This window comes from Pyrgilauda ruficollis, unplaced genomic scaffold, assembly GCF_017590135.1.
Source record: "Pyrgilauda ruficollis isolate IOZ18807 unplaced genomic scaffold, ASM1759013v1 scaffold28, whole genome shotgun sequence".
NCBI classification, from domain to species: Eukaryota; Metazoa; Chordata; class Aves; order Passeriformes; family Passeridae; genus Pyrgilauda; species Pyrgilauda ruficollis.
The window spans coordinates 3,768,921-3,913,099 of NW_024524155.1; the positions used below are offsets into that span (position 1 = coordinate 3,768,921).

Below are 144,179 nucleotides of genomic sequence, written 5' to 3' on the forward strand. Positions count from 1 at the left end.
CCTTCTTTCTGGGACTGTTTTGTTCTCTTTTCCTACGTCTCCTCTCCATACATGAGGAATATCTAGTGTAAGTGAGCCTATCTTGTCATGTTTTTCATCAAAGGGAATCTGAAAAAGACATCGATTCTCAACAGGGAGGGCTGTTGCTGACCTTCTGTCCTCTCTTCAGGCAGCCTGGCTGCTCTTGCTGCTCCGGTGCTTGGGACAGAGAGGCTGAGCCTTTGGGTTTGCATCTGCAGTGCATGAGATTCACACCTGGGATGCAAATGTCTTCAACAGGAATGAAAAGGAAACGCTTTTCACAGTTTGTCTTTCACAGCAATTTGGGGTAATCTGAGATTTAATTTATTCACCAGTTGAAAAGCGAAGGGAAATCAAGCCAGCATCTTTCTTTCAAGCCAAGGTTTTTCTTGCATAGCCCCGTGCAGGCGCGCACAAAAGAGCTCTGATCACTCTAACTAGGTGCTTGTTCTAATTATAGAAAGATTTAGCGTTGGTTACATAATTGCCCACTGCACATCAGCACACGGCATTGTTATGCTACAAAAGCCTCTTTTTTATTCCCCTCTCTGCAGCAGACCCAGTGTCAGCCTGTTTAACAGAAAGCTGCAAGGAGCAAAACAATTCTGAAGAAACCTCCCATAGCTTTCCCAGGAGAGGCCAGCAAAAACCAGATGCTGACCTGCTTCCTATGCTGGGAGCATTGCCAGCATGTGGGATCTAGCCATCAAAGAGAGGATTGATAGCCCGGGCAGCAGTCTTTTAAGCATCCCGGGTAGAAGCAGTGGGCTGTGGTCAGGAATCGGTGGTTGTGATGAGGTTAGAGTTGCTATTTTTGATTTTTATATGCAATAGCACAGTAGCTTTAAATGGACTCCCCACTATTATGCCCACTATCAGCCTGAGCCATGGAGGCTGTGAATTTGCAAACACAAACATCTATTGCAAAACTTTCATGCTTTAGCAGACACAAGAACAGTAGATCTTTTCCCTGTATTTTTAAGTTTTTTAAATTACGTGATTCAGAGTTGTTACTTCACGTTCAATCTGTATTTATTTCTCATTTCCTCAGCACTACATGAGGTGCACATCTCCCTGACTCTTTCATTTCTTCCTCTTTTCCCTCCAAACCATGAAGCTTCCTTCCAAAAAATAATCTTTCCTACATAATTTGTAATCATCCCAGACTAAGCTGCGATGCTTCACTGCCCCCCATCAGTTCAACAGCTCCCATCTGTCCTAGAAGGGAAAGAAACTTATGGGATTGCAGCCAGTTTAGCCATCATATGGCTGATGCAGCAACTGGCCATGTGGGCCCTGTATCCTCAGTGAGCTAGCAGGGTAATCACCCTTATCTCTGCCCTTCATAATTTGTAGCTGCTTTGTTTCTTAGAGATGATATTTAGCAGCAAGCCCTCACTGTGCAGGCATTGACATTAAGGTCTGCAGCAGAGCACAAGAGAGGAAAACAAAACTGAACTGAAGTCGGACGGAAACAAAAGGGGTACTGTGACAGCTTGACTCTATCTGGATGGCATGTGCCAACCAATGCTGCTCTGTCACTCCCCTCCTCGGCTGGACAGGGAGAGACAATAACAAAAGCCGCATGGGTTGAGATACAGGCAGGGAGAGATCACTCACTAGTTACTGTCAGGGGCAAAACATGGGGACTGGGGAAAATGAAATGAATTTATTTTGTAATTTATTACCAATCAGATCAGAGTAGAATAGTGAGAAAAACCCCAAATTTATAAAACACCTTTCCCAACTCTCCCTTCTTCTTGGCTCAATTTCACTCCCAAGTTTCTCTATTTCCTCTCCACCAGAAGAGCAGGGTGACAGGGAATGGGGGTTGTAGTCAGTTCATCACACACAAATGTATATTGCTGCTCCTTGTATCACAGGGACGGAACACCTCACACTCTTCCCCTGCTCCGTTGTGGGGTCCCTCTCTTGGAGAATCCTCCACAAACTTCTCCAATGTGAGTTCTCCCCATGACCTCCGGCTCCTCATGAACTTCTCCAGCATAGCCTCTCCACAGGGTCAGAAGTCCTGCTAGCAAATCTGCTCCAGTGTGGGCTCCTCTTTTCAGAGGTCCACAGGTCCTGTCAGGTCCTGCTCTAGGGGGTCACAGGGTCACAGCCTCCTTTGGGCATCTACTTGCTCCAGTGTGGGGTCCTCCACACCCTGCAGGTGGGTGTCTGATACACCATGGCCCTCCAAGGGCTGCAGGGCCACAGTTGCCTCATCATGGTCCTCACCACAGGCTGCAGGGGATCTCAGCTCTGGCCCCTGGAGTATTATGACCCTGAGGTTAGCTCAGCTGGTTAGAGAATAGTGCTAATAACACCAAGGTTGTGGGATTGATCCCAATGTGGGCCGTTCACTGAAGAATTGGACTTGATGTCCCTTCTGGGTGCCTTCAGGTGTGATCTGCTGTGATCTGAAAATAGCCACCTCCTACCTCTCCTCCACTGACCTTGGTGTCTTCAAGAGCTGTTTCTCTCACATATTCCCACTCCTTTCTTCTCTGACTGCAATTACTTCTGCACAATAACTTTTCTCTTCTTAACTACGCCAGTGCAGAGGTGCTACCACTGCCACTGACAGGCTCGGCCTTGGCCAGTGGGGGCCTGCCTTGGAGCCATCTGGTGCTGCCCTGTCAGATGTGGGGCATGCTTCTATCAGCTTTCCACAAAAGCAACCCTGTAGCATCCTCCACCCCCCACAACAAAACCTTACCACACAAATCCAATACAGGTACCCATCAAATGTTCCCAATATTATGTTGATCTCTTAGGAAAATATTTTACACACCACTGTCCTACAGCCAGGGAGAAGGTAGTTAAATCACCTGTACAGCACTCTTCCACAGGGATGACAAACCTATTCATCCAGGAAAAGAGACTTGTCATCAGGATGTTTTCTTGAATGCAATGTCATGGTCTCCTGAGCTGGTAGATGGGGACAGGGAGCAGAATAGCCCCCCTGTAATCCAGGAGGAAGCAGTTACTGACTTGCTGAGCCACTTAGATGCTCACAAGTCTATGGGACCAGATGGGATCCATCCTAGGGTGATGAGGGAGCTGGCATATGAGCTTGTGAAGCCTCTCTCCATCATTTACCAACAGTCCTGGCTCTCTGGGGAGTCTCAGATGACTCAAGGTTACCCAATGTTAACCCATCCGTAGGAAGGGCCAAAAGGAGGATCTGGGAAACTACAGGCCTTGCAGCCTGACCTCAGTGCCTGGCAAGTTTATGGAAAAGATTATCTTGAGTAAAATCACACTTGATCCACAGGATGCCCAAGCAATCAGACCCAGCCAGCATGGATTTTGAAGGAGCAGGCCTTGCCTGACCAACCTTATTTCCTTTTAGGACCAGGGGACCAGCCAGGTATATGAGGGGGAGGCTGTGGATCTTGTCTGCCTGGGCTAGTGAAGGCTCTGGAGCACAAGTCCTACGAGGAGTGGCTGAGGGAGCTGTGGGTGTTCAGCCTGGAGAGGAGGAGGCTCAGGGGAGACCTTACCACTGTCTACAACCACCCGAAAGGAGGCTGTAGCCAGGTGAGGGTTGGCAGCTTCTCCCAGACAACCAGCAACAGCACAAGAAGACACAAGCTGTGGAAAGGGAGGTGTAGGCTGGATATTAAGAAGAAGTTTTCACTGAAAGGGTGATTAAATATTGGAATGGGCTGCCCGGGGAGGTAGAGGAGTCACTATCCCTGGAGGTGTTTAAGAAAAGACTGGCACTTAGTACCATGGCCTAATTGACAGAGTAGTGTTAGGTCATAGATTGGACTCAATGATCTTAAAGGTCTTTTCCAACCTAGTTGATTCTGTGAAATAGAATGTGAAATTTAATTTAAGTGTGAAATTTAATTTAAATGTGAATTTTTTTTTTTTTTTTTAAGAGCACAGAAGATGGGTTTCCTGGGAGCCCCACTGACAAAGTGAGATTGCGTTACCTTGCAGTTACCGGAGGGGAGCAGGCAGCAATCCTGCAATCCGGGGTGCGAGCTGCGACTTCCCCGCAGCAAGGACGGAGGCGTCAGCGCAGCCCGGCACCCATGGAAGCGCGGCGCTCCCCCGCTAGTCCCCCGTGGGCTCGCCCAACAGCCGCCCCTTGCAGTCCCACCGCGCGCCCGCCCCTCCGAGCTGCCGTTAAGGGAGACTACGTTTCCCGGCGTGCCGCGCGAGCCAGGGCCGTACCGTGTGCGAGGTGGAGGGGGGAGCGGCGTCGGGCGCGCGCGAGTTGAAGTGCCGGCGAGGCGGTCGGTAAGTGCCGCTCCGAGCGCCGGCGGAGCGCCCGGGCCGTCCCACCCTCACAGCCCTCGCGGCCGCCCCGGCCCGAGCCGGGGGCTCCGGGCCCGGCGGCGAATGCCGCCCGCAGCTGCGGCCCCGGCGGCGGGGACTCGGTTGTCGCAGGGCTTGGCGTGGCCGGGGCTGTTCGTGGAGGCTGGAGCGGCGCGGGGCGCGGAAGCGGCTCCGGGAGACCCGGGCCGGCCTGAAGAAGAACGGAGAGCAGGCGGCGCCGGCCCCTTGCGTCCTTCACGGGCAGATCTCGGGCGCGGCGGCGGACGCGGGCCTGGCGGCCGGAGGGGCCTGGCCGGGGCTTTGAGCGGCGCTGGTCCCGCTGTCCTCGGGGCGGTCAGCGGTCGCCGCCGCTCCCCGGGCCTCGGCAGGTGGCGGTGGGGTCACCTTCGGGGCTGTGACAGGGAACCGGCGCCGTCCCGGCTGCTCCTGCTGGGAACAGGAGAAGCCTAGCTGAACGTGAGGAACACTTAGGTGCGCCAAGTTGTGTGAAAGTCAAAGAAGCCACCTCACTTAGGTGAAAAAAGAGATGGAGGTGATCTATCAAGGCAGGGCTTAATAATGAGAGGCAGTGACATCCCAAGGCTTGTTTTACAGCTGACAGGGCCCTTAAGATATCCCTAGGGGTGTCATAATGGCTCATTTACATGGACAAGGCTCCTCTATACCTTGTGCAAAACTTTGAAATGCAATTTACTTTAGAGAATTCTATTTCTGTACGTCTTATTGGAGAGGTTTTAGTTATTCCCTTTTTATTGCTACAACACGCTAAGCATGAAAGCAGGAACTTTCTTGCTGAAAAATTCATCTTTGCTGCCTGTTTATTTGCTGCCTAAAGTTCCCATCTTCTGTTTGTGACGTGCAGCTGGCGGGTATGGCAATAGATGTGATGTAACAAACTGCAGATTATAGCTTCAGGTAGGAATAAGATGCAAGAACAGATGGACCTGCATCCTGCTTTCAATAAAATGTTCTTTTAGTAGTTGAGAGAGTGAAGGAAAAAATAATGAAAAAGAGAAGCATATTTTCTGTTAAGAAAATGTCACTGCACCTATCACTTTTCAATAAATGAAATTTTACAGGAATATACAAGGAGCACAAATTGTTTAATTAAAATACTTCGCAAAAAAATGACTTTTGAAGATGACAGAGGATACAAGAGATCTCTGTACAAAAAAAGATTGGTCCTGCTGGAAGAAACCCCAAAATTTCTAGAATTCCAGTGAGGCAGGGGAGGGAGGGTGACTTTTTTTTGGTGAAGTGTGTGTACATTTGGCTGCAGTCAAGAGCCCAGGTTTATTTCCTGTTGATCATAGATTCAAAGGAGTCCTGGTCAGCCAGCTACCCATTCTGACAGGAGAAAGAGCAGGGTTGCTGCAGGCAGCTGTGACAGACACTGACAGAGTATGTCTCAGCTTTTCTGCCTCACAATTACTTAGGGTTTGTAAGGAAATAATAAAGTTTAGCTAAGGTTCATGTACAAAGGTCTCTTGTGTTAGATAGCTTATTTTGCTGATTGTGTTCTTGTGAACTGTTTTTGAAAGACTTGACCTATGTCACTGCATGTGTTTTTTGGTTACAAGGCTCCGAGAGGAAAGGCACAAGACAGGCTGACCCTGCTAAAGCTTCACAATGAGAAGCAGGCAAGTTTCTCAGTCAAGCCTAGGAGTGCGAGGATTAGTAGACTCCATCTTAATGGGGTAAGAGCCTGCACTGTGTCAAGGGTGCTCTTGAGAGCTTGCAGAGAAGTGACAATACCTTTTGATTTATGGTAGAAGCAGAAGGAATGGTCAGTCATACTTTCTGCCCAGTACCAGCCATAGGGAAAGGAAAGAAAAATGTACCTAATTCGTTGTTACTTTTTTTCATATCTGGGTCCTCTATGGTGACATAAAGAAATGGAATATATATATATTAACATGGAATGAGGTACATGTTTAAGGTACTTTATATACTGCAAACAATGAAATTAGTGATCCAAAGTCCTTAGTGTGGGAAATGTGTTCATTCCCTACCCTTGTCCCACAGAAAAAAAGTGGTTGAGAAGTGTCTCACCTGAGACCTGTGCTGGGCCTGTGACAGAGCTAGGAATAGGCTGTAGATTCCTGCAGATGACTGTTCTGCCACTACGTTCCCTGTCTGGCACTTGAATGGGATGGTGATCATGAGAAACAAATCTCACTTGGTCACTGATCAGGTCTCCCATCTGCATTCTCTGTGGTTGTCTGGCACTGACTGCTGGAGTGGCATACAACCTCCTGTGATGCCTTACCTCTTCCTAGACCTCTCATCATCAGTGTGGAACTTTTAGAACTAGCCTGGCAGAGTTTCTAACAAGCTTTGGGTGTGCTTGATGCTGTAAGACTCTTTCTAAACCTGGGTTTTTTATATCATCTGTTGTCTCCTTAAAATCTGCCTATGCTGTGATGTCTTCGAAAATTTTTGTTGAAGAAGTGCCTGTTGGTAGGATCAGAATTGACTTTTGGTGATCTCATGCTTCGTTCTGTCTCCACCTGTTGTGTCTCCTTAAAAAGCCTTTGGGATCCTGAACAAATGTTTTGTTGCATTTATGCAAGGTCTATCAGTGAGTTACTTCTGGATTTGTGGTCTGTAGACACTGTTGAGTTAAGAATAGCAGTGAGCAACTTACCCTCAGTTGCTGGGTGGTTGCTTGAGCTCTTGGCTGGGGGCAGTGCTAGCAATGTGTCATTAGGAATGGAGCAATTAAAACTTGGATTGTCAGGTCCTCTGGGGCTGTGGGCATCAGATCACTAAGTCCTTATCAGATGTTACAGTTGCTGTTTTGTATCTTGGCAGGGTTCATCAGTCATGGCACTAAGGGCCTTGAAATTTGCCTCATTGACAGCAGCTGCTTCTGGCATCTATCTGTATGGAAACAAGTTCCTGGATCCTAATGATTTTGGAGTTGTTCGTGTGGGCCGAGCCATTGCCACAGTAAGTTCTACCATAGCAATGTGCAGGAAGATTCCTAGATAGGTAAGGGAATTGAAGTTCACAAGAACTTGGGATTTTCTTCATTCCCTGTCTGCATTTTCAGCTGGCTTAGGAAATCAGAATGTCTGTGGGGAGCTCTTCAAGTTCTTGACACTGTGGGGAGAAAGGAGGTGGAAGAATGTGAAGAATACAGCTGTTATTAGCGCATTTTAGAAAGAGAAAAACGGAGATACTGAGAGCTGTGTCTGTTTCCCTGGAGAGGGTGGGATCTTCAGAGCAAGGGCTCACTTTGGGCCCACATTTCCACCCTTCAAGGTCAGTCACCCAGGTGTGGTGTCCTGCTGCCTTTTAAGAGTGACTTAGGTCAAACCCTCTTCTCTGCATATGCCATTTTTACATTTTGTTATAAGTATCCTGGTTGTGTTGATAAACTAGGGTAACCATTGCACTAGGATCCTTGGTATGAGATTTGGGGAGAGAAGGACTGCTCTTTTGAGGATCATTCTCAAAGCAAGAGTAAAGTGAGGATGGGTGATTACATACTTCCAAGACTGGAGTGATTTCCAGATGTGTAAAATGAATGCCGTGTCTGCCTAGCATCACTGATATTTCTCATAAGACTGGGATTGGAGAGCGCTGCCTTCTCCTTGACAATGTTCACTGATGAATCCATGAACAGCCAGGAACATGGAGAGCAGAGACTCTGGAGGAGGTATCAGTCTCCCCTTACCTCACTTGTATTATACATCTGTCACTTCAGGCCACAATCTCCATCATTTACAGACCCCCAGTGGTAAACAGCTGTCTGTCTGCATTTTCTGTGACTTTTAAGCACTTTGTTAATGAGTTTTACAAGGAGTCGGCTCCTGAGGGCAGATGCAATAAGAAACAAGCTCTGTGGGTTGGCTCAGGTGCTGTGTGTGTGCAGCATCATAAACTGCTGTGAAAAATGGATGTTTATTTTGAAAGGGTGAAGACAGAAATACAAACTGTAATCTTTCCATCTTGCTTTACAAGTGCTAAGCTTCACGCTTTCTCCCTGACCATAAGGTAGTGCTGCCTGGTGGCAGGGAGGAGCCCTTTCCCTTTTAAAGCACAGGAATTTGAGGCATGGAGAGGGAATACAGCTTCTTGTTGCTGGAAGAGAATCTGTTATTCAGGGTGTTTGGGTTCTTCAATGTGTCCTTGAGTTCTGCCTGCTTGACTAGTGTTTCTCAGTCTTTCTTAAGCCACTGTTTTTGTGGTAATCTACTGTTTAAGACAAAAGTAAGTGAGAAGTTCCAGTGATGAGGCTGTGTAGTTGGTCTGTGCTTTGAGTGATGGTAAGAGATTACTTTTCTGAAGAATAGGAAGTAGGGGAAAGGAAATATTCTTTGCTTTAGATGGTGGCAAATCACAGACATGCCTGACTTTCATGTTCTCTGCCTTCAGGGAGGTCACAAGTCATTGGCTATAAAGCGCTTCACTGATCCTGCTCTTAAATGCTTTAGAGGGTTCTGTATCCATAGCTGCAAGCAGTGACCCCAAAACCAAGTTACCAGTTCTCAGTCTTCTGTAGGTGATGGCAGCATGTGTTTAAATCTGGGTGTATACTTTTAAAAAATAATGTTCTGTCTCTTTCTGAATTCTCAGTTTCCTCTGGTATGTATGACTGCATGTGTTTGAGTTGCTTCTGAGAGATTCTTTAGTCTTGCTGCACCAGTGACCTCTGCCTTCCCTGCTCATTTTTGGACAGTCAGAAGTCAGCTCTCTTCTGAGCACAGGTAGCTTGAACTGCTGTCATTCCTTAGCCATGGACCAGGTGAAGCCAATAGAGCAGACATGTTTACCTCTGAGAAACTCAGCTTTGGGATTATTCTTTTTGCAAGTGAAAGATCAATCTCTGTAGCAAACAAGTGATTTTGGATATTGGATATTAGTGACATCTACATAGACCTAAAATATCTGTCCTTCAATCTAGCCCTGCCCTGGCTTCTTACCTGGGTGCTTGATTTCATCATTGAACCATGGTCAGGCAAAAGCAGACTGTAATGAAGAGACTGCAATTCTTAAGAGCTAGTAAGTTCAGCAGCAGCAGACACAAAACTTTAAGACAAGTTACAGTGAGGCAAACAAAACAAAAGCCTGGAGAAAAGAACACATGAGAATCAAGGAACCTGATGTACAGCTATGAGATTCTGGGCAGATTTCATCTGAGTTTGTTTAGAGAGATTTGAGTCTGGTTGTATTTTAAGTGTGTTGGTTCAGTAGTTCTTTGCAGACTCCATAAGACACTTGATGAAGCTCACTAGTGGAAAATTTTTTTTTAAGCCTCTGTTTAGGGAATTGGCTCTTATGTATGGGTAGACAGCTATTCAGGGGGAACATTGTGCTATGACTTGGTAAGATCTGAGGATAGCTTTAGGAGCAGTGGAAGAGTGTATAGTGTTGAGAATTCATTGATACCAAGTGGGATATTTAACACTGGGCCAGATGCAAGCTCAGTGAAAGTAATCTGGCATTTGTAAAGGGAGGGATTGCTTGATTTTGTGTATCTTTTTATAACTCCAAGTTTCAGTCTCACACAGTAACATGAATGACAGCACTAGTCTTGGGTGAGAACGAAGTCAGTGGCGTGGGCAGCATCACGCTGCAGAGCGTTTCTGTATTCTGGTAAAATTAGAAGCTGGCAGAGCTGTTGTGCATTTGCTGTATTCTTTTGAGAGTATACCAGTTGTTTTGGTTATGTGAAAGGAACATTCTGTGCAGTAGCTAGACACTGGGAGGGATTTGGCAATGTCAGAGTTGCCTATCAGGATCATCATAATATTAATTTAGTGTTTAAGATTACAGTGTAATTAACAACCGCTTAATTAATTCCCTCTTCCTCTGTAATGCAGGCCAATCTGTTAGCTGCTTCTTTTTGAGTTGGAGGTGATAATTACCCTTGTGGACCAGAGATAAAATAAGAACCAACTCAAGCCTTGATGCAAGACTGATTCGAACCTCCCTCCACTTCAAAGTTGTTCTTTGAGGTTGTGAAGATGCTTTGAAAAACTTTTCTTCTGTATGGTCTCTGTAGCTGTGCAGCTCCTCAGTTCACCAGGGGCAAGAGAGCCTGAAAAGCCAGAAAAAAAAAATTTGTTGTGTTCAGTTTACAATTTGGAAATCAGGAAAAATGAGAAACTTAACCTCCACAAGGAGGGGATGTGTCTGTTTGTTACTGAATCCCAGCTTGGTCCATTCTTGGATGCATTTCTGAGCTTTTGACTTTTTTTCCCTATTGTCAATTCTGCTGGCTTTGTCTCAAACCATGTTTGCTTCCCTTGCCTCCCTGGCTTTCATGATACATTAACTGCACTTTGTGCCCTTCATGTTTATGGTGAAAGGTAGGGCTAGTATCCTGTGCCAGAATTGAATGCTACCCCTTCAGTAGGGAGATTTGAGGAAAAGTGCCTTTCAATGGGAGTTACACAAATGGTTCTTCACGGCAAGGATCTTGAAGTTCAAATGGCACATCAGTGGACAGGCTCCTCTAGGTGTACGTTCCCTTCTCTCCCTCCAAACATGACCTGTATGTTTCTCTCCCATTCACTGATGTTCTGACTGTGGAAAAGAGGAACTTTAGTGATAGGAATTGTGAAATACCCTAGATCTATTTTCAGAAATCACTGAAGTCACTTAAGAATATAATTCCATTGTCTGTGGCAATGTCTAACAGGCTTGAGCTGGATCCCATTGAGCTGGATCCTGGCTTGGTAATTGCGTATTCAGCCCTTTGGCCCTAGAGTCCTTTGTGCAGTTGAATATGCTCAAAAGTACTGCTGCTTGTGCTAATCTGAGTTTGTCTTCAGTCACTCTGTTCCCTGCTGAGCCTATACACAGCAAGCTGGTTAGGCAGTTTGGAGCTATGAAGTGTGGGATAACTGATGGGGCACAGAGTCTGGATGACCTCTGTTACTACCAGCACACCTTACTGTGGAAGCCCCACACAGCTGACTGAAGATGGGAGTCTGCTGTGCAAGGTGCTGTACAGAGATTAGGAAAATGCTTTGAGCATCTCAAATAGAAGATAGTATAGGAGTGTCAAGTGTTGCTTACATATAGCTACATATCAGTGAGGCCCCTGCACTTACTTTTATAAGTGTTCATTGAAGTTAAATTATTTTCATTTAATTTATTAATGAGTCTTTTGCCATAGGCTTCACTGTGGAGTCTGAACTTCGAAGCCTAAGGTACATGCATTCTCTTTAACAGAAGTCTTATTGTTTTGGTAAGTGTAGAGCTTGCTCAGCATTTCTGGTTTCATTTGCAGACGGCAGTTATCACCTATGACTACCTCACCTCTCTTCGGAGTGTCCCATACGGATCAGAGGAGTATGAATTCCTCAAATCACAGGTAGGTAATAGCACTGAACTGCATTCCTTGGAAACTGCAAGGTACAGGTGTGTTGCTGTAATGCTGTCATCTTAATAATTCAATATGCTTTTATTAGATTGTTAACAGCAATATTAGATAACAATCCATATTAGGACTTGTATTGCCCAATGGAGAAGGTCTTTTGTGAAAGGTAGCCATATGCATTCAGTGCTCACTTAAGTCCAGTAGAGACTCAGGTCCTTGATGTATTCATTTGGGCTCTGCTGCCAGATCTCTGCTGCCCAGACTGGTTGTGTGGTGGTCAGCTGCTGAGAGTGGCCTGGCGGTGCTTTCTTATTCTGCATATTGTTTGGTAATGGCCATAACATGAAGGCTGACTGATTTAGGTAAAGGGAGTGTGTTGAAAAGGAAATAATAGAGATGAATCAAACTTGCAGATCTCTGAGGGAATGAGAATTGTGCAAAGTAGTGTACATCTCATTGTGAAACACACTGTTGTGTTTTGATATCAGTAATTAACAAGTGAGAACGAAGTGAGAACGAAGACAAGTACCCGCACTGCTCCTCTCAAGTCTTGTGCTGCACCTTTCGTTCTGGCCTATCACCCTATAGTTCATTGAGCTGTGAATGACACTTGGTTTTAGTTGAGTGCATGTGATGTATGTTAGCCAGGGTTTCTCTGCTATTTGAGTTCAAGGCCTCTTTGGTGTGGGAAGTACAGCTTGTGCCAGATTAGGCCAGTCTGCATAGTGTGTTTGAAGTAAGGTTTTTAGCCTCATTTTTCTTCTTGGTGCATGTAGGATTCAGGCCGCTGATTATAATGGTTATAATGCATGGTTGGTTATAATGCATGGAGTGGTGCTCTCCAGGGATTCTCAGACTGGAGGGACTATAGAGCTGGAAACAGCCTTGACTAAGGTAGAAATCAGTGATGTTGGACTCCAGCATGCTTTAGTATTTCTCTGGCAGAAAATCCACATCATCAATATGGTCTTAGTGTATCTGGAATGGTTTGCAGAATGGCTTCCTTGGGCTTGTTCTCATCCTCTGCTGTCTAAAGATGCTAAGTTGTTCTAATGTAGCTCTCCATCCCAAGTGAGTGGCACTGATGCTCTGGCATAAAATGGAGATAGGCGTGTTGGCATCTGTAGCTTCACTGCCCATGTCTCTGCCCTGAGCCTTTTTTAACCTGGTTTGCAGAAGGGCTGCATGCAGCTTCCTTGAGTGATACCCAAGTTGTGGAGTTATCAGTACTGTGGACAGCTTATCATTTGGCAGAATTTGTAGCACCTGTTGCAAATTCCTCACCTTTTGCCATGTATCTGCATGGTTTCATTAACCTCTGTTATGTGTGTTTTGATGATTTGTCAGTCCACGCTCCAAGCAGCCAAAAAGGACCCTGTTTGCTAGCATTGCACAGAGCTGTGGCCTCCCTGCTTGGCAGCCAGGACTAGCTGCCAGGACTAGTCAGCCCCTGCATGTGGCAGAGCCAGTGGCAAGCACAGCATGCCAGCACGGCCAGCACTAGCCTTCAGCTGCATAAAGGGCATGAGCTGGGAGATAGGAGGAAGCTGGCACAGGCATAGCATTAGTTGGTGAAACTTGTTGACCAGTGGAGTCTAGTCCTGGTGGACTCCAGACAGATGTTATGGAGTGCCACCACTGAGCCTGGCAGGAACAGCACTTGTGGGTTCTTCAGCAACATCCCTGTAGAGCTTGTGCTAGTGAGGCATCAGTTTGGCATGGGAGATACTTTGGACCTGGGCAATTGCACACCATACTCAGTGCAGTTTTAAGTCTATGGCAACCAAGTCTTTACCACCTTACAGCTCTTTTAACTCTTTGTAGAAGCTGATTTTATTGGTCTTGTACTAGCTCAGAATGACTTGTAAGAAGTTGCCTCACTTGAGTTGGTACTTAAGATTAGTCACTGGATATGGCCTAGAGGATATGAATGCCCTGCCCAAATAAGTGTTGCCCAAATAAGTTTTAACAATACTTACAAGACGTTGCTTCTGCTAGCTTCTGTCCTGGATAGATCTCTAGTACTCTCTGCCCTTCATTGTACTCTCTTTGTTTCTGTCCTTCTAGTGAGGCCAGCTTAATCTGCTTTTCCCATACTGAGAGTTTGTAATTTTCTTGTCAGCATGTGTATGAATTAGCTGCTGACTTCCAGATGCAGTTTTCGTGCTGTGCCTAGAAGAGAGACTCTGTGAGGCAGGGTGTGTCTCTGTGTGTGTGTGTGTGTGTGTGTGTGAGTTTTGGTGACCATGGGACTGCTGATAGTGCCAAAAGTTCTGAATCTGGTTTTTGTGCCTCTGTCTCCAGTGTTCGGGTACAGGTGCATATATGTCTGTGATGTGCTTGCAGCTGGGAGTGGAACACCACTTTTTTCTGTGGATCTCCTCCTGGTACTCAGCATACTGGTGATGCTAGTCCAGTGCAAATAATGCTTAACTTCTTCTGCATGGATTCCCAGTGAGAACTGGGGTCTCTAAATTACCCATGGTCTTGCATGAGGGATCAGAAGGTTCAGTGGCAGCACCAGTGTCTGAGCCTACTGGGGCCAAACAGGAACATAGTCATTAGGAAACAATTAAATGCAAAGCAGATTAAGAAGAAAATGGGTTCCCCAGTGACTTTTATCCAGGTTCCTGTGTAGCTCCAAGGAATTATCTTCAATTTTACTATATATTTCTGTCCCTTGTGGACCAGTTTTGATGCTAATACCCTAAGCCCCTCAGTTCCCAGCATTTTTTTATGGCTAGCAAATGGGCCATACTATGGCCGAAGTTTTACTACTTTTCATGAGGTTGCAAGCAATAGATGGGAATTCACTGTGTATCGTGAGGTTAGTTTGCCACTCCCTGGATCACCTGTCAACTAGGAGATATGAGAACCCACTTGCCAGATGGCACACATTGCTGTCCCTCAGCAACAGCCATTTTTCATTCCTGCCCCTGCCTGAGGCAAAGATGAACCTCCTTATGTGCTTGGGCTTTATGTCCTTCCCGATGGCTGCTTCATTCACCACTGATGGCTCAACCACATTGGAAATTCAATCTTTCTCCTAAGTTAGGGGTCCTTTCCTGGTGTGTGGGCCCTTTTCCTGCATATGGTGGTACTGCCAGTGTACTGATGTCAAGGGCAGTTGTCAGTCACAGAATCAGAATCACAAGGTTGGAAGAGACCTTCAAGATTTCCTAAACTGGGGGACCAGAACTGGACACAGCACTCAAGACACGGCCTCACCAGTGCCAAGCAGAGGGGTACAATGACCTCCCTGCTCCTGCTGGCCACGCTATTCCTGATACAGGCCAGGATGCCGTTGGCCTTCTTGGCCACCAGGGCACACTGCTGGCTCATGTTCAGCCTGCCCCCTCTTGAATAACAGGGGGACTATTCTGTTCCCTGGCACCATCAACCAACCCAGGAGAACAGTTGTCCTGGGGACAAGCCGTCTTCCCACTAAAGACTGAGGCAAAGTCTGCAGTCACTAAGTTCCCTCTCTCATCCAGTAAAGAACAAAGGTTGGTCTTACCCTTCTTTTACCATTAATATAGTTATAAAAACATTTTTTTATTATCCTTTACAGAAGTCGCTATTTTAAGTTCAAACTGAGTTTTGGCCTCCATAATTTTTTCTTACACGCTCTAGCAGCCCCCTTAAATATTTCCTGAGAGACCTGACCCTCCTTCCAAAGATGATACATCCTCCTTTTATTCCTAAGTTCCTTCAAGACCTCCTTGCCCATCCAAGCTGGACATTTACCTCGTTGGCTTGTCTTTTGGCACACAGGAGCAGTTTGTTCCTGTGCCCTCAAGTTCTCTGTTTTGAAGTACGCCCACTTACCCTGGACTCCTTTATTTTTAAGGGCTGCTTCCCAAGAAACTCCCTGAATAAGTTTCCTAAGTACAATTAGCCTCTGAAAGTCCAATGTAAGAGTCTTATTGATGTTCCTCCTCATTTCACCAAATGTTGAGAATTTTATAATTTCACGATCACTCTGCCCCAAGCGGCCTCCAACCACCACATCTCCTACCAACCCATCTCTATTTGAAAACAGCAAGTCTAACATAGTCCTTCCCCTGATCGGCCCACCCACCGGCTGTGACAGAAAGTTGTCCTCAATGCACTCTAAAAATTTCCTGGACTGCCTCTTTTCTGCTTTATTAAGTTCCCAGCAGATGTCTGGTAGGTTGAAGTCACCTACAAGAATAAGGGCTGATGATCCTGAAACAGTACCTAGCTGCTTACAGAATAAGTTGTCCACCTCTTCTACCTGGCTGGGTGGACGATAACAGACTCCCAGTAGGATATCAGCCTTGTTGGCTTTCCCCTTAGTACTTATTCATCAACTCCATCTTCATTAGTTTCAATACCTATGGCATCATGGTTGGCTCCAAGACATCATATGTCAGTGGGTCTAGTGTCAGGAGTATTAGGGGAGGTATGACCTCTCTTCATTTCATGTCTCTTTCATTAAATGATTCTGGACATCTTTGCACATGTAAGCTTGGGCATTTCTTTTCATTTCTGCTCCTGCTATAACTGGGCCAGAGGAAGAAGGAGGGCAGCCTGCTCAGTGCCATTTCCTTACCTATTGTTTTCTTAACAAAACATTTTATTCTATAGAAGGCTACATTTCTCTGACATTCTTCTGCCTCAATCAATGTTGGCCCTTCACAGTGTTTGTCTCCTCAGTACCAAATCAGCCTACCATGGGACATTTCCAGTGGTATTCCTATCAGTGTAGCATCTGGATGTCTTGGCTGACACGTCTTCATTGCTGGCATCAATTTCTGTTGATCCTGCTGTCAGTTAGGAGGTGTGTCACAACATGGAGTTTGTTCAAGGGCTGGTATCAGTGGAATTCTGAGTTGTCAGTGTAGTAAGAGGGTTGCGATGGGTCAGTTGTCTTCCAGATTTTGACATGAGTAGCCACAGTTGAAAATCTTGAGCAGGACATCTTTTTGTTGTTTTCCTCTGTAAGACAAAAGGTTGCTGCTGTGAGTTTTGGTTTTTTGTAATGAAGAGAAGACAGCAAGGAGATAAAGGATCAATGTGGTCAATGTATTTCAGAAGACAGTGGGAATCCATTCTTGAATTAACTTTGTTGGCTACAAAATTGCCTTGGCAGAGACAAGCCATTTGGGGAGGTTAATTAAATGTCCTCCTTTTGAGAGCAGAATGAGGATGTTCTTGTCATTCAAACTTATGGTTATTGGGCTGTCAGTACCTGGGCAAATATTTGGAAAGCGTGACCTTGTGCCATCATTATACAGAATACTATTTCTTGCTCCTTGGAGGCTCTTCCTGGCTTTGCTATGTTTACTTCTCATAGTGGAGTGGGTATTTTCAAAATGAATTTTGTCTCACAGTGAAGTTGCACAGTGGAAGGATCTTGGAAATAGGAGGAATGAATGTATATGTGTATGTGTTTTCAAAAATAATCTACAGTTTCTGGATAGCTCAGACCAATGAAATAGCCTGTTACTTTGGACTTCCATTGTGATTCAGTAACACCATGTGCCTTATATACTAAGTGATGTCCTAAAATAGTTTCTTCCTGATGGAAGTGGACTGCATCTGCAGAGAGAAGTCCTGCATGGTATTCCTTCAAAAAGGCAACTGTGAATGGGAACTGTGGGCTGTTCTCCACCACAGCCAGTGTGTGCAGTGGTGGGTCTGCTTTTGCTTCAGCCTCTGGTGAACTGAGGTGAGAAATAAATGAACTTTCTTATGGGACACAAAATAGCCATTAGGTGGCAGTGACTTTCTGTCACCAAACTCAATGGGAACAGTAATAGAGAGGTGAAGAGCTTCAGAGCCCATCCACAATTCCTGAGTTGATCATGTTTGGTTGCCCTATTATGTGCTCCCCGGGATATCTCTTCATCTAAAAGGCATGGTCAACACTAATGAAGTCTAAAACAGCTACTATCAGGGCCAGCTGATGGCTTGATGACTACATTTGAGCAGTGCTGTCTAGCAAACTTCCTGCCAACACATAAAGCATGAAAGCTTTGCACTGAAAACATAACAAGCTGTAAAATAAATCTTATAATTATAAGACACTTCCTTTTCCTTCTTGTGCTTTCTGGAGTGGTGTCAGCTGAATGCTCTGGCCATAGCATCTCTAGGTTTTAATTTTTTAGCATTGAAAGGTCCATTTTTTGTGGGATCTGTGCCTATGAAACTAGATGTTCTTCAGTCATCTGCAGTGATTTATTCAGAGCAATGGCCCATCTACTGTGACATTTTTGAAGGAGGAAGAAGGAGAGAAGTGAGGATAAGGAGGCAGTGCCTCATGTATTTCTTGTTTTTTTCCTGGCTGTGCATGCTTGTCCCTAAAGTGCTTTGCTCCAGGAGCATAAGTGTGAATCGTCATGCACTCGGCTTGCCTGAGCCGTTTTCTCAGCTTCTCAGGAGTGACACAATATGCCTGGGGAGCATTTAGCTCTCTCTCCTCCAGGTGGGGCTATCCCTTTTCAGTTGAATCCCTGAGGACGTCATCACATTGCTTCTTTAGAGCTGGTAGAGAGGTACCTAGTAGCCAGAGTAGTATCTGAAGAACATCTCGTCTGGAAGAGTGGTGAAACCATTAGGAAGCCTTGGGAGGATGCAGGCTGCAAGGAGCTTGCATTGTAAGAAACATTATAAAAGGAAAAAAATGAGAAGTGAATCAATAATCAGGTTTTATTTAGTGTTTGGCTACACCTTGGTTCCCAGTCTGAAATGAACACTCAGCAGTGCAAAGTAAAGAGTTATGGCAAGGGATGGTGTTTTCTCTGAAGAGCTCATGGTCATGGTTGATTTGCCTAGGTTTTCACCCTAGATATGAGTGGTGCAAATACACGCAAACTTGGAATTTCTCAGAGGTGGAAGGTAAGGGGTGTAAAGAGGGAAGGAGACAAAAAGCAGAAATTATTTAGGGTTCCATTGTAAGTCACTTAACACTGATTGCATTGACATTGGATCAGGCCCTGGTTAGGGATGCTTTCTTAATGAAGGACTGCGTGGCTTTGAACTACTGACCAGTTTATATGGTTCACAGAACACGAACAGAATATTCTGAATTGGAAGAGACCCACAAGGATCACTGAGCCCAACTTTAAAGGGAATGGCCCATATGGTTGTTGGAGGCCACCTGTAAAATCAGTAGAGCTGACAGGTAGCCAGTACTTAATCTGTTCTAAGAACAGGAAGACAGTTGGCTTGAGAGTAAAAACAATCTTATCTGAGGCTAGGAAAAATAGATACCTAAAAGTTTCATTTGGGGATAGAGACATGTACTTGCAATGTCAAAGTGGACTTTTGAAGTGTTGTTTTGTTTGTCCTTTGAGTCCTTAGCAATACCCATCTTGTGGATTCTGTTCCCTTTTCTGAGGTTCTTGTAGTTAGTTTGCAGTGAAACACTATCTTGAAAGACTTCAAATTAGGAGTAAAAATTAGATGTAAAATCAGGGGTGAAGAAAATAGGTGGCATACAGAGGATATTTCATGTATCAGTCCAGGTTGGAATTTCAGAGCAGGACTAAATATTGTAGATTTGCTCTGCTAAAGCAGTGATCTTATGACATTCTCCCCAAAGCAGATCTGATAAAAGAATATTCTGGAGGGCAGCTCACAATTACCTTACCTGTCAAGCAAGTGATTTCATTTAGCCAAGTTAAGTCAGTGATGAGGGAATTGCTGTGGTGGGTGGTGTCTTGCAAACACTCTTCTGGACTTGTTTGTAATGTGGGAGGCATCTTAGTAGGTTCCAGGCAAATCCTTTTAATATATGTGGGGGCTAAGCTGTTTGCATACTTGGGGGAAGGCTGTCTCTGAAAGGAACTGCTGTATTCTTCCATCTGGTGTCCCAGGGTCAGACAGGACTCTGTCAGGCCTGAGGAAGGCCTGTGGACTAGGAAAAAAGGAAGCTGTGTTTCTCTTCAACTAGAGTAGTTGGTGATTTAATTCTAGAAGTAAACCAAAAAGTATTGTTCAATGTCAGGTTTAAAGATACCCCTTGCTTTATTTACTAGTGTTCAGGTGTCCTGCCTAGAAATGTGCATTTTTGTACATCTGGACAGGCTCATCTGCTTGCCTGTAGACATGTGCCAGTTTGTTCAGGTGGGAGTCCTTATAGTAAAGTAGCCATTTTTTGAACAGAGTCAAAGGTTCAAAGATGGCTTTGGAAGAGTTAATCCAAGGTGGTAATCATATTCACTGCTACACTAGTTAAGCCTACTTTTGGTCCTGTAGAACTGGCTTGGGATGTCTTTATTTTTGTTGGGTTTTTTTGTTTACTTGTATCTTTTTCGGCTTGAGAGTTCTGTCTCAGTGGCTGCAAGTTCTGCTGATGGTGCACCATTCGGAGCAGCTTTCTGCTCCTTCTTCTGCAGTAGCATTATTTTGGCAGGTCTGACACCAGTAACAACTTGTTTTTGTCAGTGTACTGAGCCGATGTGACATGGAAGAGGACCACAGCCAGCAGATAAGCAAGAGTTGTCTTTATAAAGCCTTCACTCTGTTCTGAGCTCCACTTTAACAAAGAACTTGCATGTGAGCTTGCACATACATGAAACTGCCCAGTATTTTATGAAATGCCTTCTGCTAAGTCTGAATGCATTTACTGTGTTGCTAGTTTTGCTGAATTTAGAGGTAAATTCACTGAAAAGGTCACTAGCAGAATTATTTTTCAAAAAAACCCCCCATCTCTTAAAATGTCTTTACTGCCTGTGCAGTCTTTGTTTGAAAATGTACTCATTTTGAGTTGCCTGTGAACTCTGTAACTGTGCAGCCTGTTTGTTATTGTAGGGCTTCTCTGAACACAAGTTGTTTTTTACAGAACTGCTGAAGGGCAGCAGGCTTTGTTTATCGTAGGACTGTTGTGTGAAGAGAAGTAGGGAAGATAAGCTTTTCTCCCTCAGGCCCTTTCCTTTGCATCCACAGTCAGACAGCACAGCCAGGCATTTCCAGAGCTCAGCAGGAGCTTTTTCATCTCTGCAATGCCCTGGTATCGCCTGTTCCGTCTGTCTTCTTCCTCTCCAGGACGACATCCCTGCTTCTATTTCTTGTAGTAAGCTGAGGTTTTGCTGTGTCAGTCTGAATTGGGAGTTATTCCATGCCAATATACAGAACGGTGATCCTTGGCTGGGGAATGTTAAATTGAAATCCCGACTGGTGGGGATTGAGAAACAGCAAGGCTGTTAGCTGGAACTGCACTTTCTCCACTCTGAGCTGGTGCTACTTCAGGACTGTGTGCTTGAAGACAAGAGGTGACTGCAATCTGATGGGCTTCCATGAGCAATACCAGCTCCTGCCGCCCTGACTGGCAGGGCTGTATCCTTTGTAACTTCCTTGACTTCCAGTCTTCCTAAAGTGGACTGAATCTGTACCAGAAGTGAAGGTGATGTTCAATTCTTTTAAACCTATGTTTTGATTTTAGGGTAACAAGTGTTTGGTAATGTGGTTAAGTACTGAGCAAATGCACACAGAAGCAGATTCATGCATGTATCTCTTCTGGTGTCTCCCCATCTGAATGCATGCAGCTTCCCACACTGGCCCTACACAGCTGAGCTCTCTGTTCACTTCTGCTGCCATCCTGTACCAGGCCTGAACCAGCTTCTTGCCTGCTCCAGCTCTGCCCTTACCTCTTCCCAGTGATGCCTCAGCCCTGGCTGCCACCTCCCTTGCCTCTTCCCTGGTGGCAGATTGGATATAGGCTTACCCCACCTGGCCTTGCATTCCTTGGTAACTCATGTGGGAAAGATTTGCCACAATCCTAATTTTCTGAGAACTGAGACCCAAGTGGTGGGAGGATACATTTCTGAACCCAGGCAGGACACCTCTCCCAGTCTGTGGCTTTCCACACTTGTGTCAATGGCAGCCAAACCAGCAGGTTTCCCCTTCCCAGTCCCTCTCTGGAGTAGGATTCCTGGCTTTGGCACAACTTGGTCCTCGTCTGAGAAGATGAGCTCCACAGTGTGTGTGCCTTTAGTGTTGTTCTTGTAAATCTCACTCCAGAGACAGTAGGATGTCAGGTTTCACAATATGCTGAAGTCTGGTGAGCTCACTGCCCAAGGAACTCTTCCATTTACAAATAGCCTAGAAACCCACTGTATTTCCTATTAATATGGATGGAGTGAAGTGACTAATGCAGACACGTGAATTTTATTTGCAGGATACTGCATTTAAATAAAGTAACAATAAAGAGGTCAAGCTCTGTCCTTTTGCAAAATCTTTGAAATGGTGGGATATATGGGTATCTAATAAAGGAAAGTTCCTTTAAGTAGTGTTCACGGCTTATAATTGTTGGACATATGTGTAGTAAATTAAAGAAGCAGTGTATTGGTAAGACCATTTACCCACAGGACCCCCATCCCGGTGACAGATGCCTCTCTTTCTACCTGCATTGCTTAACAAATTTCTTCTCAAGAGGGAAAGTGAATTCTCAATAGCAACGTGCCTAGTAATTACCCACACTGTAATTCTGATGTGCAGTGCTGTCACCGACCATTAGGTGGGAGTGGAAAAGGCACTGCATTTTGTTGATGGTTGAACATTTATTTTCCTCATCATTTTGACACCAGAGGTAATTGCCATTCCTGAAATATTCTCTTGCTACCCTTACAAAGCAACTGTTAGGGACAAACTAATTATGAAGAATCTTGTTATGACAGATTAATAGGCCAACAGAGGGGATTTCTTTTTTTTTCTTTCAGGCAACTGAGTAGTAAAATCTAACAGCTCCCATATAACTGCTTGAAACACAAGCTTCTCTGTAAGCCAACAGATTTTTTCTTAAAGATGGGAGATTTGAAATACTAGGACTAGAATGTAGAATGCATTTCCATGCTTGCTTTTATTGAGCTTTCAGTTTCCCAACATTATGTGCCAAAATGATCTAGGATGGGGGCTTGCCATGTGGAGGGGAGGTCTTCATGGTTGGTATTGGACCAACGTCTTCTGGTTGTGGTTGTGCAGCATCATGAAGGCTTGTAGTGAAGAACGCTGGAATTGTGAATTTTATGGATTTTAGAACAGGACACAAAGTCATTATCTGGACTGCTTTATTGCCACTAGGGGTTTTCTGTGTCAGGAAGGCCAAGCTGATGTGCTGGTTGAATTCCAAGTGGCCAGTATGCTTGTGTCCTCCAGGAAGTTCCATACTACCAGCTCCAAATTATTCTTATGGTATGCTCTCTGGGAGCTGTTGTGATGTGGCCCAAACATGTCTGCTTTCCTGTAGTAGAGGTGTTTGAAGCACCTTGCCTCCCTGTGGCTGAACCATTCTGTCAATGCTCAGATGAGGAGGACTTTGAAATACCTGTATTTCTCACTGCTGTGTTTAAAAGCTCACATAGTGTATGAATAGTTTGGACAGCAATCCATGTAGACTTGGTAATTGTGCTTTCAAAGAGGCAATCAGGAGTCTCGTGGCTGACTGGCTACTATGGGGTGCTAGTGAATGCCAAGTGCTGGTGAGCAAACCATTAAGAGGAAGCCAATTATAGACTTGAAAATAGAAATCATGTAGATTTAAAAAAGCTCCTGGATGAGGTCTGTTCGTGTTCTCAGCTTTGCCTTGATGTCTCCCTCAAGTGGTCATTGCAACTACAGATCAAAAGATCTCTGTAGCTGGAACTGAGTCCCCTATTACCATCTCTGGCCAAGTGTTTGTCCCTGCAGCACTCTGTCCAGAAAAGCAGCAAATCTTCAGAGGTAATCAATGCACAGCCCCCATTCATGCCATGATCTCCTTAATGAGAGAACAGGGAATCTCTGTTCTTTTCCAGAGACTGAACCAAGACCATGTTTATGTCATTTTCTATCTTCTCCTGCCTGCTGACATCAACTCTCAGTTTCACTGTAACTTCATTCTTCATGGGATCTGTGTGGAGTATGTAAATGCTTTAATTTTAAATATTTGAGGCTAGAAGTCATTGATAATATTAGTTTTGGATTATTAGCAAATGCTTTAATTTCTTTGCTTCATGTCCATCTTGTGTTGTGCAAATTCTTTAACATCCTTTTTTTTTGCCATGAAAATGTTTTCTTTGGGAACATACACAGTGATTGTATATGGCCAGCAAGATCTGATTCATTGGAGGATCTTTGTCAGTATTTGCACCAATATCTTTCTCTTGAGTTTACGATTTGCTTTCTAGCCAAGGTTAGACATTGGCTATCTTTGTTTAGCCTGTTGATGGAGAAATGTTGAATATCTAGTTTTATATAAAGATGATTTCAGTTTTATTCTCTTCAGAACCTTGGTGAGCCACAGCCAAGTGCAGGGGAGGCATGGACAATATTGTTCATTGTGATACCAGCTGTAGTAAAGGCAGTTGCTTCTGGTACTGCTGGAGGTAATTCCTTCTGCTTTTTGTGGGAGCAAAAGTAATCTATGCTGGGTAACATGTAGCCTCACCTGGGCTTTCCTTTTGTTCATCTCCGTTTGGTGCCATGTCAGATATTTGGTGCCATGTCAGATATTTGTGTTTTACTGTCACATGCTATATTGAAGTGCCACTCTCATAGTCAATATAGGTACTCTTCCTTGTGTTCCTAGCAGCCAAAAGGATTCAGTAGACCAAATGCTACCTTCACTGGCACCCACATAAACCAGTTTTATCCAAATTCTGCTTCTACTGACACCTGCAGAAACCTATTGTTTTCAGTGAAAAAGCACAAGACTGGCTGCAGGAAAGGATGGGACCTTCTAATTGCAGTTTAACAAGTCTATTGTGTATGAATCAAAAGAGACACCAGCTCAGTCTCCCATACTGGTGACATTGATGGGATGCTAATAGACACCAGCAGCCTTTCTTGTTGCGGAGCTGTGTGGTGTCAACTAGATGAAAAAGCTGGAGTTATTTATATGTATTTTTTTTTTCACTAAGTCAGCAACTCTGACAGCTACCCAGAAGGGAACAGACCTGCTGAGTAACAAAGGATCATTCCTTGTGGTTTTTTTTTTTTTTCTTTTTTAACATAGGCACTTTTTTGAATGTAGAACTGCACTTTGCCATTGGTGATGACTTACTGGCACTGCAGCCACTTTCTCTGTTGGATGTGGTGCTATGACAGTCACCGCAGTTTTTTGGAATTGACAGCGTAATCCCATGGTTGTTATCTTTCCTGACTTCTTCGTCAATCCAATTTAATCACTTGTAGGTATTTCATGTGTTACTGTCTCTTTCCTCTTCAGGCGTCCAGTTCCTGTGGGAAGAGATCTGTGCTTTAAAGGTCAGAGCTTCTCAGATTAAAGAAGGGGGAAGGAATCTGCCTCTGTCATTTTGGTAAGGGGCTGTATTCTCTTTAGAGCCACTGCAATAAAAACCCTTCTTTCTGGGGTCTGTCACCAAGGTGAATGCTGGTGTTTGTCTGCATGGCTGTAAGAGCGAAAGCAGGCTTGCTCTGCTCCCCTGGCTGTTGGAGTGACCTGCCAGGAGAGAAGTTACATATGTGCAAGGGGGAGAAGCTACTGTTGCACGATTTAATTGCCTGATGTTAACTCAGATAGGTCCTGACTGGAGGTCAGCTGTGACGTGCAGCTGGTAGGGTGGGATTCGACTGCTGGGAAGAGAAAAATGCCAGCCCAGATTCTTCAGCGTTGACAAAGTGGATGTGATGATTTCTTCCCTCCAGCTGCAGCAGCTGCCTCTGTGCTTCCTACTTTTCTGCACACCCACAGTAGGAGAGCGGACTCTGAAGCTACCCTGTCTGGACCCTCAGCTGAACTAGATGAGACTTAGCTGAGCTTTCTCAATGGTGCTTGGGCCATCCTTCTTTGTAAAACTTACCTTTCAGTGTGCCTTTCAGTCTGTCTTCTGCATGTTGTGACTTCCTGTGGAGTTCATGGCTTTTCCAGCTCTATTTTATTGCAGGAGGGAGTGTGGGAACTCAGGGAAGAGGCTGTCAGATGTCCATCTTGGGTCCTGCTGCTAGGATTCTTCACTTAGCTTTGGAAGTGTAGCCAAGTCCGTATGAGCTTGAGTGACAGCTAATTGCTACTGTGGCCTTGTTTGATCTCTTCCCCCCACCCATGGTCCAAGACCGGCCCTCACTGCCCATGCTGCTGCCTTTACACAGTCTTCTTACATGGAAATAGCTGGGGAGTGTTCTCCCTTCAGGTCATTTTTACTGCACAGCATCATCTCTTGTGGTTTCTGCAGGGTGTGTCAGTAGCTCCTGTTCAGGGGACGCTTCTGAGTGTAATACATTTCTTAGTTGATACCGTTGCTTACAGCGACTGAAAACAAACTAAACAGGGCTTCCTAGGACTGATGGGAACGTGTAAGAACCCCCCACAGCTAAACACAATGCTAAATAAAATGGTGTCTTTACAGTTTTCACTGGCATCCCATGTGGTTTGATCCGAGCTGAAGTGAATTAATTTTGTTAGCCAGATTTTGAGAGGTGCTGTGTCAAATTTATTATCATTTCACCTGCCTCCGTGGAGGTGCAGGCTCTGTGATCAATGGATCAAGACATGTGCCTCATTTCATTGTGGCTTCTGTGAATGTATCCATGCCTTCTGCAGACATACTGTTGAATTACTTTCTATCCTCCTTGGGTCCTCTGGAATGAAGCACAGGACAGATCTATTTTATAACAGCTATCAGGACAATAAGGCACTGAATGCACTTTTATGAACCTCTACTATATGTTTGTGTATGCATGGGTCTGAACCATCTGTCTTGAGCAAATCTGATCTTATCCCCGTGTGTAAGTAACCATTTATGATAATGTATGTGCCCCACAAGATAGCCTGTGTGCAGAATCTCTTGAATAGTCACAGGGTAAAACAGCCTCAAGAGCAGAACTTCGTTCACCGGAAGGAAAGTCTGTCGGTGTAGGTAACTTGATGCTCAGATTCCTGCTATAGGCACAGAAGTTCTACAGCACAGTTATTTTAGCATGTTATTTTCCCTTTGTCTCTGACCAGTCCTTCCCTGTGCTCCTTGTTTTCCTGGCTCAGGAGACTTACACAGAACAGTGCACTATGTCACAGGGGTGTCTAGAGGGGAAACAGCTGCTCTCTTCAGATTTTTATCCTGAACTGCCCCACAGATAACTAATTGCAGCTCAGTTGCTTCTATTAGCTATTTACCTAAAATTGAGCTGGCTAATGAAAATGTTTCTAATTAATATGAGGCAGATTAAAACTCATTACAGCAAGGTCGTCAGTAATGAGAGATAATCAGAGCACAAATGACCGAGCTTGGAGTAAAATGAAGATGGAACACAAGCAGGCGATCGGTGCTGGTTGTGCATGCACCAGCCAGCAAGGGCAGGGTTCAGCAAGGTGACTGCTGGTGCTCTGCCCTGCAGTTGAGAAACTCTGCTTTCCACTCTCCAGAGCAGCTTGGGGAGTGACTGGCCAAAGAGGTGGACCTCCACTTAGTGTAAAGATGTTTTCTGAACCAAGTGGCATCTCATACTAGTGGTTTGTTGCTAGGCCAGCCTTCAGTCACCTATATGAACCAAGTTGTGAATAGGGGTTTTAGCAGGAAGGCTTGGGAGTATATGTGGCACATGTGGGATGTCAGCACTTGTGTGTGCTTGTATGTGGAAATTCAGTGTCCTGATGGCTCAGAAGGTGTGAGCTTGCATATCTGTTCAGCGTAAAATGTATTGGTCTAGGTTTGGAAGAGTCCATTGTGATCTCCAGGGTAGTTTTGCATGAATTATGAAATGTGTTTGCTTTAATTTCATCTACCTGTAGCACTACTGATACAAGGTCACAACACAAGCATTAGATTTCAGCTGTCTGCAGGCCTACTGTCTATATTCCATTAGTACTGACTTTACTGGCCATCCTGCTACTTGTGTGACTCCTTGTTTATGTGTGTATGAGACTGAGAAGCTAAGAAGTTGTCACTTTAGTCAGGGGGATCATCTCCATCCTTAATCCTTTCCAAACTATAAAGCTCTCTCTCTCATTTCCTTTCTTTCCCACTGGCAACCAATTGTTGTGCCAGAATTTCTGAAGGATCTTACTAAGGTATACATAACTCACACAAATAATGACTTATTAGGTAGTGAGGTACATTGCACCAGGACTTATTCCAATTCCGAAGTCGTGGATCTATCCATCATTGGCAGTATGATCAGTTAGTGTGGGTATAAGGAAGCATTTGAATGGCAAATATCTAGTGTGCCTAGGAATGAGCTTTTGTAAAAGGTAACTAGGAAAGATAATACAAAAAGCAGGCAATAACAATTCCATTTAGAGTTGTGTGTCTTCCTGCAGCATCCTTGCTGCCAGTCAGTTTGATTACCAGGCTGCTAGTGTCAGTGAAGGCTGTAGTAGTTTATATTTACTGTATGCTTATTCAGATTACTTGAAAGAGGAGATAACAGCCCCTTAGACAGAACTACACTGTGACTGAAATGGGTTCTACATTTTGTCTTGTGCTTTTAAAGCACCCAAGTACCCTATTTACATCATCAGTAGCTGTATCCTCCCTAGGCATCTTTACAGATCAGTGGCATGGCCACTGATTTCAGTTTCTCACTGTGTTAAATATGGTGGACATATTTTCATTTTTCTCTGGTTTGTGCTGTCCTGGGTCATCTAAAGCTGTTTCTACAGTTTTACTAGTCCTGTGCACATGGCTCTGTCATTGTCAGGGGTAGAAGAGAAAAGGACTATGACCAGATTTCTTTTCTATATTCTCTGACATGTCTTTTCTCCCTGCCCAACTGTGTTTTGGAGATACCCACCACAGAGGTGATGACACCCTCTTTTCCCTCTGTAGGGAGTCCAAAGGACAGCCTGGCTCTTCCAGTCCAGTCACCTACTGCATTTCTGGAAGAGTGTTCTTGTCCAGGATGGCTGATAGCATATGTGCTTGGGGTGCTTCCAACCACTGTGTGCCACAGGTTTTTTCCCAGCATCCCAAAGGCTTAATATGAAAGACTATAAGCAGCAGTTCTGTTGTTCTGTGGAAGGAAAGCAAGAGTTCATCACCAGCGTCACAAGTCCTTTGAATGGAAGGTAATTTAGTGAATATGGAAGACACTTTGAAACAGGTTGACCTCAGCAGAAGATTTAACCACAATTTGGGAGCTGGATACACCAAATAGGTTCTCTAAAGGGTTTAATAACGCACCCTGTTTGCATTCTCTCATTGTGTCCAGACAGTAAGGTAATGTTTGTCTTGATGCCTTGAGCAATAGTGTTTAAAGCCCTTTAGACATTTTATTAGCTGTAATGTTCTTATGAGCCTGTAAAATGGAGAATAGCAGTCCTGAGTTTTGTAAAGAGCTTTGTAAAAGCACTTTTAGAGATGAAAAGCTCCATATAAAATCAGGTATGGTTGTTTTATCAAAAATATCTAAAGCCTTTCTGAATTCCATTAAGCTCTTGGCTTCTCTATCCTCTGACAGTGAGTGCACTGGTTAATGCTGTATTGTGCAAAATAGGATGTAAAAAAAAAAAAAAAACAACTTAAAATGGTTGTTGTTTTGTGGAATGCCCTATTTGTGGGTTTATGAGAGCTGGAAATAGCAATGGGAGGGTTTTTTTTCCATTATTGCATATAACAATTCTCTCTTATGCATCAACTCTCTGTAATCTCAACAATCTCCTAACATTTCAGATCTCTTTTTTAATAGACTCTTTCATATGACATGGTCATATTTCCCTTGTCTTTCTCTGTCCTTTTTTATTTATCTACCTCTTTTGTGTGATAGGATGTCTAGAATCCAGGGTGCGGTTGTGCGTTCAATTTATACAACAGTGTTTTGATATTTTTAGCATTGTACTCTTTTTTATCGCAGTCAAACAGGTTTTTTTGAGTTTCCTGACTCACTCTATGCCTTGAGCAGGCTGAGCCATCCACAAGAATGTGATCCAAGTGCTGAATGGTTCCAGTGAATTGACAGCCCAGCAGTGTGTACGGGGATGACAGACTGCACCTCCCAGTTATGTGTAACCTTGCAGCCATCTATGTTGAGGGTGAGATCTCTCGGTGTATTGATTTTTCACCTGTCTTTGGTAGGGAATTGGCAGGGCTGATTTTTCCACAGTGATGAATAATATCTCTTACATATCATGGAATTTTTATCACTGCACTGTTCTCTCCTTTGCCAGCTCACTAGCAGAAAAATGAAACTTTGGTGTAAGAACAGGCATAATGGGACACTTTGCTGTTTGTTTTTGACAGTAATACAGGTCAGTCCTTTTATGGTAGAGAGCTCCTGCCTTCTGTGCATTACCTGGACCTCTTCCCCATTTGATCATGTTTCTCTGTTTCCAGTGCTAGTTCATCTTCCCAGGAAGAAACAATGAATGGATAGACAAGGCTTCTGCAGGGTTATCTGGTTTAAAAATGCTCAGAGCAGGTTGAAATGAAGCTGTGGTGAAAAGAGCACTAAATGATGCAGCCTTGTCCTAATTGCAGTGTCTTCCATTGATGCTGTGTGTAGTGCTGGGTTTCTGAGTTGGAAATGGGATAAAATGAGCAAGTGATATTCTTGTATCTCCAATAATTACTGAGTTTTCCTTTCATTCTTTGTGAGGATATTTATTGAAAGTCCCAGTAAATACTTCTTTTCTAATACCTCTTTTCTATTGGCTATTGTATTAACAAGCTCACAGGATTTTGATGGACTGAATGATTTTTTCCCCTCAAAATCCCTGTTGGCTTTTTATCAGTCATATCACATTTAGCTAGATGATTTTTAGTACTCTCTGTAATTATTGTCTCAAATAATTTAGTAGATACAGAATTAAAGCTTGCCAGACTATAGTTTCCCATATTGGTCTAGCTTTTATTAAAAGCAGGGCAACACTTATTCCCTTTCAGTCCTGTGCAAGTTAACAGTTTTAATATGAGATTTCCTTTTATTATGGTTATTACTGTCTCAGCTAATTTCGAATTAATCTCTAATTTTTATGTGATTGAAGTTTTCCATGTGTTTTCTGGAGACACTTTTCTTGAAATACTGTTGTGGAGAGTGTATCTCCATTGTTGTAAGCAGTGATGGGCAGGCTGTTCTCTCTGCATTCCTAATCCTCATTTCACATTTTGCCAGCTAAGAGCATGCCCTGCACAGTTGGGATATCTTTTCTGAGGGATTTCATATGAGTTGCTTACGACACTTACTTTACTGTCTTCAGTGGCCTTTCTGAGCACTTTTGCCACCAGGTGTGTCAACAGATATCAAATACTGAAGTCCTCACTGGTAGGTTTTAGTCTGAGTATTTATTTTCTTCTAAATTAATTCCTTTATTTTTAAAAACCAGATTAGCACCTGCCAGTTCATGACATCTGTACATCTGATGTTCTGAGGGGCAGTTCTTTGCCAGTAATCTGTGTAGTAAAGGTTCCTTCAAAAGCAACCAGATTACTTGAGAAGCCAGGTCTGCTTGTATGTCAAGCATAAATCAAAATATATCCCTTTGCAGCTCTGCTTGCTGAGCATGTGCTTCATCCCAGAGTTGCCTCTTCTCTATATCTGAGAGTCATTACTTTTGTTCTAATAATCAGCATTAATCCTAGTCTAACCGAGGTTAGCCATGGTGATAGCCATGTGGGCCAATGTAGAATTTGTCCTGCTGAAATTTGGAGAAGCGATTTAAGACAGAAAGAGATGCCCATGTGGACTGAGGAAAGAGCCGTGTATGCAGACAGCGTTTGTGATCTGAAAGGCCTTTCTGACGGAAGCTTATTCTTGATATTCCTCGGTACACGAAATGCTTCCTTTCTTTGTAGTGTGCTCCCAGGGGTGATGCATACAAGTACATCTATGTAAAACTAGGTGTTGTTTCCAGCTCTTTCCTCTGATAAAAATAGTCTTCAAAGTATTTCTTGGGCAACAAAGAGTAGTATCTTGAAGAAAAGTTCTGAGCCATTCCAGGGATTTCCATTTACCTTTCATTTTCTTCAAGGTAGAACAGCAACATGGGCCACCACTACTGGACACCATAGTAAGAATGTGATGGTCTTACTTTGTCTATGATTAGGGGAGTGTAGTCTGTCAGAGGAACAAGTGCTGCATCTGGACTGTGACCTGTCTTGAGGAGATCCAAGAAAATAATAGAGATCATTAAGAAAGTTTTCTGCTAAAAAACCTGATCTGGTTGATAAGAAAGGAGTCCTTGGAAGCTGTATTCACAGTCCTGTTTCATACTCAGAGTACTTCTGCCTGTAATGCAGACTGGAGTTTTGTAAGATACAGGGATACAGATTTACTTCTTTTTAGACAAGGTGCTTGGTAATCTTGTCTCTCTAGAAGGACAGGAGCTGGAATTTCCTGGTCCAGTCAGCCAGCCAGGGCATCTATCTCTAAGGAGTTTAAGCCAAGCCAGTTGTGAGAGCATTGTGGAGGACACTTTGCAGGGGGTTTTGTTGTGTTTTGTTCCTGGAGTCCTCTGTAGGGATCATCTTGTCCAGGACGGCTGCATTCATGAGGCCAACCAGCTTCTCAACAGTGTGGATAAATTTGTGAGGGCAAAAATTTCCTCTCACCTTGTGCTAGAGGAAAGAGGGGCTATTGCCACCTCCTTCCCAGCAGTGACCCAGATATGAAGATACACCCTGTATGCAAGTGTGTCTACAAGCAGTTGTATTTTTAGCTACATGAGTTTTCCAGCCTGTTTTATCCATCTCCCTTGGGTATCTGTGTGGTGTGGGTAGTGCACTGGAGCCAGCACCTCAGCTACCCTGAGCTGGCTGCTTGTCCTGACACCCAGCACTGCGCTACAGCCCCGGGTTGCTGCTGCTCAGCCCTGAGTCATGCTGCAGCCTGGAGTCATTTGATGGGCTCCTGCTGTGTCTGGGAGGTTGCAGGACCCTGTGCTGGCCTGACCTCAATGCTGGGAGCTCAGTGCTGGGTTTCTTGGAACATATCTCTAAAGAGCCTTGTCCCTGTTTCCTGCCAGTGCCTTTGGTTGTGGCTGCCCAACACCTGGAGGTGTGTGGTTGGCCACTACTCTCCTTCGCTGCTGGCAGGAGTACTCCTCCACAGCTGGAGGCAGTGGGTAGAGGATGACTATTGGAGCTGCAAAAAAGCTGTTTCTCTGTGATGGGCTGTACTCCTGATGCTGTGACAAACAACCCGGCTGCACTGGCTCCCTCTCTCTCTTTCTATTTTATCCCATTACTCCCACCCTGGTTTTCTTGCTCTCTCATCTTCTGTTACAGCTTCCTTTCCTTGTTCCCTTTTGGCCTGCTTTTGTCCTTGCTGCACACAGGGAAGGAGAACAGGGAAAGAGCCAGAGCAGAGGCTTTTTACAGCAGGGGCTTCAAAGCTGTTGTGTAAAATGCAGAATGATGTGGGAGACTCGAGACATACTCATGGGTGTTATTTGCAGCCTATACATACATGTGCAAGTGTTTCTAAGCTGGCAGTATGCTGGGGGAAGCTCACCCACCTAGCATGAGTTACACTTGCCCGTATGTGCCCACTTAGGAAAATGCGTGTGTACGTGTGTGTGAGCACATGTGCATCAAACTGTCGAGTCTCACACTGAGGGCAAGACTTGCACATTAGGCTTTCTCCTCACACTCCCCTAGGCCTATGTTTCATGCACTTGCAGCTCAGCACTCAGTCTGCCCCTGACACATTCCCAAATGTGAGACACTCAGCCTGTCCCATGATGTGACATGGCACTGCTTTGCACAGAGAGCAAAGATAGCTACTGAACGGTGTGGGTGTATATGGTGTTCATGAATGTTTGTGGAATTGTTCCTTTTTGTCACGTATTTCAGGGCATTTGCTGGAGTCCATCACCACAGGATCTTGTGCCGATGAGGGCTGTAGACACAGGATTTGACCTTCAGTGATGACAGTGATGTCACACCAAAGCCAGAGGAATGAGGAGACTTCATGCAGATTGGTGTCAGGCATTAACAGGAGATGGGTGTACAGTTATTTTTTGTTATTGATCTGCGTAGGTTTTATTAATGTATCAGGGTAAACTTATATGAAGTTCATTAGATATGATTCAACATAGCTGTGTCCTTGGCAGGAGGCTTTTCTAGTGACAGTAATAAAGGGAGAATAAATCATTGTCACTGAAGGATATAGTGGCTGGTATATTCTTGAGGAGCAAAATGAACCGAAAGAGATGAAATACAGACTGGGCAAGTGGTTGGCAATGGGTTTTGTCATTTGGTAGTTGCATTTTGGCCGCTGTGAGCACAGCTGGCAAGTTTTCTAACACTTAGTTGCTGAAACAACTGTCATTGCAGACTTTGTTGGCAATGTAAACAGTAAGACCCAAGACCTGACTGGACTGGAGGGATGTAATTTCCCCTTGTGCGTGTAAAAGCGAGGTGAGGAAGATGAAGGACTGCCCATATACTGTCCTCCTCACTACCAAGGAGAGATCTGTAATTTTGATTTTTAACAAACTCTTCTTCTGAGTTCCTGGAAGTCTCTGGGATGGTATCAGTGGTTTTCTTCTCATTTTAATTCACTGCACTCATGTTAAGAATATAACATAATGGTTGTGGTTATGATTTTTGTCTTTTGACAAGGAGTTTCCAAGCTGTGCATCACAGTGCAGAATCACAGTGACAAACCAATGCTAGCCAGACATTTTATTCTGTGCAAGGATGGGCCAAAAACTAATGTGCTGTTACTGATCATGGTGCCTATACAAACAAGTGTTGAAACGCTTTATATTCTGGAGCATCTTGTCCTGGTCTGGTTCAGACCCTTTAAATCCAGCCAGAGTCCTAATAATAAACTGACATGTTAGATGATGATGCCCAGAATCAAGAAAGGAAATCCTTGGTCTGCTTAAATACTGGCCAAAAAAAGATGCGTATGTGCACATGTGCATGTAACAGACAGCAAAAGGGCTTGACCGCTGTTCTGCTCTCTTCACAGGTGCACCTGCGCTCTGCTGAGCGCCTCCGGGAGCTGTGCTGCTCCAACCGAGGCACCTTCATCAAGGTGGGACAGCACCTGGGGGCGCTGGACTACCTCCTGCCTGAGGAGTACACCCGCACCCTCAAGGTGCTGCACAGCCAGGCCCCGCAGAGCACCAGGCAGGAGATTGAGCAAGTTATCCGTGAGGATCTCGGCAAAGAGGTAGGAGTGGCCATAGCCTGTGTTGGTTTCTCAGGCCTCAGCAAGCCCTTGACAGCTAGAGGAAGGAAAACAACAGCTAGAGGAAGGAAAGCTGCTGTTTCTCAGCTGAAAGAGATACCAAGGGGGAGATACTTTTTCCTTGCTTCTGGGTGAAGGCCATGCAAGTTTTCCCTGTCCATCAATGGGCATTATTGGCAGGCTTTGATGAGGAGAAGATAACAGAAGAGTAAGGGTGTGAAAGGAGCCAGATGGAAATGGCAGGACTCAACAGAGCAGTGTACTCTGTATGCCAAGATGAACAGGGTTGCTGGAGGTCAGGATGGAGCACTGTCTGCCACGCTGAGGAGTGGGAGCTGAAGGTATTGATGTTCAGGACAAAGATGTATTGGCAGAGCTCTGTGAGGGATGACTGCTCTCCCCTGGCTGCACTAGACCAATTCCAGCTAGCACTGACAGCCCTTTACTTTCTCCAGCCCCTAATTAACCCCCAAAGAAAATAATGGCATAAATCACTTTTGGTGCTGCAGTCAGGTAACGCAGTAGCTCAGGAGTCAGTGCCGTCATTAACCCTCAGCAGCCCACAGCACTGAGATCAGTAGGTAAGTGACTGTGTTCATTAGATATAAGGGAAGTAACCAAGGTAAATTACAGAGGGCATTCTGCTACTTTGCGTCTCGCTCTTTACAAGATGTCCCCTCACGCAGTAGCCCAGGTTAAGGAGAGGCACTTCAAGGATCACAACTGACATGGTAAAGAGGGAGGCAGGAGGCAACAGTGCACAAAGGTGATGCTAGGGAAAGTGTGTGTGGAGGGGGAGGAAGACAGAAGGTTGAAGAAGGGAAGTGGTGTGTACATCTGTTGTTTCTCATATATAGATATTTCTGGGGCTGTTTTGGTTGTTCTGGCCTGTCTGACTGTGTGGTAAGGAGGTGTGGAGGAAATATGAGATAAGTGAAGTATTTGCACCTAGAGGGTATATTATGGGCAAATGTGAATGCAGCAAGTCTGCCTCTGTATAGTTTAAGGGTCTACATATTGTCTAGCCAGGAATGACCATTAATATTTCCGTACAGTTCAATGGCAGGGTTAATGTCAGCCTCCAGTCTGCAGCATGCTGCCTCTATCAGCATTCCATCCTTGTAGCAAGGCTGGTACCAGCTGTGTTTCATAGCTCAGTGGATAGATGGAGCAGAGCAGGCTGGCTGCTCCCTGCAGGCCTCTGCCTCTATGGGCTTCCATGTGGCAATGTCCCTTCCACAAGAGCTGTGGAAAGCTACCCCAAAGTTAACCCACATTAAATTACTACACTAGGCACCTCTGGCACAGTTTGTGTGGTGTCTCTTAAAGGCTGAAATTGATGCTTGGAGGTGGAACCTTTTCGCTCAAGTGTGTGTTCAGCTGCCACTGATAATCCCTGATTTCTTCGTGCTTCTTGGGAGCTAGAGGAACGCTCTGTGCCTCATTGATTCCCAGTGAAGCAGCTCGAATACAGTCTCCGCAGCAACCTTACCTCATAGCATTCACTTCTTTCACATGGGCAGTGCTGGGCAATATTTAATTTTAAAGTTACAGGGGAGGGAGGGTAAAAAAGGTAGAAATGGTAAGAAAGTGATGGAGAGGAAATGGTAACAAGGGAAAGAGAGCAATGACAAAAGAAGAGAATAACATGTATAAAAATAAAGGACCTTGTAAAACTGGGCAGTACTAAAAGCTGATGTAAATTCCTGTATTAATAGTTACAAGGTACCAAATCAAGGTATTTAAAACCAGAAAGAATTTGGGAACCTAATGCACCAAAAGTGTCATTGCTGGAGCCTAGAGGGTTTAATAGGGTTGCTTCAGGAACAAATTAAATTCCAGTGTAGCTAGATCCTCAGCATATTTTAAATATGATATACTTACCTGAAATATAGGTGGCAGAGTGGCAAGGTAGAGTATCAGGGCAGAGAAGAGTGCAGAGAGGGTTCCTGAAATTTTCCCTCCTGGGGCCACCCTTACACCAGAGAACTTGCAGATGAATTCAAATAGAAGAAAAAATGGCAATGAGGGAAACTTCTCAGAGTGCCTGGGCCTAATCCTCCTACTCTCAAATTCAGTGGTAAGACTTCCAGTTCTCCCATCAGGCCCAAGAGCAGGGCTCTTCAGATGAATCTTAAGTGTAGGCAAGAAGTAATTACATACAGCTTGGATCAGTGCAGAACAAATGGGAGAAGGAGCAACTGGAAATACAGAGATACCTAGGGAGGAATGTGACAAGCTAACAAATTAGGCAAGAGCTTGCAAAAGGGCAGGAAGATCAAAAAAAGCCAATTTCATGTACAGAAGCATTATGTTTTCAGTCAATTAGAAATAGTCTGCCTTCTGATGTGACCTACTCCTGTGAATCTTATCACAGGCATGGATGTTTCACAAATGTTTTGTGAGAAAACTGGCTTAAATGTAGACCATGCCAATGGGATGGATGTCTGAGCAAGGATAGAGCATTTGTGAGTTGGATTTATGGCAGTTCACCATGATTTTGTTGTCCCCACACAAACCTACTTGATACCCTGCTGATGGGGAGTCTCCCATTTTAGGCCAGTGTCATACTGGGGGACTGGGAGCTGCAGGAGGTAGCTCTGATGTAAAGGTGAATGGCATGTGTTGATTTGACACAGAAGGAGAATCATATATGTTGACTAGTGAGTTGTCCTGTCCAACCCTCTTTTAAGTCCAGGGCCAGTTTGTGTACCTATCAGGAATGACTGGGATAAAAATAATCAGTAGTGAGCAAATTCTGGCTTTTTAATCTCAGCCACAGTGGTTTGGATGAGTGATGGTGGGAGGTGATAATTCTCTGGAGTGTTACATGCAAGAAGTTGAGGTGGGTGGGGTGGGATTCACAGGGTAGCAAAAGTAGTAGCAGTGGGAGAGGCTGTGCAAAGAAATCTTTACAATAACTCCTGGAAATAATCACCAGTGAGATCACAGAGCAAGAATCTTTTGGGGAGACAGTGGAGGTAGTGCAGTTTGGGCTTGCTCTGGGTGTATTCCTTGGAGCAGTTGGGAAAAGCTGTGTTGATAAGAATGGGTGTTAAGATATGAATGAAAGAGTCTCTCCTACCTCTATTTTTATCTTCCTTGCTTGAACAAGATTCTGAAAGTGAAAAGGTGTCAAGCGTGGAAAATGAAAGCAAGCTGAATATGTTCTTTCTCTGCAGAACTATTAATGACAGAGGGAGAGACAGCTGGTTCAGCTAAGTGCTCTAACTCAACGAAGTGCATGCAGAGCAGAGCCAGGCAACGTCTGGTGAGATGTGGACACTACACATTTATGGAGAAAGACCGATGAGGAGTGCTGGAAAATAAAACTTTCAGAGTGCGTGCACCTTAAAAGCACAAAATCTTTGTGCTTAGAAACTAGAAAAGGTAGAAGAAATTTTGACAACATTAGGATTAGGGACATTTCCTGCCTCTGGTAGGTTTGTGGGAAACGACTATCATGTGGCTGTGGGATACAGGAATACTGGGGAGGTGATGCCACTCTGTTCTGATTAAGGGCATATCACAGCATCCCTTGTCATAGGATGGAATGGTTGCAGAAGGACTTGTCAGCTTTTACAACCCCAGTCTTCCAAACATCCTTTGTGCCTTTGTTGCCTGGCTCCACTACTGGCCAGTGCAATCCCTATTATGGGTCTCACTTCTCTGCTGCTGCACAGTGCTGTCACAGTTTAGATACTGGGACATCTCCTTGCTTCATTGTGTACTCTTCTCTATGCCAACACGCACTTTTACCTCTTTCTAGTCCCAAAATACCTCCTCATATTGCACATCCCGGTAGGCCACAGCCTAGGTCTACCTGCTCAGCACCACTGTATTACTTCTCCTTTGTACAACAAGATGTCACTTTTCACAGCCTATTGCTCATCAGCTTCCAGCCTATCCTTACACACTGGCATTTTTAAATCAACTTATTGACCTTTTCCCTAAGGCTTCTTATTCTCCCGCGTGATATGTTTGTGTACTCCATACTCTACCCAAGCCTTAACTCATGTTGGAGGTAATGTTCCTTGGTGGGAGACACTCCCTTCCTCCCCATCTTTCACTCTTTCATTTCAGAAATATCCCAGTTCCTGCTCCTTTCTGGCAGGTTCCTGTTGGGCAGGTTCTCTAGTCATTGCTCCTGTCTCTGGTGTGAGGTTGTTTGGTTGGGGATTAGGACAAAGTTTGCACCCCCCTGAGATGAGGGTGGTGTGGTCCCAAGCAGGGTCTTTCCCATGTTGATGGTGTGCTTGTGTAGTGTGGCTGCCCAGGTGCTGTGTCCAGGCTGTCATTGCTTGGGGGGTGATGGGCTGTGTAAGGCATGTGACTAGCCATGGAAATGAGTGTCTCTCCTTGTCTCTTGACTTACCTTCACATCTAACAGTTGCTGAAACTGTTGCAGAGGAGTAGAAATGGTTGAAGCTGAGCAGTCTCAGATGTTATCAAAAGATCACGGCTTAAGATAAGAACAATTTACTGGAAACAGCTATGAGATAAGAAAACAAACAATAACAGCAACAATATTAATAATGAAATGTGTAAGACAAAGAAACAATTTACGTGAAAAGCCACTGACAATAAACAATACCTGACTGTTCTGTCCACCACTTTAACTCAATTGGAAGGAACCCCTTCTCCCTGGAACAGACAGTTCCTTTCTCCTGCTGCTGGCAGTGGCATGAGGATGTATCAAGTAACTTTAGGGTTCTGGCCACACCCCTCTTGTCTACTGCAAAAAATTAACCTGGTCCTGATTGGAACTAGGGCACTCCCAAAGTTCCCAAAGTGTTTTTTGGGTTGGGTACATGAAATATTATTCATCTGTTGTTGAAATGTACCCATATACACCTGGGAATATGGTCACTGCAGTGATCTGCAGTGCTGCTGCATGGGCATTTGACAGGGAGGGACAGAAATTGTATGCCCATGTGTACTGCCACGGGAAAGACAGAGAATGAGACCATAGCAAGGTGCTAATCCCCAGTGCAAGAGATTTCCTTGTCCTCATACTGCTATGAGAGTATGAGAAATAGCAGGAATTAAAAAAAAATATTTTTACTCCTCTTTCTGTATGAGTTCTTGGTGTAGTATGGCAGCCTTTGCTGTGACAGGGAGAAGGATGGACCTCATTCCCTGATTCTTCTGGAATTGTCAATGAGCATTTTAAGCTCTGGCAAGACATATGTTTATTTCTAATTTGCAGAATGATTCAAGTAATGCTCAGCCCTATGGGAGAGGAGCTAGGCCTTCAATAGGCTGTTGGGTATTACGCTGCATGTCCTACAGCATCCAAGTTACTCCCAACATAAAATGAGCCACTTTATGTAGCTGGATCCATATGGTGCTCTAGAGAAGTTTCATTTACTGTGCTAGATCACAAGGTCTTCATGTCATAATGGAGGTTGCTGCAGGTTCTGTTATGGCTCCAGAAATCTTTTTCCTGGGTGGGGACCATCCTTCCAGGATGCCAGGACTTGTGCCTGCTTCTTCCAGTGTTGCACAGCCTTGTGGTTGAGTGCTCTGCCCACAAGCACTGATGTATGCCACAGTGCACAGTCCCTCTCGTGGTTGCTTGGGGCTGTGGACTGACACAGAATGGCTTTGCCGAACACCCAGGTCTCCTGTAGCTTGTGAACCTGGTTCTGTCCTAAAACACAATCTCCAGCAATGCTGTGAATGGTCTGCAGTGATGGTCTGTGAAGTCCATCACTGTGCGTTACATCACTACCAGACTCTGGGCAACCAGATCTGGGTCAGCAAGAGCCTCTTCACCTGCTATGGGTGTTGTCGGTCACAGGAAAGCTCCTCATTCTGCATTACCCTCCAATACCCACCAATGTGGAAGCTGAGCTGTGGTGGCCATTACTCTGACAGTGTTAGGGGCTGGAAAGTGGGATGGGAAGATAAGGCCCTTCTCCCACCACTCTGAGTCTCTTGCACTACACCCAGCAGGGCTTCCAAGCAGACGTCAATAAAAAACACATTTTTATTAAAACTGTAATGACAAATAAAAAACCTTCACATTTCTTTCAATTACTTGAGATATAAAAAAGAGATTTTTATCTATTATGAAAAGGATTTTGGCCATAAAAAGGTAATTTAAAGAGTCTGAGATGGATGGCGAATAGCATTAATGTCACCCAGAACAAATGGTCCTGCATTACTCAACTGAAAGGCACAAGTGGCTGCCTGTGTGGGTCCCACTGCTGCTGCAGCCTCTGCTGTGCTTGCCCTGCCTTGTCTCTGGTAAGAGGCCCCAGTCACTGGCAGCTCCCAGTGTGGCTGCCTCTGCACCGAACTCTTGTGTGGGCAACAGCTGTCCAGAACTGCTGCTCCAAGGGCAGATGGGGAAAGCAAACAGAGAGCTTTGTGTGACTGAGGTAGTGAACCTTGCTTTGTTTTTTGTGTCCCTGCTCACTCTGTATGCGAGCTCCAGTGTTACTGACCCTTACTGTTGTGCCAAGGACAGCCTGGTGTTCCTACTGCCAGGGGAGTTTTTGAAGAATGTACTACCTCTTGCCATGGATTTTCTCTCCAGTCAGAGCTCCTGGGAGAACTTGGCTGGGTCCTGCTCATGGCAGCCTCTTCCTGGGTACTCTAGGCCCCTTAGTGTAAGAGAGGGAAGGTTTTGAGTATAGATTATAGGATAATCTCCATTGACTTCTTTCACATTAGTAAGATTTACAGTATAGGAAGTTGGACAGTAGATTTTCTGAAAGATTGTTTGGAGGGCCTTCTGTAAGGAAGAGAAAAGCTTCAGATAGAAAGTGCAATGGGGAATGGCCTGGTAAAAATAGTTCTGAACTGGATGCTTAGTGACATTTTTTGCCTCCAATTTACAAATTCTTTAGGTGCCTGGGGGTTAATACCTGCATGGAATTTGTTGGCTCAATGTCTGTGCAGATGGTAAACTGTGTTCAATACAGTTTTCTGAGAGTTTTGATTATACCTGAAGTGTTGCTCTGAAGCAAATCCATCTTGGCTGACAGTACACATGGCAGCTGTGTCAGGCTGTATTCAGTGTCCACATCCTGCAGAGGTGGTGCATCTGCTGCACAGCAATGCTCGAGCCATTGACAGAAAACACTTTTCAGCATGTGGGTAACCCTTCCGATTTCAAACATTTGCTGGAAATTGCAGTCTGTAAATGGGATTAATAGTCCTTATTCTTGCATATGGAGACTTTATTTTTTCAAATGTGTATTTTCTTTGCTCAGCAATCTCCAGGCATTTCTGACACAGCAGGATCTGTGTAGGGGCAGAAACATTGAGGTGCTATGTTGAGGCACTGGCTTCTGTTCCAAAGCCTACTGCTGATACCCTCTGAAATATTCTTGATGTTCTGATCTTGACACAAGCTGGGTTTGCTATGCCTGATTTTTTTCTGACGGAGTGAAGAATCCCATCATCTGCCTGCCCACTGATCTTTTAATATCCTACTTGGTGCTGCCTAGTTATTATCTCCTAATTTCTTTCAGAATTTTACATCTGCACAGTTACTTGGCTCTTGACCCATCAGAAACATGAAAACATGATGCAGTGAATCAGGCAACTTTTGGCAATAGGTTATTTGTAAATGAAACAAATGGCATAAGATAAAATAAGGACTTACAGGGCCTAACCTTGACATACCTGTATTTTTCTAACACACAGAGTAGTCACATAGAATTTTTATGAATTTATAAGATGTACAGTAATCTAATAATTTTTGTTTTATGGCACTTCTGGGATCTGACAGGCAGCTCTTGATTCTATGGAAGGATGCTGAGCCATAAAAAACACTTCAACTCTGCTTGCAAGTCTCTGTGAAAAAACTGCTAGGAGCATTTGAAATTCTCCTTATGAGAAGCCACACACTCAATATGCTTTTATGTTTTGAGAATTGAGGCAAAAATTGGGATCTAAGGTTTCTCAATGTTCTTTACACCATTAGTCAGCAAAGTGTGTTTGTTCCTTATATGCAGACCAGCCTGAGGAGGTTTTGTCGTGTTATGTATGTGAATGTTAGGCACATTTTGCACTCATTTTCTGTAAGCTTAGCAGTATTTAGTTTTACAGGATGTGTAGTTTGGAGCCAAACCTCTGAAGCTGTCTGTGACAACTGAAGAAGTAAACTCATGTGACCTATTGCTTGTGCCAGGAGAGCTCATCTGAAGCAAACCTACAAGTTTCTCCCTTACAAAGCTCACATAACCACTGCATCTCAAATTAGCAAGTTCTTGGAAAATGCTCTTCAGCATCAATCCTTCCAAATTTCAAATTATTAGTAGAAAATTTACATTAGTTAGCTCATTTTAGGTAATGAATGAAACTGAGGTGGTATCAGTTGTGCATGGAGAACAAAGCTAATTTTCTCAAGCACCTTATTGGATATAGCTGATTGGTTCAGGTCTATTAACTGCTATTCCCATTTATCAAGAAAGGCTAGAAGGAGGCTAGAACAATTAAAATTACCAGGGCTTGTTAAGAGGGGTTACAGTAAAGAAGTCTCTCCATGTAACTTTTCCCACCTTGCCCTTTGTAAACTGCTAATGTCTTTGCCCTGCTGCCAAGAAAACCTATAAGCCAATGCCTCCCTCCTGGTCCATCTTTTGTCCTTTGGACCATAACCTAATCTCTTCCTCTTCTATTTTTTTTTCCTTTTTTTTTTTTGAAAGAGGTATGAGGCTGTTTCTTAATGGGATGCCAAGGCCTTTGCCAGTCCCTTGCAGTCATTAAAACCAGCTCAGGAATTACAGAATGGGTGCTCCGAGTTAAACATTTGAGACAGTGGGTGGTTCTCAGTGAGTGAGCAGGAAGGAATGGAAAAGTATGGAGCAGACTGGTTCTGTGGGCCTTACCTCTCTAATGACTACACAACCATAGCACACTGATCACAATGTGTTGGACTGAGTCTCTCCGGTGGCTTAGTATCTTGTACCTAATGAGGGAGAAAGTGCAGCCTGACCACTTTGGGATACTCTCTCCTAGTCTTGCCCTCCACAGGACGCATCTAAAGTGGATCTCAGTACTTGGCCCCTCTTTGGTGAGGTGAATCCTGGGTTGTAATGAGGTGCTTTTTGAGATGGTTACAATAGATGGAATCCACCCTGTTTATCTTCATCCACAGAAGCCCAAATATTTTGAAATATAGGAAACAGAGCTACATACCAGTAGCTTTAGAGGCTTCCTGTCCCACTCCTATTCCAGAAGATTATTTTTTTGCTTAATTTTTGAGCTGCATCAGCCTGAGGGAAGGAAGAAAGGCAGTTGGATTCTGTCTTTAGAATAGTGGGTTGCTAGATTGCTTGGAAATGCATGTGAATTAATCAAAATTACCCCCCTAGCTTTGTTTCCGTAGCCCACTTTTGTCCTGCTAACAACCTCTAGCAGTACACACTGGGGATGCCAGGGGAGAACTTACATTCAGGCTGTATCCTACTGCACCTTCCCTTTGCAGTACTTGTTGCCCTGCAGTGGCAGCAGCAATGCTAGGCCTGTAAGTGTAGTTGATTTATGTTAACTGTTGAAACAATAATGTTTAATCTGTAAAGTGCTAATCTATTTTTTATGTTGATTATGAATAGGCCAGCTGTGCCTACTTTCCTATTCATAGAGTTTAGTGAACAAGCCTGTTTCACAGGCTGGGTTTGGAGGGTAATTTACATGAGAGCAGACACTGCTGTAAGGAAAGTAAATTAGCTGGGTTACACCCTTGAAGCAGGGATTTGGCAGCCCTGCACTAAGGTCTGGGGGCAAGTTAAAAAACATGGGAGGAAGAGGAGAAAGACAATAAGTGAACTGTAGAAGGGGCAGACAGATCAGAGCAGACATGTGAAAAGTAGAGGAAATATGGTCAGGAGAAGAAAGGTGAAGTTGATATTCTGAGGAGAGATTGACAAGAAGGAAACAGGATGTAGCTGGTTTAGCATAGGACTTTTCTCTTTGCATCAGTGCAGAGAGCTCAGGGCTCCATGTTTGTATGACCGGTCATTAGGAATGATCTAATGCATGGTGCCAGTGACACAATTGGCAAAGTCAGTTGTGGATTTAATTTGTCATGCAGTTGTCTCTCTTGAGGGACTTTTATTGATCTCTGTATGTTTTTTTCCTGATAGTTGGCTGCAAAGGATACAAACTCCAGGGCCTCATCCAGACCTCCTTGTAAATTATTCTGCCTCAGCTTCTGTGTTGTCCCTGCACCTCAGTCTCTGGTGTGGACTGCTGAATAGCTGTGTCTTTCATATCGACTTGTCTGCCATGTGTGCTGGTGTTTCAATACCCATCAAGACACAGTTAACACCAGTAACTGGCTTATGAGCTTTATACCTTTTAAGTATAATTCTTCTAAACTTTCTTCATACCAGTTCAGTTCAGGCATGGCTGCCCACATCTGCCAGACTGCGTGTACTTCCAGGTTTACTCAGATCCCTACTGCTACTTCCCAGTTCTGTTAATCTGGGGCAGTGTTGTGCTTCAGACTTCAGGCTTGCTTGTATCTATGTAATTATAACCAAAGTCAGAGAAAGGATATAACTGGGCAGAATCTGTCTGGGACTGGGCTTTGCCCTCTGCATGTCATCATTGTATTGTGCCTCTGTCCACCCTGGTTACAGGCTGCTGGATTGTCCAATGCTGCTTCTGTCATTCCTGCTCTTTGTCCCAGGTGATGAAGATCATCAGAGGGCTGGAACGCCTCTCCTGTGAACACAGGATGACCGAGTTGAGGTTGTTCAGCCTGGAAAAGGACTGGGGGAGACATCATAGCACCTTCCAGCACCTAAAGGGGACCTACAAGAGAGCTGGAGAGGGACTTTTATGAGGGTGTGGTAGTGATAGGACAAGGGGGAATGACTTCCAACTGAAAGATAATAGGTTTAGTTACATATTAGGAAAAAATACTTTGCTGTGGTGGTGGTATGTCACCATTGAGCCCAGAAATGACACAAATTCACTTGAAGGCTGGTTTGCAGGAGAAGCAGACTTTAGTACAAAAATCCTCTCTTTTATAGTCAGATTTGACACATTCTCCGTGATTGGCTGATAAACAAAAACATTTTTCTCACAAACAGTCCTTGAGAAGACCAGAAAAACAGAGTAGGAAAACACCATCTGCAGGTTGTTTATACTAACAAGTTACCATCATTTCTACAACTCCCAAAAAAGTCTCACAAGTCCACTGTGAGAAAATGAAGCCCATTTTCTCACTTTCTGACCAGTCTGTTGCATCCACAGTGGTGAGGTACTGGAACAGAAAAATCACGTTTGCCCCATTCCTAGGAGCGTTTAAAGCCAGGCTGGATGGGGCTTTGAGCAATCTGGTTTAGTGGTAGGTGCTCCTGCCTATGGCAGGGAGGTTGGAACTAGATGATGTTTAAGGTCCCTTCCAACCCAAACTATGACACAATGAAACAAAATGTAGTACAGTCCTGCACACACACTGGAGGGACCCTCCACTCCTCCTGCATACCCTGCCTCTCCACACACACAAACACCATCCTGATCCTATTCTTCATTTGCCTCTCTGTGGATAGATTTTGCCTACCATTCCTCATACAAGCTGTGTACACAAATGCCCTGCTCCATGCCTCCTTTTTAACTCTGTGCTCAAGCCGTGGCACAGCTTCACTTTCTGATCAAATCCTTGTACCCAACCTCTTCCAAACATACTCTCATCACTCTTTATAGTCTGTGTGATACACATTCCCCCAACCCCCCTGCTTATTTTATATGCTTCTTGAAGGCCTCAGGCTCTCAAAGCTGAATCAGAGGCACAGGTGAGGTGTGTTTCTCAAGGTGGCACAGGTGATGTGTGTCCTATATATCCTCAGGCTCTGGCAGCTGGTTATTTCTCACAGGAGTGCTGCTGTTGTGTAGGCTTACTGTTGACAGGGCCCTTGGGCCATTTCTGCAGTGCTCTCTGAGCCTCCCCCTGCCTAGCTGTGACTAACATGGAGCTTGTTTGTTCTAGCTCCTTGATCCTTTCTTACACATGGCAGGAATGTGTTAATATCTGGAGTCAAAATGATCTTGGAAGTTCATTTGCTTCTGGGTTTTTTCTTAAATCTAACCTTCTTGCTTATGTGGCAACTGGCCCCATCTCTGTGGCATTTTGAGTGAGGTGCTACCTTGGTACAGGTAAGAAATTTTTTACATTGAGAACTACCAGTCATGGCAACAACTTCCCCAGGGATGTGGTAAGAGACCTTATCACTGGAGATTTTTTCAAGACTTCCTTTCCCATGAAAAGTTAAACCAGGCCATCTTTTGAGGTCTCTTTCAACCAGAGCAGTTCTGTGATGATTCTTTACAAATGTTTTTGTCTTTGCTCTAGGCTGCTGGCAGCTGTAGGGGTGATATGTCATCTGGGAATATGTCTTTGGGAATTCAGCCAAGGGGTTCTGTATGTTGGGGACCTCCACATATCTTGCTTCATGTGTGGCTCAAGAGAAGTTGGAACTTTGAGGGGATGGGGGACAATTGGCTTGTTTTCACCTGTCATTTGTGAGCATTAGCACTTGATGTCTGGATTCAGACCTCAGAATGAGGTCATTGTTGATGATAAGGTCAAGGCTGCAGGCATGTTTGACAGAAAGTTACTGACATTCTCTGTTGTGACGAGAAAGGAGATAGAAGGGATGGCTTGACTGAGAAGATTGGTAACTGTGCTTTAGCTTTGTTGAATGTGAACAGAGATATGACTGAAAGAAGATGACTGAGAAACAGGCTGAAATTGTAGTTTGGCTAGAAGCAGGCTGATGTAGAGTACAGAGCCAGAACTACAAGTCAGCAGAAAGGAAGTGGGAATTTTATGTGAGCTATTATCCAGATGCAGTGGTGGGGGTAGAGGTTGTGAGCAGAGCTTTGTGGAGCATTTCCAGAAAGCTGGGAAAAGGATAAGCCAGCTGCTCAGATATACTAAGAGAGCAATTAAAAGAGCAGCAGGCTGAGGAGACTTTTCCCTTCCTTAGGAGCTACTGGAGTATTCCTGCTATGTTAGCACTTTCAGCTCTATTGCTTGGGAGCTGAAGAGCTGCAAAGAACACAGAAAGCCTTGAAATTCTTACTATAAAGGGGCCACTACTGCTCTACCTCAGCCATGGAATAAGAATCCCTTTGGGCGGATGGAATACAGCAGAGTTGTCTTCTGCTGTGCTTCCACTGTGCACTGGTGTAACAAATGAGACCCTCCTTTGTTAGCAGGGGGAGGAAAGAGAAAGAATGCTTTCACTTCAAATGCAAAAGGTGTCTGGGAGTGGCTTCATTGTGTGCTTTTGAAGGACTGTGATTCCAGTCTGTCTGAACAACTGACCAGTATGGCTCCATCCTCACAGACAGGAGAGATACAGAGGAAGTAGTATTTCCCCAAAAAGAGAGAAAAGAGTGGATTTAATGAGCATCGCTCAGTTGGGAGAAAGATAAAAGAGCAAATTGAACAGGATGTTTGTATGTGCAAGGGAAGAGCAGGGAAGCATCTGCCCCATAGCCTGCACTGTTGGAGTGAATAAGTGTCTCCCAAGTCACTATTTTTTTTTTCAGCATGATGGAATGGAAAGCAAACAGGATTATATATATATACATACCTTGGCTTTATTTTGCTTTGGTCTGTGCATTTTGCATAGGCTGTAAGACACTTATGTCATGCAAAATAGAGTGCACGGTGACCGTGCTTACTGTGCACGTAGAGAGACTGCAGTTTTACATCTTTGCTTTCCACACAAGTGTAGTTGTTGGTGGACTCTTGCTTGACCATTAGGATAAGGAAGCACTGGCTGCTGTTGGAGGCTAGTCACAAACAGGCTGGGCTGCAGAAATGGTCTAGGGTATCAGGAACATGACTAACTGCACAAGATGTTATGTTATATTCTGAGATGGAAAGAAGTGGAATGCTGAACAGGTCACAGGTCGTTGTGCTAATTAACTGCATCTGGGGACAGAAAATAAGCATTTTCTCAATGTCCATGCCGGTGTTAGAGGGAATGTTAATCCCTTTGTTATCACTTGGGGATTCTGAGGAAGTAGTTGATTCAGTCATGCAAGGTTCTTCCACCTTCCCTCTTCTCCACAGGGAAGTGAACTGGATTTGCAGCTTAAAATTATGATGTGGCTTCCAACAGCAAAACCTTTCCCTTGGTAATGGACATTTTTGAGAAATAGAATTTCTTGGAATGTAATATTGTGTATGAGATTATAAACATGAGGGAAAGCTACCTATCTGTACTGCTTTGACCAGGAATAATGTTCACACACACATGTGGATGGGTTAGAAACTTATTTGGAGACATGCCAGCTTTGCTGTTTCCTTTCTCTGGTTTCATCTATATGCTTGTGCTACCAAAGATGATGTTTGGACTCTGCTTTCTTACAGTTTAGCTTGATATCTGCCTTACATCAGAAGTATATTGTGCAGTTTCTCTGCTTTCAGAGTGCTTTGTGAAACCAGCACCTGGACAGAGAACAGCCTAATGAAACTAAGCATGGGAGGGGCTGTGGTGAAATGCTACTGGAAAACCTGTAGAACTCCCTGCTGTTGAAAGCATCTCTGGGTGCTGAGCTAATATGTTAATTTTAGCATCCTGTGTCTCTGGAAGGTAGCAGGACATCCAGTAGCTTAATTGGTGAAAAACATTTATCTCTTTGTGCCAGTGAGGACAATGTTCCTGAGCCAGTTATGTTCCAGTCTGGCCATCACAATCCTTGATTTTGTTAGGCTGAATGTTGTTTATTTGTGGGAGCCATGGATAAGTGGCTCACCTTTTAGAGAGATGGGAGATGAGGTCCACCTCACACACGGGGTCTCAGAAGACATACATCTGCTCTGTCTGCTCATTGCTCTTACTGCCTGTTGTAGCTGTCACCATTGAGATCCAGGTTTCGATCTGGGATGAGTGATAGTCTCAGACAGTTCTGCCTTGTCTTAAGGATCTGACTTACTCAGGAAAATAAATGATGCTACCATGAGTGTGTCTGAGCACAGACTATTATGCAGGAGTCATCAGGGATGGAATAAAAGGTGCTTCTCCTCAAGGTATAGCTCTGTAATAGTTGAAGGTACTATAGCAAGTCAAGTAGACTGATACTATTGCTGCACAGCTCAATGGATGGATGTGATGAGTACAAGAGTGGCTCCATGTAGGCTTTTCTGCTGCTTGTCTAGTCAAAAGAGACTACAGAAAAAGCATCATAGGCGAGCAGAACAGGAAGTAGTCAGGATCATAGGTATCAAACAATGAATGAATGAGTGAATGTTGGTCTCTGGCTGAGGGGAATCAAGGACTCTTCCTTTAGCAGAGTTCATTTTCTGTAACACTAATGCCTTTGTAACTGAGAAATGCTGTTGGTAGGTTCCCAGAGAAGATTCTCAGGATCTGAGCAGGTAGTGGGCTGCAGAGGTCCAAAGTGGTACAAGGTAGAAATAACAGGAAAAAGTGAATTTCACACCCCACCTGAGTCACAGCCCTTTTTCTGGAAGACATGCTGATGGCTGATGGACAGCCCTGATTTTGTGCTATTGTTGTGAAATGTTAGCAGTGATTAACAAAGTTCGCAGTGATTGGCATGCCAGGAACAAATGTGTACCATTGGCATGTTTGTGGCTGTGTGTAATAACTGTTGTATATGTATTATACAGATAGTTTTTAAAAGCAAAGCTAAAATTTTGGTCCTTATAAATTAGACAAGGGCAGATTTCTAGCTGTGTTGAGAGCCCTAATTCTGCTGATTGAAGCATGAGTGCTGTTACGTGGTGTGGCCCAGCATCACATGGAATATCAAGGAGAAACAATGTTAGACCTCAGCTTTTCCAAATTCTAGACAGGTGCCTTATTGCATATCTCCGCCTGAAAAGAACCACCTTACTTTTCCATCCTGTGCACTGAAAGATGCAGGGGTTTTCTGTACTAAGCCATAGGTAATTGTTTCAGTGCATGAGAACACACACATGCCTTTATCTGCATTCATTTGGATGCAGCATATACCTCTCTATATATGTGCACGTATGTGTAAATGTAATATGAACACCAGCGAATCCATTGAAAACAAAACCACTGTTCTGTGTATATCTACAATATTATTAAAAATACTGAATGAATAAATACATGTTCTTGACAGATGAATTTAGGAACCATCAATTAAGCTTGGCATTCATTAGGTGGGGAGAAGTCCAATCAGATTTCACTGACTCAACAAAGCCGCCTATAAATTGTGGGCTTTTTGTTCTGATGTTTGATGAATTATTCTTCATAATCCACTGTCTACTGCGATAAATCTAATCTTTCAGTTTTTGCTGTCTTAATAATTCTCAGAGCAGCACTGACATTTTGTTTTCGTAGAGGGGCTGGGATGATGGAAAAAACCCCTCACTGTCTGGGAAGTATATTGCTCTACAACAAAGTAACATTTTTCTCACACTTAGAGCTCTGGTCTTGCAGACTTGCAGGGGTCACTGCGTCCTTGGCAGCATGAGCTGTTAATGTGTATCTTGTTGAAAAGATGACCAGCCTAGGATGAGGTTCACATTCCTTAAACCAGGAAGGGCTTTCAATTTGAGAGCAGTAGCATGCTAGTGTTGATAAAGTGAATTCCAAAGGTCCTGATGCCTTCTGCTGTTAGTGATCCTGCATCTCACTGCTCCCTAAATTTGTCCTCAACAAACTGCTGACACACGGCCAACATTCATCACAGTGGCAGAGCAGAGCCACCACATCTCATGTAGAGCGATGTTCTGTAGTGTTGGGCTGGGGAAGGGCTCCATGACTTAGGCTCCTGCTCCAGAGTACTGTGCTAGCAGCCTTTCTGGAGAGGGAAGAGAACATACCTCTCTGTGAAGTGGGGAAGTTGAAACCAGGCAGTAATACTCCATCATTTGCTGCAAAACATGGATATAAAAAGGTTGGGATTAAGAGGCAATATATTTCAAAAGAAATTAGCTAGCAAGACATGCACATTTAACTTTTATGGTTTAGAGATTAAGATATCAGGCTGGAACTTGGGATATCTGGGTTAAATCCCAGCTCTGTCAAGGACTTCTCAGAACATACTAGGCAGGTCATGTAAGGTAATACCTTCAGAAAGGACTCGGGATTTGGGAGCTTAAATCCAATTGATTTCCAGTATCTTCCTAAGTGTTTAAGGAAGGGATTTGCAAAAAATACTGAGGCATCCTGGTGTCCAGCATTGTGGCATCAGGTGGTATGTGCTACAGACCTGGGGAAGAGCAGCTGTGCTTTGGGAAAGCACTTTGGCATGTGAGGAAGCCTGTAGCTGACATCTACATCTGTAGCTGGGAATTCCTGGAAAGCATGAGTTTGTGCAGGGCCCATGGTGGCTGTCCATCTCATACTATGGCGCTCTGGACTTAATGTGGTCTCTAGGTGCAACCTCAGCACAAATACATACTAGTAAGTGTCAAAGTAGATAGATCCTGTTAGAGCTTTTATATCAGTTCCTTGAGGTGTGAATAGTAATACCAACAGTCATGTATATTTAAAATTAAATGAGCTTCATTCTTCAGAATTAAACAGTCAGGGCTGTGTTTCCAGCAAGTCAAGTACAGCACACATTAATTTGCTGGTGGAGCATGTGCTTGATGGGGTCCTGGCTTGCAGAAGGAGCGAGGGAAACCACTGTGTGCAGGGACACCGCTCACCTGTATGGCTGTAAACCTGCAGCTGGCTGTCCTGTTCCTTTGAAAGAGCAGCCCTAAAGTTCCTATTAAACCTGTCGGGAAACTATGCCTGTTTCATCTCCTGCCAGGATTACAGATGGTAACAGTGAGTTTGAGGCCATTTGAGACCGGCTGGAAAAACTTGACTGAAGTCAGGTGGGCTCCAAGACTGTCCCAGACCTTTGCTTGCTAATTATCCATTCTGGGAGTGACAGTTTTTTAACAATAAAGGGTGCTTGTGAGCAGGAAGAGCCTGCAGCCTGTTCCAAGAACTCCCTGCTTGCATGGAATGGGTGCAGCCGCCTTCCCTTGGAAGGGCCCCACTCCTGGCCAGGCAGTGTGGGAACCAGGCTCACCTCTTCTCTGCTTCCATGTCGCACCGCCTCTAGCTTGATTTTGTATGTCTGGGATGCACAGCCTGCAGCAGAGGCATTAGCTGCCTCCAGCGAGCTGAAAAAAGACAATTCCATAATGAACGAGGGTCATTTGCTAAGTGGGGGGTCCTGGAGCCCAGCCATAATTGCGCTTCTGTTTCATCTCATCCTCACACCTGCTCATGTAATGGCTCGGCTGTGATCTGCTCCCTCCCCCTGTGCATGCTCTACCCTTCTGCTCCTGGGGTATCCATCAATTCTCTGGCCCTATTGCGGTCCCTTGCCTTGCTATCCTTGTCTGCAGCCTGTGAATGTGCACAAAATTGTCCTGGAATTATGGGAGGGCCAATGAGCTGGCTTTATCCAACGTGACTGCTAACCTGACTTCCATGTCCTAAGTAGCAAGTTTTTAAATGAAACTATTCTATCCAAAATAACTCTTAGATGCAGCTTTCTTCAACTATGTTTCTTTAGAAAACTTAGTCACAAGATAATGAGGTATATATTATTCCTGCCAGAGGGAACATGTGCAGCCTTTTTTTCCCCCTGCATGCATTCAGTTCTCGTGAAAATGGCTTGACTGACAGTGTAGGCAATTAAGAGGTTTTGAAATCCAGAGCAGATGGAATTTTATCCAATTTATATATGATCTTACTATAAATGTATCTTACTGGATTCAAGTCAGTGAACTCCCAATTCTGTGTTTTAATCTTTGGGGGATGTTACCCATCCTTATGACAGTTGGAGTAGTAACCACTTTGTAAAGGGTACATCCCTCTGATACAAGGATGTAGGGTAGTGAGAGAGTTGAAGAAAATCCCAGCTCGACCTCATGTGGCAGGTTCTCTGTTTGCATTTTTTTTCTTCCTTATGGGTTCTTACAGCCCAGCAGACTCTTGGCCACCTTAAATCTTTACCCTTAACAGATCTTCTCTTCAGGCAATACATAAACTTCACATAAAGGTAAAAGTCCCTGTGTCTTGAAAACATTTTCTCTTGAGACACAAGTGTCAATAGGTTTGAATTATGGACCTGCTGTAATTAAAAACCACATAACTAGTTGTTTTTAAATGCAGTTGTTTTACTTAATTGATTTTGCCGCCAGGACCAAAGAGAATTAATTAAATAAATAAAATGTACCTTCCTAGTGAATTACTGGAGGCAGCTGAGTCTGTGTTGGTACCTAATTACTGCAAATGCTCCAGTTTGTTGCTAGCAATAGTTTTCTGTGGAAGGGGCTGGGAGAGAAGAGGTAGGGTGGTGTGGGAGGAGGCTCATTCCTTGGCAGCTGCAGGAGGGAACAGGCTGCTCCTTGTAGTATTTTTCTTCCTTTTCAGCAAAAAGTGTATTCGTTTAAGGCTTTGCATGAAGACTTTGCTTGGAAGGTCTTTATTCATATTTAATTGCTAGGTTGCTGCCGCTCCCATCTTTAATTACCTTTTAAAAAGCAGGTTATAAAAATGGACTGACATTCTTTCTTTTTTGTTACTGCATAAATTACAGGCTTCTCAACTGCTCACTTGAAATCAGTTGAGCCTGCGAGAAGTGTAGGACAGTTCCCTTTGCTGACTTCTGGAAACCTCAGAGCTTACATTCACCTTGCCCTACAGAGCAGCACAAAAATCCTCAACTAGCATTACATGAGCTATGCCTGAAGCCACATATCTGTGTTGGCCCTTCCTGTGAGCTCACTGACTGTGTGGAGGGGCCTGGCTCATCAGCTAGGCTGAAATCATACTACCATAGCTGTAGTGTTTGGAGAGCCTGTGCTGCCTGGTGCTGCCAAGAGGGTCTTTAGTAGGGTGTTGTGTTATGCAGGGGAGGTGGTCCTTTGCCCTCACCCATGTCTACCTTGGATTTGCTTCCTGGACCTGCTCCTGGTAAATCTACTTCATCTGCAACTTTTCTTCTAGTCCAGTCCTGAATTTCTCAAGCAGAGCTTCTAATAATTTCCTGTCCTGCTTGCCAAGTGCTTTGCTGTCCCTGATTGGTGCTTTTTCTGAGCTGAGAGCACTGGTTACTTTTATGGAAGGTATGGCAAAGTCCATCACATTAAACATGTTTTCAGGCCAAGTTGTCATGGTTGAAACAGCAATTTTTGTCCCCCTGCCCTGAATGCAGCCCTTAACCACTGCTCCCCAGTCACGTGCTAGTTTTCACCAAGTAAGCTTGCTGCTGCTGCTGCAATGCACAGGAATACATACTGTCAGGTTTCAGGGGTGATGGTAGGTGGTATTAATTATCTGCAAAAGAAACACATGTAAAGGAACAGCTGTTGGCTTCTGCACCCAGGATGCTGACCATAGTCACTTGAAGCCATTTTCAGGACAGCCTGAAGAAGTCTCTCACACACTGCCTGGCCACTACAAATCCAAGATGAAACGTGCTGCTGGGACTCTGTCACAGGTTTCCACAAGCAGAGTATCTCCAGGGCACTTGTGTGTTTGGCAGGCTTCACTCAGAGGCCAAACAATGACAAGGCTAAGAGCGGGGACAGAAGTATGAAAGGGCTGAGTCTGCCCAGCTTTGGCAGATGAACTCTCTGGCCTGTGGGCAGGGCTTTCCTGACCATGGCCTCTATTACCCTATGCTGATGCCTCTTTCTCTTCTCTTGGCAGATAAAAGAGCTCTTTATGAGTTTTGAGGACACTCCCTTGGGAGCAGCATCACTAGCCCAGGTACACAAAGCAGTGCTGCAGGATGGGAGAACCGTGGCAGTGAAAATCCAGCACCCCAAGGTCCAAGCTCAGAGCTCCAAGGATATATTGCTCATGGAGGTAAAATTACATGCTGACTTCAAACTTAGAGAATAATTGCCATTGAAGTGTATGGGGATCGTGTTCATCTATGGTGTAATCAGGTATAACAACACCAACCTGTGGCTTTGAAACCTCCACAGAGATCAGTGCTGTCTTACAGGATTAATACAGAAAATTTGTGAGGATTGCAGTGCTGGTGATTGTATGGACGGAGAGACTGAACAGCAGTGTAAGAGGAAAGGAGGGCAGAAGGAGAAGACAGGTAAAGATGAATGACATTATAGTAAGTCCATATAAGACTTAAGAAATAGAGGGTGAGTCCTGAAGTCTCTTTTCAGCCCGTGTGCCCATTAACTGGTCTCAGGGACCATTAGCTGATCTCTTGTAGTCAGGCCTGTGTGGTCAAGGAAAATCATTGTTCATGATTAGCATGTTTTTCAATCAAATTCTGGTGTGGGTTCAACAGTGGTTGAGGTTGCTATGATTAAGTTTTGTTTCTTGATCAGCTCCTTAATGCTGAACTGATTCATGGTAGAAACAAAAACACTAAAATACAGAGAGGGTCACCTAACAGGGGCAAATAAACAAATTAGGGATTCAGCTAGGAAAAAAGTTTCAGTGCCTAGCTCCTGTTCCTCTCCTGAATGGTAGGTACCACTCTTACTTCCCAGTGCAGTGCTGTAGCTTTTCACAAACTTCTAAGTCTAGCCATGGAAAGGAGGAAATGGAAATAAACTGCAGCACTGTACTGCATTGCAACTGACAAAGATGCCAGTGATATAGTATAGAATATCAAATGGACAGGGCTGTGGTGGAGGAGGGGGGAAGGATTAGGTCTGTAAGTGGTAACACTAAGGCTTTTTGCTCTCCTAATAAAGCATATATATATATATGTCTGTACATACAGTAAGTGCACATTAATTGGCAGACAGGTAGGTCCATGGTACTAAAGAGGGGAAGCTTAAGCTGAGGAGTTCTGATGAGTGTTTGGAGGGTATTGCTGATGCAGTAACACATTTCTCCATCACAGAAGATCAGAAATCAAAGATTCTGCCAGCAACCTCTCAGAGCACTGTGTAACTGAAGCTTCTTTAGGCAATTAAAATACCCTGCTTTGAGCAATCCTGGCTAGTCTGCATAGAAGCACAGCTGGTTCCATCTAGGGCACATAAGTTTGCAGCTGAGTATTTAATTTGAACTCCTAGAGATCTCCCAATGAGATAGGATTGGTCTGTTTCAGTGCTGGTTCAAGAACACAGAACTGTTGGAACTGGCTTTGGGTCCAGCTGTAAATTTGAGTTTGATTCAGATCATCTCCAGGACTCAATGCAGTGGTCTGCCCAATTAATTTGCTTCTGTGAGTCATCGTGTGCACAGCACAGCACTGGAGGGCTTATGACATCCTTCTCTCGCTCCCAAAACAAGGTGGCAGACAAAGAGCAGTCAAGGATTAAGAATGGGCAGGTGATGAAAGAGTAAGGGATCAGTGCAATAAGAAGGTTCTGTGTGAATGACCCAAAACCTGTGTTTACATTGGGACATTTGCACTTCTAATAGTGGGTATCACAGGAACATACCTCCTCACACCATGTTGCTGTGATTGCTGGTTATAATGGTAAGAGACATTTAAACAAATTATTTTAGAATGATTCCTGTGTTTTTCTGGCTTTAAACTTTTCCTTCTGGGAAATTTGAAAATAAACCAGTGTATTTTCTTTTGGTAGTTTAATACTGTCCTTCTTGTACAGACAGTCTGGTTTACTGTTCTTGTGTTGTATATACACAGGTATGGAAAGGTAGCTCAGAAGGTGACACATGCAGTTTTGTTTTTAAAAGGTCTCTCTTGTGGAGTCTTGGCTTACGTGCATCATTGTGTCCTTGTGTGGGACTGTTTTTGTAGACTGCATAGCAAGCCACATCACATGCGGTAATGTTCTGGTCCTTTAAAAATCAGACAGACATTGCGGCTAGGTAAAGAAGTTGATTTAAACATTGATGGAGATGGTCTTATCTAGAGATTGATGGGAAAGAATCTGAACAAGAAAATGTAGCTGGAAAATTCCTAAATTCACTTGAGGATTCATAGCATCAATGCTGACTCTTTAAAAATCAGTACAGCATCTGATAAACCCAGAGAGAGATACCTCACTGCTCTCTATATATCAATAATTATTTCAAGACAATATGTTAAACAGGTGTCAGACAAGGGATAGGCAAAATAGTTGTTAGGATGTCCCTGGTGATGGTAAAGTTGGCAAATTGATTGAAAAGAGCACTTGAAGAAAGTGAAAAAAATGCATGAATTTTCTCATGTTAGGCACCAATGAAATAATCTTGGAGAACCTATGAAGTTTATGTTCATGAAGATCACTGGTTACATTTCATTTGGGTGACATAAATTTGAAAGGATTTATGTCTCTAGATATAACCGTAAAAAATACAATTCAATAGTGTCTGGAACCTGGTGATTACATTTTTAAAGGAACATTGAGTTTGCAACTGACATTTAGATAAGAGAAGTTGAGACGGGGTGGAGAACAAATGTTGTCACACAACTGAGCAGGAGCAGTGATGGTTCATAAATTTATTTTTGTCATACATTTCAATGATAACAGCTTTCTGTATGTACTTTAAATGTTCCTTCTGCAGCACAGGAGTTCCCACCCCAGTGGTGGAGACTGGGGAGGAGAAACTGCAATAACACACACTTAAAAGCCTGTCTCTGTTTCCAGATGGATGTGCAGAACAGGTGAAATAAAGACAACAAAGTGCATTCTATTTTTATGGTTTTTTACTTGTTTTATGACTCAGTTAAAAACAGCCAAAAATAAATTTTCCTTAAGGTGTGGTTCAAATTGTCAGCTTGTGTAAATTTGCAGCTCTGTTGGAGAAACTGTCCCTTTGTATGAACAGAAAGTATACTTGGCTGCTGTGCAGCTTTGATTATGCCATCCAGTTGTGTAATGTTGATTCACTCACCCCTTAAATGTTGCTTCAATCAAATGTTTCAAGGAACTTTTTGGCTGGGATTTTCAAGGTGCTGTCTTGCTGAATATCTAATCTCTTTAAGAAGAAGAGCATTCCATGTGGTGAATATATGATACTTGGGAAATACCTCCTCGGCCTTCTGAGAATGGCTTTGCTTGATGCTGAAGAGCAACGTGCCCTCTGAGCTCCACCAGAAGTGTTATTTAAAGATCTGTAGCCTACTTTCTGTATCCAAACTCCACTGTCTTCTTTGAACTGCCCAGAGGATTTTCTGTGCTCAGCAATGGAAGAAGAAGCATAGAGGTGACAAGTCTTACTTTAGATCTTCCTTGTCTACATTATCTGAGAGCTGTTCAAATGAAGCCAAAGAATGACTTGTAGAATTATAGGACTCAGAAGATAATTGCTCCAGGACAACACCCTTGGTGAGATCTGGCCTTGTGCTCTCTTCTCCAGAGCTTTGTTCTGTTACTTCTAGGCAGCAAATGATGTGTGTGCCATCATTTAACTCCTAGATGTGCCTTTCTCTGTGGAAATGTAGGCCAGAATTTGGGTTACGTGACCAAGGCATGACACTGTGTTGTGATAGGAACCCTAAAAGCACTTGTTTTTCTTATCTGTAAGTTACATGGAATGATCCTATTAAAACAGCACTGTGTGTAGCTGTGTGGTTTTGGAGCCAGGATGTAACTGATTGTCTGTTTCCTTGTTCTCAGGTTCTCCTCCTAGTTGTGAAACAGATTTTTCCAGATTTTGAGTTCATGTGGCTGGTGGAAGAAGCAAAGAAGAATTTGCCCTTGGAGCTGGATTTCCTCAATGAAGGCAGAAATGCTGAGAAGGTTGCTCATATGCTCAAAAACTTTGACTTCCTGAAGGTGAGGAATCACATATTTCTCTCAATGTATGTGCATTTATAGTCTCCCTTTCTGTGTCTTATGCCCCTCATTCACCAAGTGGAGGAACCATAAGGAGGGAAAATGGAGTTCAGCCCCTCTGTGTTTGTTGTTCATCCTAGACTGCTCTGCTAATACAGACCAGAAAATGCTCTGAGACCTGCTTTCTCCTTGTTTGTTTCCTACTGAATGCACTCTGTTGGGTCAGGAGTGGTGACTTGGGACCAGCAGTCTCTGGAGCCTGCTGCTCATTTTCCCAAGTTTTCTTTCTGAATTTCATTTTGTTTTTGGACTTGTTCAGAGACTGTGAATTTGCCATTCTTTACTGAGCCATCTGGTGGTACCTTTCCTTGGGTGCTATCTCAACTAAGGGCAGGAAATGGACATAGAAGAGAAAAGCTAGACTGAAACTGATGATGTCAAGTAGTATTGAGGACATCTTGTATCTCAAGAAGAAGCATATTCACATGAGTCCTTCCTACTGCAAAAAAGCACTTTCTCACCCTAGAATTGGACATTTGTCCTTTATACACATCTGTGGCTAGTGCATTCATACTTCTAGTATGAATGTGGCTAGTGCATTCTGTACTTCATACAGAAACCAAATTGCACTCATATGTGGTCTTCCCCACTCATACTTTTAGCCCACCTCCCCTGCCGCATACTTATGTCACTGATAAATGTCTCAAGTACAACCAGACATGTACACATCTCAGTCTTGGAAAGACATAAGGCCACATCTTCAAAGTCACACGTTCAGAAATCTTTTGCTGACATACAAGACACTCAAGCCTCCAGTGTGTGCTTTCTGGAAACAGACATAGCACCATGGTTGCAGTCACTGATGTCACTCTGCCCGTGGCACATACAAAAAGGCAGCAAAAAACACATCCTGTGGACCTTTGTGGATACACACTTCTAAATGAGCTAGTCCCCTCCTGTTTATGCAGAAGTCTCAAGATGTCAGAGGTCTGAAATAAGGTGAGTTTTAGTTAGGCTTTACAGGATGATATATCCATTTTTCCTTGCTCCTTCCATGTAAGGGATGTAATTCCATGTTGCCTAATGCCAGCTTTGGAGAAGTCCTTTTGGAGCCCGGTGGCAGCAGTGGCCTTCCCATAGACACGGACAGCTAAAAGGCACCCCATGGAAGGCCAGAGGCCAGTGGTTTTGGTGAGTGGGTGCTTATCAGAAGTGATGCACCTTAGAGAGTATGTCCATTGCAGCTGTAAGTAGCATACTGTGAAGTAAATCCCCATGGAGATGGCCAATCACCTCCTTGCTGGGGTAAGGAGCTATCATTATATCAATATGTGTAACAATAACAAATTACTTGAGATGGCTAAATAATGGATCCTCCTGTCTGACCTGCCAATTCAGAGACGTGTTCATCACCTAAAAGCTGCAGAAGAATTGGGCTTCTGTATCATAAATTTTCCTAAACATGCTAGAAAGCTGAGAAGTAGATTTTGTGCTGTGAACCTGTTTGAGCTTTTAAAGCCAGAGATAAATTATTTCCACACACAAGCATTAGAGCCAAACATCTGTGAGTAATTTAAAAAATCACTGAAGAATTTGGCTGTGATTGAGAGAGGCATCTCCAACAGCATGAATAGCGCTTTACAAGCTCACTGACTTGCCCATGTAAATCCTGAGACAAGACTGAGTGTCATCGGAAGTGAGCTAAGGGATCAGTGAGCTACATGGGATGGGGAACTGTTAGCTTTGGAGTTAGCAGGCTTTCTCACCATTCTAACTGCAAAGAATGGGCATGCAGATAAGCTGGGAAGGCTGTGAGTGTCTGAATCTCCCTTGCTCATAGTGGATCTATGGCATCAAAGTCTAAGCAAGGTTCACATGCAAAGTGTACCGGGGTGTTGGATGATGGGACTGAGGGACACTGAAATTGCTAAGCAAAGGAGACTTTGATCTAAAGCAGCACACACATGGTGAAGTAGAAGTGGTCTCTCTAGGACAGGAACAGGAGGGAAGCAGCTAGTTTGTAAGGGACTGGGATATGGTCAATAGTTAAAAGCAACAAGCTTTAAAAGGAACAAGTTCCTGCCTGTTCAGGAGCTATGATGAGCTACAGCGGCCTGGCTGGTCATCCCCTGGTTTTGGTCAGCTGATGGACAACACCTCTTACCTCTTCCTTTCCTGCCCTGAGGTGCTGGTCCTGAGTCCATGGCTGAGTCAGGAGGGTGAGGAGAGGGGACTGCACAGCTGGCTTACTATTTGTGTGATCCAAAATTGTTATGTCTGTCATAGTAAGGGGGGGTAGTAATGAGAGTGAGTGGAGCTCCCTTATGTCTTTGCTAAAATGTACAAATGTGGCTTCACCCATGTGCAAAAGAAGATTTGGGCAGACTGAGGACAGTAACATTAGAAATTTCAAAAGAGAATTCAGCAAAATGGTTCTTGACAATAGGGACTTCAGCATGGGAGAAATTTGTCTGGAGAGGGAGGCTGGAAAATGGGGAGCCAGCCTGAGTGACACTTTTGTCACTGCCTCACTGGATGACACCAGACCTCTTCGCTGGTACCTCACTAAGCTTGATCTACCACAGCTTGAATGAAAACTGCTTTGACATTTTACACTATTACTGTGTTGTTGGCAATAAGACAATTAGGGGTCTCACAGGGTTTCTGTGACAAGTCCCTTATTTTTGACACTCGATTTTTCTCCCAGTTCGATTGCAGATGGCCTAAGTATGCAGGGTTTGTCAGCTCAAAGACATTCGTGTTCCAAGGGGCACTGCGGAGATACAATTTATGATGATGGCTTATAATTTTTAAAGCTGCATAAGTGGACCCTGTGCATAGCAAACAAGATGCAGTTCCTGTCTAAAGGAGCTGAGTGGATTTCAGAAACTTGCAATAGGTACTAGTTAAACAGCCCAGCTAGAGGAGCTGCAGAACAGGTAAGAAAGGTATCTCAGACATCACTGGGAATGGGAGGTGGTCAGAATCCTGTAGAGTGTGGTCAGAAATGTTGCATGAGATCAGATCCTAGTTTAGTTGAATTGGTGTATTATCCTTCTACACATTGCTGCTGTCCTGTGGAAGAGGCAGATGGATAGACTTACCTCCCTTGTGCTTATCAAAAAAGCCAAGTCCTCGCTTCAGCTGCTTCCATTTTTACTCCTTTTCTGGGATTTGTGTGATATATTCTCCTTCCTTTCCCAAGCTGTTGCCTGACCTAACCCATCTGTTTCTGTTTCAGGTCCCCAGGATCTACTGGGAGCTCTCCACAAGGCGTGTCCTTCTCATGGAGTTTATGGAAGGGGGACAAGTGAATGACAGGGCCTATATGGAGAGGAATGGCATCAATGTCAATGAGGTAGCTTCTCAGCCGTCTCTGAATTGCGTGCTAAGCAATGCAAAACTGATTTTGACCTCGATGCAAAATGGAAGCTGACAGGACAGGATGGGATGGGACAGGAGAATAAATACACACAGATGTGAACAGAGCAATCAATCTGAGAGATCTCTGTTCTTGTGCTCTTTGGAAAAGTACATAATTCCTTTCGAGGAATACTTTTGTGTAGGCTTCAGAGCTAGGAAGATCTTCAAGGTAACATAGTAAAAGATGACCATGCTCCTACATTAAAGACACTCATGATTTGTTCCAAGATGGAAGTTCCTGTTACCCTAAAGGAGCAACTTCAATTTCTGATTATTTTTATCTCATGGACTTTGTTATTAAGAGAGATTTGAAAAGTTCTGTCTGTAGCAAAATGTGGTCAGCTCCATTCATCTGGACAAGTCAACTGTCCAAAGTGAGAGTTGTTTCTTTGAGTGAATTTATCCTATAGTTTTGCTATAGGCAGAGGTGAAATCTAGCCCACCTGCTCAGATAGAAGAGTGAATATTCCTCAGGTCTTGAGAGTCAGAAGGGCTTGTTTTGATGAATTAACGGAAGAGCTCTTGAGCAATATCTACATTTCGATTTTGAGGTGGGCTTCCTCATAGGTCTCAGACAGCAGATCCATTTTGAGATTGAGATAGTTAGCATAGTGTGTAGCTCCCTGGATTTTCTTTGAATTTTCTCAGAGTGCTGGAGATAGCACAGTTGTAGAGAAACAGCTAATCTCAGTTTATCTAACTTGCAGAGGCTTTTGCTTGTGATAGGAGCAATGTAGGGTGAAAATTTCTGCTAATTTTTTTGTTTATCCATGCCTTTGGGAAGGTTGTTTTGTGACGACTTGGCACAATACATCCATGCAGCAGTGAAATCACGTACTTTGCTGAGTCTGAGCTAGTCTCTAAAGAATAGCTAAGAAGTAGTTTTTAAAAAATTGTCAACAGACTTCTACTACTGCAAAATATAAGCCTTAGAGAGTTCCAGCCATCCGTCAGGTAGAGGATGTTACTGAGCTCAGTGGTAGGACTAGGACTGAATTTTCTTTCTTCCTTTTCTCTCCTTGCTGCCTGAAATTAATCATTAACTTTTACTGATTGCCAACAAAGCAAGGTAGAAAGGAGGGAATACTGAGCTAGTCAGAATCATGTGATGGGAAAAGAGATTTGTTATTATGGCCACAGTAAGATGAGATAGGGGCAGTGCACACCCCAGACTTCTCCTGTGGCAAGGTGCAGCAGATGGGGACAAATATTGCCTAGGTTAACTGTTGGCTGCTGCTGTTGTTGCCCTGGGTAAAGAACTGCATGGCATAGTGGGGAGATGAGCAAAAGGCAGCAGACCCTGAAACGAACATGAGGAGGGAGTGGCAACCCAGGTTCCAAAACTGTGACCTGGTTTATAATATGGCAGCAATCTTGGCTTTCAAGAGATGCATTAGCTCCCTATAAATCACCCGAATATATTTATTTTATCAGTCCCTCTATCATTTTACTCCATTTTGTTTTACGGGGTGGAGGAAGAGCAGTCTTCACTAAGCAGGATTTCTTTTCTGTGACAATGCAGCCTTGAAAAGCAAGCTGAGCCTCTCTCCTCTAAATGGAAAGGATCCCTGAGGTGAAAACTCCCTTCAAACCAGGTTACTGACATTTACTTAATACCGTCTGTAGCAGGATTATCATTAAAGCTGCCCAAAAGCACATTAATCTCTCTGGATCCGTCCAAGTGCTGGATTGTAATGGCATTTAATCAGAGAAGGCTTTGATTTTTAAAGACAAGTGCAAACATTGAAATATCTGCCTGTGGAACAGTTACTTATTCATGTGCAAGTGTACTTGTACACTGTAATGTAGCTGAGAAGAACATGCAACTGGGATATTGACAGTGAAAAGGAAATTTGGAGAGGGGAGTTACCAAGAATGAGCTGGCAGGAATTTTAAGGGAAGACTAGAACATAGCAGGGCTAAGAAGGGGGCATCTGGAAACGGGGCTCTTCCAGTTTTAAAACACAATAACATTTGTAGTCCTGGATGGGAAGGTATATTTGGAAGAAGTGGGTAGAACAGGGAAGAGAGAAAAATTAGACCAAGGGGCTCTCAATGGATTTGTAGCATACTGTATACAGGAGGAAAGGAAGGGCAGCAAGGCTTCTTAGAGCATGGATTTTTAAAGAAGATCCCAAATGGCACAAATGTTTCTTTTGTATCCATTCTGATTATACCTGATTCATTTGTATTTGTATAAAAACCGTAACATTATCTTTGGTCTGCTACATGGGTTCTCCGTGTCCTTCTTTGTGGATTCTCTGCCTGTCTCTGCAGAAACTGCTGTATCAGCGGGCTCTAGGACCTGTGGATCTTCCAGATATGCTCATAGCATGTGCTTTATAGCCTCAAACTAACCAGCCAGCTCAGGCAGCGAAGTGAAGAGTCCCCAAGATCAGCCTGATTTGGATTTGAGTCAGGGAAAGGAAATGATACCACGTACTTCAGCTTGCTAAGAGCCTGGTCACGAGCCATGGTTGATTCATAAGTCAGAAAAGTGTTTTGTCCTGCTGAGAATTGAAAGCAAACAGCTAAGGTACTTAAGATGAGCTACTGTGCACAATTATTGCCATCTGTTACTCCATCCTACTGTGGTGTTTTTCTTCTTTCTGTTACTAAATGGATTCTGTACTGAAACAGTATCTCTTAGCTCGATAAAGAGCCCAGTACCTTCCTGTAGCTGATGGCTTTGCAACTTGAAATAAGCTTCCAGTGTGGGATTTACCCTTCTGCCAAGAGTCAGGAGCTGTAGCTGTGTAGCTGCTAAAATTTAAGTGGGATTTCCCAGGGTGGGATCCTTTTGTCAGCAGTGAAAACCTCTCATGTCTGAAGTATTTGTGCTTGTAACACTCAAGTGTTAGATGAAGCAGAGCATAGAGAAGAACACTGTTTCTAGGGAAAATGGCCATTCTTGCTCTTTGCACTTACTGAGTTAGTCTGGAGAGAGGTTTCTTTGCAGATTCTCTTACATTTCATCTTGTCTGAAGCTTAGTGAAATTCACAAGGCACTGATAAGCAGGAGTAGTGACCTGGTATTTTCAGCTTTTGAACTGTGCACAGACACCACGTAAAAGAGTTAAATTACACACAGACCTGTTTCTTACTGAAAGCTGGTATTGAGCATCAATGCCAATCAATTGCTTAAGTCTCAACAAGATGCTTTGCATTAAATCCAAGGAAATACAACTTCATTTAAAACAAAGGGAAATGATCTCCATGGTCATTTAGGGTCTGACAGAGATAAAAAACCAATGACTAGTCTTCTCTAGCTGTGCCCTTTTGAGAATCTGTGCAAACTTGGCGAGTTAGTCCCTCACTTCCCTTGGTGGGTAAATCAGAGTATTTCTCCCCACTTAACTGCCATGGAAGATGGAGCATTGAGCATGAAAATAATTTCCTGAGTCCCCAGCAGAGAATACAGGGCATGCTGGGAGTGCACTCCAGGAGTCCTAAAAACTATTCCTGTATCTTCAAGTGTGTTCAGACATCATCTTGCTGTGATGCTAGATCACTGCATAGTAATAGTACTGCCAAACAGAGCACTTTTGATCCTCACAAGTGGATCACAGAGTGTGAAATCAGATCTCTTGTGTGACCACCCTAATCTATTATGGATCAGAGCCATTTCAGAGCAGAGGCAGAGAAGGCTTCAAATTGTGGCTATTCTCCATCCACACCCTTTGCTAATTTGACACAGTTTAATTGGCTAGAATTGCCCTAGCAGGATTAAGCAAAACCTTAGACAATGGCTGTAATAACAACAATGAAAGCAAGCAAAAACCCAATACAGTCTTCAATCCAATTAACCTTCGATTAAAGTTCCAAAATCAATGCTATTATTTTGGCCGGAGGAGGTAATATTGAGCCCTGAGAAATGAGCTGCACAACGACCTTTACTTTTAATGAGATCAATAGAAGTTAGTGTCGCCATCTCTTAAAATAATTGGCAAATATTACAGCCAAATTAAGGCCAGAGACTAGTATCTGCTTCTGATCTAAAGAGACAGTCACAGATGGAGGTGGGATGGAAAGGGATGATGCCCTATCAGGCAGTTTCATCTAGGACTTATCAGGGGCAGGCAGTGAGATCATCTCTACAGGACTGTGACACAGTATTTTTTTCTTTGCTTTTTCTCTTCTTCATGTCAGTTAGAGGCATAGAGCCAGAACCACTCCAGCTTGCTCACAAGTCCAGGAAAGTATCAGTGACTTTCCCCAGGTAACCCAAGCTGGTTGGTTACATTGCATTATATCGTGCTACCCATGAGCATGATGTATGTGCTTTTTACTGTAGGAATACTCATTAACTCAAATTTGCATGCATTATTTCTTTTCTGAGAGGTTTCTTGCTAACTCTTGTGTATTGGTGTTTTTAAAGATGCTCAGTTGTGGTGAACTTTCTAGAGTTTTGTTGTTGTCACATTGCTCTGTCAGAGGGTGTGCTGATTGGTTGAGAGGAGAGTTGCATAGAGGGACAAGGGTGACAGGTGTCTAGGCTTTCAAAACTGATGGCAGCAACATATTGTGGCTGTATACATATACAAGAAGAAATATATCACTGCTGGTACCTGCACTGCAGCTTGGGATCCTCTGAGTTAGGTGACAGAAATGCAGTAGGTGTACTTGTTAAAATATTTGGTACACTGGATATGACTCCATTAACGAGAAAAAGTGGGGATTAGTAGGAAAATTGCAAAGTAGGTAAGAAACTCATAGAAGCAATGAGATTTGATCTACAAACAGATTTCATTTAACAAATTGGTGATGACCTCAACACAAACAGAACTGTATCAAGGAGATTGTTGATGACACCAAACTGAGAGGTCTGACATTGTAGCGGAGGACCAGAGTAGCAATAGCACTTTTTGGCCTTGAGGACTGAAGTGGTAGAAAGGAATAAAAAGGAGGAATGTCAAGCGAGAAGTCAGATTGAGCACACTTCATGTGCTTAGGTTGCTCTGAAGTCCAGCTGTTATACATGTATCTGTCACTCCATTGTTTGATTGTTGTCAGCCATCTGTTTATTCCTCAGGTCTGTTTTTTTCAAAATGAAAACATTGGCCTGAAAATGCATGGTTTGCCTGACATGGTGTCATGGTCATGTCACATAATTTGGTAGTGGCAGGTTGGTATTTGCGTTGACTGGTAAAGACCATAGGCTCACTTAGTGACTGTAGTCATCATATTCTGCTGCAGCACAGACAGGCAAATTTAGCTTCTTCTAGGCAATAACACTCCTTCTAGCAAAAAGCAGGGACATGCCTCTGGCAAGACCCAGAGCCTGATGTCGTCCTGATATATCGAGCTAAGCTCTGCTTGCTGATCAGCATAGTTTTTGTTCTTATGTGTTACGCCTAAATTATGCCATTCATGAGGACACCTGCTTTTGCCTGGTTGTATTTCTTGTAGCACATACAGAACTACAGGTGCTTCTGCTTCCTTGCTATTCAAACCTCCTAACTGGTAGACTGTTCCTCCTCTGCCATTCCTTAGCCAACTCAGGAATCTTCAGCTCTTTTAATCTTTATCCCAAGTAAATGCCTCCTGCATCCTGCTCATTTATTTGCTTTCTCTGAACTCCCTCTGTGTAGTCTGTATCTCTTGAGTTAACGAGGTGTCTGGAAGTGAATGCAGAATTCCAAGATTATTGTTTTTTTAGTGTGCAGCAGAACAATGCTGGGGGACACCGGTAATGATAAAAACCTTGTTTTGTTGGATGATAAACAGGGAAAGGACTGATGACCTCTCTGTGTCATAAGAAAAAGCCTGTGTGTTAACTGTGGCCTTTGCTTCTGTAAATCATTGCAACCGTTTTTTCTAATTTGTGATGCACCTTCACCCTGAGGTCTTACGTAGCCTAAATGTGTGCTGAATTCCTCCCTTCTCCTGAACAGAGGTTTTCATAAGTCTGTTTTCTCGTTTCACCTAGCCATGTTCTTCCAGAGTGAATTCTGTAGTTATTATTTATCCAGTAGCCTTCTCAATAAGGGTAGAATTAAGGGCCTGAAGTGACAAGGCATAGTACTGAAGAATTCATGTATATAAAGGTTGCATGGGATTTTTTTCCTAAACTTTTTTTCAAGAAATGTAAACTCTCTTTTTCTGAATTATGATGATAGGTCACTATTCACATACTACACTTTAAGATCTAGAGCGTAAAGCTTCCTATTTTGTTTAGAATTTGACAGTATTTGACAGTGCTTTCTGTCTTAATTTATTTTGTACCTATTTTAGAGGTATGACAATAGACAAAATTATATGAAAATACTTTAGTGTGTACCACAGCTCCATGGTAAATTTTTTTCTGAAAGTGAAGACTGTTTATATGCTTGCATCATAAATCACTGTAAAATATCTTCTGTATGCTTTCTGTATGAAATAGTACAGAAATACATTTGTATGTCTTAAGGAAGTCAAAGTTTAGTTGAGATACTGGAGATATTAAAGGTTGTATGTTGAGGAATAGATAAATATAAGAACAGCAAGGAAGAGCAACAGGATGGGGATCTTGCAGAGAACATTGTCTTCTACCCATGACTCAGCCTGTGAGTCTGAGCAGAGCTATGACCCCTCTTGTTTTCATGGGAGGATGGGAAGATGGATCTCAAGCTGCTTTTGTGTTGCATTACAGACTGTAAGAGGTTATGACCATGGATCTACTTAGTCATTTTTCTGCTGATGGTGACTCAGGAGGGGGGACCATCTCTGCATCTGAAACTTGCAGCCATATCATAAGATGCTGTTAATGAGGGTGGCATGGATAATCTGATGAGAGGCATTTCTGTAGGATCCTAGGATATTTGGGTTTGGAAGGGAACCTCAGGAAGGTTTCTATCAAATCTTCTTCTAAGGCAGGGTCAGTTATGAGGTCAGACCAGCATACTCAGGGTATTAGCCAGCCAGGTCTGTAAAACATCTAAGGATGGAGATTGCACAACCCCTTTGGCCATGACCAGTCAATAGGTTTGCAGAACTCCCAGCCTGGACTTGTGCTCGATGGGTATGAGGCATCACGTTGGTCCCCAGTTTGTCCCCAAGTCCTCATCTTCTAAAATTCTGTGTTTTTCCATGCCCTTGGAGAACAAACGGCTGAGACAGTGAGGGCTGAGTGTGGTTAGCCCAGTGTGTGCACCAGTGTCAGGGTTGATGCTGTGATCAGTCATAAAGTCTGAGTCCATTCCTTCTGGTCTATGGGTCCCTGAGAGGCTTTGTGAATGAATTACGTGATGGGCTTAAAGCACTATTTGGCATGTCCTTGGACTGTCAGCAAGGGCTATTCAGCTCTTATGTGAGATCACAGCACCTGGTACTTTGGTCCTATCTAATTTTAGAGCTTGCCGATCAAGGAGACTTGTAAGGGTCACTTCATGGCTCTGGTGATCTCTGCTGGTGATTCAGAAGAGAAATATCACTCACCTCAGTCATTACTTAAAATAACACCTGCATGGCATTGGGGAAGCTGCAGTACAGGAGATCACAGGGCTGTGCTGTTCCATCTGTGTGAGTGATTCATCATGGGGCAGGCCAGCATTCACGTGATTCAGCAGTGGTTCCAGGTCCCACCTGACAGACAGAGGATGGTTTCACCTGATCCTACACTGTCCCTGTTGTTGTGCTGCAGGAAGGGTTCTTGTTATTTTTCCTCATTTGTAGTTACTTGGCCACTGTTCATAATGAATGCTCTTCTCAGAGGTGGCCATGTTTCAGAGGTGGCTAAAACAAGCCTTTTCTTGTCTGTCTGGTTTTCTGCATGGTGAGCTGTCATTACTATCCCTGTTACCTCTTCTACCACCTTTGCTTATGGGGACAGCTGCCAGTTTGCTGCTTACGGGGTGTGTCGGGAGATATGCTTGGAATAATTTATAACAACTGTTTTTTAATTGCTTGTTCAGCACTCTGCTGTGGAGCACTGTGCCTCTTGGGATGGCAGGGAGGGCTGGTGGTGGGATAGCAGGGCAAGGCTGCTGTGTTAGTGTGTGGTAAGGGATTGATCTCATGCCCTGGGGATGTGTGCTTTCTCCTAGGAGGTTTTTAACTTTAATAACATCTCTTGGTGATAAGGAGCAGTAGTATGGAGGGACACAGCAGTGACAGGATGTTTTAAACAGCTTTTCTGTGCTTCCTCATCTTCACAGACATTTCAAATCAGATTAGCATGGGTCTGAGGAAAGGAAGAGGGAAAGTGGGGGACAGTGTGATGAAGGGAGGGGAGAGGGAGCCGATGTTCATTCTGGTGAGCAGACTGACTGGCTGAGTCTCCCCTCACCCCTTCTCCACTGTATCCTGCTGCCATCCATGGATGGAAACACCTGAGTCTTCCTCCAAGCAGTCTCACCCACCCCAGGAGCAATTTCCCTGCCTTCCCTGGGAATGCATGTCTGCCACTATCTGCTGTCCCACCTTCCTCATTACCAGAAACCCCATTCCTACCCACAGGTACTATCTCTTATTTTTTTATGCTAGAAAAGTGTCTTTAAATAACCTGTGATCCCACAAACACCTTCATGGTGCTCCCTGCATGGATCCTTCTGTGAGTCTCCTGGACCACCCTGCTACCTGTAGATGCCTGCAGCCACCCTGTGCCTCCATCAGTGTGAGGAGCTGCAGGAGCTCTGCGTGGGGATGTGAGCATGTACAGACCCTTGCTTCCTGGGTTGTCACACAGAGACTGCCTCCCCTCCCCGGCAAGCACCCTACTGTGGGTGGCAGTGTGTGACCATCTCTTGTCTCCTCACAGATCTCTCGCAACTTGGGGAAGCTCTACAGCGAAATGATCTTTGTGAATGGCTTTGTGCACTGTGACCCACACCCAGGCAATGTGCTAGTGAAGAAGTGTCCAGCCTCTGGCAAGGCTCACATTATTCTCCTGGATCATGGACTCTACCAGGTATGTAGGTGTGAGAGGCTTCCAGGGGCTTGTGAGGCTGCCTTTGGGCATCAGACTGCAGCCTTGCCTCTCTAAGCACATATGAATAAGTTTTGCCTAATAGTTCCGTAACCCTCTAATGATATTTTTTGACTCTGAAATGGAGGATAGGGCACAGGTAAGGGATGGAAGACTTTTCCCCCTGTTTCCTGTCCTCTATGGGCTTCTGGGGACCATGTCTCCCTTCCCAGGTGCTGAGCGAGTCATTTCGCATGGACTACTGCCGCCTTTGGCAAGCCCTCATCAAGGCTGATATGAAGAGGGTGCAGAAGTACAGCCGGCGGCTTGGGGCAGGGGATTTGTATCCTCTCTTTGCCTGCATGCTGACTGCCAGATCTTGGGAGTCTGTCAACAGGGGCATTGACCAGTCACCAGTCTCTGCCAGCGAGGTAGGTCTTGTGTGTCCTTCTCTAACATGTGCCCTTGCTTCTCCTCAGTACCTTTCTATGTTGAAATCACTTGCACCACTGATAGTACAGCAGTGCTGGGCAATCCCTGTAATTTCTACAGTGATAGCTGATCTAGAAAAAAGCCAGGACTCCTTCTGCAATATGTTTTATAGTGGCTGAATTTAATTTCCCAAATTGACTTGTCATGGGCTGCTTCAATTTTTTAAAATATTTTAATACCTACGTATTCACCATTTCTGGCTGGGGAAATATTAGTGGATTGTCCTTTTCTTAAAAATATATTGAATGCAGCTGTTCAGGAAACCATCAAGGAGGCTAGGATATAAGGTACAGGAGACATAAAGGTTTAGTAGGAAGACATGAGAAGGATAATGCATTATCACTATTCATGTAAATGACTATCAGCACTGATATAAACTCCTAAAAAACCCTGGAAATTACCTCCCAATCAAAAACCCTATTAACTTGGAGTCAAGGTTGCTTAACTGCAGATCCTGTCAACTCAGTCACTACAAATCTGGGAAATTGCCACTTACATTTGCCACCCTTTCGTATCCACACGCGCTGGGATCCTTCTCGCGCCTCCTTGCACACCTGATACACACAATACACCACCTTAAGAATAGTAGCAGCCCTGCCAATTGTGCTGTTTCTAGAGGAGAACATAAGTGATGTGATTCAGCCAATGGACAAGTAAGTAGAAGTGTGTTGTATCCTATGGTTTTCTTTAATCTGCACACATCTGTAGTAGAGCGGATGAAATTAATTTAAGTAGCATTATAATATTGTCCTATGAAATTCTCTTCCAAAAGTTCTGTCATTTTGATGGATGTGGCAGAATGCTGTATGGGCTTGCCATTATCCATAGCAATGAGTAGGTCAGATTCCTTGGGCAATGGACCCCCTCCCTCCCAATTATCTGAGTTAATTTTCTGCACATCAGAAATAATATGATGGCTGTCTGACAGATTTATGCTTGATCTGGTGAGTTTTGGAGCTACCAGCTCCAGAAGAAAATTCAGAGGTGCCAAAGCAAATTGGCACAGCATTGACTCCAATACTGCAAGGCCAGTGTTGAATCTGAGTTAGTGAGCAATGTTGTTCCCAACTTGCTTGTGAAGGTTACACCAGAGATGTAGCTGCAGCTACATGGTACCCTGTGTGTGCTAATGAACTTTGTCATTGAGCTGAAGTGTGTGTATGGAACCAGCTCTGTTGTCTTTGCCTACATGACACAATTAATGCTGAAACTAGATAATCCTGCAGCAGATAATGGGGAGCTGAGCAGATTTGCTGTGGCATTAGGAAATGAGCTGCTGCTTGCCCTTACTTTAGAGGTGAATTTGAAAGATCTTATCAGCAGCAAGAGCTGAGCGCTGTGTAGGCAGGTACCATCAGTACAGAGCTCCAGAGAGTGTGCCTGAGGATGTATCAACATGGCAATAGCCTGTGAGACAAGGAAACAACCTTCCTGAAACAAAATCTTATCTGTAATGCTGTACTCAGTCTGGGACGCTGCATCTTGAGAAAGGTCTGATGAAACTGGGGCAAGTCCAGTAGGAATCTACGAGGACTAGTGGCCAAGCAGATGCAACCCATGACGTAAGTCTGAGCAAGTTAGCTCAGAAAAAAATCTGCAAAAGCAGGTCAGGAAGAGTTGTAGGAGTGATTTTTCTAGTGCTGCAAGCAGGACAAGCAGTCATGGGTTTAAATTCAGCTAAACATAGAAAAAGAAAAGTCATATCTAGTGGCAAAGCAGTGAAATGCCAGTGTAGGTGGTCTGGGGAGGTTTTGATTCATGTTACTGGAGAGTTTAGGTGCAGGCTGGGCAAATGTATGAGCATTGCCATAGGTATAGTTGTTCCTGCCTTAAGCCAGGACCAGGAAGCTGATTGCTCAGGGTGGCTGCTAGCCTCATCTCATCTGATTTAATGATGTCTTTTGCTGCATCCTGCAGCAGCCTCAGCAGCTGCAGCCAAGGGGCTTTTCTCAGTTCCTGTGGCTTAGCTTATTTCTTCCTCTGCACACAGACTTTGCCCTTGACAGAAAGTGACAGTTGTGATGACTGATCATGTGGTTGTTTTGTGATGTGGACAAGCAGCTGGAGCTAAAAATAGAAGGAAAAGAAATAGAAAAGAAAACCTATGTCTGGAAAATAATGTAAGCTCTGCAATGATGCTGGCTGGAGAAAGGGATAAGGGATAATCAGGGAGGAATTTTCTGCCAACAAATAATGGAATAAAACAACATTTAGGAGAGCTAAGCATCTTCTTGCTCAAGTCTTGTGTATCTGGTCAATGATGGAGGCAGGAGGACACAAAGATTGGTTTGTTAACACCAACCATTGTGCTGTGTGAGCTGTGTACATCTCTGACCATCATGACCGGCACACTCAGTTTGTGCAGGTCTGTTCCTTTATAAAACGTTTGAAGTTCACAAAGAGTGTGAGATCCCACATCATACAATATAGGCTATCCCTCATTCCACAGGAGAGAAGGCTTTAGAGCTGTCATTTCCCACAAAGAAGCCTCCTTCCTGTATGAAGTTATTTACTGCCCTCCTGCATGTGTCCTCCTGAATTCTGTAGATTTCAGATGTTCCAGAGACTTGTCTTTAGATTTCATGTCATGGCCTCTCTAGGAAGAGGTAGGGACAAGGTATGTGTATAGGATCAGCTCCCAGCTACACTGTGCTACATTTACTGGGATGGTGAAGGAACTCTCAGATCTAAAAACATGAAGAGTCACGGCTGACTATCTTGCTTGCTCTGGTAGCTTGTATTTGGAGAGGAACTCGTCTTCAATGGCTCAGGCTGTACTCCGTATGTTATCACTGGGTTCTTTCAGTAGGCAATGTGTTTGTTGGAATCTGGAGAACTGGAGAACCACAGAAAATGAAGGATTGCCTTGAACTTACACTCTTTCCTTAATTATTGGCTACTGGCTGCTGTCATATAGGATATAGATCTAGATCTGACAGATGACAATTTGATGATTTTTATCTCTTGGGTTAACATGATGCTTAACTGCATAATTTTTTCTCACCTCTACTGATTTGTGTTGAGGACCAAGGACTAAACTGGGCCTTGGAAATGGCTTCATCAATATAGCATAGAGCCATGAGTTGCATGGGGCAGTGAAGAGCAAGCAGCTTGGTTGTCCTTGCAGCATGCCTCCACCTTCCTGAGCAATTCTGCTACCTGCAACTCAGCCAGTTTTGGGGCTGATGAGGTGAGAAGTCTCCAAGGGCAGTATTGAGATGTGGTTGCTGCAGGCTGTTTAGGACTAAGAGCCAAGATAGGAGTGAGTGGCTGTTCTCCTGAGAGGCTATTAACCCTGCCAGTGAGGGGATGGGTCCTTATCTCACCGAAGGGCAGATGGGATATGGCAAGAGTGATCTGTGCTATGAGTGCTGTGCTCAGTGTCTGCAGGAAAGCAGGACAGAGCTCTGTAGCTTCTGGCCTACTGTCATGGTCTGTTAAAACACAGACTCTTCCTGGCCAATCTCAGCTGCATCTGGACCTGGATTTCCCATGTACTCTCTCCTTCTCTCTCTTTTCTCCCTGACATGACCTGGCTGGCCACAGGACATGGAGATCCGGTCCAACGCTGCTGCTTACTTGCCCCAGATCACCCAGCTCCTCAACAATGTTCCCCGCCAGATGCTGCTTCTGCTGAAGACCAATGACTTGTTAAGGGGGATTGAGTCAGCCCTGCACACACGGGCCAGTGCCAGCTCCTTCCTCAACATGTCTCGCTGCTGCATCAGAGCTGTTTCCACGTGAGTCTCTTACCCAGGCGTCAGAGCCAGACAGGGAGCAGCAGGAGCTGTGGGACAGACCCTAAGACGGTGGTCGGATCCAATCAAAAGTCCACATAATAAGGCAGAATCCTGGTGATGGGGCAGGTCTAAGACCAACTAGAAAGTCAATCTGTAGATTATATGTGGTGGTTGTCAAGCAGGTCCATGGTGACAAGACAGGGCTGAGGTCAAGCAAAGAGGTCAATATGTGAGTTGAGGTCCAGGCCATGGGGCTTCGCAGCAGGGCATGAGCTGAGGACCATTACTCTTCCAGTGTAGCTCAAGCAGGAACTGAAGCTGCAGGTCTGAGATTAACTGAAGTTCCTGGGCCTATGAGCAGAGGGTTGGGGGTGATTCCAGGCCAGTCAGGCCATTAAGGCTTATTAGGGCCCCATTCAGGGGGCCTGAGAAGGCTCTGACTCAACCTTTTGGCCTATTACTGTTAGCAGTGGATCTCTTCCCTTGGTCCTGCCCCTGCTCAGTTACACATCTCAGCCTCTGTGCTGTTCTTACATCTGTCACCCTCTCCAGAGGACAAACCTGTCACCCTGGAGCTGGAGACGGGTAGAGTTGGAGGCCTTAGGTTAAGGGTTTAGGATTTTTCCCCCCAGAGGAGGGGAGAGGTCTTCTTGCCCATTACAGGCATTACCACTAGGCAGTATTTGTGAGTAGCATAGATCTGAAAGTTCACTGCAGCCTGATTGAGGGGATTGGGCTGACTGAAGATCAGGCTGATGTTTAAAAGCCAGAACAGGAGCTGTGCAAGTGATTTCCTTCTGTGAGTCTTATGAATCAATGCACTTCTGCCTCAGATTCTTCCTCCTTGTAGATGAAATAACAGTTATTTCTTGGGCTGATGAGGGACTTATGAATCCCAATTAGCCCCTGCTAAAAGAAAGGTGGAGAAATACTTTTCCTGGAGTCTGTGGCAGGATTGCTGGACTCTTAAAAGTGTGCTACCAGGAAAAGCAATAGGGAGTGCTCACCTGTCTCTCTGAGCTGAGGTGAAGCTGGGCATTGAAGCAAAGGAATGCCATAACCCAGGATCACTACACGCTGTGGGAAGAGAAGTGAGTTTTCAAGGGAGCAGACTGTCTCTTCTGCCAGATTCATTCTAAGAAATGTGGTCCCCAGCTCCTCAGAAGCACTGCTTAGAGAAAATCCCTGCTTCCTGGGGTTTCTCCAGATGGGGGATATTGCCCTCCCTGGGGAGAGTCAGTTGTGCAGAAGATGTAGGACAGGCCTCCTTCCTCCTGGGCTGTTTTCTGCTGGATCTAATGCAGCTGTTTCTCTCATTCTAGGTACCAGAGGAGCAAGAGTCACTCGCTTTACAGGAGGGCCCAGATCTCACTCACAGAAGCCATAAGCCTGTGGCAGATCAACTTATATGAACTCTTTCTGTGGCTGAAGGGGTCCCAGCTGGGGAACTGGGTCATTGCTCTCCTGAGACGGATGCACCATCTCATGTACTGACATGAACTGGTGGGAGAGGCCTGGGTGCTCCCTCCCTCCCTTCTGCTCTCCATGGCACATTTGTCTTTCTGACTATTTCTGTCTATTTTTGGGTCTTAATCCACATTACACACTGCACTCTCCTTTTCTTTTACAGCATTAGCTTCCTCTGTGGCACAGAGAGGTTGAGTTGGTACCAGAGCCCTATTGTTTTGTGGTTTAGAAAAAGTAGGTGCATGATACCTTCTTTCCTCATTTGTGCAGGTTAAGTTCCACTCAGATTCTAGTGGGATTGTGCTGGAAGCAAATGCCTTTTTGACTCTTTCTTAAACAATCTTAAAGAATTTAAGAGAATCCCAGCCCTACCTAGAATGCCTCAAAACTTTTCTCAGACCCTCAGAGGTGGTAAGTCCCTTTAAAGTGCAATAGGGTTTATATTAGTTTGTGCAATCTCCTTAGTCTGGTTTCTGTTTAGGTGCACAGAAGTTTTCTCAGAGGAGTGAGACCTTGTGGAAAAGTGGCACTAGGGTTTTCTCTTCCAGCACCAGGGAAAGAGGACTCAAGTGGTGAGAGTGGTGGACTGGGAGTCTGACTTTCTAAGGTTAATCTCCAGTCCTTTCTGCAAGTGCCTCTGTTTTTGGACTTCTCCTGGCCTGTTTCTTTGTAGGTAAAATGGGGGAAGGGGAAGTGATCTTGCCCTCTTCTGAAATTCCAGGAAGGCAGTAAGAATGACAACTCAGGGCTCTGAAACTTCTGGTAATGTATGTGTACTGTACAATACTTCCACACAACAAAATAAATGTGTTGTATCGAAGACTGTTGTGGGAGGGAGGATGCTTGGCTGTGCACTAGAGTGATGTTTGGGCCTCTAACTTAAGTCCTGTTTCCATTTCTCCACAAGGAAGTGATGCCAGGCAGTGCCGGCAACTCCTTGTAAGCAAAATGTCCACTTGGTCTTTTCTCTGTCCAAGAGGTCTGTACCACATCTGAGTCCTCTGGTATTGGTGTGTTGGGATGGAATGGAGAAGCAGGTGTCTTTCTGCTGGGGGGACACCTCACACCCTTCTTCCCAGATCCATGCTGAGCCTGCCTCCTCCCTGCCTGTGGGAGTGCGCTGCAGCACATCTGTGAGATGTTACCATCCCCATGCCACAGTGAGCATTTCAGCTTGTCACTGCCTGTGACGTTTTACTGCTCTGGCCTCAGACAAAAACCTGCCATTTGCTCGGTGGTGCAAATGACAGGTCTGATGGCTTTGATTCTGCAGTTGTGGGACAGCTACCAGAAAGCCTCACCTAGAGGTCTGCTTTATGTGAGACATATTTGAGATACTGGGATACAGCTCTGCTGCTTGTAAGAATTTAGCCAGGAAGGGTGGATGGAGGTGACTGCTTACATCATCTTAGCTTTTCTCGTAAACTGTCTTGGTGAAAGGGAACGTGAAGGACAAGATGGTAATATCCATGTACTGTCAGAAAGCTTGCTAATCTGAGGATTACTCAGGCACCAAATGGTGCCTGAGAGCAAGCCACAAGAAGGCCATTCACTCTCCCAGTTTCCATACAACTTTCCAACTTGCACAGGTGTGAGACCCCACCTTGAAGTGACTTTATTTGCTTGGGAAGGGAAGCAGGGGACAGAGTGCAGGTAAGAGAGTGTGTATGAGTCCCTGGTGAATCAGTCATTTTACTGGCTGTGCGGGAAAGGGAAGGAATGTAATCCAGAAAAGGTACTTGGCTGCTGGTGGGCTCGGGCATGTGGGTTAGGGACTGCAGATGTGCAGACAGTGGCTGTGTACATGCACAAGCATGTAGGCAGAACTGGCTGGCTCAGGACTGCCAAGAAGTGGTGTGTGATTGGCAGGGTTCTGGACACGGTATTACTGAATGTGGGTTTTAGGTCTCTTTAGTAGTCAATCACCTGATCCTGGCATTAGCTCTCTGAGCCCTTCCTACTTTGGGGGCAGCAGCAAGAGTGATGTGCTCTCTGATCTTTGCTAAGAGCAAAAAAGAAGCCCTGGTAAGATTAAATGTCCTTGCAAAGCTTGTCTCCAACCCCTGCAATGACAGGTCAGAGATGCCCTTGTCTTCTGGGTTGTATGATGGCATTAGGGAATGGAGTGGTGGTAATTGCAGGATGAGACTTCTGAGTTGACAAGGAGTCACTGGGGCCCTGGAATACTGGTGCTGCAGCCTGTATATGACTAATCTTTGGTCATATGAGCAATCTGGCTTGCTCAGGCACTTACAACTGGTAGGCTGGCCAGCATGGGTGGACCTGACTTGTTCTCATCACAAGTAGAGCTCCTCTGAGAAAGCTGGCCTGGTGTGCCATGTTGAAGTCCCAGAAATCCTTCTAGTAATGGTCACCAACTGCACATCCTCATCTTGTAGCTGCCTCTGCAAATGGCTTTGCCTGTTCATGGCTGGATATACTGACCAGAGCACTATTTGGGTTTCTCATCTGTGGGTGAAAGCTCATCCCACATTTAGGCCCTCATTTCTAGGGGATCCCTAGTTGTGGAGAGGCTCCCTATAGCTGTCATTTACATTGGCTGTCAAGCTTACAGCATAGTCTCAGCTATGCATGTTCTTTCACTCCTTCAAAATCCCAGCACATGACTGCTAGTTCTGCTACTTGAGGAGGGTCCTGACTCTAGAAGTGGTAGTGAACCAGCAGCCCCTCGGACTAGTTTCTGGCAGTGTGCAGCAGGCAGAGAACAGGGAATATTTGGCAGAGCTTTGTCAGTTGTAGTTAGTCTCTTCTGGGAAGCTCTGTGTTAGCAGAGGGACTCCTCCATCAGTTGTGCTCAGCTCTCACCCTTCCTGCAGTCAATCAATGAAGGTTTGTCTTAAGAAAGAACAAGCAAACACATGGCATTTGACCCTGTAACATTCCTGCCTTTTTGCTGAAAGCTCTCAAAGGTGAATGTGTTAACAGGATTTTGAAAAGACACTTTCTCATCTCAATTTGCAGTTAAACGTGGGTAACCTGGACCAGGTCTGTGCACGTGGCCTCTCCTTCCAACTTGCATTTAATGGTGTTTTCACCACCAGCAAACGCAGCTTCTGCTGCTTTGCTTACAGGCAGTACATGCGCTGCTGTCTGCCCAGCTTCAGTTGTGATCAAACTGAAGTTTGGTGCAGACATTAAATGTTGGCCTTGCAGCCCACCAACTCTTTCTCAGGACTAACATGAGGGTCAGAGCTGTGGCCAGAGGTGCAAAACTGATGGGCATCTTTCAGCTCCTGTAATATGAAGTACTTTATTGTAGCCTTATGGCATCACCAATTCTAATGCTCTCAGTGTTCTCAGATGTGTTGGGAAACCAGTGGACATTTCATCTAGCATTTATATGTGCCATCATTACATCTGCTGGAGGTGGAAAATGGGGCAGTTGGAAAATCAAGTTGCTCTGCAAAACTTCCAAGAATGTTGGGTATGAAGTGAACATACTTTTGCACATCCAGCTGAAGAAAAGCCAGAGAGAGCATTAGTCCAGACTGGACAGCATAGCCTTTGCCTAGCCCATCTAGGGAATGCTAATGATGACAGGTGGGTGGCATTTAGATTTGCAGATCAAGGCTGCATGGTGCTGTCTGCTGTCTTGCAGGGGTGTACAAACCTCATGCAGTTGCAGTGTAGAAGCTTCATAATGAATCACTTGCTGCTCCCCACAGCATATGTCTTATGAACTTGAGCGCAGCTTGGCCCGTTTCAAAGTCATTCCCTTCAGAATGACTCCCCCTTCCAGTGCACCACTTGGCAGGGCTCTTCCCCACCTCCACTGTGCATCCCTGCATCCTGCTCTGCTATTCCATCCTCCCCTGTACCCTGTCTCCAGAGGAGTATGGGCAGCCTGCTGGGTCCTGGAGCATGCAAGAAGCTGTCACACACAGTGGGCCCAGCATTCGGATGGGAGCAGAGATAGGGATGAAAAAAGGAGAGGAAAGGGAAAGAGAAGGGCTGGCCCTAAGTCAGCCCTGCTGAGGTGCCTGCAGGATGTGGGTCATCCTCCTTCCTTCACCATCTGCTCAGGTGCTGGCCAGGACTGTAAAAGACCAGATAGTAAGAGACTGACATTTAATTAATTAATTATCTGACTGAGAAAAATTACCCTTTCCAAGAATCATACAGGTGATGGTGACGTACCTCACATGTTGCTCTATGAGGTATCACTGGAACTAGGAAAATCTACCAGTGTACTAGCAGCCCTGCAGGAAGGGGTTACGGGGGACCCCACATAAACATGAACTTACAGTGGAAATCATGTCCGGGGCTACTTGTTCTCCTCTTCTGCTTGGTGTTACTGAGTCCACACCTGAAACAATGTCCTCTTTCAGTTCTCTCAGTTGAAGACAGATGTTGGAGAACTGTATTTGGTCTGGTGGAGGGCACACAACATGGTCAGAACCTCTTCCTATAAGCCTGTAAAGGAGATGGATTTGTTTAGTCCTGAAAGGAAGAAGTTAAGGGATGAGCTGATAATGGCTGGAGGCTCTGAAAGGGGATTAGAGCCAATCTCCTTCTGGCAGTACCAGAGGAGTAAACAAGGGTTGATGGCCACAAGTCAGAGTTTGCAAAGTTAGGAATGAACTTCACGAGGAGGGTGGTGCAAAGCCAGGACACGTCACCCAGAAAGGGTCTCCATCCTGGCTGGCCTGCAGAGTGGCTCAGCTGGTCTGCTGGCTAGAGTTTCCCTCAGAGCAGGAGAGGAGTCAGATGCTCAGTGGGTCCTCCCAGCCAGCCTGTTGGTGAAGCCACACAGCCATGACATGGAGCAGGCAGGGAGCTGGCTCACATGGCCATTGAGTCAGTGCTGTGAGATGAGGTTGGATCTGGATTTCAGCTTTCTCAGCTCTCCTTCTGTGTCACTGTCTGTGCTCAGACATGAGATAACATCCCTGATCAGGTCTTGTCTTTGCTTTGAAGTCCAGGCCAGGACTTACCAGCTGTTTCTGCTTGGTTCAGTTGTGGAGCTGGGTGTGAGCCTGCCTGTGCTGGCAAATGCCAGCCTGCATAGCTTGCCTTGCAGTTTTTATGAGCCAGCTGCCTCTTGTGTTCTTTCTTGGGCAAAACCTGCATGTCCAGTGCCTTCTGGAAGGCAGTGGATGCCTTCCCAGGACCCTGTTGTGGTCCGCAGGCCTTATAAAATGCTATATAAAATGCAGGCTTTATACAGGTTTTAAATGGGAGGGAGTAAATTATCTACACATCCAGCTGAAGACTTCCTGAGTGGGAAGGATGCTCAGTGATCTCTGTGTGATGGTAAACAGATCCCATCAAGATAGTTTGAAGTTTCCCTGACAGGGTATTTGGAGCTACACCTCTCGGGGTAGTGATCAGTGCCTGTGTCCCCTGCAGGGAACGTGGCTGTGTGTCCATCCACAGCAGTGCCTGAGGGAGCCCTGGGCAGGATGTTGACCGTGCTCTTACCCACACACCTTCTGCCAATCCTGTGCAGCTCATGGTGACCTTGTCAAATGCTAACAACCTTTTTGGGCTGTCTTGTGTGACCCAGAGAGCATCATTCTGCGCCAACCTCCATGTCACTCCAGATCAGCCACAATGTCAGAACTCAGGATGCTCTGTGCACAGCTTCCCCTTTGAGCTGCTTACTGTAACCAGGTACTTGTGACTTCTGGTGGTCTGGTAAAGACTGTTCACCTAGACTGCATGAACAGTGGAGTAGGGAGGAGCCATGGCATTTTACTATTATTTTGTTTTACTTTCTTTTTATTTCCATTTGATTCAGAGTCTTATTTGCTGAGGCTACTATTCCATACTCTGATACATATGAGCATAAAAAACACTCATAAAGTCTCTTCCTGTAACTGAAGCTCTGCTAAGAAGGTTACAGGACTGGGCTGACCTAGCAGGACAAGTCTGCATGTAAAATGCACATTAGCTGGTGGTGGTTTGCAGGCTTGCAGCTTCAGGCTCAGCACTGATGTACACAAGCAAGCATTTCCCCAGGGTGGCTGTACCAGGAACCCTTGCTTTCCTTTCAATCCTCAGCCTAGCAGTATATCTAGCTTTAATAAAGCAAAGATAGAAGAGGTTACTAAATGGTAGCTAATAAACAGAGTGACATGTATGAAGCCTGGTAATACCATATTGCTCTTAATGAAAATATGGAAAAAAAAAATCATGGGCATTGTTATTGCTGTCTTGTACTCCACCAAGGCTAAACTATCCATCATGCTGATAAGGCTGAAAGGAAAACTTGGCAATATGAGACTCATACATCACAGGGCAGGGAGTCCCATGGCTGCCTGCACTGCACCCAGTATGCACTGGGACTGCAGTAGCTTCTCTGTGTCATCAGATAAACTGGAGCAGGGCAAGCCTGTAACTGTAGTATCTGTGAGCAAAAGGTCAGTAGGCAAATAGCTGTTCTGCAACAGCTGGTTTGGAGACCTAAGCAATGAGGTGATGCAGACTGAGGATTTACTTTGAGGTATCAATGGGCCTAAAACACGGTGTGAACTGGAAAGAGCAGCAGAGGAAGACAAATGGAGGAAAGCAGACTGATGTGGTGCAGGAATCAGCTAAGTGTGGTACCACTGATAACTTTGCACAACAGGCTGAACAGTCAGTTTTATGGGAGAAGAGTCTTACCCTGGAGAAACCATACTTGGCTGTTCAGTTGTGTTCCCAGGGAGTGAGAGTTCCTGAAGCCAGTGAATGTGATGGTGAGCTGCGCAGGCTCTGTCAGGTTGCCCTCGCAGCCCTTGCTGGCTGAGGGCAGTTCCCTGCAGTTTGCTCTTCAGTCTTCATCCTGCCCAGGTTACATGGTTGATGGAACTCCTTAATTTTTGAGACTGCTCTATGGTCTTACTCAAGGGAGCTGTGTCCAAGGTCTTCTTCCCACGGTTTCCTTTCGTTGCTGCATTTGCTCTCTCTTCCAAGCAGTGGCTGCACAAGAAACGGATCCTGTAGGGGTCTCCATGGGAGGGTAGGGGGTTGCAAAGCTGCTTGGGGGCTCCTGTGACATGTGCATTGTCCTTGGCAGCACCCAAATTTTGCTATGGGAGCAGGTGCTCCTATGGCCCCTACCACGAAGCCTTCTGCAAACTCTGGGCTGGGGAGTCCTACCCTGATGACGTGGCTGGCTCTGGGTGCACTACATAAGTTCTCCCCACAGCCTGTCTTCTGCTGGGAGTGGGGAAGGATTATTTGCCATACTGTGCTATGGAGGAAAAAAATCATAACTATGTGTATAGCAGGCAGGCAGCAGAGCACAGAGCTGCCTGCTACCAGTGGCAGTCACCTTCTTCACTGGCTCAGGGGCCTGCAGATGTCAGAGCATGGCTGCTGAGATGAAATGCTCTTAAACCTGGGACATAAATCATGGGCACATTGCTGCGTGAAGGCTGCCCCTGGCATTGAGCTTGGCCTTATTGCATCAGTACCGTAGCAGGGATGGTCTTTTGCACAGAGATCCTGCTGAGCTGGGTCATGATCTGTGTCCATGCAAATGCATCCTATGGCAGTGGCATCTCAGCAGAGCCAGACACAGCTCTCTGCCTCTTTCCCTTCCTTGTTGCTTTCCTTCTGGGCTGAGCTCCCATGTTGCCTTGCCTCAGCTGCAGCCAGCCCAATCTCTGGCCATTGGGGAAGGTTTCAGGAGAAGATGGAGCACCCCCTGGGAGAGAGGTGCTTTGTACTGCAAGGCACACCTTGGTAGAGCACAAGGAAGATGTAAAGAACAGCACTGTGCATAGCCCAAAGCAAACTGCTGTCAGACAGTGGCACAGTAGTGTTATGTGATGCCAGGGTCATCCCCAGCTTACACCAGGATGATTACCAGGCCCCTCCAGGTCATTGCCAGGGCATGAGTGTTGGCTGGGAGCACAATATGGCCAAGTTGCCTTCTGACCTCTCAATTGAGGCATAGGGATGGGGTGGTAGAGGTAGGGGAATACGGAGATAGGCTGACCAAACTGTCCAGCTCTGGAAATCAGCAACACTTTTGTTTCCTTCAGGGCTGCTGGTCATGAAAACTAACAATGTGACAAATGGCAATGGTTGGGGCTATCTCTGGACAGCTCAGGCCATACTGTTTACTCGCACCCCCACCCCTCACATCCCCCTATATCCCCCTTTATTGTCTTTCTCATTTTCTTACAAGCTCCCATCAGGCCAGCAGAGTTACAGCTGCAGCGGACATAGGGACCGCATTACCATCCACACAGCCTCGGGCCCTGTCATGGATTGACTCTGGCACAGTGCCAGTGCTCCCATGAAAGGTGTATTTCCTAAAATGGTTACTGTGAGATGTGACCTGGGAACAGAACAAAGCAGGCTCTAACTTGGGAATGGAGGAAAAAAACAACACTTTATTAATCTACATAGACACAAAAAGGAAGGGGAAAAAAACACACACAACAATCCACAATAGAACACTTTCAAAACACTTCTCCCCCAGTCTAACATTCAAATCTCCTCTAACACATTAATTCTCAACCCAATACCTTCTTTTCACACAAGCTTCCCCTAGTCTATCAGGAGAGAGGAGCCTCCCCCTCACTTCCTGGTCAAACCATGACAGGCCACTTCCAGGTACCTGCCAGGATGGGACACACTGTGACCCCCTGGAGCCAGCCTCATGGAGATAGGTCCCCATCAGCTGTCATCAGCCAGTCCAGGGTGTGCCCCTCATCCCCATAAAGCAGGGTTTTGGCGCTGCCTGCCACTGGGGACACCCAGCTGCTCCCTCTCAGGTAGTGACAAAGGCAATTACCTCACTGCTGAGCTCCCTGGCTGGCTGCTGAGACACTTACCTGAAATTAGCTGTGGCCAGTGCGTCGCAGAGGTGAATGCGGTTGTGATTATGAATGCACTTCTTGTTTGTCTTTTCAGTGCCGAAATCCTGTCAGCGAGGAGAAGCGATAATAACATGCTATTAAGTTCTTTCTGGATAATGTAATTCAGGAGTCAGGAGGCAGTTTGGTCATTTATGCCTTTGAAAAGCTCAGAATAATTTTCAGTGTCATTATCTTCCATTTTAAAGAGACCGTTTCAAACATCAATACCAAGAGCTCTTCTCCTCACTGCCTCCCCCTTGCTTATGTGGTTTTCTTATACTTTTTGTTCCTGTTTTCTCTGAGCTTTCAGGGATCTGGGGTTTGTTTCTAGTCATTCATTCCCCCTGAAACAGACCACACCCAACCCTCTCTTTCACCCTTTCTCTTTTTATTGTAGGTTTTGGAACTCACCGCTATTTTATTCAGAATCTTTAAGTTGTGGTTGGTGAAACAGCCCTTTGTGAGGTGGGGGAGCACTGCTCGGGCCTCAGCAGCAGTGAGAGGAGGGTGGATGTGAAGTGGATTCAGGTCTGAAGGACTGCAAGGGTTTGAAGCAGTGTCCCCCCCAGGGCTAGCGAGCAGGTGGGCAGAGCTGCCGTGAGAGTCCGGCTGCCCTTGGGAACAGTGACCTGGGGGCACTGCTGGAAGTTTTGGTTGCCTTGGGATGCCCAGGAGCAAGTCCTGCTTCCAAGGCCATGGCACAGACTTGGTGCTGGGGAGCCCATGCATCCTCGCCACCCTGCTCCTGACCACTCCCTTGCTGTCTTTCCAGGCACGGCTGTAGCCAATGACTTATATATGGAACTTGAGCCTTATGCTTTTTGCTCATTCTTTCATTAAATGTGTGTTTCAGAGTAAGTAGTTAATGGATACATTTGCCCTGAAATAGCCCCCAGGATAGGGAGCTGAGAGGCTCCTCAGCAGATGCAACTTCAACACCAGCTTACACTGCAGGCATGAAAACAGACAGATGTCTCTGAGTGAATGCAGCAAAAATTATTATCCAGAACTGGGGCAGGCAAACAATCTAGCTCTTCTCCAGCATGCACAGAGCATGGCTGAAGAAGAGAATTTTATTCATTAAGTTAACTGGCAATGATCCCTGAAATGTCAGCCTTGGCCTGAAGTTTGTCTCTAGGCTTGGAAAGCATCCTAGCCCTTCTGTCTTTAAAAGAGGAAGGTATATGGCTCCTTCCATTTTTTATGTGCTGGCTCTGCCAAAGTTTTGGTGCAAATAGGAGGGATAATGCCCTTCCATTTGCTGCCTACTTCCTTCAGAGGGGAAATGGGATCTCCCAAGCAGAGTGCAGAAAATCCACAGGGAGCATGCAAGAGTCGCATCCATCATTAAGCCTGGTTCGTATTGTTCAGCAACTTCTGAAGGCACTGTCAGGCGCTCATGTGCCAGCAAAGTCAGCGGTGGAGTCAGGCTGTGACCTGGCATGAGCTTATTTGCAGAGAGGGTGTGGGAAGACTTGCACAGAGAGCAGACTCATTGGCCTTGCTCTGCCTAGATGATGTGGGAGCATTAGCAGCACAGCGTGGTTTCATTAGGAAGCTGGCCCAGCATCGTTAGAACAGAGGATACAGTCTCCTTGGGACAGTTGTAAAGAGAGACGAGAATGCTCTTTTCTTTGGAAGAGATGGAGAGGCCTTTTAAACACTTTTGGCAGTCCCAGATGTGAATGCACAGTTCAGGGCTGGCCAATGATGCCAGGAAGGGAACCCACATGATAGAATGGGTGCAATGGATGCATCTGCTCCCAGATGCTGTGCCTACTGTCTGCAGAGAGGCCACAGAAACAGAGACCTGCTGCTGATCCAACATTATGGGCTGTGCCTGCCTCCATTGCCTGCTGACTCCCTGCTCCATACCCAGCTGCTAGTGCCCTTCTGAGTGCAGGGGCAAATTAAATGTGTTTCCTATGGCCTGCTGTGGTTATGGGATTTCTTCTATGAAGGTTTGCTGGTACTTGGTATTTTAGCTTGCACTGCAGTCTTGCGGTGGGGGTGCTCAGAGAGTCCTCGCTCCCCTTTCCACCTACCTATTTTCATTACATTTAAAAGACTTTAATTATCTCTGGGGTCTGTATGCTTCTCTTGGTTGAAACTGGAGAAGAATTTGAATAGATGCTTGTCAGTAGGAAACTTGTAGAGGTTCAGGCAGCCCAGTCCCTCCTCTCAGGGCAGCTTGATGTGATAAGCTGTCTGCCCTTAAAAAAATTACTAATAAGGGAAACACAAAGGAAAAAAGAGAAAGAAAAAATGGTGGAAAATAGAGGAAAATGGATTTCTTAAATGGCTTATTATATCAGCCAGATGCCCATTCACTCTGCCAGCAGCCTGGACAACTTAGCCCCACTCCCATCAAGAAGCTTGTGTCTTGCACTTTGCCTCTCTTCTTGCATATTTGTTCCACTTGCACTGGTTTTCTGAGCCTGATTTCTCCCCAGTTTCTGCTACACTGGAAGCCTGTGTGCCATCACTTCACAGCACTGCTGGCTGGTGCTATGGGCACAGAAAACAAGCCACAAGGAGGGACTGACAGCATGGGGCACAGCTTCCCTTGGGTCCCTGCTTTAGCCACAAGGCAGATGTTGCCCCATCTTGGCTGCATGAAGCTGGTAGGGCTGTGCCCACCTGCCCAAAGCAGTCTGCGTGGCAGACCTGTGTGCCAAGTTATTTCCCTATTACTTTTCTTTCTGCACCCTCCTTCTTAGCCCACTCTGCAGTGATGTTTCTCTCATGCTTGGTTTGCCTCTCCAGGCTGAAGGAGACTTGACTGTGGATTGGGATATATACTTATCCATTATCCTTGTTGTGGAGGGATGTTGGGTGTGGTTTAGATCACTTCAAAGACCAATAGTTTAGTCTTTAATAATGGTGTAACTCAGACCTCTGCTCAGCATGGGCAGCTGGGACAGGCACAGCAGTCAGGCTGAAGGCATTTTGGCAAGGCTATGAGGAGAGCCAAGTCTGCAATGGCATCACCTGGCCAGGAGTTTGTCAAACATCCTGTAGAAGCTCTGGCAGGGAAGTCTTAGATCATTGCAAGAACAGGGCTCAGGGAGCCCTATGTGCTCAGAGGATGTGGGCTCAGCATGAGCGTGATGTTCAGCTCCAGCTCACTTCCATATTTGCTTCAGCTAATAACACTATTCAGGTTCCATAAGTCATCTGAAAACTCTACCTGGCTCTTAGCAAGGAGAATTTGTAACGATGGTCACTGCAGTGTGCGAGCAGGCAAGTTGTCTCCTGACAGCTAATTCCTTCCTGTGCTCCTCTTCCAGCCATCTTCTGGGATTTAAGGCTGTGGAGCTGCTAGTGTGAGTGTGCATATGTGCGCTGATTTTTGTGTGTGCACATGCTGGCTGGAACACTGAACTCCGGCCTGAGCTGATCCTGCTCCCGGTGCGCTGCCTTCTTCATGCTCCGCCGGCTGTGCAGTCACAGACCTTCTAGCACCAGTGCCAAAGGACTGCCACAGACCCCTGGGTGGCAGCAGGCCATTTGGTTGATGGATTATCCACTCCAAGCATGAGACAGTAATCTTCAGAGAAACGGGCACAGAGAAAGGGGCAGAGTTAATCACTTTGAGCATGGACAACAGTTGGAGAAGGAGGGGATGAGCAATTCTAAGAGAAAACAGTGTGGTTTGGAGGGGAAGAGGAAGCAAAAGGGAAATTGAAAGCATACAGCAAAAAGTCAAGGGCTCTTGCTTGGTCAGAAAAGACAGAAGATGACTGGGTTTATTACAGCAGGGTGGGACTCAGCCTCCACCAGCACCCTCATTTTGTCACTTATTTCTCACATGTTCAGTGGAAAACAGCTGCCCACTGATCTCTCCACAGTGGGACACTGCAGCCTCTGCCCATAAATACACACACACTGCATTGTTACAAACGGGAGGGGTTGGGGCGCAGAGTGCTGTTTAATCTCTGACCTCATTGCCTGTATTGGGATGGCAGTGAGAAGTGCTCAGGCAGGTATATTATGCCTTATGGATTCAAACAACAGATTCTGCTTGAGACTACATTAAGAAGTGGGGAACTTAGATTACAGAAGCAGCTCTATGTTACTACAACATTCACATAAAGATGTTTTTGAACTCCATACTACATTACTCCAGGGAAGCCATTCTGGGCCTCACACCAAACCATCTGTATGCTGGGCAGAGGGTTTTTCACTTTTCTGATCTGCAGCTGGGTCAGTGAGTATATTAGCCACTATTTCCAAATCTTAACAGGTTATCTCTAGGCTTCTAGCAGCCTACACAGCATCTCTCATTTCACAGAAGGACTTTGATATATAGGGGTTGAAAGCATTTCAAGTCCTGAGTATTAATGCCTAAGTTAAAAATTAAATAACCAGTGTCAAGAGACGGGATATGTTTATATTGTCATGGCATGTGTCAATGGATGATCCCACTACACACAGTCTTTCAATTTATTTTTCCTTTGTTTGGCCACAGAAGGATGTGATATGGCACAGAGATTTTGCAAGGTTTGGGACAGAGTCAAGAGACCTAAAGTGAGAGCCTTGTAAGCACCACTGTTTTGTTGTGGGTTTTCATCGATGTCAGTTCAAATGGAAATCTATACCAGTCCTGGACTGAGGTCCCTGAGAGCACTTGCAGGCTGTTCACCACCTCTGCTCCAAGGCTGCATTTATAAAGCAAATGTGTACACTATTCCCAGGCACAAATCTTCTAGTTCTCTTTTGCTGGAAACCACATGCTCTAAACATCTGGCATTACACAGACTAAAGGACAATGGATGGAAAAAGTAATTAAAAATATTAGCACTAGTTACAATTAAAAACCACAATTTGTAACATAAGACTGGAATCTTAATGGCCACATGAAACCAATGCTCCATTTAGTCTAGCCTGCAGCCTCTAAAAGTAGTTCTTTCTGGCTGGTGCAGAGGGCAGTGGAGGAGCCACACAAATGGACAACACTTAAAACTTGCCAAGTAGAGCAGTTTCTTCTTAATTCTGTTTATAACAGGGCTAAACTTATAACAAGTAAGTTTGTATCTCTTAACATTTATGAATATATATGTATGTATTTATATATATTGCAGCTGTGCCTGAGAACCTTGAAACTCTTATAACCAATGCAGGGCACAGTGACAAACCAACCGACTGTGTCTTTCTGGGCCCAGCCATTCCTTGTGATACAACACTGGCAAAGACTGAGTCACAGTGGTCACCAAGGTGTCCTGGCCAAGCCTTCCTAGACATATGAATCACTTGGCTTCATCACCAGATCATCTTAGGCACTTAAGTTGTGTGGGCTGGAGTTGAATCACCAAGACCATATGAGGCATCTCAAGGAATCACTTGATGAGAACTGCTGTCTGATATGGCTTTTGGAGAGAAAGTCAGGAGTGCAGACTGCAAGGGTTTTGTCTGAAGAATTTGAAGGAGGAGGAGTTGAGGGCCTTGAATTTGAGACAATGGACAGGAGATGAATGTGAAGATCTCTTAATGTATAAAGTCCCAGACTTTATACATGGGGTGGAGAGGGACTGGACTCTATTGGTCATCAGGTGGGCCTGCAGTGCTGGGGAAATGTGGAGGCTGTGGAGGGACAGGGTCTTGTGGGGACATCTGAAGTTCCAAGCTGAAAGAAGGCAAGAAAACTCTTGACGTGATTCAGGGAACAGCCTTGCAGATGCACCACAGCCCACTTTGCAGGGATCCCCCTTGGGATGATGGAACATTTGCTATCATGTCCTCTCTGGCTCCTCCTGAAGCTGCCAGCAAGGAGGATATATGGGGAAAATGTGATAGCTCCTGAGCTGCGTTTCAGCCTTGGGAATCCCCAGCCCTGTGGTTACCATGCAGAATTGAGTGTATGTTTTTTTATAAATACCTATTTTGCAGCTTTTCTCTGCAAATGGAATTACTCAACAGTACTCATTGCTTCAGCTGAGCAATTTTTTAATAGGTACAATACAACGGAAAAAGAGCATCTTGGTTCCAAGCACTTGTTAAAGGGTCTTAAAACCCCCAACTACAGCACATTGTCTGGTGCAACATGACTCAGTGTCTTTGGCTGACATCTTTTGTGACATTGCTGATGACTAAAAGTTTTTCCTAAACAGCAGAAAGTTTAACCCTGATTTATAGCAAAGGCTGATATATTAATACCAGCAGTATTTTTCTTTTGCTGTTATCAGGGTGTGGTACAGAAGGGGAAGAGTGAGTGTACCTCTTTCTGCTGGGCTGAGGGTAAGAGATACATGCAGCTGTATGAGCTGTAAGTACATGTGCAGTGTACTAGAAGCTGTCCTGCAATTATGGCTGGGGCAAAAGAGGAGGCCAGCCATATTCCACTCAAACTAATCAGGAGATCACTAAAGATTCTAATCATGCAGAAATATTTTCCCATCAACTCATTACAAATTATAATGAGGTTGCAGCTCTGGATTTTGGTTGCGTCTTCTCTTGCTGAAGTTGAGTGCATCTGCTGAAGGCTTTGGTAACTCATTTGGTGTGACATGTGGGCAATGTGAAGAAGGAAGGGAAGAAGGGGCAGGGAGGGTCCCAAGGAGCAGGGTAGTTTTGTGTTATAACCTGGAGAAAGGTGAGTATTTGTCTGCTTCTTTATCTGGGAAAAAGCAAGGCAAGGGTGGTTAGTGGAAGTAGTGCTCCTGGAGATGGTGGTGGCTTTTGAAAATGATAGTGTATCTCTTGAATTGCTTTGTGAGCCTGACAATGTGTACATGAGGAGACCTTCATCCTGTTGATTGTGGGCATGGGATGGTGTGTGATCACAGCTGAGGACAAATGAGAAAGTGTGAGAAAAGCAAAGCAGTGCAGAGACTTTTGGATGGAGCTGTGTTTTGTGGAGGTCTCTGCCAGCCTGTATTCCTCCTCACCCCATGTCACTGAGGAGAATTTTGATTGAGGGCATCAATGTATTGCTTACACAGACAAAACACATTGTTGCCTGTTGGCTTACCAGCACCTCTGTTTTCTTCCCTGGTCTTCTACAGAATTTGGCCGTGTGAGGAGAAGCTTGCAGTAGAAACATCTCTGGGAGACTCAAAACATAAACCATGTTTTACTAAGCAGTATCTGAGACTTTTGCTAGTATTAGGTCTTATTGACTGACCAAAGCTACCAAGCCTATCCTGAGAGGCTGCTCTTAAATATTGAGGTCTGTGGCAGGCTGTATTTGTTATGAAAATAACCCACACTCTTGTTAATCCCCCTTGTGTCAGCTATTCAATAACCTACCTCACAGATTCCTCTGTATCTGTGAAGCCATTTATCTGCTGAGACAAATGTCCTCCTCTCCTACCATCAGTGGCAAAGGTGAGCAAGGTGGAAGCAAAGAGCTTCTGTGAAGTCATAGGAATCTGTGGCAAAACAGATGTTGGATTTATAGTTCTGTAAATTCACCACCTATTTTGATGTCAAGATGCTAAATAAGAACTTTTGGTTTTGCAGACCCTACAAAGCAATCTTGACTTTTAAATATTTTTGTCTTAGCCACAAGGACTTTCTGGAAACTTGAGGAATGAACAATGTCAGAGGAGCAATATCCAGGATGGAAGGAACAGAAGCAAGGCTCTGAGGCTGCTATCCAAGAAGAGTTTGTAAATAGATAGGAATTTATGAGGGTAAGTTAGAAATGCACCCTTGAGTTCTATGGCTGGCTCTCCCTTCTTGCAGAGTCAGGAAATGAACCTGAGAAGCATCTGTTGGATTCTCTTAACATGTTGTGATACATCTCTTTAGGCTCTGTTACCCTCCCAATAGCTTTTGTTGAAGGGTGGATAGCTATATCTAGTTGACAGACATGACTGAAGGCCCATTCTTTCCATGTTACACAATTTATTGTCTTCACAAGATGAAGATAAAAGCCACAGTAGGAATTAAAATGACACTATTCCTCCTATGGTATGTAGGTGCTGGCTAGCAGCAAAAGCTCTCAAGGAAAAAGATGTTTGGAGTCTGTGTGGGGGCATTAAATTAGATTTACTTTAATTTGGACAGAAGAACGTTAAGTACAAAAATTAAAACACAGAAATAATTAGCATCTGAGGTTGCAGGAAGCAATTCTTTTAGTAATTCCACTGTGAGCTTGCTGGGCTTAAGGTTCTGGGGTGTGTTCTTAGTTTTTTGCTTCTGGCACTCTCAGCTGCTATCTCTATGCTACATTGCTTCACACCTGGATTGACCTGCCTTTGTAATGTGTCCTTGACATCCAGTCAAGGTGGTTTTGAAGCAGAAACAGTCCTATTAAAATGCTGGTGAGAAATCTGAGGTTCTTTTTCTAGTGCTATTAATAGTGGATTTGTATCCTCCTCTAATGTGGCTGTGCTTTCATACTCCCATCTGAGCCCCTCCAAGGATTCCTGGATGTGTCTGCCAGAGATCCTTGTTCCTGGTGCTGGTTGTATATGTTGGAGCAAATGCAGGGAAGGACCAGTAACAGGGCTGCTGTCTGTGGATGGATGGAATGTAGGAGAATAAAGATAGTGATGAAGGTAATCTCACCCCTAAGGGGTTACAGCTGTGTTAATTACAGCTGAATTAGGAACAGGCCTGCCTTTAATAGGCCATAGCTAGATCCAATTAGGATGGGTATTGTAAAAGAGTAGGTTGGCTGGTTGGGGAGTTAGAGTTTGTTGGCTGTGCTGTGAGGAAGAAGGAGTCAGAACTGCGAGGAGCTGCCCATGAGAAATCGCCAAGAAGGTATGGAGTTTTTGTAATAAGATGACAACAGCTGTCCAGTCTGAATATGGTGAAGTACCTGAAGACTGAGGACCAAACCACACTTTGTAGTAGCATTGCTGCTGCTTGCCTTCTTTCTCTGGCTAGAGATCCCTGTGAATGGTGCCATATCTCCACAAGAGTACAAGGAAGCAGCAGGCTTGATGTGGTGACTATGAAGGCCTCATGCACATCATGAGATTTAGTCAGGAAACTTTTAGGTTCTTGTGTGAATTCCTCTCTGCCTGATCCGGATGGTATCCAAGGAATGTCACAGCCAAGCCATGCTGACGTGGCTACAGAGCACAGCCCTTGGCAAGTGGTGTCCCTTGGGAGTCTGTATCGGGACCAGTGTTATTTAATATCTTTATTAATTACATAGATTAAGGAATCAAGTGCATCTTCAGCAAATTTGCAGGTGGCAGCAAGCTGAGTGGTGTGGTTGACACACCTGAAGGATGGGTTGCCATCCAGAGGGATCTGGATAAGCTCAAGAAGTGGGGCCATGGGAACCTCATGAGGTTTAACAAGGTCAAGTACAAGGTGCTGTACCTGGGCCAGGGCAACCCCAGTATCAACACAGGCTGGGGATGAACAGAATGGGAGCAGCCCTGTTGGGAAGGACTTGGGGGTGCTGCTAGATGAGAGGCTGGACATGAGCTGGGTCTTGGAGCCCAGAGAGAAAGTTTGTATCCTAGGCTACATCCAAAGCAGTGTGGGCAGCCGGACGAGGAAGAGGATTCTGCCCCTCTGCTCTGGTGAGAGCCCACCTGCAGTGCTGTGTACAGCTCTGGGGTCCCCAACACAGCCGTTCTGACATGGAGGTGGTGGAGTACAGTGAAGGGCCAAGTTCTTTATAGGGATGAAGCACCTTCCCTATGAGGAAAGGCTGAGAGAACTGGATTTGTTCAGCCTGGAGTAGAAAAGGCATCAGCCTTTTCTAATTGCAGCCTTCCAGTACCTAAAGAGAGCTGGGGAGGGACTTTTAAGATCATGTAGTGATAGGACAAGGGGGAGCAGCTTCAAACTGAAAGAGAGTAGGTTTATATATCAAGAAAAAATGCATTACTGTGAGGGTGGTGAGACACTGGAATAGGTTGCCCAGAGAAGTAGTGGTTGCCCCATCCCTGGAAGTGTTCAAGGCCAGGTTGCATGAGGCTCTGAGCGACCTGGTCTAGTGGAAGGACAGTTGTAACTAGGTGATCTTTAGGGTCCTTTGCAGCCCAAACCATTCTGTGATTCTATGAATTCCAGCAGGCAGCCTGTGCAGGCTGTGGAAAGGAGCGTGATAAATAATTATGTACTGTGTTGCAACACAGCTACACAGGGATGTTTAAATGCCTCTTTCCAGCCATTGCCTGATTGCTGCTGTGTTAACAGGAGCAGGGATCCTCTCTCTTTTGGCATTCAAACCCTGCATGTTCAGTACATTTGTAGCAGGGACTTCAGTTTTCAGCGAATTTTGCTGCTACTTTTGCCATCTTCTACCTTCACTGTCATCTCTGTCCCTCTTTTCTAAAACACTGTCATGCCTGCTATCCATCCATCTATAACAGCCCCTTGCTGCCTGCTTCAGGATTTTAACACCTATTGGGATGTTAAAAAGGAAACACATTGCTTAGTATGTACAGTTTTTGTAGTACATACAAGTGAAAGCCTTAGAAAAGGCATATTAGCTAAGTTTATTAATGCACTTGGCTTTAGGAAAGACAAGACCTACACTGAAACAAATGGCCTAAATCAAATGCTTCAAATGCATAAAGATCTTCAGGCTCAGAACTTTGGAACAGCTACTATTGCAGATTTTTTTAAAAATTTGTTGTTGTTTTGGGTTTTGGTGCTTTTTTTCTGTATGCTTTAGAACGCTAACCAAATGGGACTTGAGGAAAAAAGTAGGGCTTCACTTTGGACTATAACTTTCTCCCACCAATATACTTAGTGTTTATTTTACTTCAATATCATCTGGGAAAAGTGGGGGCGCGAAATGGAGCAAGTTGGTAAGATAACCTGGCTTGGCTTCTCCATCAAGATCTTTTGTTTTTTGATGTGTTACAGTCACCTCTTCCAGCATAAGTCACTGGCTGAGGGTAGTGCATGTCCACCAAATAACCTGTGAATGGCTGTCCATCTCAGTGTCCTTGCCCATCAGCTGAGCCACCTGCCCAGCCTTTGCTTCAGATGTAGATTCTGTGGAGGGGACAAGTAACCTAGAACTGACTTGCTTACTGGATTCTAGGGCCCAGATCTGGAAAGAAAGACCAGATTAATATCACAAAAAGTGGAAGAACAGCCACTGAACTGTTAGCATAAAGCCTGGAGCTTGGCACTGGGCTGGGATGATGGAGGCAGGGAAGAATTGGTGCAGTTTTGAGCATAGTAAATCAATCTTAACACAACTCCAAGAAAGTGAAGTTGGATTGGGATTTTTTTCTTGTGAACTAATGGAGAATGCTAAGCCTTAGAGAGGACCAAGATCATATGGTGTGGAAGTAAACACCTATTTTTGTTACAAAAAGTTTGAACTGTTCATCCTAGCCTTCTAGTCTCCTGGCAACAGTGAAGAACAGACCATGCTGGGACCACTATTTTAATCAACATAATTGTAGGTCCTCTCTCTCCTCCCCCAGCAATCAGCCTCCTGGGAGATAGAAAACCCTTTTGAGCACATCACCTAAAGGACTTGGAGACCTTTAGTTTGCCCTGCTGCAGTTACAGGTTTTGCAGTGCAGTATTCATTTCATATTTCTTGCCTGGAAACAAGGCATTACTTTGGGGGGTTTGCCTTTTCCTGTCCGTAACATTAAAATGAATTTGTTGCTTTCACTTCACCAAAAATATTCCAGTTGGATATTAACTGCAAACAAAAATGCTTTACAGTTCCAACATGTTTCCCTGACTACTTCTCTTCCTGCCCAAGATGTTTAGAAGACCTTTCTACCTCCTGCTTCTGTCCAGAGAAGTGCTCTCTTGCCTATGCAGCTATGCAAAACAATAAGTATTTTGAGTATAAAGCATACAGTGATAAGAAACATTTACTCTGGTAACGAGAAAAATCAACTATTTTCAGTCTTCTTAAATACTTCTAGTACTTTATCAAGGTTTATCCTAACCTTCTCAGCCTCCTGGACTTGTGCAGCCCCTGGGCTGCTTTTCCAGCATGTCAACAAGAGAAAAAAGCCCTGGTACTGAAGTGTCATCACACAGTGGGAAATTCTGGCATCTGGGATGATACCGTGAACAAGCTCAGAAGTGTGTGCCTACACAGAACAATGGGTGTAATGGCTGGTGTGAAAGTGCTTCAGTGCAATGTAATTAAATTGCTGCACTTAGTGCAAAGGAAGCAGGCTGTCCCTTTGCCTCTTACTCTCACTGTATTGGCAGTAAAAGGCAAAAATAACAGTTTTGTATTTTTCTCCTCAAAATTGTATCCACAGTACTGGGTGACAAAACCCATCTGCTCTCCTTTGCTGCCTGCCAGCAATATAACACTGGTCCCAGTGTCAGCTGGCAGGGCGCATCATAGCTTCCTTTTCTTGCTTTCTCTTCTTCTTCAGAGCACCTGCAAACAATTAGGAAGACATTTCTGCCCATTTTTTTTCTGGTTACACTTTTTCCCCTCTGTGTTCAAAGGATTGACCTCAAATCTTTCCTTATCAGACATGTGACCTGAAGTGCATGCTTCTAGCCACAGCTCTTCCAGGGTCACTGCTGGAAAACCTCCCAGGCATGAAAAGAGATTTCTGATTCCACAGCTGCAGATCCTGCAGCGCCCCTTGTACACATAAAACCTGCCAAAGAAATGGGTAGGACCCACACCAAGCAGAGTGGTTGCTAGGGGTTCATGCTGCCTGTGCCCTTGTGGGTATCCTTCTGTGCTGGGAACACTGGATGCCCAGGAAGCTCTTCTCTTGCCTTTTTGCAGGTGAGCTCTCAAGCACTGGGCAGTATCTTGAGGCAATTTGTCAGGCTCTGGGGGAGGCTGATGCAATTCTTTCTTTATTCCCCACTCTGTTCTAGTGCTGTAACCCAGCAAAGGCCTATCTATCAGAACTGGGAGCAGCATGCAACCCTCACAGGGTTGCTAAATAAAATCCCATGAGCTGCTCAATGGCGCCTCAGTTTCTGTTGTATTGTTGTTGCAGGAATCATACTTTCTTTTTTCATTTGTATCTTTGCTCTCCCTACTGCTTTTTCTTTTGAAAAAAAATCCATGGAGTGATTAGATTTGCAAATGAACGGGCAGGGAAAGTGACAACAGAAGTGAGCTGGAGCTGAGGAGCACAGGTATAATTACTGTAATTAACTCAAGCAGCAGGGGCACAGCCAGTGTTGGGAGCATCGCTGGGAGTTGCTGTGGGCGAGAGATGGGAGAGGAAGAATGGGCAGCTGCAGAGATAGTCTGCCCCAGGGGTCCCTGTTCCCCTCTCGAGTGCATTGATAAGAAGAGAGTAGTTGTGCCCTGTCCCTGTGGCCCATCCACTTAGGCTGCAGGGTCCCACATCTCCCCAGATGAGGTGTGTACAAGCTCCTTCTGTCTTGTACCAAAATTACTCAATGTCCTGCTTGAGCAGCTCTTTAAGGAGATGTTCTCGTTTCCTGTAAATCCCCAGGAGGTGGGGACACCCAGTGTGCAATAGCAGTAGCCCCCTGTCAGACAGAGCAGCTGAGAAGCAAAACCCCTCAGCTGCAGCTGAGACCTTGCAGGAAGAGCTGGGACAACTGGGGCTGGCTGACAGCTTGTCTCAGGAGCTCTAAACCATGAAAATATATTACTCATTGACTTTGCTAGGTGCTGATCTGTGACTTTATGGTTGATCTAAGAAATGGCTTTAATGATCTTCATTGCATTCAAAGACTGAATAGGAAGCATGGCCTTCTCAATTTGGAGAGAATCACCACGGGACCATGAGGAGACATATGTATGGCATGGGAGATGGTGTTTCATGCACTCCTGATCATAACACCAGGAAAGTTTTATGATCACTAAAGAAGGAAGCAGTATGTCTTTGTCTGCCCTTATTCCACTAGTTACAGTCCTGCAGTCACTTTTCTCCTCTTGGTAGTGAACATTTCCATAACCCGTGTCATGTTCCTCCAGGAGCACTGCAGGCCATGATGCTCCCAGCACATGCTCCCTGCCCATTTCCATGAGCACACTCTGCCCTACAGCAGAACATTGTGGCATGTCTGCCTGTACCACACATCCTGCAACAGCTCTAGCTCTTGGCAGAAGGACTTCTCTTTTTGTAAAGAGATGGGGGGCTGGCTTCAAATATAGGTGTTAAAAACATGAGTTGCCATTGGTCCTATTCTTGGAGTCTGAGGCTGACAGTGGTTTTAGGGTTTTTTAGTCTTTCTAGATGTGACTGTAATTTGTTGGGTGGGTGCATTAGATTTAGGGTGTGAGAAGTTCACACAGGAAGACATAAACAAAACAACCCCCAAAAACTCTGTATTTTTGGAATATGCGCAGACCAGCGAGCCTGGGATGTAAACAGTTTTCCTGGCTGGGGCTATGGAGTGAGGGAGGTGTGAGCAGGCAACCATGGAGGTCTGAGGCTCAGTAGTCACCCTTAGGAACAGTTGCACAGGTTTGTTGGAAGAGTACTATAGTTTTGTTGCTGAAAGATTAATGTTCAAGGCTCTGCTCCACATATCATTGAGAGCACATAAATATGTGTCTGGCATATTTAGAAAAGAGATTTGCTGAAGCTGGGTAGGGAATGGTGTGTGTGTTTTGCTGTACTTGTTTTGCTGAAGTAAAAACTTCAAAACTCTCCCTTTTCATTGTGGGAAATATCTGATGTGAGAGTCAGGGAATGCAGAGTTCTGTGAACAGCTTCAGTTTAAACTTGCTACTACTGATCAAAAAAGCTATAGGAAATAGGATTGGAAGGGGCTTTGAGAGATCATCTAGTCTGTCTCCTTGCCCACGGCATATCCAGCTGCACCTTCTTTGCCTTTGTCAATATTTTGACTGAGCTCTGGGCAATTTATTCCAGTGCTTCCCTATTCTTAACAGATTAACCCAAATCTTCCATGCTGAAGTTGAATTTATTGCCTCTTATTCACCATGGGCATGGAAAACTGATTACCTTTTTCCTTGTAGCAGCTGTTCAGATATTTGAAAACTGTTATGGTGTGCTTCCCCAGTTGTCATTTCTTTATCTGGACATTCTCTCTCTGTTCTGTCTACTCTTGTTGGCCATGGATCCTAAACATTTGTTCATTCCCCTTCTCTCCTGGGCTCTCTCCAATTGGCCTCTGTGTCAGAGTGGGACACCTAACACTGGACTTAATCCCTCAGGGGAAAATCTACATCACAGGTATGTCAGACTGACATTAGAGTCCCAGTATGATACTTGTTTGTTTGTGGTGGTGAGGCATGTTTTTTACTGCTCTTCAGACTGCTGTGCAGTAACTTCCAGACCCCTTTTTGTAGAATTGCCACCTAGACAGCTGTTCCTTTCTCTGTATTAATGAAGTTGATTATTTCTGCTTAAGTCTAATTACATGAATATGTCCTGGTTGAATTTTATCTTGTGTTCTCTGATCATTTGTCCAATTTGATGTGATTATCTGGTATTCTGTTTCTGTCCTCTGGTGTATTCAGTCCCACTCAGCTTGATGTCATCTGCAGATTTAATAAGTATACTCTTGTTTCCATTATCCAAGTCATTAATGGAAACACCAACTAGTTCTGGACCCTCCAATGAATACCTGTAAGATCCACTCAATGCACCTTTCATTTGGCAATGTAATAATGATAACTATTTTAAAGAAATGTTCTTCTGACCAAATGTTATTATCCCACAGTACATTCTCTTAGACAATTTTCTCTTGAATATCTTGAGTCACATGTCAAAATGTCGAAACATTGCACTTGTTACCTCCCAAGCCCTGTTACTTTGTTGGAAGGGGAGACTAGATTGCGGTGACTAGAGATGCTCTTGTAAATCCTTATTGTTTATTATGCTGCTCTTTAGGAATAATTTCTACTTTAGGTTCAAGGCGTTCCTGTTTAACGGATACAGTTCAGCACTTTAAACTAATGGCTCTCAGCAGCTTCATCTGTACTCATAAAATCCACTTCATACTTGAAGGTAGTTACTTACTACTAGTGGTATTTATACTGAAAGGAAAGCTAGTCCCAGGAAACTGATAATTGGTCATGTAAAGAAGGCTCAAACTAAGAACCGACCCTAGGAAACTTGCTCATAGATCCTGGTCCAAAAGCATAACTTGGGTAAGCCAGGTTACAATGGGCAGCAGAATTCTGCAGCAGCATCAGTAGCTTTCCTCAGAGATGCAGGCACCAAGCAGGGCTGGCTATGACAGCCAAGCCCCCTCAGGCTGTGGATGCTCCCAGCTTGGATCTTCAGCTGGGCTGGGCACTGGGCTGCCGAACACGCACCATGCTGGGGCAGTGCTTAAAAGAAACAGAGTAAGCATAGTCTCATGTTCCCTAAAGAAATAACTTGCATCCTAATCCAGGAATGAGGATAGATTTTGTATCCCAGTTGCTCAGAGGTGTTCCGGAATGAGAGTTTGGGCAGGCACCTTGCTCCAGGCATGTCCCCTTTGCTTGTGCACATTCTGCTGCTGCCTTTGGTGACTTGTGGTCCCATTCACTGTGCCTTGCCCAAGGGGAATGAGGGCACTATCTCCCAGACTCAGGTGAGGAGTGGCACTGGTATCCTGCCTGCTGGCTCTCTGGGCTGAGCCTTGACACAGCTAGGTGCCCTGCCAAGCACCTCAGCACTGACTGGACTCTGTTCCTCGACATGTTCTGCAAACGGGCATTTAAATGCTCTGTGTTCAGCAGACAACTGTCAGGGAATATCAAATTGCAATTGGCTGCCTCTCTTGTTGCTTGGATAATTGGATGGTAAAAAGCAGAATACCAATTCCCCCACCACAGCAATAGGTAATACCATCGAGGTATTTTTAGCAAGCAAATATGCCAAAATTTAGAAGCTACTAAATATAGAAAGTCTCTGCAATTTTTTTCCTTTTTGTTTTTCTTTTCTTGAAATCTGATTGACAAGAAATCTCTCTCATGTACTTTGCAAAGAAATGAAGCAATCAACAGCAATATGTACTTTTTCCCAGAGTGGGGAAAATTTTTTGTTCTGACCCATTAATTCCCAGCTGTATTCCAACATCACACTGAGTGGTGTTAGCACTACTGAAGGGACTCTTTCTAAAATTAAGGTTTTTAGTTTCTCAGCTCTGCCAAGGAAAGACTCACCTGCCACTGCACTGTGCTGTGAATGGGTGAGAACTGGAAGAAAAACTCAGGAGAAAGGGAAGAAAAAAATAAAAATCACAGCAACTAACATGTTGAATGCTCTTTTAGTCATTCTGGGGTTTTCCCCCTTTCTGCCTGTTCCTTGTTCTATATTCCTATCTAAAGCCCTGATGCTGAAGTCAAGTCTGCATGTATATGTGTAGGATCAAGGGGCACCGACTGGAGCTTTTCAGGGCATTAACTCCTAATTATGTGCTTGAAAAAGTCATATTACACTTTTAGAAATAATTTTAAAAATAAGGGCTGATCCAAATTTGTAATAAAATGGTGTGACTCATCAAAATGTCATCTAATTACATTAAAAATTGCTTCTTGAAGTGACTTTAAGCCCAGTAAATATACTGTAAGCTGTAGATGCTACTGGAGCATGTAAGAGTGTCAGCAGAATTGGGATGCATATTTGTTGGTACAATAGGCCAGGTGACCAGAGTGGATCTAGTTTTCTTGTGGCTTATACTAGGAGAAATTGAGAGTGATGTAGAAGATAGGTGTTCTGCTATAAAAGGGAGAGCATCTGGCCCTGGATACCAAAGACCTGCTTCCACATGACTTCCACTTTTTTTCTCAGATGTTTCTGATGTTGACATGTTGCTTAATTTAGCCAGAGCCCTTAAGGCAAGGCTGGGGAATGGTATTTGAAAAGCATAAAGGTTACTCTTTTTGGACCTACCTGCTTGTAGAAAAGGAATGTCTAGAGGTCCTTAAACAGAACATGCTTTCCCAGCTTGCTAGAGAAGTGGGAGCTGGATTGAGCCTTGTTTCCCTTTTGTCCTGAAAACCTCTTCCCAGATGGGCATAGGCCTAGCAGCAGAAATCACAAGATTACACTGGGAAAAGTGAAAAGCAGCAGAGCCTTCTCGTCCCTCTCTGGTGTGCAGCACCCTGGCCAGACACAACTTCTTGGGCCTTACTTCTGCCACAGTTTCTTGGTGCAATCCAAGTCAGTGCAGTAAAGGCCCTGTTGCCTGGGAGGATCTACACAGCTCTCTGTAGAGATCCTCCATAGGATGTAGCCATCCTCTGGCAATATGTGTGAGGGCTCAGACTTGCAGGGCAGGCAGAGTTTCTTTAAAGATGATTGCTGAGCACTTGGGTTTACACTTGTTCTTAGCAGGTTCAGCTCGCTGCCATCTCTGATGTACACCTCAGAGAAGGGGACATCTCTAGGGCATGACCTCAAAATTAGAAGGTGAGCAGGTATGAGCACAGAGCAGAGCATGGGGATCCAGCTTACTCAAATTATTATGGTTTTGCACAATTGCTGGCTGAAAAGATATTTTTCAGAGTTAGAGTTTGAACTTTGTGACACATTCATCGAAGCACTCTTCTGTATGAGTTCTCTGCTGGTGTTGAATTCACATTTCACATCTCTTAATAGAAATTTGGTTTCTCTTCTGTTGTTGGTTTGCCTGTTTCCATTAATCTTCTCAGACAGAGATGTACCTGTGTCATAGATTTAGCTGAAATTTGCCCACAAATTAAAAAGCTCTGGGGAGGTGGGGGAGGCAGGAGGAATGGCATGCTGCTGCAGGCGCACACAGTATGTGTGTGTGTGCCAGCCTCCCTACAAGCAGGCTGGTGCATTTAGCAGCAAGTTCCAAGGAGGCCCTTCCTCGCTCTTGCTGTTAGTACCCAGAGGGTTCTTAGAGTTTGCCTGCTTGGAAAGACTTGGGGGATGGAATCTTCCTTTCATGCAACTCTTGCAGGAACTCCTATCTTGACATACTTCCACAGCCTCCACATACCCCTTTCCCTAGTCAGAGTCCTCTGCCCTTCCCTGCATTGCTTTCATCTCTCTTTTCAAAAAATCCTTATTCTTCTTTCCCTCTCTGCCTCTCTTGCCACTCTTCCACCCCTCTTAGAAAAAGCTGCCTTGGGGAGCAGCAGAGAGAGTTAAACCTGCAAGGTCTTGTTGCTGGAGAAGCTTTGGTGGCCTCATGCATGGTAAAGTGCCTTTTTGGCATGCAGAGCTGTGAGCTACCACCCTCTCCCTATTCCCCTCCTCGGGCTCTGTGCCAGTGGGCAAGCATTTGCAAAGCAAAATTACAGAGCTCTCTGGGTAATGGTCTGCCCATTCGTTCTGTACAGCAGGTGGCTGGAGGCTGAATCCATGCCACTCCCTCTCAGCTCAGTTTCCATGCACATCGGGAAGAGATGGCTATTCCTCCCTTACAGCTGCTTCTAGGGAAGAGGCCAGGGGAGTCACCCTCCCAGCAGAAAGATGCCATGGGAGTGAATCTCTTTCTGCAAGGAGCCACAGTGGGCTCCAACCAGAAAGGCGGGATTCAAATGCCAGGCATGTGCATGGGCAGAGGGGAGATGGCATCTTCACTCTGATCATACAACTTGGCAGTGCAAGAGAGCAGCACCATTTCCCAGCCTGCCAATTCTCCTCAGGGCATCAGGGTCAGAGAGCTGGGATGCATCAAGCATGTCCCTTCTAAAACCTCTGTTCCCCTGTCTGAAAACTCTGATCCTGTGAGTCATAGACTAGCTGCAGGGACCCACCGATCTGCTATCATTCCTGGGGAGGAGCTGGGAGGCTGTTTCAACTTTCCTGCAAACCTCTGGGGTAACCCACAGTGCTCACTTCTGATCCCAACTGCTCACCCTCTTGCATTAAGGCAGGCTGGATAAGGCCTTGAGCAACCTGGTCTAGCGGGAGGTGTCCCTGACCATGGCAGGGGGATGTTGGGACTAGATGATCATTAAGGTCCATTTCATCCCTTAACATTCTATGGTTTATCTGTATTCCTCCTCTGCCATTTGCTTACTCACAGAAAGGCTAAGCAGGTGTGTACAGAGTCTGCAAGGCCACCAGTGAACAGGCTAATCCTGGCTGTGATACATCCATGTGATTTTCCCCTCATCTATTCCCTTCACACTGCTGCAGAAGGCTTCCTATACCAGTGCCATCCTGCTTTCCCCTCCTGCCCTGCAAAATCCTTCTTGGAGCAATCAGCCTGTAGGATTCCCTTTCACTGTGTTGGGAAGCACAGTATTTTTACATCAAAAGGAGGGAAAGAGTGTCAGGCCACAGACAAAGATGAGCAAAAGATCCCTAAGCATGTCATATCCACTTTCTTTTGGTTGCTGGGGAATAAACTCAGAGAACTAGGAAGTTGAAACTATTTAGCTTTTACATGTTAAGAAGGATGGGTGATGTATCCTGTTCTGAACGAGAACTCAACCTGTATCTCTGTACCCATTTTATCCTCTGTAACTCCTAGCTCTCTCTCCTTCCAGAAGGAATCCTGTTAGGAGTGTCTTATCCGCATTTATCTTGCAAAATAAATATTTAATAAACAAAGACAAATACTGTTAAAGGGCATTCTGAGACATTAACTTATTCCCCTAAGCAATAGAACAAACAAAGCAACTTCATTAGCAGTAATATAGCATAATGCCCAAGTGTCTTGCTTTGGGTGGAAAAGCTGGGCTTGCTCAGGTAAGCCAGGATCTCGGGAGACAAGGATGGACTAAATTACATGCACAAGGGTGGAGGCTCTTCCACGACACAAAAGTGAAGCTCTCCTTGGGGAGTTCAGCTTGGTCTGGCAGTAAAGCCTGTGTGGTAACAGAAATTACATACAAAGCTGGGAGAGTCACAGCTTCCTATTTCTGTTGCAACTCCTAAAGGCAGTCAGAGCATCCAGAGGAAAAGATGTGAATGCTGCTGTCCCAGTGTGGTTGCCTCTGAGGCCCCATGTTATTTCTTACACTTTCTGGCTTCTGTGTGAAAACAAAACCCAGTGGGCAATAACTTCACAACAACAGACAGAGGAAGACAGGGTGAAATGGAGGATAACAGAAATGTGGATTGTAGTGAAAGAGGAAGTGAGGGGAAAAAAAGACCATATGGAGGGGATGAGTCCAGGGGATAGAAACCTGAATTATGACCTCTTTCCAGCCCTCCAGAACATTAGTTATTTTCAATGCAGTGTGGGTCCTGTAGGAAATGATCTATGATAGAGCGCATCTTTATATATAGATTGATACATGAAGTACTTTAAAATTTGTTATAATCTGCTAAAATGTTACATGTATTGCAATATTTTTCCTGTCTCTAGTATCTTCTCCTTTGTGATCTTAAAGCACACTGCAAGCTTTCCATTCATTAAGTTTCCCAGCATCTTTGTAGGGCAGGCTTATCTCTGGACTACAGATAGCAAAATTTAAACTAAAAGTTCAAAATGCTAAGCTGAGAAAATGACCCAGCATCCCAGGCCCCAGCAATGCTGGTTAATTTGAACCCTGTCCATCAACACAGTCACCCATACAGCTGCACAGGAGGGGCAGTGACTTGTGCAGAGCCCATGGAAGAGCTGAGGAAGAGGAGGTTCTGCTACCTTGTATTTTTGCTGGCACCTCTTGGGAAAGCTTCATTCACTGGCGTGGGGCTGACTACAGCACAGATGCAGCCATGTGAGCAGTCCCCAGAGGGAGTTGTTAAGTGCTTAGGACACAGCCACTCTGGGCTTTGAAATCTGTGGCTGTGCTCAGGGCAGGTCCCTCATCACCAGGGCTGCCCAAACGAGCTCTGGCTCCTCCAGCCTTTCTCCACTCCATTTCTTCCTGTCATCTCTGCATCACTCAGTCCAGAAATAAATGCTGCTGCCAGGGATTGGGTGCCTACATGTGCTGCCTTGTTGGTGGCAGCCTTGGCCAGTGCTCATTTTGCTCTTAGCACTATCACCCTGTGGAAAATACTGCAGCACTGGTGTAGAGAGGTCTGTCTCCCTCGACACGTGGTGTACCTCCAGCAGATGAAAATTTGGTACTTTCAACACAAGAAAAGGCAAAGTTGGGGAGGGGCAATTCAGTCTCTTTAGACCTCTCCCCTATCTGTATTTCTTTTTCAAGAGTGGTGGTTTCTCTGCCTCTCTTTGCTGCTGGACAGCGCTGTCACAGCCTGTTAAATCAGCGACATCTCTCAGCACTACCCTGGTGCTCCCTCCTGCCAGCAGCCTGTGTGTGCCTACACAGGGAAAGGACTGAGGGTACTCAGGCCTGTCCTGGGCATGAGTACCCTCCTGGCTTGGCAAGCAGTGGTGGTTTGGTGGTGATCCCTGTGGGCACTGAGTGGGTTGTTTGCAGTCTTGTTCCTGGGACACTTCATCTCAGAGATTGCCACCTACAGGAACGTGCCCTCTTGCCTGACCTATTTCCTTCATTGCTAAGCTCTTAGTAGAGAGCAACAAAGTGGGGCTTGCTGCAGTGTTGCTCCAAGACACAAGAGCTTCCTCCTCCCAGGCAGGTCCTACTGCTGACTCGGGGCTTGGATCATTTCTGTGCCCAAAGAGAGAAAACAGGATTGGGTTTAGATCTTGGATGCAGCTGCACTATGCCAGAAACATTGGTCTGGTAAACCAGAGCTGGCACAGGCCCTTAGGGCTATCAAAGTGATGCAATTTTACTAATATCAAATCCTCCTGAAAATGAAACATGGTCCCACCCCCTGGGAGGATCCACTGTGGAGCCAAGTCTGGCTTGGAAATGTGTACTCAGTTTGGATCTTGGTCCTCTCCTCTGACTGCTCTTCAGTACACACTCCTGAAAGTGATTCTTCTCAATCCCTTGCACTTGTGCCACTGAATAAGGAACAGGAGATGCTGCCAGAGTTCACACTGAGTGCCACAGGGATCTAAAATAAATACTGCCATGTAATAGATTTTTATCCACTGCCTTGCTGTAATCCCCATCTGAATCCCTTCCAAATTGCAGTCAGGCAGCTGTTTGTACAAGTCAAACATTGATTCAGCTGCTCTCAAAAGGGATTCAGGAGGTACAGACTGGAGGGAGTGCTAGCCAGGGTGCTGCAACAATGGGATTTATTTGTTATGAGCTGAAGGGTTAAACTCTTCCCGCAGCACCCAAGTATCAGAGTATCTCCCCTTTCTACACACAAGAGGAGATACCCACAGGAGGAGGTGGTACACACAGAAAGAATAATTGCTAAAGAAGTGAGCCTGGCACCTTGAGCAGGTCTTCTGCCCTGCTTGGCAAGGCTTCAGAGGGCAGGATCACAATTGCCCATGGCTGGCTTGTAGGGCCTACAGGCTGGGAGACCTTGCAGTGTTAGGTAGTCATCTGCTCCTCCAGGGTCGGAGCAAACTGCAGTTTCCTCAGCATCCCAGATAGTTTGCTTCCTGGGCTGTATCTGAAGTTTCAAATAGTCCCTGTTGAAACCCTTGACAAGGATTGCTCTTCTTGTCCAGCACATGGGGTCCCTCCCAGGTTTCTTTAGCCCATCTCAGCACCTGTATGATGGGAAGGACCCCAGAAAAAGTCCTGGCATCCTGGGCAGTGGCTACCAGCACCACCCTGCTCACACTTTATGGCTTTCCATGTGTGCAATGTTTTTTAGGGACAGACCTTTCAAGTCCTCACTGTTCTATTTCTGCTTAATTTCATGCCCCCTCAATGAGCTCCAGCATTGTGCTTTTCTCTTTGTCCGTAACTTCTCTGGTATTGGTGGGGTTAAAGCACAAGGCTGTCACAGACATGGAAATCCTTGGTCCTTGGTATTCCGAAAGTTTCAGGCTCATACAGGGGAACGTGTGCTCTGGTTCAGGACAGCTCCTCATACCAGCTTTCCAGCTTCCAGAACATGACATTAATGTCTACCAGTCAGAATCAGGACTGTTTTGCTCTACTAGTGGTGACTTCTGCAGTGCTCAGCCTCTTGCAGACTTCTATCCCTATGCCATGCTAGAGAGCATGGGAGGAAATCCAGCAGAGCCAGTTGCAGATTGAGTAAGCATAGCTCACTTCCAGAAATGGGGAGAGGCTGGTAAGAAGAGTGTTGTGGTGGATTATAAGTCTTTGCAGTAGAGACCAGTTATTTGCCTGTGCTTTGAACAGTGCTGAGCCTAGAACTGACTCTTCAGTGAGTACGTTTACAAATCCTCTGTCCTTTCTGCTTGATCTTACAAGGGTTCTGCTGGTGCTGGATTAGCCATGCAACATCTCCAGCAGGTTAAGAGCTTGCTGGAGGCATGCTCTCCATAGTTCTCATGGTTCATGCATGATTTGTGAACACAAAAATCTTGGGAACCACACTGAACCATGCTGAACCATGCTGTCTTAGGCACTAGTTCAGCCTCTGCTCTGCAGCCATTGCTGCTGCCTGCATCAGGGCAAAAACAACAAGACAGAAGTAAGCAGGAGGAAAGGATGCAAAGTCCATGAGTGACTGCTGAGTGTTGTTTTAAAGATGGGGCCTAGGTAACTGGCAATGATGGTGTGCTGGAGCAGGGGAAAGATTTCCCCTGGCAGTTGATCACCAAAAGATGAAGCAGAGAAGTTCAGTCTAACCAAAACATATCTGAGCAAAATCTCAAGTTCAACCTAAGAGGAGTTCAACCTAAACTGTCAGTGAAATGGCTTAAGAGTTTCTGTGTGGGATATTTAGGCTCATTTCCACAATTGCAGCAACTAAGCAGGATTATGGTGTGAACCAGAGTGGCTGCAGCTTAGGGGCTGGGGCAACCATGTGTAAGGGAGCAAGGGGATTGCTGGCAGCATTTTTCTCCTACTTGACTTAGAACTTTGCAGATCAAGTCAAAATTCATTGAGGGAGAGGAAACAATTTAATCACCTGATTCACAGAGAATCCTCCTGCAACCACACTGGCCACAGATTCAGGTCATCTCAGGTTGGGGAGGGAGAAGAATGGAGCTGCCCACTCTCCAGGAGAGTGAGAGCAAATGGCTTAAGGCTCCTCAGTGCTAGAGAAAGTAACGGAGTGCCCTGCAGCTCACAGCCCTGCTTGAAAATGATGGAGGCTGACAGATCTGGGATTAATCTAAAGGTTTCAGCTCTCTGAGCACTGAGTGGAAATTCGCCTGGAAACCACAGCACAGGAGCTCAACATGATGAAAGCACTAACTGGAAGCGGGGAGGCAGAGGCAAGTGTGGGTCAGATAGCTTGCCCCACCTGATTATGCACAAAAGCTAAAGCCCTCGTCTCTTGCTCTCTCTGCCATGTGTCTGGGCAGAGAGGGAAGGTATTTAGTGCTAATAAGAGCATTAAGAACTAGGCCAGTTTTATTTTGTACATTAGGCTCTGCTGCGGGTGCAACTTTGCATTGCTAATTAGATTCAAAGGCAAAGCTGTACTCTCAGTGCTCAGCACTCCTGATTGTACCTGCTCATGCTCTCGGAGGAGCCAGGTCAGGCAGCCTGCACAAATACTGCAAGCTGTGGTTTTCCCTGTGCAGGTATTTGTAGGTGCTATGCTGCTTTTGTGGGATGAACAGACAAAGTGGGATGCTGACTAAGAGCTGGAGCCAAGGTGTGCTCTGCTGATGCAAACTTGGACTTCTCTTGCTTATCTTATCTAGCAGCATATGTGAAAGGCTACATCCTGTTCTGTCTATAGCTTTCCTCTGAGACTAGGACCCTGATCTAGTCCTGCGTATTGAAGGCCAGGATTTATCTGATTTGGCATCCATTAGAACTGCTGCTTTAGCCCATAAAATTATGGGGACATAGCAACTTTTTTTCTACTACACCCAGGTGCAGTTTGCAAGTAAGGATGCATATGTCCCCCCTTGCCCTCAGAGACCAATAACCTTTAGCTGAAGCTGATAGAAGTCTTTTCTCAGTGCAAGAAAATCACAAATTCTGTACATTCTGTACTACATGAATCTCCAAGTATTAGCACAGCTGTCACACTTAGCCATGTCTGCACGTTCATGCCTTCATATCCAATTCCAATACAACACTGCCATCACCCCTGTTGCTCACATCAAAGGACTGAATGCATCACAGTGCACAGTTTTAACTCCTTTCAGTTTAGCTTGCTCTATAAATACATAACCCACAGTGAGTAGGCATGTGTAATATATCCCTGTGTATGGTTCCACTTAGTGCTATGGATGGGGCTGCTGATCTGATTATTTTGAAGTCATTGGGCTACATCTGCTGTAGGTATAAATTGGTACAGCACAGTGGTGTTGCCAGCTGATGCTTGGTGAAGATCTGGCCTATAATGTGAATCTATAATAGAAACTTGCTTGTGTTCCTGAAAAGAGGAGTTATTTTCAGTGTATAACCAAATTGGCATTCTTATCCAGACTCCTACATGGTATAATTGTAATTCCAAAATTATAAGTGTTATTAAATTATTAAATAATGTACCACTGGAAGGTTAGTTTAAGGTTGTGCTTTTTATGTGTTTCAAATTATATTGTTGAACTGACATAAGCATGGTGATATGTCCCAGCACACAAATTGGATATGTACCAGAGATGAATGAACACAGGCACAGTTTCAGACCAACCAGCCAAATCTGAACACATGTCCTCTTCTAAGAAAGAAGTTTAGGAGAAATAATTTTCAGCTCCATGATCCACACACCCAGTCATTATCACAGATATTATGATGGTCTCTCCCTGCTTATATTTTAGAAAAGCTCAAAGCCTGAATTGCAATACAGTTGTTGCTAATTCAGAGTAAGTGGGTTACTCTGCAGCTGGTATCTGTTTGCCCATCTGATGTATGAATAGCAATCGATTTGGATTTTTTCTCTAAACATGGTGTGATGAGAGTGCGTATGAGATCACTGCCAAATCTCCATGAGGAATTATGCTTGGTTTGGCTAGAAGAGTGATGCAGATTGGCCACCCTATTAATGGGTGAAGCACACAGTCCTCTCCAGCCTGTGGAGTTGTTTTTCCATGGCATCTTCCTCTGTATTTAGTCTCAGAAACTATAACAACTTATAGCAAATAGAGGAAATAAGTGCTCCAGTTCTGAGTCCTGTACTAGATGAATTTCCAATAAGTGTATGCTAATAATCAGGCTGGGTTTCCTTTATTACCTTCCTTTTGTTCTTTTCTACTAGATTTTCCCTCCTATAACAGCTTACCTCTTCTGCTAATATTTGGAGATGATTGCCTTTTTATTCTACTATTATATGATTATTATATATAATAATAGAATCATAGAATATCCTGAATTGGAAGAAGCCCACAGGGATCATCAAAGTCCAATTCCTGGCCCTGTACAGGACAGCCCTAAGAGAAACACATGTCCCAAGAGTGTTGTCCAAACACTCCTTGCACGCTGGCAGCCTTGGTGCCGTCACCACTTCATGTCAGTCCCTTGGGTCCTGTCATTGGTCACCAGAAAGAAGAGATCAGTACCTGCAAATCTGCTTTCCTTTATGAGGAAGCTGTAACTGCAGTGAGGTCTCCCCTTGGTCTCCTCTTCCCCAGGCTAAGCAGACCAAGAGACCTCAATCACTCCTCAGAAGGCTTCCCCTCCAGACTCTTCACCATCTTCTTAACCCTCCTTTGGATACTCTCTAATAGCTTTATGTCCTTCTTATATTTGGTGCCCAAAACTGCACACAGCACTCGAGGTGAGGCCACATCAGTGCAGAGTAGAGCAATTACTTAATAGTAATATTGTTAATTGCTATCATAAGCACCATACACCCAACATAGCTTTACAACTATTCCAAGTTCTTTTTAACTTTTCTGAAGTCTGTTCTAGGCTATTAATCTCATTCTAGGACTGAGGTGTGGGGAGAAGCCCTTTTCCCCACCAAGCTGATAGCAAGTCTGCTGCTTTGAGATCTTAGGAGACAAAGCACAAGGTAAGCTCTACACACTGTTGGGAACATCAGAGAAGTAACTCTGTGAAACAGCACTGTGGTTTGTGTTTATTCTCCCTGGGTGATAGCTGCATTAAGGTACTTCGTTTACAAGTGATGACAAAGTTGTTCTCTGCTGCAAGCTGAGCCTGAAGGCAGGAGGCCAGTGTGTGACGGAAAGGATGAAGTTTCTCAGAACGATACATTGCCTTTGCTTTCTCATAGTACAGTTCTGAAGAGGAAATTCTTTGGCTTGGTGTGTAAGTACCAGAGACAGAATCAGTGATGCTAGGAAGAATTCAGGGGTGGAAGGTAGGTAAGTGGGCTTGGATGAATCAATAACAAACTTGAATCTTTGATCAAAACATGAAGTGACATGCCTGCCTCCTTCCACTCCCTGCTGCTGTCTGTTCCTGGCTTGGATAAAGCTCAGGGAAGTTGGGGAGTTAACAAATCTTTTTTAGTAAGTGACTTTGCATCTCTACACAATCTCCACATATGGGGATATATTGTGCAAGTCCCAAGGATGATGTAACGTGACAAGTGAGGAGACAAAAGATATATGAACCTCATGAAAAAGACCATGTGCAATTTCTGTCTTTCTGGAGCAAGCTGTACTGCAGACAGGCTCTCCAGCAGGGGAATGTTAGAGCTCAGCTTTGTCTGGGTTCTGTTTTCTTCTGTGCTTGTTGAACATTAGGTTGCAAAAAAGCTAAGCTGCTGAGACTTGAGTTTTGGTGCTTTCCCTCACCCCACTGCTGCTGTTTCAATTCTGGCCTTCCTTGCTTAGCTTCTTCTGTATGTCTCACCATGGGTGGTTGGAGCACACTGCTGCTTCCCTGCCCTCTGCCAAGCCTGATGATCTATGGCATGATTTCTGGTGCTGCTACTTCCAGGTGGATGTGGAGATAACCAGCAATGTGTTGGCTCCTTCCCAGCCAGTCCCTGCCAGGGAGACAAAAGCAGCACTTAGAACAAACATTATCTTTTGCAGTACATGAAGCTGTGATAAGTTGGGATGGTACTCGTGAGAAAAACAGCAATGTGTGTTGAAAACAAAAAGGACTGTCACCTCAGACCCTGGCCAACTGAGTGTCTGCTTGTTGGCATGAGATCACTGCTGAATTTTGAATACATGTTTTTCCACACAGATTTGAGAGCTGCTAATGCCGTGACTTTGCATCATCAGTGTGGCAGAAATCAATCTGTGACATTGCAAGGAAATTAAAATGAACCTAGCCCAGTATCTCCAACTTTTGAAAGCAGGCTTCGGTTCCTGCAAGGATGTGCTTCCAGTGGCAACTCCCCTAAGCTTATGCCTTTCTCTGAGGCAAAGTTAGGAAAATATTCCCCTGAGCCACTTTAATACAGAGGTGCTGCTTACAAATTGGATTGCTCCAACATGTAATACATTGGCATGATTTTGGTCACTGTATGCCACAGTCTCTGCACAGTCTAGAGTACAGAAGCTTATGGTCTTGAGTTAAAGATGAGAATGCTGGTTTATGGTCCATTTTATACCGCTGTGTGCTGCCCCAAGCCAGGGTTGCAGCCTTGCAGTGGTGTAAGTATAGTTGGTCATGCCTTAAGGCAGGGGGATGGATTATAGAACCCTTCAAGTCTCCCTTCCAGACCTATTTTCTGTGATTGCAATGCACATGAACCTTGGAGGAAAAACTAACCTGCAGCGCCATGGCACTATTCCCACCAACTCTTCATTTGATGACTCCTTTCTAGATACAAATCCTTCACCCATTCTTATCCCTGGTCTGCAGCTCTCTAATCCTCCATAAGTAACTCCATAAGTGCAAAACTACTTCCATGGGAATAACTGATGCCTTTTCCCCTAGCACTGGTTTAGCTGTGTCCTCTGCCCCATGGTGGGGCACCCTGCGGCCAGAAGAAGTTGCTCCAGAAGCAGTGTCAGCTTTTTTCTGCCATTGAGTCGTTTCTTCCAGCCCCTCTTCCCCAGTTGCTGCCAACAAAGTAGCAATTATGCTCCCATCGATCCCTCCTCTTCAAGAATCACCCTGTGCACACTGGCACACTGTCACAATCAATAGCCCAGCCCTTGTGCAGAGACAGCAAGGGGGCCAAAGAGGCAATTTGCTCACTGGACAGGTTATGATGAAATAATATTGTGTCAAGAGGTGAAGTGGCAGAGTGGCTGGCACTAAATATTTCTCTCTGTATTGCCACAGGGAAAGCTAGGGCTTGATGAGATTTAAAGTCAGGCTCAATACCTGCTGCTTAGATCCTGTTGGAGATAAAGTGTAACTGAAAGAATGTGGCGAAACGATTGTTTAGGAGACAAAATTGATGTGGGCCCTTAAACCTATCACTTCAAAATTGTTCTTGCTAGGACTGAGAGGGGGAGATTAAATACCTTTCATTTTTGACCTCTAGCTGATAGGTATTAAACACATACAGGGTTCATTGTGGATAAAACTCATGGCTTCCAACAGCCAAGCTCAATCAATTAGTTCATTGGTAAAAGACAAATATTGCTGGCAAAAAAAGGAATTTCATGCCTTGACAGTCACTGCTGTCATCCCATTTTAGAGGCATATTACAAATTAGGCAATCAAAGGTATCACTTTCAGCCAATTTTTGACAGGCAAAGTAGAAATATTGCTCTGAAATATTTTTATTTTGTTTTCAGTAGTCCCTTGATGTTGTATCTCAAATGAAATGAGTAAAGAGCTTTATGCCTGTTACTCCCTGGCTCAAAGCTCATGCCTGATACATGATAGTAATCTCTCCTCAATGAAGTATATTACAGTCTTCAGCTTTGCTGGGCATAAGCAGAGGACACTGTGGGTGCTGCTTACCTCAAGGGCCTTGGTGACCATACTACCCATTTGCTTGCACTTTTTCTCTCAATGTAGATCAAATACTTAGAAATACATACAATTACTTAGAAACACAATACTGATTTCTGTCATGGAATCTGTGTTAATTTACACAGGATCACTGTGGAGCACTATTAATCTGGAAGCTGCAGAACCAGCACAAGTCACCCAGGGGCCCTGTGAGCAGCCTGCATTTGGACTGGCCACAGCCTGCTTTTCAACACACAGGGGTTCATCTCTATAGTGTGCTGTGCCTGAGAGCACTGCCCCAAGGAAACCATGGAGCTGGAGCTGCAGGAAACCTCAAGGGCTTAAAACTCTGTTAAAACAGAGTTAGTGTACACATGGAAGGCAGTGATAACAAATTCAGTCAAATGTGGGTTCACAGGAAAGGAAAGCTTAGTGTTTAGACGTGGGAAACTGCCTGAAGGCTGCTGCTGCTCCCAGCTACGCCTCACACACGCTTTGCCACCCCAGATGCATCATTTAGGGCAGATTTTTCAGAAGTGCCCAGTTATTTGGAGTGCTTCATTAGTGCTAACCCAAGTGTGGAGCACCTGCAGATGCCCCTCCATCAGCAGGACCTAGCATGCCTCTGTACATCTGTTCATCATGTCAGTCAGCATTTTGGCATCTTGCAGTTGTAAAAGAGGCTTTCTGCTTTTAGCATCTTTCAGTTTCTACCTTTGTGAAATGGAGACAATGCTGCAGGAGATAAACAGCTTAGTGGGAAGCCGACATGGCAGCAGATAAACTTTGGGTAACTTGTCCCTCCTAAGAAAACCTGGGTCTTAAGTGCCGTCACAGGCTGCTCACTCCAGCTAAGCCCTTGGGGTTTCCTGCAGCCTCCAGCCATCCCATGGTTTCTCTGGGGCAGTGCTCTCAGGCACAGCACACTACAGAGATGGACTCCAGTGCTGCCACTGATAAGGTCCCTGTGTGTTGAAAAGCAGGCTGTGGCCAGTCTAAATGCAGGCTGCTCCCCAGGCCCCTGGATGACTCGTGCTGACTCTGCAGCTTCCAGATTAACAGTGCTCCACAGTGATCCTGTGCAAATGCAGTACAGGGCCCTTTGTGAATAAATGGGGGCGGCAATGCTTGAGCCAGGCCTGGCAAAGTAAGGAGCAATTCCTTGGCAAGCAGAAAGCATCTGGCTTCCCCCAGCCCTGCAGAGGCAAAGGGCAAGGCATGACCAACCCTCTCCATGCTGTACAGCTCCCATCTCTGCCAGATGAAGGGTGCTTATTTGTCACCACAGAAAGGAAAACCCAGCCATGTGCAAGCACAGCATCTGCTCGGCTGCTGCCGCTGCTTGGCCCTTGCCAGCATGAGGCTCAGCACTGTTTGCTGGACCCCACACCACGCTCCCTGGGAGCTCTGCAGTGGCACTGGCTGCAGTGCAAGAAGGGTCAGGGGTGCATGTCCCTCCTGCCAGCAGGCTCAGAACTGCTGCATCAGAGCCTAAAGTGAAGATTTAGTGCCTGTGAAGGGATGTGAGCAGGGACTGGCAAGCTGAGGCCAGTGGGCTCTGCCAGGGCATGCCACCTGCCTGTCCCCTCGGGGTTAGGAGGAGCTGGGCAGTGTGGGCTGATACCTGATAGGTTTTTGGTTGCATTTCCAAGGGTTTGCCATGAGAATTTGGATGATGCATCCCTCTTTCTGTGGGGTTTCCTATCTGGAAATGCATTTAACAAGATGTTTGAAGATTTCTTTATTTTTGTCCGTTGCAGTGCAAATGGATCTGACTCAAATCCTTAAATGCCAACAATTTTTTGGTACTGATTTATCTCTGCATGTAACACTAATGTCTCCCCCTCTCCAAGATACTGTGGTTAAGTTAAGCCATGGCATAGCCCTGCCTGACGGCAAAGGGCAAAAGGAATGGGTTCCGGTGCAAGGCAGGAAAGCTCTGCCCCAACGATGGGGCAGCATCAGCCCCCAAGACACAGGGGTATACTGGGGACACAGGTCTCCCCTTGTTGAACTGACGAGTCCATGCCTCTTATCTGTATTTGTGTAGTGATGAGGGCTTTCCACTAGAGAGAGACATGAGTACACACAGAAAACCTGTTTGCTATTTGTATCACACAGTTCACCTGGCCAATATGGTCCAAAAGGGAATGGCTGGAGCTGATCATGAAATGAGCTTTTTTGCCCTGCTGGAATTTTTACTTATCTTTTCTGACTGACACTTGTCTTCAAGATGGGTTTGGCAAAGAATGGCAAAGAAAAGCCTGGGGTTTTTTTTTTTTTTTTGTCTTGCTTTAAAACAACCCATTTTTATCCTTTGTAGTTCTTACAGAAGAGGCCAGAATATATTGAAATATTGCACAGTCTTACAATTAAAAGTAAAGAAACTTGCCAAAAATAGTTTTTTTAGAAATACATTTTTTTGAGAAAATGTTCAGCTGGTTGCTGTTTATCTGACATGAAACTGGGTATTACCCAAAAAATTTGGTAACTCTCATGTACCTTTTTTTCTCTATAGACAAAACCCAATTCAGTGACCTCTGAAATATGCACATCTTGTGCAAGGACCATGATGATATTGAACACAATACATTTAAGAGCAGAAGTAAAGCATAATTTCCTCAACTGAAAATCCTAGGGAAATAGAAAGGTGGCCAATGACAGCGGTGTTAATACTTCTTTATTTATGTGTCATGCTGTAAGCCATGTAGGCAGCCAGGCCTGTGCTTTGCACACCAGAGGAAGCTGGTCCTCTCAGCTGTTTCTCACCAAAGACCCACAGAGCCAGCAGAACCAAACCCTCTGAGTGTGGTTTTGGAACAGCACCCATCTGAAGGGAAGAGCACTGTTGAGTGAGGTGTCTTTAGCACACCATGTATTGTACAGTGTTGGTTTTCCTTTGGGGCCACCTGCAGCTCTGAGTGCAGAGGGTGCCTGGCACCTAAAGCTGCTTTGCCTGGGATTTGTGCTGAGCATACAACTCCGGGTGGCAATGCTGTGAGTCACACAATTTCTTCTATTTTTGGATCCTGTTTTTGAATGCTTTCCCCTGTGGTATATGGGGGGTTGGAGGAAACACACATATGCAGGCTTCACATACTGCAAATAGAAAGTCTGCATTTAAAGGCCTCCTATTGCTTACTTGCAGATCCTGCCAAACTTCAACCTGCTAGTCTTGATAAACACACTCTCCTGGGGTGTTGCTCACTGGAAACAGATGGTCCCATGGGAAACAGATGTCCTCAGAGCTGGGAACTTCCATGAGCTTTTGTGGGAGATGAGATCCCATCCTTTACCTCAAAGGCCCATCCTAAAGGCACAGAGAGAGCATTCTCCTCTAGCATGTTTCTCATCCCATGAGAAATCTTTCATTACCGTGAGGTGAGAGTGGGTCCTTGAAGCAGGGGGTTCCAATGCACAGACAGTGTCCAACTTTCTGAAGGACACAGAAGAAATCTGAGGAGTGAAGAGGAACATAGGTAAAACATATAGACTCAAAGACTGTGAAGTAATGGCCTTATTTTTTGGTGCCTCCCAAATGTCTGCATGCCCACAGATGAGTGTCTTGCACTGCCTAGCGTAAGATCATCACACACCTCCATCATGACTGGAGTCTGCAGTGTAAATCCATTGCTTTAGGTCTCTTGTGAATTAACATGGATCTGAACGAGTCACTTTTCAATATTCACTCTTGAATTACAGTCCCAGCTTTGTTCTATCTTATAATCTTGAGAAGCAGAGGTACTGGATTTAACTGATCCCTTCACCATCAACAGCCATTCCTGGAAATGAATCACTGCCTCTTAGATTGTTTCCCTGATGTTTTTGAAAGAACATCTGATATCTTAAAAAGATGTCTTTTCCTTTTGTGTTTATCTAATGTGGAGCTATTATGACTGAAGTAGCTCCTGGATTCAGAACACCAGGGGCAGAAAGCCTCTCTGAATCCTGCCCAAGGCACACCCCTCCTAGTTGTCTGTAGCATTTCTTGAGGGATATGGCCTAGACCAAGAAAATTGTTGGTTTCATATTTGTTCATATTTGAACAAATATGTTCATATTTGTTCTTAATTTTCACTTTAAAAACTGGCTCTCAGCTAGTGCAGTTTTCTCACAACCTGCAACCCTTTGTTATACTAAGTTTTCTTTTGCTCCAGTTTGAAGCTCAGTCTTTCAGTGGGGAAATAATCCCACACACAGGGGAATAACTGTAAAGAGATACTATAGTTGGGAAATTCTACCTCAGGATCATGTTTTGTTGTATATCACTTCCTCCCTCTGTAACACCACCCTGGCCTCCTAACAAACACCTCTCTCCACTTGTTTATGGACTTCCATTCTATTTCAGAAATTTGGTAAATGCAGAAGCCTTTAGACAGAAAATGTAGACTAAAAGCTGTTCTAATCCAATGTTTCTTGCCTCTTCTTTGAAAGCCCAGTGCACATTAAATGAAACTTATATGGTCCTTGAAGCTGCCTGTGTTATTATTGGAACTGATGCACATTCACTCCAACCAATCTATTTTTGTTTGAACCACGTACTCTGTATGAAACCGAGCATAATAACTACAGTCAATACAGATATATTTGTTTTTATTTAAACTCCTAAGTGTGCTAAAAGCAAAAAATGCTTTTCTCCCTGAAAACCAATATATATGTCTAATAGGCAGAAAACGTATGTATCAGTCAAAGCAGGAGCGGCCGGTGGCGCAGGGGTCACTCCTGGCATCGCTGGCACTGCCACCCTCGGCGGCTGCCGCGGGGACCGGGGCTCCTGCAGGGGTAGGAGGGGCTCTGTGGGGGACAGCAGCTTCCCCTGGGAAGCTGGCAGCTTTCCTTCCCGGAGCGGCGGGAGGGGAAGGGCGGCGTGTCCCGGTGCTGCGGGCTCGGCCGCTGTGTGAGCCCCGCGCAGGACGAGGGCTTGGCCGCGGGGCCGGCGGCCCTGGGGAGCCTGTGGCACCTCCGCCACGGCCTTTTTTGGAAAGGCCGCCAAGTGCCATGCTCTGGGACCAAGGAGGCCAGAGCAGCAGGGGAGACCGAGGAGAGCCGCAGGGCAGCAGCTGAGCCGGGTCGGGCTGGGCCGGGCTGGGGCGGCAGCTGCAGTCGGACGAGGCGAAGGCACTGACCCCGCTTTCCTGCATTGTTCTTGCGCTCAGGGGCGCTCAAAGGAACGGCGTATAATGTGTGGGGAGGGGACTGGGGAGAGGAAACTAGGGAAGAGAGTCTTGGCAAAGACTGCTCTCTGTGTGCCCATTTATTTGTCTCAGTACCAGAATCGATAGTTAGAACTTTGTTCGTTGTCAGTAAATTAAATTGGTTGAAAACCCCCCAAATCAATAATCTGCTTTTGTCCATGACTTAAAAATACCTCTATGAATGGATAGAAATGAACACTTTTTTTTGGATGGGATTTTACCCCCAAAAGTTAATGTGGAAGTTAACAGGCATCTTCCTTCTGCTCTCTTGGGATCCACTCGTCTGCTTTCGTTCATCAGGCAGCTTGTCACTTTTCATCACGACGTTAATATGCAGGAGAAGGAGAACTTCAAGAATGATCAAAATGGCTTCTCAAGGTTGGAGGTGCAGTCCAAGGTGGTTTATGTGTATCCTGGTTGCCTTTGAAATGCAAGGTCATGTTGCCTGTTCTGACCACACACATCATCAGCTACTACTTGTGCAAAGTACATGTAACTGCTTTCTTCCTATCCTTCCTCTACAACCTTACCTTATGTCAAAGCTAGGAAATGTTAGGATCTGATGAGCAATCATGGCTGGGTCTTCCGTGTTTTGCAGCTCCTTCTAGAGCTCACAGACCATCACCTGTGTTTTCCTATGCTCACACCCATCTTTTCTGTTAGAGGAGTCCCCTCTTCTTGTGCCAGCTTTAAGATGACTCTTCTACAAAGATTCAAAAGCTTCAGTTTAGTTATTCTGTCCCATGCTCCTAGGCAGCCTCTGCTCATTACCAGAACCTCATTAAACACACTGAATTGTGAATGGCTTGTTTCCAATCACATGGATTTATATCCAGCATGCCACTAGACCTGTTCTGAACTCCACAAAAGAAAGATCTCACACCATTAGGGGAACGTGGACCATTAGTTGGTATGCAGAGCTGATTGATCCAGGAGCATCTATTCGGGCAAGCTTCAGACCCCAGTACCTCCCAGTTAATCCATTTAGCACTGTGTTTGCATGTTTGCTGAGGCATTCAAAGGGGCTTTATGGAGAGAAGGATTTCTCTATAATGAATGGAAACAAACAAAATCAAAAGGCAGAGATAAGCAAACAGACAGGATTTCAAACCTAACCTGCGTTTAAACTGAGTGGCTGTCAATATTAATAACATAAAAGCAGCAGTGAAGTGTGGCTGACACACGCCAGGTAGAGAATGCTTAGAGACATCTGAAAATCCCATCAGAAATTGCAAAGGCAAATGTAATTAGCATGTCTGGAATTGTCTTAATTCCTTGGGTTTATATTGTCTTGAGAAGCTGGCAAGGATCCTCTGCACGTACTTTGTGCAGGCACAGCTTTGTCCTTTTCCAGTCCTTTTACCCCTTTTTGGCAATCTATAAATTGAGGTAATGGGGTGATGCTAACACAGGATGTTCCTGCCTGTGGCATAAGGCACTTTCTCAGTGTATTCAGGATTCAAGACTTGTTGAAATTGCAGACTCTACTTGTCAATTCTGCATGCTGGAAGAATTCAATTTTGCTCTGACTAAACATGCAGGTCAGAGGACAGAGGCATTATCAGAATGGTGTGGAGGCCTGTGCCTGGGCTTGCTGATGCTGATGTAGGCTGGGACAGCAGGGTTGTGAGGGAAGGAGCAGAGAGGTCAGTGTGAGATACTGAAATGGGTAATGGCTCAAACATTTTTTAAATCACAGAGGAACTTTGCCCATTACACCAAACTGTGCAAAGAAGCAACTGCTGATCTGTGACCACTGAAGCCCACCCGCCCCCCAAATATGCCTTCTGATGGGAATTTGGACCATGAGTTAAGCCACCTGATGGGACAAGTAAACAAGGCTGGGAGAAGAGAATGCATCAACAAGGAAAGCCAAACTCAGCAGCTGTGCTGAAAATCAGCTCTGGCTAGATTTGACAGGGGGAGGCCATGTGTTTGCTGAGACTGGGTTTGAATACTCTCCCTCAGCTGAGGCAGAAGAGGAGAGTTTTTGGGTGTGTGATGGTGTAACCTCTGGTCAGGATAAGACAGAGGGGCTGAACATCCACCACCAGAGGCTACAAGCCAGATAAGGAGACCCTGTGGAGAATCTTCCCTTGCACAAATGAGCTCAGTTGTAAAACTCCCTGTCCTGCCCCTCGAAAGGTCACATTCACATGGGACACTCGTGAGAGGCAGGTGTCATGATTTAAAAAGTGTCATAAACCATCAAAGACCCCCAAAGTCCCCCAGACTAATTTCTGAGGCATCCCACCAGAGGACTGCACATGATCCAAAGTGTTGCAACAGATCCAGAGTTGGTTGCAAAAGACAGTGTAAAACTCCCCCCTGCAGGGTAAGTGCTGGGGTGTTCCCACATATACCTGGACTATACTAATCCATAGAACTCTGTGTTTGTGGGACCCACAACGACTGAGAAGGGACTGAACAAGAGGACCAATGGGATGCCACCAGGGTCACAGAGTTGTGATATCTTTTTACTTAATCTGTCTCTCTCTCTTTCTCCACCTCTCCCCCTTTTCTACTTCTTTCTATCTGTCTACCTCACATTTACTGTTAAATAAAATCCTTTCTATTGACTTTGGCACGTGGTCTTGTTTGCTCTTTAATTTGGGCAGAGGCATCTCTGTAATAATTTCAAAAATTGGATCTTAATGCAAGTGATGCCTTTGGTCAAAACCAAGGGTGGTTGAATTGACTGTGGGTGTGCACTGCCTTTGAAGGACCAGACCTAAATGTAGATACAGTACAATGAGGAGTACAAAACCAACAGGTAGAGGGACAGATTGGAGAAATCAGGTGAAAAGGAAATGCAGGAGCTGAAACTGCAGTTTAATCTGTCTACAAATGCACATTTAGCAGGCAGTGGCTGATGACAACATAGGGATTTGGGGGCTCCACAGTAAATTTCCAAAGCCATTTGCTCAGCAGATTAGTGCATAACCCAGAAAATCAATAGCCAAAAAGCGTGGTTTATGTTAAAGCTGGCAAACAGGTACAAAATCACAGTAAATAAATGCAGAATGACTACACTCTCATGTCTGAATAAACATATCTGGGGAAATTCTGGGAGGGCTACAGTGCACTCAGCTACATTTGTTTGATGGGACTTAGGCAATGGAGAGAGAGCCTCTGCTGGAATATTTGGCAGGATTTGAAGCAGTGGTGGTGGGAGTACCTTGTGAGCTCAGGGTGCAGAGCAGGCTGCTTTTAGTATCAGTCAGGCCGCTGGCCCTATACAGGGTGGGTCAGGACCACAAGTGTCAGCTGTAAAAAGACATGATTTGATTTAATGAACTCATCCAGGCAACTAAAGGGCTAATGTGATTCCTAAATACAAACACTACAGGGAAATCTATTAACTGTGACTAAAACAAAAGCCTAGCTGGAAATGAATCACAGACCCAGCTGTCACAGAGCAGTGGTTCCTGGCTGCTAAGTCATGAGCACAGTACACAGAACACAAGTGAATGGGCATTTCTAACCCCAAGACTCCTGACTAGCTCTGAAGAATATCTGCTTTTTCTAGTTTGGTTTATGTGTCAGTGCTGGCACTGCTGACACCATTTCTTTCCAGAGCTGGTAAAGAAAAGGTGTGACAGCACTGCAACACCGAGCCAGGTGGAAAAGCAAGGTGAGTGAACAATGCAGTTTGGAGGAGAAGGGAGAAGACAGCTGTGACAATAGCTGAAGTAGAATGAAAGAGCTGAGGAGGTCATACAAACAGATGCAAAACATTGCCTGATTTCTAAATGAATTCCAGCTATAGAAATGCTGTTCTTGAGCCAACAGGTTGCAGCTGTAGCCTGGATCCACAGTCAAGGAAGGCTGGTGAGAGCAGCGGACAAAACCAGGTTTTCTGTGAAATACCTGTGTAGAGGTCAAGACAAGCTCTGGGTGAGTAAGGCCAGACAGAATGAGGCTGGAATCAAAAAAAGAAAATGGGATGATAGCAACAGATTACAGACCATCTTTCCAGGTGATGTCTTGGTTTGAATTGTCTGTGGCCACACTGGCATTGAAATATCAAGTGAATTGTTGCTCTTGCTTCCCTGGGGAAATGATCAGAGCTGAAATAACTCAGCAGCCCTGGGCTGGTGGATTTGTTTTTATTTCAAAACATAATAATATTATTTCTCTCCTCCTACTGCCCTTTTTTCTCAAGTGTTTAGAATTGGTATTTCTGCTATAACTAGGTCAGGGAACCTAAGTAGGTCAGGGTGACTCTGTAAATGTGGCAGATCTAGAAGCAAAGCTGGAGAGGGAAGACCTGACTGTGTGTATAAACAAAAGGGGGCAAGCTGGGCCTAGTGGGAGGGATGATCCCTCAGGAAAGTGGTGAGAGCTGAGAAATACCTGTGTGGGAACTGAGACAGGAAAGTGAGGTGTGTGGCAAGGAACAGGGTCCAAGGGTGCAAGAAGGCTTGGGAATGGAGTACAGGCTGATGAGAGGAGTAGGGAAGAGATTGGGATTACAGCTATAGATGTGAGGAGAGCAGAGAAAGGGTGGAAGGGTTAGAGAAGGGCTAAGGCTGAGGAAGGAAAGAGCAAGAGATGTGTAGGTGGGAGCAGATTAGAAGGACTGGGAATGGGATTGCATGGAGGACAGAAAGTGGCAAAACGTGGGGAAAAGGCTTAGATGTTACGTGTATCTGAGAGGGAAAGAGTGTGAAGGGCACAACAGGGATGATGTTTCTAACTGGAGAGTGGGAAATGAGAGATGAGGGAGAGAAGAACGTGGTATTCATATAGTGTGAAGCTGCCAATCCCAGCAAAGGTGTGGTGAAGCTGTCATTGTGTCCTTTCCCTCCTCTCTGGGAAGGGTGAGCATACTGAAAGCAAAATTATAGAAGAAAAGGGGCCTGTGACTGTGCTTGTTCTTCTCGCTTGCACCTCATTTTGCAGGGGCATTGCTGACTTTGATGTCAAAGCTCTGACTCCCATCCAAGGTTTGGTGTTCTTCTGCTGGAGTCATCAAAATTTGCTTCCCTCAAAAGCAAAGATGATGAAGTTGCAGCAATGGGAAGAGATATTTCCACCTAAGGGAGAAAAACCCAGAGTTTGAAAGTTAATAATTTTTATGTGTCTAATTTTGATGCCTTGCACATTTGGGGTTGCCAGGTTGAAAATGATGCACATGACCCTGTGGGACCCCTCAAACTATTGTTCCATGAAAATGTGACTTCATTTCCCCCTCTGCAGCACCCTCCTTCTTTTGTCACATTTTAAGTATATTCATGGGTGTAAAATCTGTGCCTCCATGCAGGCTGCTGTGGGAGGGCATTTTGGGTCTGCTTCACACACTTGGGAATACTTTCTGAGTTGAGTAGGACACTGCACTGCACTGTACCTTGAGGGCTCTTGAGCAGCTGACGTCTGCATTCAGCCCTGCCCCCAGAGCTCCTCTCCTGACAGTGGTTGTGCTGCCCCATTACTGTGTGTGTGGTGTTGCTCAGAGGACAGAGTGGCAGCCTGGAGGGAGAGTTGTCCTGTTTTATTGTCAGCCCTGGCTGTGAGAGCCACTGGGGTAGTGTTGGCAGTGGGGCAACCAGAGCTGACATCTGAGGCTTGTGTACAGAGATGTGCTGTACCTGAGCCCTTGTCAATGTTCCTTAGTCCCTTAGTTGCCCTGTTAATACTGAAAGTAATTTTAATTTTCTTCTTCCATGGAAGTTAGTAGTCCTGACCTAGCTGCTGCTCAGATTTTAGGGGTTTAGCTTTTTCTCTTTGTTTTGGATAGATATTGCATGGTGCCCTACTGAAATTACCTCTTAGGGCTAAGAGCAGTGGATTTGGAAGAGAAAGGACGTAAATATTTGTTAAGGAGGGGGTGAGTCTCTCAGTGATACCAGCCTGGTGAGCCTTCCCTTTTTCGTTAGCAGAGATGTTGGCTGTGAAGGGGATGTGCATCTTTGGTTCTAGCAGCCAAATCCACTGATCAGCTTTGGGCCATTGGCAGTTCTGGAGTATTAGATCTATAACGTTATCTCTTCATAGGCACTGTAAACTGATGTAATCAGTTGGAATCAGTGGGCAGTGGTTAGATAGACCTGGTAGGGATACAGCATTGTATTGCTGAGATATTAATAAAAAATGTTCAAGATTATTCTTATGTAACAGCATATACATTCTCCAAGAACAGGGCAAGAAAGGCTTTAGAATGTTGACTTTAAGGTTTTTGTTGATTGTTTGGGTTGTTTTTAAAACCAAAATTGCTATGTGAATGCAAGAGCAAGACAGGGCAGCAGCATTTTCTCTTCACTGGCAGTAAAGCAGATTTGTCTATGGATACTCTGCAACATTGCATAAGAGTAGAGGGTAAAGGTGGGTTCTTATACAGAACAGTTGGATGTCTCATCTGGGGATGTTCTTTAGGGTGAATTAAGCCTTTGGATAATCCTAACTTGTTGTAATTCCAAAGGTGTAATTTGGTGACATGCTATAGTGACCAGCTTAAGAGTACTGTTTTTGCTTAAGCAAAAACTTTTAAAAAAAGTTGAGAAACATAAAAACATGTTTGATTGGTTTTTTTCCCCCAGTTATTTCAGAGGGTTTTTTCACAATGAAATTTTTCCTCAGTACTTTACTAGAAAAAAATTGAGTACAGTTATTAACTCCCTTTGGGCAATAATTTATAGCCATTTGATCTTTTTCTCTACTCCAAATACTACTTCTGACCATGAATACTTATATTACTTAAAAATGCAAAACAAATATGAACTTATTTTGATGGTGAAATGTGCCTTGGAAGAAAATATTATAGTTAGAATATTTCCAAATATTTTGTTTGATGAAACACCATGGAATTATGTGGAAACTTGACTGCAATATGGAAAGCTAGCTGTCCAAGTGAAGCAGGTAATTAATGTCAGAAATTTGTAATTGAGTCTTTTGAATACAAACACAAATTTTATTAAATCAGTAGCAACTTTTCAGAACTGTGATGAAAGCATCTGATTTGTTATTATTACTCCTATGATGATGATGATTGTCAGAGTTAAGCTTTACCCATCTGCTTTCTTCTGTGCACACATTAAGAACAAAGGCCGCTCTGGGACTTCACAGAGAGTTCAGACAGCACCAAAGCAGTGTAGCAACATGCATTAGACATGAGGAGGAATCATCACAGAGCTGAGGCAAACACCTGGGATTAGTGTTGAGCAGAGCCACTAGAACCCATTGTGGTACTGGTACCTCTTAAAAAGAAGCACCGAGAGCTGAAGAATTACAGAATACTGTTATGGTTTGCCTGGTTGTTATGAAATCAAAGATTTCTGGGGCTGGTATCCAGCTGGTTCAGGTCTCCACTTAAGTGAGTTTCTTCCTCTCTCAGCTCTTTTCCTTTTTTTGTGTGGTACTCTCTTAGTACCTCCAGAAGTGCCTCCCTGCCCTGCCACCCAGTGTCACTTCCATAACAGCTCAGCTCTCTGCTGCTTCCCAGGCATCTTCCTCATGCCTTGCTGGTTTCTTAAAGAGGCTTTATGGCTTACAGGACCCCTACATTTCCCCTGCAGAGACAATTTTGTATCACTCCTAGCTTCAAAATACAGCAGATGGAGGACCCACATACTAGTTAAGATCATAGAATGGTTTGGATCAGAAGGGATCTCAAAGATCATCTCATTCCAACTCCCTGCCATGGGCAGAACTGCCTTCCAATAAATGAGGTGCTCAAAGTCCTGTCCAACTTGGCCTTGAACACTTCCAGACATGGGGCATCCACTACTTCTCTGGGCAACCTGTTCCAGTGCCTCATTTTCTTTTGAAAGCCTGAGAGCTAAAAGCTTTTTTGGGAGACATATGAAGGAAACCTGTTACACATATTGGAGGAAGTCTGCTCACATATGTCTGCTGGAAGCATCTGCAAATGAAAGAAGAGAAGGAAGGTTAAAAGAGTGTGTTTGGCAGAAGTTTGCATAGCAAGTAAGATATGAAAGTGCAGAAAATTATTAAACTATTGACACTACCTATAGCACTACCAAAATCTTTAATCTGTTAACAAGTCTTATGTTAAATTACAAAGATAAATCCATGGTTGCATTTTATGATTTCTACACATTCAATATGGTGTTGATGTCAGCTTTTGCCCTGGATTAGTGGTATGCCCAAGAGAAGGCTATATATATATATATATAAATATATATATTTGCCTTATACAAGATGTTGAAAAGGTCTTTCATAACTTTTTAAGGTAGTGTTGCTTTCCTCTTTGTTTAATCTTTGATACTTACCTGATTCTTTGAAATGTATCAAATTCTTCCTACAGATAAACAACATGTAAGATGAGTCAGTGGCAGTGACACACACATTCCTACAGAGGGTCTTATGGTATGCTAGGAACCTGATCTTCACTGTGCCACTAGGGCAGAAAGATTTTGTGTTCTGGGCCTTGACCTGCAGCTCTGGAGATCTGCATTTAATTTTCAGTTCTGCCACATACTTCCCAAGTGACCTTGTGCGAGTCATTTATTCTCTCAGCATTTAATTATCACCCTTTTGCAGATGAGAAGTTGACACTTCTCTGCCTTCCAGAGAGTAATGTGAGGATAAATTCATCAACCTTCATGTTCTGCTGTGAACAATGGGAGTTCACTGAGGCAAAGCAAAGTCCAATGAGGAGATGAGACAGCATAGGGAACCAAAGCAAGGATGAATTCCATTTTAACTACCTAGAGAGCTTCCTGTATGAAGAGAGTGTATGATGTCTTGCAGGGATTTACATCAATCCTCTTAGTGTGCAGTGCTATTACCTCAGTATCCTAGCCTTCAGTACAGTGACAAACTGGAGGGTGGGGGAACACGAGGTTCCTGGGTCTGTTTTAGTAAGTAGTCATCAGATGGCTCATTCGCTTATGTCACTTTTGGGTGATGCTCTTACCTTTTCCTTTCTGCAGCTAGCCTGAGTCAAGCATGGAAAATGGTCATTTACTGAGATTACAGAATGTGGGGTTGTGTCACAAATAGGAGGAAAAGGTGCAAAGCATAAAAATGCTCTCTTGGAGAGAAAATGTTCCATGTCAGTCTGTGTTGTCACTGTGATTTATTGTTCTAGAACAGTTGAACATTTCTATTCTCACTGCCAAAGGACTTCAACTGCATGGGACATTTCCAGCCTTCCCTAAGGAGATGACTTTCATTTTCACAGGTGACAGCTGTGGGTCTGGATCACATAAACATATATTTTGACCTTGGAGTGAAGTTATTAAAAAAAGTAGGTGCAATTCAGAGGAGTAGGATTGCTGTTGAGGTGCTGGAGTCAGCTGCCTTCGTGTCTCTTGGCTGTGGTTAGTCACTAAGTGCGTACCATAGACACATAACAGTCCAGACAGTGCCTCCCTGGTCTGCTTTCAGCTGGAAACTTCCAAGACTTCCAAGCAGAGAACTAGCTGCCCCTTCCTTGGTAGCTGTTCCTGCAACTAATTCCAACTTTTTGACTGGTATTTTGCAGCTGCTGCTCTGCCAATGTTCAAAAGGCTGGATTTCAAGTGCCTTTCTCATCTTGCTCCTTCAAGAGCAGGTGAGCATTGAGCATCCTTCTGTGTAGCCAGAGCATGAGCTCCACCTTGAAGTCATTTGGCATGCAAAGTTACATGGCAGCTGGCCTCTTTTCAGTTATGGATGAAGGCAATTGCTTGCCCCCAGTATAGCTAAATACCATCAGACAGCTCTGGTCTAATTTTTGGTTTATTCTGCACAGCTTTTATTAAAGCTAAATGGAGCTTCAGGTTTTTAGCACTTTGGAATGTCATGTTACAAGAGAGACCTCTTCTCTGTTAATGGAGGTGACTTACTGTGTAGATGGAAAACATTTATAAGAAATAGACTTCCTTATTTTTATTATTTTTTTCAGATACGGAAAATCTACCTTTCCCACTTGCTGCTTGATATTAGATTAAAAAACCAAAAAACCAAACCTTGGTAATTGATTTAACTTCAGAATGAAGTTCTCTTGTTTTGCAGCTTCCAGGAAATACATGTAGTCTGTTTGGATGTGTGCATTTTGGGATCTTTTGGAAGCCTTCTGCCTGTGAATCTCTTGGTTTTATAAGATGATACTGCATCTTGGCTAAAAAGAGAATAGAGACTTGGGGGACCAGATTTTTGAATATTCAAGTGGCTAATGGTTCAGGTCATTTTTGGATATTCACGTGGCTAATTCCTTTCAGTCTGAATAAGGTCCTTGTATATCTTTAGGACGTAAGGTCTAGCTGGCAAAGCAATTTCATGTGAGTGGGGTTTTTTTGTTTGCTTGAGTTTTTTGTTTGTTTGTTTGGGTTTTTGGTTTTTTTTTTTTTTTTTGTGTGTGTGTGTGTAGTTCTTATTGTTTCCTTTCTGTCCCAATGGCATTTTTAAAATCTCCTTCCCAGCATTTCTAATGTTAGGAAGAATTCCTGGAAAATCAAGCAGCCTGTGAGAAGTAGATGCTGCCTTTGCTGCTTCTGGCTTCATCCTGGCTTCTCTGGAGTAATGTTGTAGGGATATAAAACATGTTTCCTGTTAGGAAAAAATGTGCTGTAAAGAAGGAAGCCTAAGTAAATATACAATAAAGAGATATATAAAAGTGTCTTCAAGAGACAATTCATGGCTCTGTTAGTATCACAAGGAGATTTTTGTGGGGGTTTTTAAAGGTCTTTGCTGTAGTACAGGGAATGACTCTAATGCCAAACTTTAAACCCCATGCTGAAAACAAACAGCCAGCATGATCTCAGCCTTTTCAGCATCTGTTAAGTAAGGCAGTATAAAGAGCTGTGCTGTGGAATTAGAGGCTTGGCACACTCCTAGTATAGCTGTCACTGGGAAAAGGTATTTATAAAATGTGCTATGGAGTAAATATGGTATTGCTGCTAATAGTGAAGCAGCCCCAGCAAAATGCCTTTGGAAGTCACATGAGGTATGATAATACAGCAAGACTTTTCATAAAAAAATTGCAAGGTGGGAAATGAACAAAACCTTCTTCTTCATGCAGTGTGTCAGGTCACATGGGTGGCTACAGATGATCCTTAGGCACACGTAACAAAACTTGGCAACAGGAAGTGAAGGGAAGTCACATGCTTAGCAGAAACTTCAAGGGCACACTCAGGAGACAGAATGTAATTACTCAATTTGGATTTTAGCCATGACAGTGAGTTAACCCTCAGAGAAGTATGGGTTTATTTATCTCTCTTCCCCATCCTGAGAGTTCTGAAGATTAGAGGTAGGCACTTAGGACTCTTTACTTAATTTTTTTGATAAGCTTTTTCTATGACTTGCATTCTTATAATATCTGAGCCTTAAAAACATGAATCAATTTAGTCTAAGAAGTATTTTAGTCTGAGAAGTATTTTCCCAGCTACCTTTTCACACCTAGAAATAGTCCCTGAGAGAAATATAAGATTGAGGCAGTTTGGTTTGTTCCTTGCATTGGGGATTACAATTTTAGTTGCTGTCCTTTTTCACAAGGGAAGGGCATAAATATCCAGGTTAGAAAACAATGGGTAATTTAATAAGGCTCAAATGACCTAGTGGAAAACAGGGCATTTCCCCTCACTGCTGTCTTGACTCATGATGAGTGCAGAATGAGGGGCCAATCACTGTATATTTCATGAACAAAATATCAAGTTTGTTCCTGCATACTGTATGTTGGGCAGCTGGCCTGTCCCCTCTTCCTTCTGGCTGCCAGGAGGATTCTCTGATCAGCTAAGGTTTCCTGTTATGTGAGCCCTGCCAGTGGAGTGCACATGGAAAACGTGTGCTTCCTTTCATTAAAGTGTTGCTTTTGATGAAAGAGATGAAATGTGCTGGTTCGGGCTGGAGTAAAGGATCTTCACAGTGGCTGGTATGGGGCTGTGTTTTGGATTTGTGCTGAACACAGGGTTGATAATAGAGGGATGATTTTGATAATAGAGAAATGTTTTTGTTATTGCTGAGCAGGATTTACACAGAGCCAAGGCCTTTTCTGCTAAGCTGCTGAGGAAGTTTGGGATGCAGGGGATACTGGGAGGAGACTCAGCCAGGACAGGTGACCCAAACTGATCAAAGGGATATTCCAGATCATGGGACATTGTGCTCAGTATGGAAAGTGGGGGAAGCAAGAGGAGGGGAAGGATGTTTGGAATGATGGTGTTTGTCTTCCCAAGTTATCACTACATGTGATGGGGCCCTGCTCTCCTGGAGTTGCTGAACACCTGCCTGCCATGGGAAGGAGTGAATCTATTCCTTGTTTTGCTTTGCTTACATATTTGGCTTTTGTTTTACCCACTTAAACTGTCTTTATCTCAACACAGGACTTTTCCAGCTTTTACCATTCTGATTCTCTGCCCAGTCCTGCTGGTGGGGGAGTGAGTAAGTGGCTGTGTGATGCCTGGGGTTAAACCATGACAGATGTGTTTTCCCCCAGTTTTTAGAGCACTCAGAACAGCTGCACAGTGCTCTGAGGCTTGCTGCTGGCCAAGGCACCTGTCAGCATAAAAATAACTAGATAGGTGGTGACCCAGAATAAAAAGATAAAGGCAGGTAAGCTGCAGACAGGTTATCCTCCAAGTAATATTTAATTTATTTTGTAATCCATAATGTGTAGCTATTCCTCTTGCCTTTCCTCGTCATAGGAATAGATGAGCGACAGACTGCTTTAAGTCAGGTCATGCTTCAGGGTGCAGAAATCTGAGTTCAGAGTGCTCCACAGAAGACTTCTGTACACAGAAAGGTTTAGACTCATTGCATGCAGAGACCTCTCAGTGACTAAAACATGAGGAAAGATGCTCATACTGTGAGATCACAGATCACTTGTGACCTGAGCCGCCTCTCTTCAGGAAGCCATCAGGCCAGTAAGCAAGGGCAACAGCATCTAGACTGGAAGCTCGGGTCTGTGTGTTGAAATAGTCTAAGGACACGCTGCCGTGACTGGCATTGCAGCCGTGCAGCCCAGCCCGCCTCTCACCTCGGGCAAGTTCCGTTCGCGGGGTGGGTGCAGGTGAGAGCCCGCCGGGGTGGGGGGTGCGGCCAAGGGGAGAACTCAGGGGAGAGCACAGGGGAGAGCACAGGGGAGAGCTCAGGGGAGAGCCCGCCCGGCCGGGTGCGGCCCCGGGGAGGGCCCAGGTGAAAGCCCAGGTGAGAGCCCACCCGGGTGGGGGGTGCGGCCAAGGGAGGGCGCAGGTGAAAGCACAGGTGAGAGCCCAGGTGAAAGCCCAGGTAAGAGCCCTCCCGGCCCGGTGCGGCCGCCAGGGGCTGCGGCGGGGCAGCGCCCGCGGGTTTCAGCACCGCGGAGAGCGGCACCGGCCGCGGGCATGGCGGCGCGATCGCCCTCACGCCGCCGCGGGATAACGAGCGGGTTAGTTCAAGCCACTTCTGCTTTTATAAAGTCTTTGTATGCCAAGCACTTCCCAAACACTTACTCGTCTGAAGAGAATTGTAAAAAAAAAAAAAAAAAAATCGAAGTTTTTTCACAAGAGCACTTGGCAAAATGGCCGGTTTAACAGTCAGTACTTGGGCAGCACTTTTCATGCAAGGGTTTCCACGCACTTTGTGAATATTAATGAAGTCAGCTGCAAAATCAGTCATTCCTTTATAACATAGGTAGGCTTCTTTCTTCTTGTCTAGCTGGGGAAACTGAGGCAGGCAAGGATAATGTGGTTCGTCTCAGCCAATATTGAACCCAGGAAATAAAAATTATAACCTTTATGCTCCCACTAATACAAAACCATATGGCTTCTATAGTGCTTCCTGGTTTGGTTTTAAGAAATGTATTTCCTCCTTCAAACTACAATTCTTCACCTAACTGATCTAGATTGCCAAGCTCATGGCAGATGATTTTCCAGCTAGTCTAATTATAGCAATTCTCACCTACTGCCCTTCTGTTTCTTAAGGATTGCTGCTGTTTTCACAGAAATAGAGTCACTAGCCTTATTTCAAATGCACACTGGTGCATGTGTGGTGCTGGGTTTTCTATTTCTGAAAATGTTATTTTGAAGTAAAAACTTGCCCCTTTGATGCTTAGAAATAGATAAATATGTGTGCTATTTTGCACTCAATTGTCAGGCATGTACCATGGTGTTTTGTTGTTTCCCTGGACAGGTGGAGACAGAGCAGTTAGGCACTGACGGCTTCTGTCTGGTGAGCTGGCTCTTGATTGACTGATTAGCTTCTTTGTATGGCAGGCACTTCTCTCAGCTCTGTCATTAAAGATGCATCATAACCCCTTGCAAGAGGATTTTTTTTTTCCCTGACACAGAGGGAGAAGGAAAGAGTAATGCTGAATGTTTTACAGTAGGGAAACTTTTGTTAATATGGAAGGTCTTTAAAAATGGGATTTAGCCAGATTTCTGTCTTCAAAAATTTGAAAAAAACCCCTCCAAACCTAAAAAAATTGCTGTCAGGGCTATAACTCATCTATTTCCTCAAGATTTTTCATGTACAGCCTTCCATTATTTTTGTTTATAGTAGGTATCTTTAGTGTTAAATAGTTAACCTTTGTAAAAGATATGGGAGGTGGTTGGAGAGTGGCTTTTCTTTTTAAAATTGGATAAGATGAGGTATGAACAAGGAGACTGGCTTATAGACATGGCTGCAGGTGTCTGGACTGTCAAGTTCCATCTCTCAGTCATTTCAGTTTGACACCAAACCATGGTTTCTTCCAGAGGTAGGAGACAAGACCTGGGAGATGACCTCAATTCTCTGTCAGTGCTGGTATCTGATGTAGCTTTTTTCCTTTTTGCTGTTGATAATGCTATGAAAGTCCTTTATCTAAGATGTTTTCTGCCTGGAGAAGTGATACTGGTATGTGTAAGTGTGAACTTAAATTGATATTGTGGTATAAATTCATTGTCTCTTTATAAGATAACTTTTCACAAGTCAGCTTGCATCACTTTGGAGGGAGCTTAAACCAAGGAAAACAAGAAAAGGCACCTCCAATTCTGAATCAAGCATTTACGCACGGAAATGCTTGATTGAAAGATTTCTGAAGTTACACTTATATGCCCAGTAAAATCTGTCTTGCACAAAACACAGAATAATTTACTTCTGATGCAGCAGCACTTATTGCATGATTCTTGCAGATACTGTGATGAAATCAGAGATGACATGACCCTTTCTGCAGTGATGATCAGTAATACCACAAGCAGGTTGAGCTATGGTTCTGCATAGTTCTGAGCTATAGGATTGTGCCTGGCAAAAAGGGACAAGGTAATCAATGTCTTCTGTCTGCAGGTCAGCGTCTCAACAGTCAGCTGTGGTTTGTAGCTGCATGGGGTAGGATGGAGTCATCTGCTATGGATTTGCCTGTGCGTGGGGTGATCATAAGCATGCTGCATATCATCACTGTGACTCCTTGCATCTAGAGGAGCACAGTATTTTTCAGACACTGCTGTTCATCTTTGACTGACACTTGCCTGGGTCTAGGTTATGACAGTCCCATTGACCTAACCCTTGGATCCTCTTGCTGAGACAGCATTGGGCTAAGCAAAACTTTATTAATTAGAGCTTGTTGGAAACCTTCTTGTTTATTAGGATGGTAATATGAAATGCAGGAACTGCAGACCCAGCAGGTCTTCTGACCATTTCTTCAGTTGAAGGATGAGTTCCTGTAGGAGGATTCTGTCTTCTGTGTACTCAAGGCCAATGCTGAGAGGCACTGCCTCATCATTTAACCAGGTACACCAATTATTTTATTGCAGTTCAAATGTTGATCCTGGATTTGATGGGTAGAAAGCTTCAGTGCCTCCAGCTCTGAGTGCAGATATCCAAATAACATTTTGCCCAGCAGGAATCTGCTCATTAGAAAAATGTAATGGTCATTTCATAGGAAGCCTGCATAAGGACTCATGTATCTTTCTGTGTGATGTGAATCAGGTCTGTGAAGGCATTGACTCATCAGCATATGGATCTTTGTTGGCTTCTACACATGGTCTAAATCTAGGAGATTTGTAGGTCTTTGAAGTTGTGTTTTAAGATAATAGAAGAAGTCCTGTCCCTTTAGAGGTCTACAGAGTTCTCCATTCAGAGCTAGACATAGCATAGGTCCATCCTGGGATGTAGTCTTATGTTTGGTTTAGTAGAAGCGTGGAGAACTGAGTAAAACAATAATTCAGTGGAACTTAACAATGACTCCCCTTTAATTTTAAGTCTTGTTGACTGGCTTCTAAGAATGTTTTATTAAGTCATCTTCAGTCAGGAGAATATTGATGACAATGGACTGTTATCGAGCTGTGTTTGTAGTGGTGAGAGCTACACTGTGGGAGGGCTGTGAAGGCCACTCTATTTTTGGGATATAAAATTGCAGTGCAAGGAGGAATGGATGGCACCTTGCTGTGAAATAATATAATTCAAACCCATTGCTTTACAGTAGTGCCCTTTGAATGGGCAGTGACATGGCAGCCTTGTCTAAAGGCAGCTGCCCAACCTTTCCTTGTCCATGTTCAGTGCAGAGTTTTAGCTCTGTTAGGAATTGTTTGCATGCAGCAGATCTCATTCTCTCTCAGTTGCATTGGTGCAGTGCCTGTCAACCTGGGGAGGAAAGACAATCCTGTTAACAGGAGCTTTTGCTTGTTTACTGTGTATTTACATATTGCCTTCAGTGTTTTTTTCCCCCTAAAATTTGAATATTTGATGTCAGTTCATTTATTTTTATGACAAATTTATTTTTTCATTCCAGAAGCAGAAAGCAATGAAGATGCCAGAATTATGAGGGCATCTGTTTTCTTATTAGTGCTTTCCCCCACATTCACTTCCAGCCCATATACAGAGATACATGACTCTGTTTTTTGTTTGTTTTCTTTTCTATTTTTTTTTTTTTTAGCTACCTGTGTAATTCATTACAATGTGCCTATCTGGGTGTTATTCCAAAGACAGATCACCTATGAGGTCTTAAACACTGCTAAATGATAAATAAAGGCCTTTGCATGCAGCTGATTCCCAAGGGTCAGAGCCTCTGTTCTGTGGGGTGTGCCTTCAGAGAAGATTGTTCCTTTTTCCTTAAAGTGCAAAATACCATCATGCAGATTAATCATGAATCTGTTGTTTTGGAGGTGTAATATAGCAACCAATGCTTTTTTTTTTTTCTCTTGTGAAATGCCATCTGCCCTCCCCATGTGGATTTTTTTCCCCCTTAGTAAGAAGATGCTGTGCTGCCTTTCAGTGCCTTCGTATCGCGTCATGTCTCAGAGATTTCAAAAGGATCTAGGAGTACTTCCAGAACTGACTAAGTCACTTCTTCTGGGGGTCATGGATTGTGTCTATTCTAGATCCCTTGATACTTACTACTACAAGTTCAGTTCTAATTTGGTTGCTAGAACGAAGGAATGAATCCAATGGGACGTGTAGTCGATGGTCACAGCTAGTTTTGCCAGGCGCCTCACAATGATTGCAAGGAAAGGAAGAGTGAAAAACCTACATCAGAAAAAGGAAGCATAAAAGTTGGGCTGTTAAACCATAACAGACTATCATGAGTTTAATTTGAGCAGGAAATATATAAATGTAATGGCCCTCAGTTTTTGTCAGAGGTGAAATTTATGAAGCTCTCAAAGGGCATCAGAAGGGGGAGGTAGTGAGTATTGTATGGCATAGGAGAGTTTAAGTGAGGTGACAATGGCACCAATAAATAGATCATGGGGAATAATCTTGTTCTGATTGTGAGTGGAATGGAAGAACTATCACCTTAGTTGATCTTTCTCACCTCTAAGTCTCATGTGGGTACAACACTTTGAAGTGCTGAGAATATCCATCAATATCCATTGAAGTCCGTGATAACTAAAAGCATGGATCTTTCTGCAGTGAATGGTATTTCTTCTCTAGGTTTAAAGCATCCGTCTCTGTTTTCTGCTTCAAACACAGCTCACTTTTCTGCATGTTTCAGCACTCTACATATTTTGCTTGCCTTACTCTCTACTTCACAGCTGCTGCATTAAATCTATCTGTGGACACTTAAAAGATGCTATGGAAATGTATTGCTTGCCTTCAGCGATAGCAGTGGTTGGCCAGCACATTGCTCCCCTAGCCCATCAGCCCAAGCACTGTGGTGCTTGTGTTTGCTGGACTGTTCCTTCTGAGTGTAAGGAGGTGAACACATGTTCAGTATTAATCTTCATTTCAATGAAGTTGTTTTAGTTCATGCTTTATTGCAGCGCTTTGTAATAATGCATCTGTAATGGCAGCCCTTGGGGCAGCAGTCGCATGTGGCAGGCTGAGTGCCTGAACTGCTCCTGAGAATGACTCCAATCATACAGAATGAGGCACTCCCTGGTGCACCATCTGAATTTATAATACCAATTTATATAGTGCCCTAAAGCAAGGTTTGTATTTGCTCTGGGACACAGGGGCCAGGCTATAGAAGGGGAACTGCTCTCCATTTTTTTTTTTTTTGCTGTCCCTTTTTTTGAATATATGAATTTGTCTAGCTTTTCAACTTTCCTGTCTTAAAGCCTAGACTGAGCCCAGGAAATGCAAGAATATGCCATAATACAGAGTGATGAGTGCAGAACCTGTAAGTGGGCAACACATCCCTGCTGCCAGCCTCACGGCATTGGCCAAACCTTTCACCAGGTGTGGAGGGGAGACGTGAAGAGGGCACAGCCCTGCAAGCAGTGCAGAGCAGAGTCCTGGCTGCTAGTTCATTATAAGACCTCCTTTTGTGCCTGGGAGCCAGTGCTGGCTTAACCTCCTTTGAGAAAAGATGTGATGAGATCCAAGGTGGTGAGGGTTGGATTTTCCTAGATAGGTACTCAGTAGGATTTTCAGAAAGTGCTAAAGTAGCATGGATACCTAATGCCTATTAGTTTTAAAAAAGAGGCATGTAGTGCTTTAAAGGTCAAAAGCAATGCTTTAGGCTTGCCCTGGAGATATGCCACGCCTATCACCAAACAGAAACTAAAAGGCTTTTGTCAAAAGTAGTGTTTGCTAAGTGAGAAAAGGTATGTTTTGCTCTTTTTGGCCCCTTGAAGAATTTATTGAAGCTACAAAATTCCAAGTTCCCACTGTTTTATAGCAGCAGGAAGAGAATTTTCCCCCCTTGCCCTGGTTTTATTGGAGTCCTATTTGGGGTGTCTCATCTCACCTCAAATCTTCACGTCATAGATTCATGCCAAAAAAAGACATTTAGTGGCATCTGATTGTGAATGAGAAGTACTTCCCCCTACAGATAGAATGATGTTTGAATGCATTCTGTTTGTCTGCCATGTCAGCAGAGAAATAACAGCTGTTCCATTTTTATCATGTTTATCCAAAATAGTACATAAGGTTTTAAAATGAGATAACTGAACCATTGGAAAGGCATTGGTTGCATCAGTTGTTCCTTATCCTGAGAGCTTCCCAGCTGATCAGTTACTTAGAATATGATGCTTGCAAACACCTTTCAGGAGCTCATGGGATAAAAGAAATTTTGCAGGGGAATCTACACTTAACTCATACATCAGATGGGTGCTGCAGTCAGTCTGGGGGGGGGTCTGCTTTCTGAGAGAAAGAGTGGACAGTCTGTCTTATCATGCTCCAATGCTGTTATTCTGCGTTGATATCTTTATTCCACCTGCTCCTGTTGTCCAGGAAGGGTTTCTGTCCTGTGTGGATAAGTGGCCAGCTACAGGTAAGTGTTTGACATGAGACTGCTAAGGGTTGGTTCTAAAGACCACAGTGGCAGGTACAAATTCCCAAACTGTCTGTGTTTCCAACGTTGTTTGGAGCGTTAACTAGTGGATACCGCAGGAAATGTCCCTATCTAGTACCAATGATCTTGAGCAGTCAAGGTGTGTGTACTTCAGGGTCACTGAAGGGGTCAGAGGCAAAAAGGAAATAATATTTAATCTTCCTTGAGGAGCTGCTGAAGTTCTTCAAGGAGTAGCTCCTGTGAATGCATCAGATTAGCATTTTGTTAGAGAGAGATTTATCTTTCACTCATGTTAAATCTAGCTTTTCTGATTGCATGTCTCTCTAGCTCTTCCTCTTTTAGTTCTCATCAGTTCCTATTCTTACCCAACCCTCTTGATGGACATGCAGGTATGACATGATATTTGTTGCCAGAGAAGCACATTGTGATGCCATTGGTTAATTTTCATGGCTCCATCTGAGGAGTCAAAAACAAGAACAGGAGTCAGAGTTCAAGTGAAAGGGGTAGTAAGCAATAAAGTTCTGCTGAGTCCTACTGCAGGTGAGGGGCTGGATGACATAATGGAAACTGGAGTGACCTCATGGAATTAGAAGAAGCAAGAAAGGATGGAGTTCAAAACTGGTGGAAATACTTGTTGTAAGACTGTGCTTTAACTCTGAACTGTGGCTTTGGTTTTGGCCATTTCACTGGATGCTACCTGCTGCCCATAGGAAGGGATTCTCTTCCTTTTGGCCTGCACTGAGTCAGGGTCACAGTGGGCTTGTTGACAATGGGAGATGGCAATGGATGTCGTTCTGTCTTAGGACGAGATGTAGATATATGTCTAATGTCTGGTAGGGGAGGTCACAAAGCCAATGTGACAGCCATGAAATTTTGTATCTCTGGCTTAAAGAATGCACGGCTTTTATTTTATTCTCTCTCGCAGAACTGAGTGTGCACCCACATCTGTCTCATCTGCTGTTGTTAATGCTTATGTGTAAATACAGTTGTAGAATGCATCCTCTTATAATGATGCTCTTAAAGATGGTGGAAAAGTGTATGAAACTTGGAGAAGGGCTTGCATAATTTCTTTCCCCAAATCATTTGATGCAATGAAATATACTTTTTTTCCCTACATGATTTGCCTTGAATTTGCTCTTGCAGCATTTGCACACACACCACTTATTTAATCTCTCTCAGGTACTGTTCCCACAAGGAATCCTTTCACCTGAATGGGTTCACCCTTACATTCTTGACTACACACATCAAGGTTTTTTCGTTCATTCATACGCTTTCACACACTCAAAGTTGTGTCTGTATAGTTTCTGTTCCCTGTACACTCAAGAAAAATGGTGCTGAGAAAATTACTTCCTGTATGTAGTGTGTACAGTTTCTATTAAAGAAATGTAACAGAACATGCTTGGAGGAGGAAAAAGCCTGTGCATCAAGAATAAATGACAATGTCCTGCAAGTGGTCAGCTGGAGGCTGAACCTCCAGCTGTAGTTAAAAATGGTGTTTGCAGAAGAGCTTAGAACTAATCCTCTGAAATGATGGTAAAGGGAGTTCTGACCAAGCACTGTCATGATTACTTTCCCCCATCTCTGTTATTTCTTATTATTGTAATGAGTTTTGCTCTCTCAAGTAGAATAAGGTCACCAGTGAGATAAGATCAGCTTTGTTTGGCACAACCCAAGAAGATCTGATCACAATTTGGACTGCAGCTTGTAAATTCACCTTGGGTATTAACTTCTGAGCAAAAAGACACTGAAAATGCTAACATGGCCAAAAGTGGGGAGGGGGGGGGGAAGCCAGAGATAAATTGCATTCTTGCCATGTTGCACAGATTTCCCTGCCACTGTTTCAATGGCTAATTCCCCTTGAGCCTCATTTCCATTAAACTATACCAAACAAATGCTTAATTTCAAGTATTTGGTGAATGCCATTTAGAGAACCTAAGGAGGAATACCAGGAGATTATAGTCTGTGTCAATATTTCAGTGCAGCCCCTTTTCCTATCCCTTGCTGTCATACTCAGGGCATTTGTTCAGAATGAATCTTCTAGGTCTTGTGGTGCAGCATTTGGACATCCTGGCATGATGGCTGATACCTCTAACTTCTGTCTCCAGAGTCTTTTCTAGGAGGATCTAGTCTGATCCCTCTCTCTCATCCCCCCTGCTCAACAGGAAAGGGGGGGAACCAGGAGCATTTTCCATAGCATCAGGGAGATGGGTACCTCCTGTGAACCCGCTCACTGCTCTAGCAAGACCTAAGCAAAAGCTGTGTGTGGTGCCTACTACAGCTGCTGCCCTGAATTAGCAAGCCCAGATCTCAGAGCACAATAAGTACCTTGAAGATGAGCAGTCCCACATAGAAATTTATTGAAATTGCACTGACTGGTTTTTTTTTTTGCCCCAGTTTATGACAGCATTTTGTCTTTTAGTTCTAAAAAGCCCATTGGCTTGGTAAAAAGTTTTGGAAATTTATTCTAAAGGGAAGAAGCAAAAGAAGATGAATGGCATTTCTATGAATGGGTGTTCTTGCCTTTACCTCTTCTCTCTGGTGGTGTTGGGAGGTAATTGTCAGGTGCCTAGGTCTATAAATTTATGTCACTGCTAATTTTTAAGGCCCTTTGGAAAGGAAATTGGCTATTTTATTAATGAAGACACTGAAAAAGTCTGATGTATCTAATTATCTTCTAGATGGGGACAAAACACTTTATCTAGAGCATGTCATACGTTCTGAAAAGTCTCACCACAATGCCAGTGACATATACCGGGGACATGAGTAGTATTAGAGGGTTCTAGTACAAACCTC

At 44.6% G+C, this 144,179-nt stretch overlaps 1 protein-coding gene across 4 annotated transcripts; it reads left to right on the forward strand.

Moving 5' to 3' along the window:
- The first annotated feature begins 4,191 nt into the window (after window positions 1–4,191).
- ADCK1 (aarF domain containing kinase 1) lies at window positions 4,192–78,162 on the forward strand. 4 transcript variants are annotated; one of them, XM_041472055.1, is made up of 12 exons: window positions 4,319–4,788; window positions 5,898–6,014; window positions 7,132–7,269; window positions 11,564–11,647; window positions 34,469–34,672; window positions 55,333–55,491; window positions 59,178–59,336; window positions 62,578–62,694; window positions 71,497–71,646; window positions 71,877–72,074; window positions 75,682–75,875; window positions 77,198–78,162. In XM_041472055.1, the coding sequence occupies exons 3-12, from the start codon at window positions 7,144–7,146 to the stop codon at window positions 77,367–77,369; spliced, it is 1,563 nt and encodes a 520-aa protein (XP_041327989.1). In that variant the 5' UTR covers window positions 4,319–4,788; window positions 5,898–6,014; window positions 7,132–7,143; the 3' UTR covers window positions 77,370–78,162. The 4 variants fall into 4 exon arrangements, with proteins under 4 accessions (XP_041327993.1, XP_041327992.1, XP_041327989.1 ...); XM_041472059.1 differs by lacking the exons at window positions 4,319–4,788; window positions 5,898–6,014 and adding an exon at window positions 4,192–4,278; XM_041472058.1 differs by lacking the exon at window positions 34,469–34,672 and having other exon boundaries at window positions 4,317–4,788.
- Window positions 78,163–144,179: the final 66,017 nt, after the last annotated feature.

Bases quoted from the DNA above. Each gene is read 5' to 3' on its own strand.
- ADCK1 (XM_041472059.1), top strand. From the start codon at position 7,144: ATGGCACTAAGGGCCTTGAAATTTGCCTCATTGACAGCAGCTGCTTCT. The intron at 7,270-11,563 runs GTAAGTTCTACC...TTTCATTTGCAG, and splicing joins TGGGCCGAGCCATTGCCACA to ACGGCAGTTATCACCTATGA. The intron at 55,492-59,177 runs GTAAAATTACAT...CCTTGTTCTCAG, and splicing joins AGGATATATTGCTCATGGAG to GTTCTCCTCCTAGTTGTGAA.